The sequence below is a fragment of the Rhinopithecus roxellana genome, chromosome 14 (assembly GCF_007565055.1).
Source record: "Rhinopithecus roxellana isolate Shanxi Qingling chromosome 14, ASM756505v1, whole genome shotgun sequence".
In the NCBI taxonomy this organism is placed as follows: Eukaryota; Metazoa; Chordata; class Mammalia; order Primates; family Cercopithecidae; genus Rhinopithecus; species Rhinopithecus roxellana.
The window spans coordinates 42,396,926-42,541,104 of NC_044562.1; the positions used below are offsets into that span (position 1 = coordinate 42,396,926).

General features: G+C 39.0%; 1 protein-coding gene and 1 long non-coding RNA gene across 7 annotated transcripts; one reads left to right on the plus strand and one right to left on the minus strand.

The window, feature by feature from the left end:
- Positions 1 to 23,812: 23,812 nt before the first annotated feature.
- Positions 23,813 to 34,518, minus strand: NABP1 (nucleic acid binding protein 1). 4 transcript variants are annotated; one of them, XR_004053207.1, is made up of 8 exons: positions 34,344 to 34,436; positions 33,883 to 34,150; positions 33,461 to 33,599; positions 30,567 to 30,638; positions 29,992 to 30,095; positions 28,791 to 28,866; positions 28,314 to 28,380; positions 23,813 to 26,717 (listed from the first exon to the last, which is right to left on the minus strand). XR_004053207.1 is itself a non-coding variant. In XM_030916592.1 (7 exons), the coding sequence occupies exons 2-7, from the start codon at positions 33,971 to 33,973 to the stop codon at positions 26,548 to 26,550; spliced, it is 615 nt and encodes a 204-aa protein (XP_030772452.1). In that variant the 5' UTR covers positions 33,974 to 34,150; positions 34,344 to 34,449; the 3' UTR covers positions 25,389 to 26,547. The 4 variants fall into 4 exon arrangements, 3 of the variants coding, with proteins under 3 accessions (XP_010387065.1, XP_030772452.1, XP_010387064.1); XM_030916592.1 differs by lacking the exon at positions 29,992 to 30,095 and having other exon boundaries at positions 25,389 to 26,717; positions 34,344 to 34,449; XM_010388763.2 differs by lacking the exons at positions 29,992 to 30,095; positions 33,883 to 34,150 and having other exon boundaries at positions 34,344 to 34,518.
- A 202-nt stretch (positions 34,519 to 34,720) lies between these two features.
- Positions 34,721 to 75,974, plus strand: LOC115893273. Of its 3 annotated transcripts, none has more exons than XR_004053260.1 (7): positions 34,721 to 34,858; positions 35,571 to 35,664; positions 48,598 to 48,800; positions 49,026 to 49,177; positions 69,823 to 69,911; positions 74,490 to 74,746; positions 75,741 to 75,974. It is a non-coding gene; the product is annotated as an uncharacterized LOC115893273 (long non-coding RNA). The 3 variants fall into 3 exon arrangements; XR_004053261.1 differs by having other exon boundaries at positions 74,603 to 74,746; XR_004053262.1 differs by lacking the exon at positions 74,490 to 74,746.
- The last annotated feature ends 68,205 nt before the right edge of the window (positions 75,975 to 144,179 follow it).

The following is a 144,179-nucleotide window of genomic DNA, read 5'->3' on the forward strand; positions in this document are numbered from 1 at the left end:
TTGAATTTGGAAGAAAAACCACATGAATAGAAGATGATCAGTCACAGAAGCTGGGGGAAAACAACAGGGTCCCAGAGGAAGAAAATGTTGACAAATAATTATGCAACTGTTGCCTAGAGGAAAAAAAAATTTTGCTTAAGCATGAACATTTTGAATTTCTAGGCAACACCATCCCTAGAGTACTTCAGTCTGTTTTAGCAAGGAGACACTTCTTGAATCAAATCAGTCCTAATGTTTGGATTCCTTGCTCACCAAACCTCTGCCAGTCCAGGCATTCTCATCTCTTGTCAGTTATATTGCTCTCTAAAATTTAACAAATGGGTCCATAGGAGACAAGCCTCTGAGAGCTAAGTTAATCCAGGCCCCACCAAAGGGATAGCCCTGTCTCGGTATGCTGATGAAAGCAGACTTCTGAACTCCAGAGCTGGGGACTAGCTACATCCTGATAGTGGTGTCACACTTCCAGGATGAATGCCACAAGCTACGGACAGTGGCTGTTGCCTGGCTAGCCTCCCAAGAGTCACCTCTCTGCTTTACCCTGTGCCTTTGTAAGCATTACCTGTCCCCACAGAGAGCCAGCTGAGGAGAGGAGGAAAATGGCAGATGCCACTTGGAATCAGTGGTTTGTCATGAACACAAAAAGCTCTGGAGTGCCCCAGAAAGGTGTGAAGAATTTTTAATCCTCTGGATTTATATACAGAGCAAATAGAAGCAGGACCAGAAAAAAAAAATCCATTTTGTGTCTGTCATTGTGACTATGTTTTGTTGGGCCAGTGTCTCTAGGAAACTTTGTTTATACCATATTTATCATAAACCTAATAACATTCAAAGTCACTTACTCTTCGTTTTTACGCATTCCATGCAGTCACCAATTGCCTCCAAATTACCAAGCATGTCTTGTGCATTGATTATCTTGGTTCTCTAAAGGATTTGACATTGTAGTTCACCAGTTCTCTTCTCATTAGGCACAATAATGTGGCAATATTAGAGCTCACTTCCTATCTACTCCAGAGCCTCCTTCACTAGGTCCCACTTCTCCTCCTGATCCTAAGTGGCTTTTCAGTCTTCAGATCTCTAGTCTCTATCTTATCTTTTCTCCCAGCAAGTCCCAACCCATTCTGATTACTCAAAACACACTCAATTAATATTTACATATTGAGCAGTGCCTGTGTGGCATGCTACCATCTCCCTCCATGTTACTCAAGCCCATCCTCAATTGGTGTCCTGACCTTTAGATGCATGTCCATAACAGAATTGCCGGACATGGACATGCTGATGGCCTACCATCACCTCCATCAAAGCACAGTACAACATCTGTGCCTTCTCACAAGTCAAAACAGCCTAAACACAGGTGACAATTACTGACTCAAGCCCAAATATAGAGTGGATTTCAGGATTCTGGCTTCTTTTCTATCTCCCTCAGCTCTGCTGGCTTCCATGGGTTGCTTTAATTCTCAGGCAGGCTTTTTCATGGTAAGATAATCATTGCTGTAGTTCCAGGACTCAAATGTGCATCTCAGATGACAGAAGAGAGCCTCTCTTCCACAACCACTGAACAGAAGCTAAGGGTTTTATTCTGACTGATAAATTGGGGCCAGTACCTACCCCAACTCGCAGATGTATGATCACCTGTGATCAGAGAAATGCTATGAGCTATTGGTTTATGGCATGGCTACAGGCTCATTCCTGAACTAGTTACTCTGGCAGGGGGATGTGATTATCATGAGTAGCTTAGGCCAAGCAGAGCCTATGTCTGGAGCCAGAGGTGTGGTCAGTCCCACCAAGAGCATGGCTTCTAAATAGTGGAAGAACGGTGGAATGGATACTGGGAAGAAACCAGTAGTTTTAACTATATCTTATTTATTTGGAACCCAGTGAAAAGGAATAATTCTCTATAGCCAGGTTTTCTAGACAGCTAAGGGTTCACTTCTTATGTTTTTTAACCAGTTTGAACAATATAGTTGAAAAGTGCATTTTTTATATTTCTGACTTTTAAAAGATACATACCAAATTTAATTTAACCATTTAATGACAATTTGAGGTCATCAAGATATAAATGTATTCTTACACCAATTATAATGCAGTGACTGACCTCAGGTTTACTGAGCTGTGTGTGACTGTGCCCATTAAATGACCCCAGAGCACTCTTCACTTTAAAAAATTATATCTACTTTTTATGACTTTTCTTTTTCTTCTCTTTCTCTAAATTGCTACTTCTAATCTATAGTGGTATTGAGAACCAGATAATAAAGCTTTTAAAATTTCATATAAATTTAAGGTAGAAATGAAATTGCCTAGGAAGAAATATGCAAAAGGGCAAACTGTGCAGGCAAAGTGCATATTGCCTCTGCATAGGGACATTAACAGTTTTTGTTTGTTTGTTTGCTTTCTCATTATTTCTTTCTTATAGCAATGAAGAATAACTTTATGATTACACACACATGCACACACACACAAATGAGTGAATGAAGTAAATAGGATTTGTGTGGTGCCTTCAAGTTCCCTAAGTGGAAAAATGTTCTAGCTGTTAATCCTCACAATCTGTGACAACTCTCCTAGCAAATTAAAGGCCTCGTTGAATTCGTGGTTGCCTGGTATGTTTGGAGTTAGAGAGCAGAAGTGGTCATGGAAAAGCCAGAACATATCAGGAGGAAGGTCAGCTGCCTATCTACCATGAGGGCTTAGCAGGGAGCCTTGACTGGTAGGTCACCCCCAGGCAGAGACTGGACTGCAGTCTTATAAAGAGAGAAATTCAGTCTTGCCTGCACCCCAGAGTTGGACAGATGGTGAGGGTGATGACTCAACATTGTGGAAACTCAGAAGTGACAATTTAATAACAGACAATGTAAAGGGATCTGCTACTCACAAGGAATTTTTCTTCTGCCCTAGAAACTATATGAGGAACCAAAGTATAATTAGAAGGTATATTTGGTTAGGATAAAATTAGAACAAACGATGAAGTGGCATAAGGTTAAAATAGACTGGTGCATCCATCCATCAACACACTGGGCCACATCTGGCAATCACACCAGACCTAAGCCTCATGCCACTAAATGGTGCTATTGTGGAACTGCCAAATTTTGTCTCCATGACTCACCATTTTCTTTATTTCACTACCAAATAATTTTTTAAGGAGCCATTTTTTTTTCTTTACCTATGTTAAGATAATCCCAGGCTATGGATAAAGGTCATTGTTCTTAAAGTTACTTTTCATACTTCTCTATATAACTATAGCAGTTTCTGAGTTCCAGGGCAACCTCATGGTTACATCCCACTCTACATACTACATTCAGCTTCTAAGAGAGCTGACAGCCAAACAGAAAAGGGCTCAAATATGTATAAAACTAAACTCATTATCTTCTCCGCAGCTCCTCCACTGAAGAAAAGCAGTTTCCCAAACTCACTTTTTTTTTTTTTTTTTTTTTGAGACGGAGTCTCGCTCTGTCGTCCAGACTGGAGTGCAGTGGCCGGATCTCAGCTCACTGCAAGCTCCGCCTCCCGGGTTCACACCATTCTCCTGCCTCAGCCTCCCGAGTAGCTGGGACTACAGGCGCCCGCCAGGTCGCCCGGCTAGTTTTTTGTATTTTTAGTAGTTTAAAACCCCACTGTATGCTCATCTTTCACTTTTCTGTCTTCGTTGGTGCCCCATATTCTTGTGGAGGCCAAGTCTTATTTATTCCTCCTTCTCTATGTCTCTCCCATCCATCATTTCCTTTCACTGCCATTGCCCTACTTCTTTATCTTATTCTGAAATATTGCAATGGCCCAATAACAGGCATCTGTCTCTTCCCTTTTACTCTCATCTGCATATTATTGCCCTATTAATCCTATAGAAGCTTTCTTATTCAAAGCTTTTGGCCAGGCGCGGTGGCTCAAGCCTGTAATCCCAGCACTTTGGGAGGCCGAGACGGGTGGATCACGAGGTCAGAAGATCGAGACCATCCTGGCTAACATGGTGAAACCCCGTCTCTACTAAAAAATACAAAAAACTAGCCGGGCGAGGTGGTGGGCGCCTGTAATCCCAGCTACTCGGGAGGCTGAGGCAGGAGAATGGCGCAAACCCGGGAGGCGGAGCTTGCAGTGAGCTGAGATCCGGCTACTGCACTCCAGCCCGGCGACAGAGCGAGACTCCGTCTCAAAAACAAACAAACAAAAAAAAAAAACTTTTAACGACTCTCCATTTTGCAGAGAATCACATGCAAATGCCTTGCACCGGTGCTCAAAGCCCTGCCTTGGTCTTCATGTTATGTTTTGGCTTTACCTTCTGTGACCCCTCCACATGGGTGCTCTGTATCAGCCTTTGTATAATCACTATGGACAAATGAAAACATCAAATATAAGTAATGTTTATGTTTTGCGATGCAAACCTACAGGAAAGAAGTCTTCGAAATTAATACCAATAGATACAGTATGCAGATTTTCATTTTAACAGCCCATTAAGATCTTTCTTTCCCTCCCTCCCTCCCTCCTCCCTCTCTCTCTCTCTTTTCCTTCCTTCCTTCCTTCTTTCCTCCCTCCCTCCCTCCCTCCCTCCCTCCCTCCCTCCCTTCCTTCCTTCCTTCCTTCCTTCCTTCCTTCCTTCCTTCCTTCCTTCCTTCCTTCCTTCCTTTCTTCCTTCCTCAGAGTCTCACTCTGTCGCCCAGACTGGAGTGCAGTGGCCCGATTTCGGCTCACTGCAAGCTCTACCTCCCAGGTTCACACCATTCTCCTGCCTCAGTCTCCCGAATAGCTGGGACTACAGGCGCCCGCCACCACGCCCAGCTAATGTTTTTGTATTTTTTGTTAGTAGAGACGGAGTTTTACCATGTTAGCCAGGATGGTTTCGATCTCCTGACCTCGTGATCCGCCCGCCTCTGCCTCCCAAAGTGCTGGGATTACAGGCTTGAGCAACAGCGACCGGCCCGGACTTTTTTTTTAATTTTCTGCATTGGCTTTTATAGACACGTACATATATTTATAGAACCATGGTTTGTTATGAGGTAATCTACAGGCATCTATGGCTTCAGTCATGGTTTAGAAAGAAATCTGAAACCGTCCAGTGTAGCTCTTCATCCAATGACATCAGACAGATATCACATAACTCACATTAACTTGAGTCTACCATCATTCAGAAATATCATGGAAGGTAAATCACTCTGACAGTTGACTTGGTGGAAACCCTGCTTATTCCTCACACAGGGTGTGGCCTTGAGGAGCATAATATGATTGGGCAGATTTGGCCACCTTTCAAAAAGGACCCAACACAAAAAGTGATTTGAACAATAAAGGAAATATATTGACTCGTTTAACTCAGAAGTCCAGGCATAGCTGTTTCCAAGTGTTCAAACATGGTCTTTGGGAAGTTTCTCTGTATCTTAGCTCTTAATTTCTCCATGCTGTATTCCCCAGAATAATTTTTCTATACAGGAGCAAAGATGGTCAACAAAATTAGCAACTCCTAAGGATGCTAAGGATGTAAAAGGATGATGTCACTTTCCTGATCAATCAGTAAACATCCTGCAGTGGGTTCTTATTGGCCCAGTTCAAGTCACATGCCTATTACTGAGCCAATCACTGTGTCAAGAGGTGGAGTCAGGTATGATATTTTTATTACCCAGAACCTTCTCATATACTTTTGCTCCCTTCTGAAGCCAGAGGATGGGATCAACTCCATTGAACTACATGGACTGAGAATGGGAGCAAGGTGTTTCTCCAAAGGAAAACCAAGGTGCTGTTATCAGAAGAAGAGAGAAGAGAGAAAACAAACAAGTGAACAGTAGGGGAAGCTTCTTGCATTTGTGGACATGCCTATTACCTCTTACTATAATATGCTCATTAATGAGACCCACAACTTTATATTTCAAATTTAAAATAAACTTTGGCAATATGCATCAATATTTTCACATACACTTAAGCCAGCAATCCTATTTCTAGAAATAATAATCATAGCTATGCTAATTAAGCGCTTCATTATGTGGCCAACACTGGCGTAAGCAATTTGCATAGGTTATTTCATTTAATACAGAACAACCCTAAGATGCAAGTGAAATTGTCTCCGTTTTTAAGCTCAAGAAATTGAGCTTAGAGAGGTTAAGTGATTTACCCAAGGTTGCACAGTTAATAAGAGGCAAAGCCAAAATTCAGCCTCCAAAGTCTAAATCACCATTAGCTACTTTTTTCAGAAGTCTCAGGGGGAATACAGTCTCATTGATATTTATTCTAAGAAAAAATACTATAGATGAGAAAAGATGTACATCCCAGGATGTTATTTATAAGTATTTGTTAACAAAACTCAAATGTGAAATAAAATATCAATAAATTATGTCAACCTACATATGTCCCCTCATTATCAGTAAATACATACTAAGTTCCTACTTTATAAAATGATAAAAGATTAATGACTTTTTTTGTAAGGCTGTGAAATTGCAAGTTTGTTCAAACCAGCTGCCTAAGCTACAAAAACATCCACAGTCAAGGTTAATCAAACACAATACGGCCTTGTGCATTGTTTCAAATCTAACACAATGTTAGCTTATTATTTAGGAAAAAATTGAATACTTAATCTGTACAATCACTCAAAATGAATCTGTATATGTATTACTGTCTTCTATCAGGCCAAAGGGAGTTTTAGGCTTAAGTAGTTAACCCTGATGATGCTCAGCACTGGTATATTCCGTCCAATGGGAACATGATTGGCTTGAGAGACCAGAGAGCTGATGATTTTAACCACTGCACCTAACATGAGAAGTTTCGATTAACAGTTGGAAACCTACACTCTGCCGTGGTCCCCAACTCAGGGCAAAAGACAGACGAAGCAGGACAGCAGCAGCCCTGAAGCTAATAAGGAGCTTAGACCACTAGGAAGGACAGCTGGAAAAATAGTCATACTGCTCTATACTTCTGACACTGCCTAGGCTGGGTGTAGGGAAAGGGAAGCTCAAAGTGTGTATGTCACTAATTCCTTATTGCCACTTTTTTTAAAAGATAGCTATTAATGTAAACAAGGTGAAGTTCTTACTGGACTTCAGATTTCTTTTCTTTTTTTTTCCTTTTAACCTTTAGTAATACTTAGAAAGATCAATTAGTTTAGAATCAGGCTCTTTCCATCATGCCTCCATTTCTCATTACCTTCAGGAATGTATCCTCAGCAATATAGCCCTAAAACACTCCTGAAAAGCGCATGAAGGAGAAGCTCATTTGCACAAGAGTAATGATTTAGTCCTGTTCACTTATAATTTGCATAATCCCTTTTCCTTTCTCCCTTCATAACTGTCTTTGATATTTTTTCTCCAAATGACACGGGCTGGGAGAAAAAATTAAGCAAGCATCAAAGTTCTGGTGCCTGTGTTCTCAGCTATTACATTAATCTTTAAGATTTTCTTTCCTGTTTATTAAAATCAGTGACTCATCCAACTTTACACATAAATCCATATCAAAGTTAATTAGAATCTCGGAAGTGTAATGTTTGTCTCTGCCTTTATTAATTCCCAGAAGCTTGAAGTCAAGGCTCTGTGTGTGATTGTGGAAGAAAGGAAAAAAAGAAGCCAGTAGACATGACCTGCCAGGATTAACCAGCAGTGTTTGCATGGCAGGTTTCAGAATTTTGCCCAACCCCCCTTAGTGCAAGGAAGAACAAGACCTCTAAGCAGCCCAGCTGTCAGGTCAGCCTCCTCTGAAATTGGGATTAGCCTTGTCCCCAACTTGAAACAGGGAAGATGGAGGTAAGAAGTAAACAATGAAGAAGAGATCCCTGCTTACTGACTTATTTTTCTCTTCCTCCTCCATAATCAGAAAAGCAGCCAATTCTTATAAATTAACTTTCTCTCCTTTCATCATGAAAAGGTTAAAAAAATGTATCTCACACAAATTTGCAAAACTTCTACTGGAGCAGGAAAAACAAAGTGCAGGAAATAATGTGGGTACAAGGTGGAAATTATCATGTAGCAAGATATTTTTACATTTGGTTTTCTCAAATTATACCTGGACACAAATGTAGGTGAAGGTGCATGAGTAGGACAGGGGATTAGGTCTAATACACTTATTAGTGAGAAACTGACAGCAACAGCTCCAGCACCCAGAATTTTATCGCATGTTGATTTTGCTTTAGGAGGTCTGTGTGGAAATCACATAAAACAAACTTAGAAAACTAATTTTCTTCTCTGAAACTGCTCTTGAAAATGTTGGAGAATCTTCCAATGAATTTTTTCTTATTTTAAAACATTAGTTTCATTAATAACATTCCAAAATCTAAAGAAAATGCTACAAGAAAGCCAAGAAACCCACACTTATACCACACAAGAGGCTTAAATCACCCATAGATAAGACAAGTTAGAGTTTTAAAGCATAATAAATTTATTTTGCATAGACACATTTGAGACTACTTTTTATGAAGTTGTTTAATTCCACGGATGTGTAAGGAGATAATTTCAAGCCCCCCAAAAATATAAAACCAAAAAGTTAATACTGACTTTAACTCACCATGGAGGGCTCCTTCAGGCACTCCAGCTCCCTGCAAAATACTCACCCAACCCAAGAGTTCCAGGAGCCCTTCACAATCCAAGGGGCCCCCACTTCTCTGCATGTGCACCCCTGCCTGCTCCCAGCTCAGGAGCAGCCCTGCTGCTCTCACCAGTACAGCAGTAAACATACAAGTTGGCAACCTCCTGAACCCTTAGCTGAGTCTACCAGGATAAGTAGATGAATAATGACGCCTTTGGCTCCAGGTGTTTGAACTTGTGCGAGAGGAATCTCAGAGCAACCTTGAGCTCTACTATGTTACATAAGTTACTGAGTCAGCCCTTTCCCTTTATCTCCAAAGCTCTCTCCTTCCCCAGAACCCAACCAGCATGCAGGGCTAAGGATGGACTCTGAGAACAGTCACTGCATTGTACTCGATGCCTCCTCTTGCCCTGTTAAGGAAGGCTTTGTTCTGGTCAAGTTCCACATGCCCAGATCTTTTTTTCCTAGGATGTTTCTCACCCTTTCCCACCACCTCCCTCTCCCACTCAAATCACATCTGTTGGGCAATCTCACCAGCAGGTCCAGATGCTTCTAAACCCCAGCAATGGGCCTAGTTTGACTTCTCTTCCCAGGAAGCTCTTCTGCCTCCAATCGACAATAAAAACAGACAAGCCTGAAACCCTAGATATGTTGATAATCCCAAGGAAGGATTCAGAAGAAGAACAGGGAAGGTAACAGGCAGCACCAAGAGCACTTTCACTCCTACTGAGCAGCGGCTACCAGGTTATTTTGGACCAATGGGTGCTTCATGCCATTTCACAGCACGGCTAAAACGTAGGGGTGGGGGTTTGCACAGACGGCTCAAATGTGACAAACAATTTGTCACGTAAGAGCAGGTGAAACCAGACCTATGCTTCAGAATTTACATAGCCAAGTTCATGTTCTCTGACAGCGCTGTCACGTTTCTACCCCTACCCATTACTGCCTATTCTCTTTGGGACATTACCAAGAGTTATTTTCCCACATCCTTTGGCCCTTCCTTCCCCAGATGCTGCATTTAAGCTTCATCTTCACTCTTCAGTGCTCTCCCAACCCTATTCTTAAGGACTTACTTTTGTTTTGTATGAAACAAAATAATAAACACCGATTTTTGACACATCCTTTGTGACACACTGATTCACCACATTCAAATGAGGAATTTGTTTTGATTCAATGTGTATAATATAAATCATACAGAGGACTCATGCTTTTTGCAGGGATAGGGTCTAAAGTCAGCATATAAAATAAAACTATGCATTGTCTAAATTTTTTTAAATTTCTTTAAATTAACTTAGGATGCACACTTTTATGTATACAGCCCTATACAATAAAATAAATCACTTACAAATGATTCCATTTACTATAACAGAGACATGAAAAATCTACTTTTCAAAATTTTATTTTTATAGAGTGAGCGAAGTGGGTATTCTTCACTGAGTTCTGGGTAAGGCAGTTGCTTTACATTATTTTAAAAGCAGAAAGACAGATGTGTTTTCAAGGGCTAGAGTCCCACAGAGCAGCAAGATGCTGCCCTCTAAGTACCATGTCAGAACCCAGACAAACCAGGGGGGCACCAGTTGTTGGTGTCATGGTGGATGTACCATTAAAATGAATATTTTTGTCTTTCTTTCCCACTTCTGTCTTGTTTTTATTGGGTTTTGTTGGCTTTCTTGTTTGCTAAGCCAAGTACCCTTAGTGAATTTTCATAAATTAAATGTGTATGAAATGTGACTTCACTGTAGAGGGAAAAATATTCATCAGGTTGATTATTCAGCCATGTTCGCTTACTCAAATATTTAATCTAAATATGAAGTTAGGCTCCTTTTTACCAGGGGATTGAGTCCTCCTGGTATCACTGGTGCCGCACAACCATATGGCCATACAAACACATCCACATCTGCATGCTCATGGTACATACACACTCACAATCAAGCAGCCACACAACCACCACCAAGAAGGCAGTGAATGAAACACCATCCTCCAAAAGCTCCGATCAATGATGAATCAACGTATTCCCCCACTAGTTGGTAAACTCTTTGGTGTCTGTGACCCCACATTGACTCCCTCCTATGTGGCAAGTCGTTACTCCTACTCCCCTGTGTTCCTGTGGTGCCCTACTGGCACTGAGCTCCTTGGCTCCATCTGCACTGTTGTCTCACTGGGTCCCTGCTGTGCACTCTGCTGCCCTCCTTGCTGCCAGCATTTTGCAGCCGCCACCTTTCTGCCTCCAGCGCTGCTGGCAGCTTCTATTATTGCTGCATTTGCTGAGAAAGCCAGTCCTACAACTGTCTCCCTTCTCTAGAAACAAAAAAACGAAGGGGAAAACAAGGCACTCTCAGGGACTAGTCAGTTTTCTGTCCTTCAAAAGTCCAAGCTCTGAATTTCTGGTTTGTATAGAGTCTCAATAATACCACCTCACAAAGGTAGGAGGAGGTCTTCCCAGCAATAGTGCTTACTTCAGGATGGCTGATGATGGGGAAATCATTAACATGAAATAACAACAACAAACATTTACATAGCACTTAGAATATTCTAGGAACTGTTTAAAGTGCTTGGCACACATTAACTTATTTAGTGCAATTATTATACCAGTCCCTTTCAATGTTAAAAGCATGCTTATACCTAAATTGGCCTCCTAGCCCCAGATCTAAGCTTTCCAATAGAAGGGAAATCCTTTGCTCTCCCATCACCATCCAGAGTGATAGTTACGTCTTCCCACTCAGGATATAATAAGATTGGACAAGGTTATACCTGGCCTGTCCCAAATTCTGAGCATTCCTAGATTGGTATATCATAGTATAAAAGTTTAGCTTTCTCAGGGCAGATAATGTGTCCATTCAAATTTTTAAACTTTTTAAAAAATGAAAATAAATAGAAGATAGAAAATTGTAATAAACCCTTTTATACTAGTCCCCAATCCTTAATAATTATCATCTTATGAACAATCCTACTTCATCTATACTCCCACCCACAGTACTATTTTGAGGCAAGTAACTAACATCCTATCATTTCATCTAGTGTGACCAGGTGCCTTGTCAATGGGCAGGAATATTTTGAAAAGAATCCTTTTTTCTGAGTAGTAGTTCTCAACAGTAGGCTTAAAATATTCAGGAAACCATGCTATAAACAGATATGCTGTCATCCAGGCTTTGTTTTCCCATTTATAGAGCACAGGCAGAGCAGAGTTAGCATTATTCTTAAGGGCCCTAAGATTTTTGGAATGAGCATTGTAAATGAGCAAGTAAATGAGCATTGGCTTCAACTTAAAATCACCAACTGCATATCCCCTAACAAGAGAGTCAACCTTTTCTTTGAAGCTTTGAATCCAGGCATTGACTTCTTCTCTCTAGCTATAAAAGTCCTAGATGGCATCTTCTGTCAATAGAAAACTCTTTTGTCTAATCATCCTTCAGTATTGCCTCCAGGACCTTCTACATATACCCAAATACACACATGCTCAAGTCCCACAGTCAGCTCTGTGGAACCTGCATATATGAAAAGATGGCTCTCTATATATGTGGGTTTCACATCCCATGAATACTGTATTTTCAATCCGCATTTGATTGAAAACAATTAATGTAAAAGTGAACCTGTACAGGCACAAACCATGTTGCTCAAGGGTCAACTGTGCATTGAAAATCTGTTGTTTAAAGTAGCCACCTGTCTTCCTCTGTTTGTGTTGCTATCAAGGAATACTTAACACTGGGTAATTTACAAAGAAAAGAGGTTTATTTGGCTCATGGTTCTGCAGGCTGTAGAAGAAGTATGTTGACAACAACTGCTTCTAATGAAGAGCTCAGGAAGCTTCCCCTCGTGGCAGAAAACAAAGGGGAGCTGTTGTGTAGAGATCATATGTCAAGAGGGAAAGCAGGAGAGAGGGGAGGTGCCAGATGCTCACAGAAACCAATAGAACAAGAACTCACGCATTTCCACAAGGATGGCACCAAGTCCTTCTTAAAGGATCTGCCCCCATGACTCAAACACTTCCTATTAGTTCCCACCTCCAACAATGGGAAACAAATTTCAACATAAGGTTTAGGGGCACAAACATTCAAACTACAGTACCAACTTCTTCTATTAACGATCTTAGCTAGATCTTCTGGAGAACTTGCTGCAGCTTCTACATCAGCACTTGCTGCTTTACCTTACTCTTTTATGTTATGGACTTCGCTTCTTTCCTGAAATTTTATAAACTGACCTCTGCTAGCTTCCAACTCTTTTTCTGCAGCTTCCTCACCTCTATCAGGCTACACAGAATTGAAGAGAGTTAGAACTTATTCTGCATTAGGTTTTGGCTTAAGGGAATATTATAGCTTGATTGATCTTCTATATAGACCACTAAAACTTTCTGTATATCAACAATAGACGGTTTCACTTTTTTATCATTCATGTATTCAGAACAGAATTCTCTGGTTTATTTCAAAATGGCTACTTTTCCCATCCCTCTGCCAGAAGCAGAAGAGGATTTTTCTTTGATATTCACTATGAGAACCTGCTAGAGCTCCAGGAGATAAAACTCATGAAAGTTTGGGAGCCCCTCAGTGATTGGGTTTTCCTGGTGTTTTTAATCTCTTAGAATTGTCGCTCTGAGCCTCCAGCAAATCATCCACTACAGTTTTCCTACCCTGCACTGGTTCCCGTGGAGATTTCTGCTCCTGGGTTTTTGCTCTGGTAAGTTGTGATTCTTTGTATTTGCCTGACTCTACAAATCTGTGGGGCAGTTGTTTGCTCTATGACCTCACTGTTATTACAGATCAAAGAAGAGTTGTTGACTTTTCAGTTTGTTCAGTTTTCTTACTTGTTGTTAGGGTAGAGTAGTGATGTCCAGGCTCCTTAAATGTGGAACTGGAAACTAGAACAGGACACAACAGGTATCTCCAAAATATTAGGACTCTTCAACATAGCCAACGAGCCATGTCACACTAGGAAAAAAGTGACCCATTTCTTAATATTATCAATATCTAATCACAGTTCAGATTTTCCCATCGAATACTTTTCCATCGAATACTTTTATCCAGTGGATTTTTTTCACAACAAAATTCAAATAAGATTCACGAATTGCATTTAATTTATGTTTCCCTTGAGAGGACTTTCCACAATCATCACCCCTTTAATTTCCTTGCAATTTATTTGTTGAAGAAACATAGCTGTTGGTCTTGTAGGGTTTCATACTTTGTTTCGGGATTATTTAACTTGTTCTCTGTACTCTAATTTCTATAAACTTGTAGATATAGAGACCCGAATATAGTCAGGCTCAATTTTTTTTGAAAGAATGCTAGTGTTGGTTATTATTGCTTCATATCAGGAGGTGCATAATGTCTGGTTGTCTAGTGTTTTGTGATTGATCAAGGTGGTTCCGAATTGTCAACTAGATCCATTTATTAGAAAGTATTCATCAATTTTCCAAAATGATTTAGAAAACATTGGTGATCATTTCATAGATTGATTATTTCATTAGAAGTAGCAAAATGGTGATATTATAATGCTGTCATTCCTTCTTATTAGCTGGAATTTCTTATAAAGAAGAACTTTTCCATATCAACTATTAGATTACCCTGAGGCATGGTTTCTACAGGAAAGACAGTATAGATATTCTATTATTCTTTTTATTTATCTTTTTGCAGAACAATGTTTTCTGTGTGTATTTTGAGTATATATAACATATATACATATATACACATATATAATATATATTATAATATATATGTAATATATGTATTGTATGTGTGTGTATATATGTATTATATGTATATATGCATTATATGTAAAAACATATAATATATATGTATATATAATACATATACACATAATTTTTTTTTTCTTGGAGGCAAGGTCTTGCTCTCTTGTCCAGGCTGGAACGTGGTGGCATGAACATGGCTCACTGAAGCCTCCATCTCCTAGGCTCACAGGACCCTCCCACCTCAGCCCCCTCAGTAGCTGGAACCATAGGCATGCACCACCATACCCAGCTTATTTTTTTTATTTTGTGTAGAGATGGGGTCTCGCCATGTTGTCCAAGCTGGTCTCAAACTCCTGGGATCCAGCAGTCTTCCCGATCTGCCTCACAAAGTGTTAGGATTACAGCCATGAGCCACCACATCTGGCCAAGTGTAATTTTAAACTCACAGATTTTAATATGAATTTCGATTTATCGCAATTGTTTTGGTATACACAATTTCCCATATTTGGCAAGAAATAATCCCTTCAAATTGGCTCCTAAGTCCTTTAAAATGTAGTATTTTTAAAGGGTTTCCTTTCCTTCATGTTCAACAAGATGTTTTCAGCTTATCTCATACATTTGTCATTTCTCCAAGGAATTCTTATTCCTTTTAGCAGAAAATTGCATTTAGAGACTATAATCTGGGTTCTGAGGGTGCTCATTACTGATTTTCAAATAACAGGGCTAGAAAATGTGCTTCTGTAAAGGAAATACATTATGATTTTATAATGATATTTCCAATTCAAATTTGTAATTATAAATACAATTTATAATTTTACTTAGCAGCTTTGATTTTATATATATAGTTTCTTGAGTCCTAATATTAACAAAATTGCATGTTATTTATCCTGCAAAATATATATATAACAGATTCAGAGTAACAATATTAACATATATTATTATTTAATATTAATACCATTAATTTTATTTTTAATTCATTTTTATTTATTTTTAATTTATTTTCATACCTTAAGGCATATCCACCAAAATGCATAGACAAATGACTGTGTTTTAAAAATACTTGAAGTAATTCTCCTCTGTGTGTTTAGGGCACCAACACAATTAGTTTCATTTATTTCATTTTGCTTTTGCTTTGGATATGTAGTTATGCACCTCATAACATTGTTTCAGTCAACAATGGACCACAGTGAACCACGTAAGCACTGGTGGTTCCATAAGACTATAATGAAGCTGGACAATTTCTATCACCTAGTGACATTGTAACTGCAGTGACATCATAGCTGTCTTAATGGTATAGCACAATGCATTACATATGCAAATCTATGATTAAAAAAGAAGCAAATTGAGTAAACCACCATGGACATATTTCTGAAAAAAAGTGACACCTCCTCAAAAAGAGCCTCAGGCAGGTCCTTCAGGAAGCATTCCAGTAGGTATTGTTATCATAGGAGATGACAGCCCCATACATGTTATTGCCCCTCAAGACCTTTCAGTGGGACAAGATGTGGAGATGGAAGACACTGATATTAATGATCCTGACCCTGTGTAGGTCTAGGCTAATGTGTGTGTGTCTTAGGTGGTTGTTTTTAAGCTTTAAAAGAAAAAATAAATAAATACATTTGAAAAAAATTTGAAAAGCTTATAGAATAAGGACATAAAGAAAATATTTTTGTACAGCTGTACAATGTGTGTTTTAAGCTAAGTGTTATTACAAGAGTTAAAAACTTAAACATTTAAAAAGTTTATAAAGTAAAAAAGTTAGAGTGAGCTAATTCATTATTGAAGAAGAAACTGTTTTTTATAAATTTAGTGTAGCCTGTTTATAAATTATATAGTAGTGTAGAATAATGTCCTAGGCCTCCACATTCACTCACCACTCACCCACTGACTCATCCTGAGCAACTTCCAACCTCTGAGCTCCATTCCTGGTAGGTGCCCTATGCAAGTGTACCATTTTTTGACTTTTATAGTGTGTTTTTACTGTACTTTTTCTATGTTTAGATAAACAAATGTTTACCATTGTGTTACAACTGCCTACCATATTCACTTCAGTAACATGCTATACAGGTTTGTAACTTAGGAGCAAAGACTACATCATATAGCCTAGGTGTGTAGTAGGTATATTCTATGATGTTGGCACAGGGACAAAATTGCCTAATGGCACCATGTCTCAGAATATATCCCTGTCATTAAGTGACACATCACTGTATAAGTATTTTTTATCTTGATTGTAAGTGTGCACGTGTGTAAAACATTTACATGGTTCTAAAGTTCTAGCTACAAAACAAAGTAAATTTAGAGATATCTTCCATCTGTGTCTCCTCTTACTTCTAAAAAATCATTAGTGTTTTTTCATTAATTCTTTCATTTTTTTAAATAAAAGCAAAACACATATTTATATTCTCCCTTTATTAAATAAGAGGTAGCATACTCTATTAACTATTCTGCACCTTTTTTCACTTAACAATATATCCTAAAGATCATTTTATGAAAGTATACAAATTTCCTACCCCTGTTGGAGCTGCTTAGTATTCCATGGGGTGAACGCACTGTAGTATGTTCAACCATTCCTGAGTTGGTGGACATCTGAGTTGTTTCCAGTCTTTAACAATTATAGGCAATGCTTCAGTGAACATGTCTTTTCATATCTGTGCCATTGTATCTTTAGTTTTGTATCAGTTAGCTTTTGCTATGTATAGCACACTACCTCAGAACTTAATGGCATAAAGCAACAATCATTCATTAGCTCAAGATTCTGTAGGTCAGCAATTTTGGCAGAGCTCAGTGCTGTCCTTCTGTTGTTCTCACTCATGTGACTGAAGTCAGCTGGCAACTCAGCTGGAGCTGGATAGTCTAAGACAGACTCATCCATGTGTCTGGTATTAGCAGGCTGTGAGCCAAGGTTTCTCAAGTGACCTCTCATCCTCCAGCAGGCTAGCTAGTGATCATTTATATGGTCTCATCTCAGTCTCAGGGCTCCAAGCACTTCAAGAGAGAGCATGCTCAACGCCCAAGCACTTTTCAATCTTCTGCAGCCATCACGTTTGCCAAGCCCACTGTCAGTAGAAAAGAAGAGGACTAACCAAAGACATGCAAACATACTTCCCTGCTTCCATGGGAGGGGTATACCACCATCTATTTGCAAATCATCTACCGTGGAGAGACATTACTAAACATGGGTGATACAGTTTGGGTATTTGTCTCCTCCAAATCTCATGTTGAAATATGATCCCCGCTGTTGGAGATGGGGCCTAGGGGGAAGTGTTTGGGTCAAGGTAGTGGATCTCTCGTGAATGGTTTGACACTTTCTCAGTAGCAATGAGTTCATGTGAAAGCTGGTTGCTTAAAAGAGCCTAGTATCTCTCTTGCACCCTCTCGTCAACTAATATGCTGGCTCCTCTTCTCTTCCACCATGACCAAAAGCTTCCTGGGCCTCATCAGAATCTGAGCAGATGCTAACAGCCATGCTTGTACAGCTTGAAGAACCATGAAAAAAATATACCTCTTTTCTTTATAAATTTTCAGCCTCAGATATTTCTTTGTAGCAATACAAAAAGGACTAATACAGCAGGATTGCTGGGTCACAAGGCAAATTCAAATGTAAAATTGCCAAATTCCCTCTATAGAGATTATACAGTTTTGCATTTCCTCCATGAGTGAATGTTCCTATTTCAATAGTGTTACCAAGAGAGTATTTTTTTTTTTTGTTTTTGTTTTGTTTTGTTTTGTTTTTTTGAGATGGAGTTTCACTCTCGTCGCCCAGGCTGGAGTGCAGTGGTGCAATCTCGGCTCACTGCAACCTCCACCTCCCAGGTTCAAGCAATTCTCCTGCCTCAGCCTCCTGAAAAGCTGGGATCACAGGTGCGCACCACCATGCCCAGCAAATTTTTGTATTTTTAGTAGAGACAGGGTTTCACCATGTTGGCCAGGCTGGTCTCGAACTCCTGACCTCAGGCGATCCACCCGCCTTGGCCTCCCAAAGTGCTAGGATTACAGGCATGAGCCACCGCACCCGGCCAAGAGTGTGTGTTTTCAGACTTTCATATTTTTTCCAATCTAGAAGTTACGAACGGTATCTCAGTGGTATTTTAATTTACATCTTTCATTATGAGTGCAGTTGTTTCTTTTTATATACTTAAGGGCCATTTGAACTTTTTTTCTGTGAACTGTCCATATCTTTTGCCCATTTTTCCATAGTGTGTTTTGTCTCCTCTATTTATACAAGTTCTTTTTATGTTAGGGATATTAGCCCTTTGTGATATTACACATATTTTTCCCAGTTGTCATTTTTTTAACATGTAATTATAGTCAAATTGATCAATCTTTCATTTAATGCTTCTGAACTGAGCCATTTTTAGAAAATTTTCTCCATTCTTAACAGAATTCACCCATGGTTTTTTACTGTTTGTGTGGGGGTTAGGGAGAGTATCCAGTTTTCCCAATATCCAAGACTCCATATTTTCCCTGTTGATCCGATACCACTTCTGTAGACTTAAATTTGACTAATTGGGTCTGTAATACGTTGACATTTAAAGTATGACTAATCTCAGGTAAAAATGTAAATTAGTAAAATTCCATATTTTGTTTTCCATTTCCCCTCTGCATACACTTCCTTTCAAAACTAACTCCAATTCTTTCTCCTCTATGAAGCACCATCTAGGGTCAGCAGCAGCCACAAAGTTTCACTATTGTTCAGTTGTAACAGTATAGGCTTTGGTGTGTTGAACTCTGTCACCGTCTAGTTGTGTGATCTCATGCAAACTACTCAATCCTTCTCATGGGGATAACAAAACCTCCCTCTCAGGGTCATTCGTAGGTAACTCACTAGCATAGTACTTGGCATATAGTTAGTGTTCAACAAACTATAGGCAGCCCATTAAAGAAGTGGAAGGAGAGGATCCTTAAACAATTGATGAGAAGGAAAAGCAAAGACCTGATATGCATGTGACTCAGAAATGTGAAGTTCAATGAAGACACCTCTGTTTGCAGTGATAATGTGTCATGTGTTTGTGTACATACACGCATGTGCACATGGACTGGGAAAGAACACATGACTATAGTTTTTTAGTCTGTTTCACTCAGGAATGCTTTCCTGTAGACTCAGGTTATAAGACTTGGAGAACTCTAGAGATGACTTTGGCACATATGAAATTTTCCTTTCAAATAAGAATGTTTTTTAAAGTATCGAAAGAGTGATGCCTGCTGGGGCCATGGAAAAAGAGATTGACTGGGGAAGGCACATTAAAGAGGCTTCTAGAATGACAGCAATGTTCTTTATCTTGATAGAGGTTGTGATATAAGCCTAGTTAGGTATTTGTTAAAACTCACTAATGCACAACTTAGATTTCCACATTTCTTTGTAAATTTTACCAAAAAAAAAAAAAAAACCCTGAAAAATACTGAATTCTAATGAATAGGGATGTTGCAATGTTTAGGGAAAATTGTACGTTGTCTGTAATTGACTAAAAATGTATTAAAAATGCATTAATGGCTGGCCGGGCATGGTGACTCATGCCTGTAATCCTAGCACTTTGGGAGGCCGAGGCCGGAGGATCACTTGAGCCCAGGAGTTCAAGGCCAGCCTGGAGCAACATGATGAAACTCCTTCTTTACCAAAAATACAAAAATTAAGCAGGCATGGTGGCTCCCCCATGTAGTCCCAGCTACTCAGGAGCCTGAGGTGGGAGAATCGCCTCAACCTGGGAGGCAGAGGTTGCAGTGAGCCAAGATTGCATCATTTGCAATCCAGTCTGGGTGAGAGAGAAACTCTGTCTCAAAAAACATAATTAAAAATGTATTAATAGGATGCAGAGATATCTGATAGTGGCAAAATCTAGGTGGTGAGTATATAGATGTGTACGCTAAAATTCTTTCAACATGGCTATATGTTTAAAATTTTTAATAAAATGTTGGGAAGTCATCCAATACTATAGTTATCAGAAGCCAATAAATCACTCCGCACCTCTGGGTGCACAGCAATCCCGAGGACTGTCACCAGGAACAGAGAATTCCTTCCAATGTGTCCTCTGCCTAGCCCTAAGCAAGCCACTGACCTCCTTTCTGACACAAACCTGGACCCACAAGTTCTCTGTACTTTCATCATCTTGTCCCTGCTGGGCAGAGGTGAATGGAAAAACACCAATGTACTCAGCTAGTGGGCAGGTCTTTGTAATGAAGACCCAACTCTACATGCTGTCACGGTAAATCGTCAGCATAAGCGCTTTTCTGTGCCAAGACAGGAAAAACTGGTTTGACTGTTTTAAAAAGAACATAATTGTAATAATTCATATAAATGGCTTAATATTTCAGATTTTAAATTACAGACTGTTTTCTAATAATGGCATGGAGAAACGAACAGTATTTTATCTTATTTCCAATGCTGATGGAGAAACAACAAATGTTAAGCCTTAGATATGGAGCAGATGTTTTGCATACATTAGCTCACATAGTCCTCCTAAGACTACAAGTACATAGCTCCAATATCATTTTATAACGAGGTTCATGGTCCTCGAGCCAGTAAATAGATCCAGGACTCAAATCAAGATCTCCTCAGCCCAAAACCATGTTCTTTTTCATGGAAGCACACTCTGGCATTTAAAATAGGTTATGTTCTGCAAAGCTCACATAACTACAACAGCAGCAGTCATTTGACCAGGATTTTACCAAATATCATCGGGTAAAGGAATGAAATTTCTAACGGAAGTGTCGTGTTCCACTCCAGTTGTTTTCACCAAACCACCACTCACCAAAAGGCATTTTTAAGTTTACAGTTCTCACCAACAATATAGACAGATGTAACGAGAATACAAAACTTGGCAACCTTTTCCATATTTTCTATAGCTTTAGGGGCAGTTCAGGGTTTAATCTACCTAACTGAAATTTAATGTCGGTGTTTATTGTTCATAAACTAAACAAATGGCCCAAGTGCCCCTTAATGATTTTCCATATCATGCTTACACCACCGTCAGGCAAAAATTGCTATTCAGTGGAACAGAACCATTTCCCCCACGTGTTAAACTAAGCCAGATTTCTTAACAGACAGAAACTAAGCATTAATGACCCAGTAGATGGCACTAGCTGTGCTGACTACCTTTTTATTCAAGTAGTCCAGCAACTCAGGTCCGAAGTTTGTTTCCTACCAGGGCTATAAACATTTGATACTGAAGATTAGAAAAACATAGCAATCTAATGATGATTTCCATGTTACTTGCAGAAAATATTCATTGTAGTTGCCTCTCTGTATAGAACAGGAGATCTTTACGTGGAAGATGAAGGGTGGTTTCTGTATTTTCAAAAGTATTTATCAAGTCTCCAACTCAACTACTTTTCAATTTGGCCAGCCTTCTTTCATATAGTAAAGTAGGGAATTGAGGGACAGGAGGAAGGCAGAGGATACCGATAACATGAATTTGCTGAGATGAGCAAAAATAAACTCTAAATTTTCAAAAACTTAGGGCAAAAAAAGCATTTTACTTTAGATAGGCTCAAGTCATGTAACCTCCCTATTAATACCTGCTCCTCGCATTGATATATAATTTAGATAATTTTATTTTAACCTTATTCAAAATTTGCAATGCCCACATCCAGAGGCAATACTGAACCTCTTATTCTGCTCAGGGCTATATGCTTTACCCAACAATTCTGCCCTCTGGAGGAACATTCTTTTAAGTACAATTTTTTGTTTTATATTTCAAAACTTCAGCATATATTAGCCTCACAAAGGTAAAAGAAACTGAGAAAAAAAAAAATATATATATATATATATAATTTCAATACAAAGGGAGATCTCAACGGCAGGAGGCAGGCAATCGCAGGGTTTCAAGTGCAGATCTCCCAAATGTACACTGATGTTATTCTAGTAATGCAGACCTGTACTTTTAACAACCTGTACTTTTAACAAGTTCCTGGGAAGCCTCATGTAGATGGTTTCTAAATCATTAAGAATTTTACTCAATATCTACTTAATATACAAACCAAGAACCTATGCTGAGAAGCATAAATTTTGACAGAGTAGAAGACATAAAACTTACTTGAATTTCTGACTGCAAGTAACATGTTTTTAAAAATATCAATAGCCCTTCAACAGAGGTTGAGACATACTGTGGGGGTGTAATCCGTAGTATGTCAATAAACTCTAAGAGACCTGTGCTCTCTCATAGGTCAGCAGTGATCATCCAAGCCCACACGTTCTCAAAGCCTGGGGAGCCACAACAAAATTGTGGGTTGTCGACCAAGACCCTCCAAAAGACATAAAAGAAATGTCTACTAGTCAAACTTCTTAAAATGTTCATTGTCTTCACATCATGCTGGTTATCTCACAGTAGTAAAAACCTCTTAGTAACATCTTTGGGTCTAATGTTAACATGGAAAAACGTTTGTCATAAACCAGACTTGATTTCCTCTTTTCCTATCTGTGATCTGTACTTTCAGAAACATCAATAGATCATTTTAGTTCAGCAACATGGAGTAATTTGGTTACAGTATTTGAATTCCAAACTCAGGCAGTCCCCAGTAAAGCAAACTGTGAGACATTTGGATATAATTTAAATATACCTGAAAAGTAAAATGTTTTTCTAGCTTTTCCCTCAGGGCGTAACACCACACCATTCGTAACAGTGCTATTTTCCAAAGGTCGCAATTAGATTTCCTCAGAAGCATACCTGAACCGTTAATCATTACAACTCCTTTGTGAAATATGGGACTGGTTAATTACCCAGTGTAATCACTGGCTGAAACTTCAGCACACTGGTTATCATCCCAGTGGAGGCAGGTTTTCACCTCTACCCCTACCTGTACCCCTCCCTTAATGCCCATACTAGAGAACTGTGATCTTTCTCCACTAGAAATGTTCAGACTTTCATCAGGTAAGGGATAAAACAAAGACAAGGGATAGATCTAAAAAAAAAAAAAAAAAAAGTAGTAATAGGGCAAGTAAACTCAGGTTAGAGGAATTTGGGGGCATTCCATGTTGTTACTATTTCATATCATGTTCAGTTTGCTGTTTCTAGAACCCTTTGAAATTCATTAGAACTTGAGTCATTCTCAGCCTAAAATGGCTTGGAGCAAACAGCCAGTATGTTAATGACACCAGAAAAAGTCATTTCAGTAACTGTTAAGAGCTATATGTCCGCAGACTGATGTAAAACTTGTACCTTCTGAGAAAACTTTTTAGGGCCATTTACCTACTTTCCTATACTTTAGAAGTTCTCCTATCATAAATTGTAACTTCAATCTTTTACTAACCTCACATCTATTTGTTTTTAGCATCATTCCCTTGGCATTACTCAACCCAGCAAATTAAACATTCATTTAAAATGTTAAATGATAAACATACAAATGACAAACACTACTACACATATTCAGGTTATCCTCAAGTTAAACTGTCATCAAAGTTAAAATTACAAAGGCTATAGGGACAAAGTATAAAGCACTAGTACACTAGGAAAAACTGAGTGTTTAAATGCCTATGGGAAAGCACACTGTAGCCTTCCCCACTAAATATCATTATCTGGCTTTACGGATTTTTTCTTTCAGTTTCTGTATTAGAGCAACTTCTCCTAGAACCTGCCCAAACAAGAAGGGGCAAGCTGATCTGATGAGACTTTGATCCACTCCAGAACCGTTTTGTAGAAATCATATGGGGGACCCAATTCCGGTGGGGGATATTTTTATACTAAGTGGTTTTTGTTTTCAGTAGGTGGTGTTTAAACTTATTTCAAAGTTGATAGCTGAGAGCACCAGGAAGGAGGAAGGTAGAAAACTTTCTTCCTCTTAACTTCCTCATAAGTGTGTTCCAGTAGGCTGGTAAGGCAAATATTCATTATGGATTGTAACTCACTTTGCTTTGCTTTTGGAGGCTTCCCTTAAGAAAAAAGAAATCTGTTAATAAATGATAAAAACACAGAACAAGGTTACGTTATTGAAGCAAGTGTCAATCACAGAAGTAAAAGCTTAGGTCTTTCTCCATTTAATCTCAACTTGTTAAACAGGGGTCCCCAACCACTAGATCAGTATCAACTCTGGCCTGCTAGGAACAGGAACACCCAGCAGGAGCTGAGTGGCAGGCGAGGGAGCGTAACCGAGCTCCGCCTCCTGTCAGATTAGTGGTGGCATTAGATTCTCATAGGAGCATGAACCCTATTGTGAACTGCGTGTGCAAGGGATTCAGGTTGCACGCTCCTTATGCGAATCTAACTAATGACTGATAACCTGAAGTGAAACAGTTTCATCCCAAAACCATCCCCCCCATCCCATGGAAAAACTGTCTTCCAGGAAACTGGTCCCTGGTGCCAAAAAGGTTGGGGACCACTGTGTTAAAGGGTAACAATACTTTCACACTGAATTCTGCATTTTTTTCCTACTGTTGGGGTATAAGATGACATTATTATGTGTCGCAAATCATTATAATTACTTACATGGAAATCTTAAACAAGTCTAGAAAGGATACTCATACTTACTTGTTTTCATAGTTGTGGAACCTAAGGCTCAGAGACATTTCAAGTGTAATAAAACATCACCCAACATCACAGGTGAGGAGACAATGAGGCCAGGATTGGAAGCCCAGCATTCCATACCTGACAGTATTTAAATTTTCTAAAACTCCAAAATCTTTTCTTTTAAAATCACCTTTAATGCCACATCCTCCTACAAATAATTTAAAGTGTTGCTCCTATCTTACTTACATAAAACAATCATATACTAATTTGTTTTTTAAAAATTCTAAACATCTACAATTTTAAGAAACATACTCTCTATCCCAATCCTTAGACAACTTCTTCTGAGGTATTCTGCAATGTGAAAATCTTAAGAAAACATTAATCACAAACAAAGCCAAATTATAATCATCAATATGCATATGAATAAAGGAACAAAATTTCTATAATTTTTGTAACCCCAGTTACAAAAGTACTATAGAACACAAATAAACTTGTAGAGAGTATTCGGTATTTTGTTTAACCCTTAACACTTTCCACACAGTGCCTAATACATACTGTGTACTGAAATATTTGTTAAACACGCTGAAGTAGGACAAACTGGCACAACTTTTTGTATTCAAATGCTATGGAGTTTTCAGAAAACAAAATCTACTTATTTTGTGATTTGAAGTGGAAAAAAAACAAAGCAACAAATGCAGAGCTAAGTAACCATAAGGTTGATGCCATCACTACAACAGTAGTAGTAAAGATGTACTGGCTCTCCACTGCAAGTCATTGAAAGAGCAAAAATTAGGTAGATTTGTTAACATTAACACACGCTTTATTCAAGAGATAATATTCAAAGAGTTAAATCCTAAGAGTTATCCACCCTACAGTAAAAAGGGGAAGTGGGTACCACTTACGACATGTACATAAATTCCACCTTTACATTTCTGAATAAAGCTGTAATTGCTTCTTTGATAGAGCCATTTCTTAAAACTTTTGCTAATAAGGCTACATGAACTGTGTTCAGAAACTTTGACAACATGCACACTCACCCCTCTCAAAGTTAGTACCCAGGATTTTCACTCCAGGCTGAGTACCTGTTAAGTAATGAGGACTTAAGACTGCATGTTACTATATAATTCAATTTGACTCACCTCCAGTATGTTTGCAATTTTTTTTAAATAATCAGATCAATGTTTATTATAACGTTATAACTCCCTCAAATTATACTTCAGTATTTAACATGGTAGTTGCAAAAAATAAACATTCAAGGCCCCACTTTTAAATTTTCCTCCAATGTAATCCACAAAGTTGATAATACATGTTAGGAGCACTACTCTAAAATAAATGTAGCCTTTCTTTTAAAATTACTTGTTGAAATATATATTACATTCTATTCCAAATTCTGATAAGGAATCTGTTTTTCTGGTAATACAACAAAAATTTGGGATGAGTCAGTCCTTGGAAAATCTTAATGGTAGTCACTCAACAAAGTCAATCATTCTGAGAGCCACAAATACTCAAAAATTACTGCTAGCATTGACAAGTTCTTGTGTTTTTTGATAGTTATTGCTTTAGTTGGCAATATCTGAATACAAGACAAAAGAACATCTCCCATTAAGCCTTATGTTAAATATTACAAAACTTATACAGAAGATAGACTCATAGAGGCTATAAAGCTGATGTAACTCACCCATGAAATGGGTGCAGGTTTTTTAGAGGTTATCCAATAATCTTTTTGCTCTAAAAATAAATGCCCCTACTTTTCAGTGTTCCCATTCTTCAACAGGAGACTTGAGCAGCTTAACAGTTTTGCTATAAAAACAAACCATTCTTCTTAACAAACCAAGAATATAAAAGGAAACCCAATAAAGGACATACTTTTCACAGTTAACAATAAATAAAAGTGCAATAAGTGTTCAAGTAGGGCATGTAGTATAAAAACTACATGTGAGTATTTAGCATAGGTCATCTTTTAAAGGCTCTCCGAGGGTCCCTGCCATTACTGATTGTGGTCATCACTGTTTGATTACTAGCGGTTCCTTGTAGTTGTGGATTTAGAGGTCCCCGGCCATTGCTTCTGCCAGCATGTGAAAACTGGTGTCCCCTTGATTCAGTGCCAGTGTGAACACCATTTCCTAAAAAAGAATACAAAAATTCATCACTATTTTCAGAGGTAGTCTATAGAAGTAGAACTGTCTTAAGTGCCAACACGTTATTAATGCTTAAAAATATTAGGTAAAGCACACACTTCTATTTGCATACTGAAAAAAAAAACACTCAAGGTGGGCTCTAAGTTTTTCCAAATGTATTGCTATAAATACGTTAACTTGATGTTGTATTAATAGAGAGAAAAAAGCCAACTTGGGCATCAAAATTAGAAATTAATAGAGTAAAAAAATGCATTGCCTACACTATAAAAGGCAAAATAGTGAATATTGGACTTTGGCTCAAATATGATTAATATCTCAAAACAGACAATGTTATTCTAACTTTTTAAAGGCAAAGATGGAGTTTCCCACAATGTGATCAGCTATGCCAAGACATGTAGCCTTCAAGTTAAAACATGAGCTGGCCAGGCTCAGTGGCTCACACCTGTAATCCCAGCACTTTGGGAGGCTGAGGCAGGTGGATCATTTGAGGTCAGGAGTTCAAGACTAGCCTGGCCCATATGGTGAATTCCCATCTCTATTAAAAATACAAAAATTAGCTGGGTGGTAGTGGCGCACATCTGCAATCCCAGCTACTTGGGAGGCTGAGGCAGGAGAATCATTTCAGCCGGGGAGGTGGAGGTTGCGGTGAGCCAATATCACACCACCACACTGCAGTCTGGGCAACAGAGTGAGACCCTGTCTCAAAAACAAAACAAAACCAAAACTTAAGTCATCCTAATGAACTCCAATCACAAAAGACTGACCTTTCCTCATATATTTAAGAAAAAAGACTTCAGAAGACCTTTAACAGGGCTACAAGGATCATAAACATGATGTCTGGGGGTCACGTTAAATGACATTTGAGGGTCATTAGCCTTTATACGGCTCAGCTCATCTTTTAAAGCAGCAGCTCCTTATACATGAAAAATTAAGGTGAACTATGACTCTAAAGATAAAATGCGGCCGGGCGCGGTGGCTCAAGCCTGTAATCCCAGCACTTTGGGAGGCCGAGACGGGCGGATCACGAGGTCAGGAGATCGAGACCATCCTGGCTAACACGGTGAAACCCCGTCTCTACTAAAAAATACAAAAAACTAGCCGGGCGAGGTGGCGGGGGCCTGTAGTCCCAGCTACTCGGGAGGCTGAGGCAGGAGAATGGCGAGAACCCGGGAGGCAGAGCTTGCAGTGAGCTGAGATCCGGCCACTGCACTCCAGCCTGGGCGACAGAGCAAGACTCCGTCTCAAAAAAAAAAAAAAAAAAGATAAAATGCTTTCAGTGCACCAAAATAACCAGTAATTCTGCGTCTACTATAAGTAATCACTAGATTACAGAAATTTTATAGGAATCAATTTTTTAAAAAGCATGGTATCTCTTCACAGATACCACCAAAACCTAGAATTCTCAATAAATGGCTTAAGTTTATCGACTTTCTAGAGAATCAGCCCTTTGGGGATTCCCTGTTTACTGGCAGTTCACCTTTATCACTAATTTATGCCTAAAGACGCTGCTTTTCATCTAAATCTTTATAACTCTCTTAATTCTTACACCTGATCACAAATGAAACACACAAACAAACTCACCCACTGGTCCGAATGCACCTGTACCCGTATTATTATTCGTGGAATTATTCTTCTGTTCACTCTGTGCCTAAAAAAAAGTTTTTAATTTAACCAAATGATAATAAAAACACAATTATATTATTACAACATTACTATATCCTTTCTTTTTCAAAGGTTTGGGTTTTTTTTTTTTAATTAAAATTTTAAAAGATTTTGCCTAGGTCATTCAAGGTTAAAATGTTAAGAAATGTTTCCCAAACCTTTCAGAGTTCTGTTATATCCTATTTCCTGATAATTACTTACCACACCACGAAGTGCAAAATGGCACATATATCTAGTAGATGACACCTCAGATATACATCCTCACAAAACACACAATAAAAATTAAGTATTCTTTTAAAAATTCTCATTATACTGAGTATCAACAGGGCTAATCTAGTCATAGAATTGTAACACAGTCAAAATTAGCCTAATCATAAAAGCATACTACACAATTACCCCTTTGTTCTGCTGTCCTCGATAATCTGGGTTGGGTTCACTGAAATTTGGCACTTCTGAATAAACCATACAAAATCTGAAAGAAAATAAAGAACAAATTAAATGACTTCTGAAATAAAGTCATCAACCCTTCTTTATATAACATCTCTAACTTTTAGGAATGAGCTTATGTGTCAAATTAATAGCAACAAACTATCTCTTCATTTACAACAAAAACTTCCCAAACGATTATGTCTCATAAAACATCAAATATTTGACTGTCTACAAGATATATAACATTCTATTTTGTATTTAAATTCTTTAGTGCTGAAAAAAATAAATCACGTCAAAAATCAAGGACACAAAAACAACTTTGTCCTGTTTCTCCACAAAAGCTGATCAAAGGAAAAATAACATGAGAGTGAACCATGTTTAGGGTTCCAGGGTGGTTTCTCCAGCAGTGGTAATGGATTTGCACCGATCCATTCACCCACTCCCATTCAGTCCCTCTTTTGATCGATCACTGTGGATCTGCAAAGATAATCATTTAGGATTAAGAGTGGTTTCTGGCAATAAATAAAAACAGGCTACATAGCCACCAGTTTATCCAAGTGCTTCCTATAAGTTGACCATATAATGTGTACTAACATTACACAGAAGCATTTTATTAGCTCCTCACCATACCAAAGACAAATCAGAACCAGTTTTGGGAAATCCTAGACTGACCCTGACAAAGAGCAGTCATTAAGAAATGAGTATCTCTAATGGTTTTTCACATAACTGACCCCCATTATTATCAACACCTCTGTATGAATACATGAAGGTCAGGACAGAATCCTGAACCTTTCAGTAACAGACACTAAGACCTTTCATAACATATAACTCTATGAATACTACTCTAAGTGAATTCTAACTTTCCTTCTAACAAAGGCAAAGTGTTAAACATTTCTGATCTTTAAAAGCTAGCATGATCATTTCTTTTCCTTCATTATTAACCACAGGTTCTCCAAATAAGTATCTTATTCCCTCAGTGGAGAACAGTTTTCCTTTTTTTATTTGGTGCCATTTGTGGCTTCTCTCTTTAAATATCTTCCAATTTGACAGGCATTAAGTAGATGTCTGAGCATTAACCAAACAGAATGGGCTGATGATTTGGCTCACTGCCTATACCGTACTTTATGAATACAACCCAAAGTCTAGGCTAACATGGAGGCTGAATTACCTTACACCCCTAGAGAGGATGGCTCCTCCAGGTCAGGGTGGAGATCATTACCAGGGTAGTAGTGTATGGAATCTCGCATTGCGGCTGCCTGCACCGCACCTAGACTGTGGATAAATAGAGGACTTCAGTTTTCATTGCTGCAAGTCCTTTTAACACGAGTACATATTCACTCATAACCATAGAAAAAGAAAATTTAAACGTATGGCCTGAAACTTGGTGAATCACTAGCTTCGTATTTGGTGAATCACTGTAAGAGAGAATTTACTTCAAATGGCACTTGTGACACCTAAAAAATGAACATTTCTAAAACCTACAGAAATGCTCCCACTAGGGCTGGTCTCAACTGCAGCTTCTTCTACCGCTCTTTGCCAGGAAAAACTGACACTTTCAACCACACAAAACAGTACTGACAAGTGTTAAATTTGTACACACGAAGTTATTTTTTCAATTAAGCTACCAAAGACACTCAGTTTACTAGTCAAAAAAGCCAAAGGTTTACAGTTCATACCTACCAATTATTCCATAGATACTATTTATAATGTATGCAATTATACAAAATGTATTTTAATACTTACTCCCCAATTTTTTGAAGTTCACCACCCCTTCCAGTATAAAGTGTCAGACATCCTTTCCACATGGATGCATACCTAGAGAGAAAAGAAACATTACTTCTTTAGAAATATATTTATTTTCTTCTATTTAAATCAAGTAAATCGTCACACTATATATTTTTTGTATTAAGGTACAAGTGAGGATCAAGCCCTCTCTATCCACCATAGTAAATCAAATACAATAAATCTAACTTTGATAACTTGCTATTTACAAAAGAATACAAAAATTCTGTTGAATTTTGACATAATTATCTAAATCATAACAAACCCTGGAAAATAAGTCTTTTTGCAAAGCAAGCATTATTATACCTGATGATCACATCTTTAGTCAATTAACAAAGAAAAGCTTTTAATTGCAGACATTTAAACAGAAACTATTTTTCAGCCACAGGATATGTAAAATCACCCTAATGTTTCCTTTACAGTCTAGTCAAATAATGATATGTTTTTCCTTCTGCCTCTATAAAAGACATAGGATTCCTAAGCTACCGAAGATCTGGTAGAATTTTAAAGTGCTAAAAAAAAAAACACTAAGGTCACAAATCTTCCACCTATCTGCCTTTCCAAACATGCAATTTTTAATACCACACTGGGTTTGTAGTAAACAAGCTGGCAATTATTTACTCCGAACGACTTTGAAAGCAGATAGCGTCGTTAAATAAAACAATCCTAGATAGATAAACGGTAAATTAATATCACAAAATCAATCCAAGGTTTCGTTCTCAATGGTTCTTTGTACAACTACTATGGTAACTTCTTGACTTTAACTTACGATACAGTTCTCTTAATTTTAATAAGGGTTATTTATTAAAGACACCATTCACCACTCTTAAGTTACACAACGTGTGGCTTAGGAGACAGTGCATTAACATTTCACCTTACTAAAATAAAAATTAATGCATATTTTGAGAAAAAATTTGGTTACAATTAAAATATTTAACATTCACTTTAAGAAATGAGAACACTGAGGTAAGTTTTCAGGATATTCTGATAAACATGTTGATATTTGAACCAACCATTATTTAGATGTTAGATGTTAGGTATGTTTTTCTTCAAAAGCCATTTTTCTTAGATTCAACCAGAATTTAAGGGCCTTAGAATGGGCCAAACTCCAAGCTGAGTGTGTTATTTTGGTAAATAAGGTATAATGATTCCCATTTCACAGAAGAGGAAGCTGAAGTATGAGGGGTAGTAACTTCTCAGGGTCATACTGAAGTAGTAAAGAGTTTCTTTAGTTTTTGATTTTCGTTTAAATTGTACTCCCAGGTAACTGTTCCCCTTAAAATTCTATAGATACCTAATAATAAGTTTAATTTTCCAATAATTTTTCTGATGGAAACACCTATGACTGTCACTACAGAACATGAAATACTTGAAATAAGATGCTGTTTTTAGCATAAAAAATACTTTTAATCATTGGATGAAAAATATTTGGGGAGCCAAAAACTCCAATTATAATAATCAATCCTCACCATATTTCCCTAAGTAGGAATTCTCTTTTGTTTTTTAAAGATGTGGAAGTTTAAAAAACATAGTTACTGTCATGAGTCAGTGTTATGAGAAGAAAATGTCTAAGTCCTGACTCTCACTTCCTGCTCTGATGACACTTTACCTCACTTCCTGAAGATGTTGTAAGCCTGTAAGGTAACCTCAAGGAGCTCTAAACTCCTACTCAGTGCTTTCCAATACTTCTAAGATTCTACTTATTAGGCCAACATCAATCTCCACCACTTTCCCTGCAGTTATGATAAATTATTACAATTTTATTGATCTCAAAAGCTTCCAAATTCTGTTTCCAAGATCCTTTTCTGACCTTTTATCTTCCTACGATAAAAATTCAGTAAATTTCTACACGCAATCTACTTTTTTTTAAAAAAAGTTGTACTATTTTTTAAAGCCACCAATCTGCCAACTGACTCTTTTGGATGAAGGTATTGCGGATGTCTTTCTGCCAAACATTTTCTGTGTATCCCTTTGGTTTTTGAACAACATCCACCTTACAACAGAAGACACAAGAAATCATTTTGGAGAATGAGCCTTCCAGATACTGTAAAGTTTCCTTCTTTTTCCAAGTACAAATTTGACATATTACAGAAAATGCTAAATCCTTTACCTATAATTTTATGTCCACATTGTCTAAATAACATAAGTAAAATGTTGGCCAGGATTTCAAGTCATTAAAAATGGAGGAGGGGTGGGAAACAACTGAGTGGCAACTATACTAAAGAAAACAACTTATAAAAAAGAAAAAATATGGACTATATCAGTCTCCTAAAAAGACTCACTGACTCTGAATAGAATTAAAACTCTATGCCGGGCGTGGTGGCTCACGCCTGTAATCCCAGCACTTTGGAAGGTGGGGGCGGGCGGATCACCTGAGGTCAGGAGTTGGAGACCAGCCTGGGCAACACGCTGAAACCCCGTCTCTACTAAAAATACAAAACTTAGCTGGGGGTGGTGGCACACGCCTGTAGTCCCAACTACTTGGGAGGCTGAGGCACGAGAATCTCTTGAACCCGGGAGACAGAGGCTGCAGTGAGGAGAGATCGCGCCACTGCACTCCAGCCTGGCGGAAGAGCGAGACTCCATCTCAAGAAGAAAAAAAAATTAAAAATCTACTTAACCTGTAAACCGGGGTGTAGGCGCGTATTTCCCAGCTGAAACCGACTGCCTTTTACCGCAAAAGTGTGTTACATCCTAGCGCTGCCCACCAACCAAAGTTAACACCAAAGGGGCTCAAAACTCCTCAGAGTGGCCCCACAGAAAAGGCGGGGGACTTCAGGGCTTGCCAAGATCCCGGGAGCCGGCCAATCCCGATTCTGCAGACTGTTACGTCCCCGACTTTTTTGCACACCTACCCTCTGGTCAACCGAATAATATCCCCTGGCTGTATAAGACCTCCGATCTCATCCCACACGGAAATAGTGATGCTGCCCGTTTTATCTGCTACTTTGCACGATCTCACTTCATGGCCGTCTTTGGTTTTGGTCACGCGTCCTGTGAGGATTTAAAAATCAAAGGGAGGGGGTGTTAGATAATGAGGACACCCCGAAAGGCTAAGTCCTCCTCCGGTATTTTAATACATCTGGAAGGTGGAAAGTGACCAAGCCCAGGGCTCCCGCCTCAGGTAGGATCCGATCTCCGGCGGAGGCCACTGGAGCCACGTGGGTGGGGGAGGGGAAGGAGGGGGAGGGGAGCCCCGGGCGCGCAGCTGCGGCGCCCCTGTCTCCCGCCCCGGGACGCACAGCGGACGGTGGAGTGGGCTGCAAACCCCACTTACCTATCTCCAGGACAATAAAGACGACATTTAAGTTTTTCAGTCCGGGCTTAATATCTCTTATAAAAATAAGTGGGTCGTTGACCCTATTCATATTGGGGCAGGTGCGGCTACGGCTGCGGAGACGCGAGTGGGCAGGGCGGGGTCAAAGCTTCCCACCCTCCCGGGACAGGGGCGAGCGCAGAGGGGCGACCTTGGGCAGGGGTGGCGACAGAAGGGGCAGAAAGCGGTTAGTCAGGGACCGGGGAAACCAGCCCGGACAGCACTGAGCCTAAAAAAAGAAAAAGGGAAGAAAAAAAAAGGGCTCACAAGTTCTAAAAAAAAAAGGCGAACCACTCCGCACACCAACCCCGCTCCCAACCGGGCGACAGGACGGCAAGCGTGCTAACTGCCCCGTTCTTTGGATAAAAGGAAAAAAAAACCGCAGTGAGGGGACACTTCTGCCCTGAGTCCCGCTCACTCACACGGGCGCGCGCCCAGCCTGTCCCGGGCTCCGGGAGGGAACGAGTGGTGACAGCGAAACGGGAGCGGAGACAGAACACCGCACGCCCAGCGTCCCAAACAGCGACTGATGAACACGCCCCCGCGCCCGCAGGACCCTCGGCCCGCCCCGCCCCTTTGTGACGTCACGCTGCGTCGGCACGCCTGCCGCCACGCCCGCCTGGTGCGGGGGAGGGGGAGTGAAGGGGCGGGACCCAGCCGCCGCTGCCCGCAGAGCTTCGCTCGCTCCTCTCCGGGGGCTGTCAGTGCGGGCTCCGCCCCCTCGTCCTTCCAATCGCTCTCGGCCCCGCCTCCCCCGCCCGCCCGCTCTCCGCCCACTTCAGCTGTCGCGGCACAGTGGCAGTTCTGTGCCGCCTCGCTTGCGTGCTGCGGTCTTCTGTCCGACTTTCGGGTTTTCTTGCCTTTTTTCTCTCAGAGTTGAGCCCCTACCCGGGCCGTTTAGTCCCTGGGTCACGAGGAACGGTGGAGTTTAGAACCTGTGAGTACGTTAGATAGTTCGCAGTCGAGTAAGAACAGGGTTCGGGCAAGGGCGGCTGGTCCGGGACCAAGGGAAAACAGGCTGGGATGGTGATAAGGTCAGTGGCTACAAGGCTGGAAGTTTAGCACCAGAAGGGAATTTGGAGATCAATTCAACCGCCTCATTTCAGGCATACTTAAATTGAAACTCAGAAAGGTGAGGTAATTTGCAGAAGGTCACCCAGCAACCCCTGAGCAGGCAGGACTGCAACACAAATGTCGGACGTGGCCTTCCACTGTGTAATACTAAGCAAATAGACACGTAAATTCCTTTGTAGACTTCTCATCTTTCCTTACCCCCTGCCTCTCATATTACACACCTTCCCCATTTTGCTTTTCTTCTTTTACTTTGCACTTGTTTTTGTACATCTAAAAGGAATTAATTATTCAACAGCAGTGGGAACCCTTGAAACATAATCTGGGGAAAAAAATCAATAAAGTTTTCTTTATGTCGCGTAGTGAAAAGAGCATGTGCTTTAGAGACAAACCTGGGCTCCAGTTATTTACTTGTGAGACCTTTAGGTCAATTGGCTTTTATTGCAGCTTTTTAACCATAATAAAATGGGGATCCCTGCCTCGCAGAAGGTTGATTAAATGGATCATAAATTGTCCAACTAGTGCCTAGCAAATAGTACATACTCAGTATTTTCCCCTTTTTAATCCCCGTTTTACAGGCGATGGAACTCACCAGAGACCAGATAGCTAGAGAATGGCTGAACTGGGTTTTAAATCTAGTCAATCTTGACCCCAGAGCTCTCCAGCCTAAAGGTAATGTATAGACTTAACTTGCAGTGGTGTAATTATAAGAGTCAAAAACAGACTGAAGAAATAAAATATCAGGATAAAGTAGTGGGGCATTAAAGAATCATCTAGTTAACTCTTGGTGGTGGTAACAGAAATGTTGGGAAAAGTGTCAGAAGCCTTAATTTTTTCCCTATTTTTATGAGTATTTTTAGATCAACCACCACTTCCCAAATATTTGCAAGCAAGCAGCATAGATATTATAGCCCTAGAAAGAGTTGCAAAAATTGTCACATTAGCAAGAGAGTCAAGGCATTTTTAAGGAAACAGAAGCTTCCATTTCATGAACTAATAAAGCCCAAGGTGCCAAAGACACTGCTGTCATACTGGAAAGTGGTGTAAAATAAAATTATGAGCATGATTTCAACATCAAATAAAACAAATGATGAAACATGCCAGTTAATGGCAGAACCAGTGTCCAACCTCAATCCCAATCCAGATCAGAAGCTCTGATTCTACCATGATTATCTGGCAGGACTTGACACTTCAATTGGATTGTACTCAAAGCTGTTTTTTCTTACACAGGCAAAATATTCTCACAGAAGCAATATTTAAGGCAGAGCTCTCTTTTTTTTTTTTTTTTTTTAAGGTTTGACAAGATCTTCAAGAGATTAAGAATAGACAGGAAACCAATTAAGAATGTTAAGAGTTATGGCCAAGAGTTTGGATAAAGAAAGTTTGCCACTCAACTCTCAATCATTTGCCCCCAGAAAAGGGATTAGGTTGGGCTGTTCAGACTAATTGTATGGACATTTTATAAAAAGGAATCAGAAGCAGAAAATCAAGCCCCACAGAAGCAGAAGCTAGTGCTCCAAGCTGTGGCTCCGCCCTTCCCTTCCTCCACAGGAGAGAACTCAGCTGAACATCTACTTCCTTCCCTACCAACTCAGCAGTTCTCAGAAAGGAAATGGCAACCATATGCTTTCTCGTTAACCAAAATGAAAGGCAGCCTTGAGAAACAAGATGGTCTGGACAATACAGAAACCCTTCAGCCCAGGCTAGTTGGTTTCATCTACCGTTAAATCACTCCCAAAGGTGTGGTTAATAAAAAGAAAAAGGAGAGGTCAAGAAGAACAATTATTGCTATGCAGGTATCTTATATTACCATTCAGTGAAATGGATCTACCACTCAGTCTACTCATTTAGGTCATAATGATTATATTACTCATTCTTTAATACATACACAAGATTACTTCACGGTCTTCTTTTCTCTAAGGCTGTTGTTCTTCAAGCCTCCATTTTTCACAGCCTAAACATAAGCTTACTCTGAGATAATGGACTCTTCCACTTTATGCCCATAACCTCAACACCACGTTTTAGTGTAAAGATGCTTGCTGAGATCCACTATAATACAGAAAGGCATCCATTAGGATCCTGCACATGGAAGGTTCTGTTATCTGGTCCTCACTGATAAAGGTTTTGTTGTAAATTTTACCCAGCGCTCAGTACTCATGCTCACTCACAGGTTTTGGTTTCTGGAATTACTGAAATTATTTTCACTTTGTTTGCACTATCCATCTATTTAAAACTATTACAACATCAATGAAACAGTTGTTTGTACCAAGTACTGTTTGATTATAAATATCTTGTATAGTGAAACTTAACAGTTTTTAAAATTGACAAGAACCACAGTGTGCTCACTCACCATACAGATATAATCTACTTTGTAACATAATTAGCAACTCAAAAAAAATAACACACACACACACACAAATGGTCTTTTCTTAATTTTCCTAAAACAATTTAACCAAAAGACTCAGAAGTAATGTTTAGTAATGATTGCAGCAATAGCCACATAAATCATTCATATAGTGATAAATGCTAATACACTGAGCATTTGCTATGGGCCAGGCATTTTACACTTATAAGCACTTTACAGTTTTTTGGGTTTTGTTTTTGTTTTAGAGACAAGGTCTCACTCTGGCACCCACCCAGACTGGAGGCAGTGGCTGCACATAGCTCACTGTAATCTGGAACTCCTCTGCTAAAGTGATCCTCCAGGTTCAGCCTCCCAAGTAGCTGGAACTACAGGTGTGCACCACCACGCCTTAGCTAATTGTTTTATTTTGTGTAGAGATGGAATCACACTGTGTTACCCAGGCTGGTCTCAAACTCCTGGACTCATGAAGTCCTACCATCTCAGTCTCCCAAAGTGCTGGGATTACAGGCATGAGCCACCAGGCATGATCTGATGCACACTTTTTGATGTGTTACTTATGTGAAGTAATTGATCTCATTTTATAATAAGTTATGGAGCTTGCATTTCAAAATAACTGCCTGTTACATGTAATAACTTTCTCTACAAAACAGGTTATTTGCCCTAAAAAGTACATAACTTTGTTTATCTAAATGGGTAACTGGATTTTTCAAAGGCTTTCTAATTCACAGTGATAAGTGCAGTGAACATGTTATCTGATCCCCCAAATCTGATTGTGTGGGGATTGTGAAGTCTACTTGTGAGGAATAAATCTGTAGTTTCCCTTGGGAAGAAATGCATCCCTAAATGGGTTAATTCAACTCAGCTACATTATCTTTATTATTATTATTATTATTATTATTATTATTATTATTATCATTTGAGACAGGGTCTTGTTGTCACCCAGGCTGGAATGCAGAGGTGCAATCACAATTCACTATAGCCTCGACTTCCCAGGCTCAAGCAGTCCTCCTGCCTCAGCCTCCCGTATAGCTGAGACTGCAGGCACATGCCACCACACCCAGCTGATTATTTTTATTTTTTATTTTTTAGTAGAGACCAGGTCTCACCGTGTTGCCCAGGCTGGTCTCAAACTCCTGGGCTCAAGCAATCCTCCTGCCTTGGACTCCCAAAGTTCTGGTATTACAGGCATGAACCACTGTGCCCAGCATCTTTTTAATGACATTTAATGATAGAGTGAACAACTTTGGCTTCTGTGTTCTAAAAGGCTTTTCAAATGTATCATACCTCAAATAGCTACCTGGATTTATTGTTTATTCAGGTTAAGAAACAATATTATTAGCAAATAAACTAACTGAAGACTGATGGGACAACATACAGTGCCAAGATGCTTCAAAAAGAGTTGCTTGCTACTGTTTTTTGATGTTTTCCCATGTGCTATGAATAAAATGAATAAATAAATAACAGTTTTTAAAAACCCAGCTGGCCCAGTTGCAGAGCCCTGTTCCTTAACAGGCCCTACAAGGAGTTTGTGACAGTATGTGTAGGAGATTAATATCATGCCTGACATGTTGGAGTAGAAGGCTTGGTGTCTCTTTTTAGAATTCTGACTTACTATTGTGGTTTCTTTATAATAAAGATGGATATCTTATTTTGGAGCATTATCAAGCTTATATACATGCACACAAACATGTGCCAGTAAATCACCAGGAAGAAACAGTAAATGCTTTCAAACAAACCCCTAATTAAGAGTATTACCCATAGGAGCATAGCATATCCCAGTTCGAAGGATGCTTACAGGTAATGTACACTAACCCTTTCACATTGTGTACAAAAAAAATACAAGCCCAGAGATGTTAACAAGGTTACCACCTAGAGCCCCTAATGAACTAATGGATCTCAGTAACCTCACCAAAGGCTGCTAATAATCACAAAAAGAGAGACAACCAGTCCAAAACAAATCAATATCTCCCAAGGTGGGACTCGGTCATCAACATATTTTAAAACTCCTTAAGTAATGACAATGTGCAACCAAGTCTGAAAACCGTAGGAGGCTAAGAGCTTTTTTTTTAAGTAATTTTCTTTGTTTTCCAAATACCTATTAATATGCTGGAGCAATGTTTCCTTTATATTAGTTAGGGAAATCCTGCATTGATAAATTTCTAGGAGTGAAATTATTAAGTATATATTTAAGACTTCTGTTATGTATTATCAAATTACATTTTAGGAATTTCAAAAGAGATTTGTACTCCATTTGCCCTTTGTATGTATGCATTAAACATAATTCATTAATTTATTCAACAAAATTTTATTGAACTGCTACTACATGCCAGCACTGGGACTACATCAGTAAAAAATAATACAAAAATCCCAGACTTCATGGAGTTTACATTGTAAAGAGATAGACAATACAATAAATAAGTAAAATTATATAGTATATACTAGTGAAAAATAAAGCAGGGGAAGAGATGGGGATTTAGCAGGTAGGAGTGTAGAAAGTGGTGAGGGAAGGTGATATTTGAGTAAAGAAACAAAAAAGGGGAGGGAGGGAGTCAGGTGGGTATCTAGGATAAGGCACTCCAGACATAGGGAGAGCCATTGAAAAGACCCAAGTATCTCTGGCTTTTTCCAGGAATAGCAAGAAAGCTGCTGTAGCGGAAGCAGTGAGTAAGAAGAAAGTTTAGAAGATGCAGGGACCAGGGGAGAGGGCAGGGATATCATATATGAAGATTTTATGCTGATTTTGGCTTCTTAATTTGAGACAGGAATCTATTAGAATGTTTTAAGCAAAGACTTGATATGCTAACCTCACTTAACAGGGTCACTCTGTTGGGTGGAGAGCAAAAGGAAGCAACGGTGGAAGCAGGAAAATCAGGAGGTATCATATTAATCCACTTGTGATGAGTGGTGGCTTGAAATAGGGGGGTAGCAGTGACAATGGTATAATGTGATCAGCACCTGAATCTATGTGGAAGATAGAGCCAACAGGTCCACTGTCTGGCTGCAGTGGAGCATGAGAGAATGAGATGAGTCAAATATGAACTCAAGATTTTGATTCTGAGCAACTGGTAGGAAGGAATTTTCATTAACAGAAATGGGAAGGAATACAAGTGGAGCAGTTTGGGGGATGTGGAAAGATCGAGAGGATCATTTTAGACATAAGAAGTGAGATGGGAAGAACACAACAAGGTGAGTGGTGTGTTGGATGCCAGGTGAATCAAATGTTTCTGGGAAAAGGGGGTGATAGTTGTATCAAATGCTGCTGATCAGGTGAGACGAGACAGGATTGATCACAGGGTTTAGCAAAAATGAATATCATTGGTGACTTTGACAATGAAGTTGGTGAAGGATGAAAGCCTAAGTTGAGTTCAAGAGAGAACAGAAGTTCATAAATTGGAAATATGAAAGTAAGCACATATAGCTCCTCCTAGGAGGTTTTTTGCAAAGGACAGCAGAGAAATTGGCTAATCACTTGAGGGGAAAGTGGGACAAAAGAGGTTTTTTTTTAAATGTGAAAGAAAAATAGTAACATGACTGTAGGCTGAATGGCATTATTCAATAGAGAGAGGGAAAAGTCAAATTGCTGAAAACAAATCCTTGTCCTTGAGTAGGTGAGAGATGATGGGAGCTAGGGCTGCTGTGGAGAGGTGAATAGGCGCGTAGAGGGATTTTCTGGAACAGGAAGCTGAGTTGCTATGATGGTAGGAGTGTGTGGAAGGTCTTTTCTGATAGCTACTTTTCCCAATGAGATAAGCAAGATCATCAGTTTAGAGTGAGAATGGGGAGGAGATGCTGGAAGTTTGAAGTGTAAGAAGAGGTTAAAAAGAGTCATTGGGGATGTGGGGGACTGAATGAAATGGGGAAATCTATTACAGTTTTGGAAGCCAACTAAAAACTCATGTGAAGGAAATGAACCGCTAATTTAAAGTTGACCAATGCACATGGTTTTGTATTTTTCTTTAGACACATTCATCTGTGAGAGTTTAGGCACAGACCAGGCTGAGAGTTGGATTTTACCAGTATCAGAGTTTTGACAAATGATAGTAATCCTGGTTTTTGCAACATTTGTTGTACACATCTTTCCCATTTGTGATTTGCCTTTTCCTTTTATCTGTATTTTTAGTGCAGAAACTTTATATTTTTATATCTTCAAATTTATTATCTTTTCCTATGATGTCTTCCATTGCTTTTTTGCTTGTGGAAATCCTTCATCATGATGAGATGATATAAACTCTTTTCTGTACCTTCTTCAATTTTTATGATTAAATATTTACCTCTTATGTATGCTGTGATGTAAAGCTCTAATAAAATATTCATCAAAAAGTTACTTTATTTTTCCAATGTTATTTATTAAAGAAACAATTTCTTAGATTTATTTTTTAAAATATTGTCTATTTTTTCTATTTTATAAACTCAAGTTCCAGTTTATCACTTTTATCTGATTTATCTGTCTGTTCTCAGTATTTAACATGCTCTAACTGTTGTATGTTTATGATTCTTCAGCATCTGATAAGGCAAATACCAACCTCCAGACCCCTTTTTTTAAACATTCTTTAATCATTCTTGCTTACCTTATTTTCCTAGACTATGTTGTCATGATTTAAAAGCAGACTTTTCTCAGGGTTTGTTTGGAATTGAAAGAAACCTAACCACTAATTTGGGACATACCAATTTCTTTATAACATTCAAGTTCCCCATTCAAGAACCAGGCTATGATCCTCAATTCTTGTCTTTTAAATTGTACTGGATTGATTACTCATTCACATTTTTAATATATTTTAAATCCCCTTGAAATCAGAGTTTTACTTTGATTTTCATTTTGCTAGAGTGGTGATTCCTCAAGTAAGTTCCCCAGAAAGAAAAGAGGAAGAAGGTACCTTCTGATACTTTACATATGCAAAAATGTCTAATTTGTTTCTCACATATTTGGGGCAGATATAGAATTTCCACTTGTAGTTTTTTTGTTTTCTTAATATTTATCATTAAATCCAATGGATAGAATGTTCCTTGAAACACCGATTTTAGAAGGGAAAAAAATGAAAGAGGCGGGGCATGGTGACTCACACCTGTAATCCCAGCACTTTGGGAGGCCAAGGCAGATGGATCACAAAGTCAGGAGTTTGAGACAAGCATGGCCAATATGGTGAAACCCCGTCTCTACTAAAAATACAAAAATTAGCCGGGCGTGATGACACACGCCTGTAGTCCCAGCTACTCAGAACGCTGAGGCAGAAGAATCGTGTGAACCCAGGATGTGGAGGTTGCAGTGAGCCAAGATCGTGCCACTGCACTCCAGCCTGGGTGACAGAGCAAGACTCCATCTCAAAAAAAAAAAAAAAAGAAAGAAAGAAACCTAAGTGTTATAAAAGGAAGATTAAGTTAGTGTACTATTACTAGAGAAGTAGATGTAATTTTATAAATGAGGTCAATATACTGATAAGGAAACAAGTACATGCAAAAAAAGCTACATAATAATATGTATACTAACTTATAAAATAAAAACGTATCAATAGGTTTTTATTATAGATATATATCTATAGTAAATACAGATATTTACTATCTATAATAAGTACAGATATATGTTACTATATATGTATAGAATCATTTTCATACTATATATAGATATATAGATGTATTTTCATACTATATATATCAATATATTATATCTATTTTCATACTATATATCTGGAAGAACATACACCAAGTAATAACAAATCACTATGGGTATTAAGATGTGGGAGAGAAAGAACTTTCACTTTTAATTTTATATACTCTGAAATTATTTGAAGTTTTAAAATGATGTTTTATTCATAGGTGTACAGGTTTTTATAGCCAATGTACACATTTATTTCACCTTTTTTATGCTTTTATTTCACTTGACATGGTTGACCACATCCCTTTTGTACAACACTGGGTCAGGCACTTCTCCTATGTATTCCCGTAACACATTGTACATACTCAATTACAGGAATTTTAACTTAAATTTATAATTTCCTCTTTATTTATGTATTCCAAGGAGACCAAAAAGTCAGGTACTTTCCCTGTTTCTAATTTTATGGTTTACCTTACAAAGTACATGTTCAATAACTATTGTTTGAAAGTGTCTGTGTGATTTGAAAGGGAATGTGTATTATCTAGCATCTGGAAAATAAAAGAGGCAATGCTCAGAAGGCAGAAAAAGGAAGTGAGCTAGGCAAGGTGGAAAGTCCTGAGGGTGAGCTATGCCCATTGGTTGAGCAGCCAAACCACCAAGGGAGCGTTTCTTTAACTGCAGCCTAAGTAAGGCAAAAGGAACAAGTGGAGAACAGTGAAAGAAACTGTGCAAGAGCAGTAAGAAGATAACTGGCCTTCTCCATTTAGGGGAATTCCACACCTAAGTGGAAATGTAAATGTCCTTCTCTGGTGACCTCGTAGCTCAGCTATCCCAAGTGGGGATAGATAGGAGTAACGTGGAACCTCTGAAGGGGAAGTTGGTAGGCAAATACCACTGCGAAAGCAAGAGAGAGCTGAGTTCTTGATTATTAAGGTAAAGCTTTAGCTATTCTAAAAAGGAAACACCAAGAAGTGTACATCTATATGCAGAGGCTTAAATAAGATGGAAGTTCATTTCTTCCTTGTGTTACAGTCCCAAGAAGAGCAATGCAGATTTGCAGGAAGACTATGAAGTCACTCAAGGACTCAAATTCCTTCCATTTTCCACCCACTATTCCCTTAGGTGATATCATCAGTGGGTTGTGGTCACACTCACTGGTTCCCATCTGTGGAAAAGAAAAAGAGGAATGCCAAAGCAAACAACTTACTTTTAAAGGCAGAAATGACCCAGAAATTGCACATACCTTCAGCTTACATGTTACTTCAACTCACATCCTATTAGCCAAAACTTAATCACGTGGTCACATTTAGCCGTGAAAGAGACTAAAGATGTAGTCTCTAGGTGAGTAATCATGTACCTAGTGTAGCCTTTATTTCTGTGGGAAACTGTAAGTCTTTGCCATATGAAGAAACCAAATGTTGTGTTGTTAACCTAACTGGTAAAACTTGAAAGGCTAATGGCCAACAAATGCTGGTCTAAGACTACTATACATGTACAGTACAAAAACCAAGGACAGTGGAGGAAAGCATGCAATTTAAAGGTTTGTCCTTTAGTATGAGATAATATTCTTCCTATTTTTATGATATATTTAATGAGATGGTGATGATGGTAGATAGCATTTCAAATGTCCTTTCTTAAAAAAAAAAAAAAAAAAAAAAAAAAACAGAGCAACACTACATCAGTATATCCATTCCCTAATGTGTGTATCTGTGTGTGTCTCTGTGTGTGTGTGTGTGTGTGTGTGTGTGTGTGTGTATTGTTGAGATTTTACTGTTTCTTGAAATCTTGATCTGGGAACTAATGCTGCATGTGACAACCAAGCACAGAGGGTCAGCAGAGAAGGCAGTATTATCCCTACTCCTCCTTTAACATCGAAGATGGTTTCTCACCTCAAGGATAGGTTTTGTAAACTCTCCTCACTGGACCCACCATCATCTCCTTCTCTATATCCAGTTAGGTCCTCCCACCTCTGGACTCCCATAGTATTGTTTACATGGTTGCACCATAGCTGCAAGGTCTCTAAAGGCCTAGACTCTGGAACTAGCATAATGTCACTTTTGTCACATTCTGATGGTCAAAGCCAGTCATCAGCTCAAACCACATTCAAGAAGATGGACAGGTAACCTCTGCCTTTTGATGGGAGGAGTAGCAGCAGCATATTGCAAAGAAGCATGTAGACACAGAGAAGTGTGATTCATTTGGGTTGTGGGGGAAGGAGTCATTACTGTAATGCTTTTCCACAGCTGACATTTCCCACATGATAACATTCTATCTTCCAGCCTTCCTGTCATGCCCACAACTTCCTTTAAAACAAAGTGCAGTTCATAGGGTACCTTGCTTCATACTATATAATTCTGCCTCCTTGCTTCAAGAAATCAGACTAGAGATAAATACTTCTATTAGTTAGGATTAGGACTAACTTCAAGTGAGAGAAAACACCAATTGGCTGGGCGTAAATAAAACAGAAGTTTATTTCTGGCTCTTGTTAAAGTACAGAGGTAGATTCTAGAGGTTTGGTATTGGCCTCCACATTATCAAGCCTATTCTATCTTGTAGCTCCATTGACTGTACTTTCCATTTCCAAGGTTGCCTCATTATTCAAAACAGCTGCCAAGGCTCCAAGCATCATACATCCCATTTCACTTAATAGAAGGGAAAAAGGCAAGGGAAAATAGAGCCCACTCTAATTCGGGATGTTTCCTAAAAGTTGCACACCCAACTTCCTCATATCCCATTGGCTTGCATTTACTCATATAGACACACCTGTCATCAAGGGGGATCAGGAAGGTGGCTTTCTGGTGGCTGTGTCCCCAGCCAAAAATCAGTGGTTCTATTACTATGGAAAAAAGAGTAGATAAGAATGAAGATATGAAGGAAGTGAGGGAAAAAACCACGTAGATATCTGTGGAAATAAAGCACAGGCAGAGGGAAATGCAAACACAAAGTTTCAAAGCAGGAGCATTCTTGGAAAGTTTGAGGAACAACAAGGAATCCAGCATAATTAGAATGAGAGGAGGGGTATCAGATGAAAATGAAGAGATAGCCAGGGGTCAAGCATAGTAAAGACCAGGTAATGTGCTGTAAATAAGATATTCTAAGAATCCCAAAGCAAAGCTGTGTAGGGTCCTCAAGACCACCTACCAGGTTCAATGATTTGCTAGGAGGACTCACAGGACTCAACATATAGTCCTACTTATAGCCATGACAGTGACAGGATACAGAGCAAATTCAGTGAAGGGAAACGCATATAAGGCAAAGTCTGAGGAAACCAGTTGCAAGCAAGCCTCCAAGAGTCTTCTCCTAGTGGAGTCACACAAGAGGCACTTTATTCCTCTACAACAAGTTGTGGCAACAGGTATGAAATACTGCCTACCAGGGAAGCTCAAGGTTTTGATTGTGGGCTTGTCACAGAGGCACCCTTTTCCTGGCATATACCAAAGCCCTGACTGCCAGAAGGAAAGCAGGTGGTTAGCATAATAAACTATGCTGGTTATACTAACAATTTAGACAGAGTGGGCCACTTTTATCATTTAGGGACTGGCCAGAACCCTACTGGAACCTAAATTTCCAGATACCCATCAGTAGCCAACCTTGCAAGGAGATTTCTAGGAATAGCAGTCTTGGGCCTATTGCTAATTCTTTCCTGAACAAAAGTACACAGGGAGGGATGCACAGAGCAAAGTGGAGTAGGAACCAGGAAACCAAGCAGAGACTAAGCAGGCTCATAAGTTAGTAGAAGCAATGAGTAAATAGAAACCATGAACCAGATAAACTGAGACTTAGAGAGTACAATAGTAACAGAAGGAGGAAGAAGCAAAGAGAGAAGTCCATGGGATGACAACCTCTATTACTGCTCTTAGGATATCAGAGTTGCCATTAATATGTGATTCTGGAGACCAATGAACAATGCTCCAGCTTCACATAAGGCCTGATTATTCCATTAAAATTTTTCCTATACTTGCTCCCTAATGTATTCATATCCTTATAATGAATTGAAGTCACCAAAAGTTAGAGGCATATTTGTGCTCCTTGAAACCTAAAAACACTTCACTAATACATCTAGGGTTTTGGCCATTGAAAACTAGACATTATAGAGAAAAACTAGAATGGTAGCCAAAGGATCACTGGCCAACCAGATAAAGGACCAAGATTTATACTGTGGCATAAAACCTCCACCCACTCCCCACCATAAAGCCCCTGCTCCAGCTACATCAAACTACTCACAAGTACATTCAAAGTACATTTATATACTTCTTTGATTTTGATCATGTAGTTTACCCTGTTTAGAATTCTTGGTCTTGTCATCCTCAAAAAACCCTGAAGAGCTTCTTTACCCAGTTCAAGAGTCATTTGCATTCTCTATGAAGCCTCTCTGACCATTTCTTCCCCATACACTCTTGTCTAGCCCCTTCAGAATGAATCTATTTCTGTACTACTCTCTCAGCTCTTGGTACATATTTCTATAGTAGCACATATAAAACATATTGTAATTGATAATTTATGTGTCTGTCTCTGAATAAATTATGGTTCCTAGCACTTAGCATAGTGCTTCACAAGTGGTAATTCTTTACTAAATATGTATCAAGGAAATGAACGGATGAACGAACCAAGAAACAAATGCAATGAATCACGTGTTGAAGAGTTATGACACCAGGAATCAAGGACAAGCCTCCATGACCAAGACACCCAATTTTCAATTCTCATGCTTGAAACAATAATATCTCTCATCTGTTGGGGTACTTTTTATTTCTCCAAATTATGTTGCTTTTGTACTACCCTAGTTCTTTGAAGATACTATTACTTTACTCATGTTAAATAGCTGTGTTAGCATTGATTATAACAATTTCTCCAGTGAACAAGCAAATTATTTTCTTAAAAATTATGGCAGAACTTAAATATCCTTCAACTAAAGAAGTCTGATGCTAAATATACTTAACTCTAGAGTGTCTAAGTGTGTTTATACAAGTAAGTAAACACACACAATTATTCTCCTGCTGTGAAAGTACTTTCTACCTCTAGTGGCTTATATGTGTATGCATATTTTTAAGTTAAACTTTTCAAAGGGGAAAAATTTCAAGTAATATTGATTTCACAACCTACTACTATGACACTAAAAGTGAATTCCCCAAGCAATTTTATAATAAAACCAATTCTAAAAGCTTAGACATGGTCATAGCAAACATCAAATAAAATCTAAATTTGTTACTATTTCCATGTGATTTCTTTTGAGTAGTGACCCTTTAAAATCTGATAGTATATAGGTTTCCTTTATCTCCCTGAGAGTTATCAGAATCGAGGCCTTTGGTTAAATGCTTTCATCACATGTTTTGGTTGTGGTGGCTATTGTTTTCAACATGCAAGAGGTTGCAAGAACTGAACTACACAAAATGGATTCCCCAAAACTGAAAAGAGATTTTTAAAAATAGCACTGTCTGAAATTAAAGCTCATTCGAATTAATTTTGAATTTCCTAGGTCAGCCATCTGAGAGAGGGCTTGCAAATGTGTATTGACAAAGTTGAAGTGTTGCCCAGTTCTCACATGTGTGTAGAGAGGAGAATGTTGTTAAAGAGTTAGAGAAGGAAACCACTATTTTTTGAACATTTTCTTTGTGCCAGGCTCTTAACATATGCTCTCATTTAATCATCACAGCACCCTTCTATCATAGAGGTCATCATCCACATCCCACAGATGAGAAAAGGAAGTTTGGGGAAGGAGGCTCCAGGCTGCACACCTATTGCTGAGGAGAGCTGAAATTCCAACCATGTTTCTCCAGCTCCAGAGTCTGTGCCTCTACCACTTGATATAAAAGACCATGTGATCACATCACAAGCTACAAATAACTCTAACTAAATGTAAGCTTTCCTGGAATTCATCCCTAAAATGGAGTGATCTGCTTGGAGATTAAAATTAAAACAAAACAAAAAAAATAATTAAACAGGGATCAGCAAATTATAGCCCCAAACTTACTTGCCAAATAACCAAAGGCTGCTTCCAGTCTACAAGGGCAGAGTTGAGTAGTTGTGACAGAAACCAAATGATCCACAGAATTCAAAATTTTACTTTTTGACCCTTTGCAGAAAAAGCATGCTGATCTGAACTCTGGAAGAGAACCTTTGTCAATCAATATCTAGCGTTGTCCCAGGAAGAGAGATTCAATGTGTAGCAGACACTGGAAAGCCTACCTTATATAAGTGCAAGGGGATCTGCTGACCCTGCCCCATTTATTCAAGTGAGTAAATTCCCCTCGCCATAACCTATTATCCATCAAGAAATCTCATCACAAATACCATTTTCTAAGTACCATAATAACTGAGAACAACTATGAAGAAAAACAGGTAACAGATAATAGTTGCTGTGAAAATATGGCCAAATTGTAAATTAACTATTTAATATGCTGGATTTAAAATCACCACACAATGAATTTATAATTGGTATGAAACTCTTAAGTAGATCTGATCATATCTAAAAAAACTGGTAAAAATTAGTTTCTGAACTTTGCCAGAATCAAAGATTAGGATTCTTATTGACCCAAAAAGACAGATAAATGAAGAATATCCAAGTTAAGAAAGTTAAACAGCCTCTCAATCTACATCATTTTATCTGTATGTTTCATGCATTAAATTTGTTCAAAGAATAAATAAAATTAATTGATGAAAAAGGTTTATATGCTTTTCAGCAATTATATTCACACTGTGTTTCTTATTTGTTTTTATACCATGATAGAGTAATAGGATGGAAAACATGCGACTCTGCACTAAAATTTTGAATAATTCACAAAAAATTTTGGAATAGAATATAGATAGTTTAAGTTAATTAGATTGGCCCTATGAACCAATAATCCAATTTTCAAAGTAACATGGAAGAAGTAATTTTGGGTGACTAGCAAAAAAATTAAAGAAAAAGCTGGAAATAGTTTAATTATAAAAAGGGAAAAAATTTTTAAACTGAATAATCTTTAAAAAGTAAATAATTTCTTAATTTGAAAATATAGAGAAATTGGTGACAGTGTACACTTCTGGTTTTAGTCTCTTTTTATATAAATGTTTATTTAGGACAGCTTTAAATTTACAGAAAAAAATGCAAAGAAAATACAGAGTTCTTAATATACTCCTCATTCAGTTGCCCCCCCCATTAGTATCCTACATTAGTATGAAACATTTGTTATAACGAATGAACCAATATATTATTAACTAAAGGATTCCCTCAGTTTTTGTTTAATGTCCTTTCTAGATTGGTTTGGTTTACCCATCCCTGAACCAAGTAGACATTGGCAAGGAAGATGGAATTGCCGTGATTGATTTAATTAATCCAGGCCGACCATTGGCAGCCCAACTATATGCCAGCTAACCTTAAGGGTGAAGTTGAATGGATGTTGACAGGTCAATTACTATATTCACCACAATGATTTTCTGATGAGGGATCTACTAAGATATACTATGGGGAAAAGAATCCTAATTAATCAATCAGCTTTTCCTTATTATTCTCCAATAGGACACTCACTAATATAACTAATTATGAATAGGCAGAGATGTTCATGACACAATAATTGTTTGACATTTCTAGAGGGTATTTCTAGAAACTTTAAAAATTTCCAACATTCAGAAAAACAGAAAAAATTTATATGATTTCTTGGTTTTCTTTCCATTCTATTGATAGACATGTTGCTTCCTATGCACTAAATTTAAACCCTGTAGATTACTGTCTTTTCTTTTAAAAATAAATCTATTTTTTAGAGAATAAAATGCATTCACAAGATTAAAAATTCAGAAGACTCAAGTATATATAGTGAGATTTCCCTCTACTACCTGTGTTCACTAGTGATTTCCATTCCTCCCTACCACCAAAGTTACCATTTTCTTGTGCATTATTCCAAAGATAATTTGTGCAGATGTGTATTTATGTATATATTCTTTCCTCCACTTCTTTTTACAATGCTCTCTTCACCTTGCTTTTTGTCTTTATATCTTATTGCTCTTTCCATAGTGATATTGAGAGAGCTTGCTCATTCTGTTTTATGTCTTCATATTATTCCATTGATGAATTTACTGTAATTTATTCAATTAATCTCTCATTAATTCACAGTTGAGTTATTTCCAATTTTTTGATATTACAAACTCTAAAAAGTGCTGCAATGTGTAAACTGAGATATATGTCATTTTACCCACATTCCCAGGAGGATATCTACAGAACAAACTATTGCCTTTCCATCTTTCACCAAAATTTTATTTTCACTCCAAGAAGAAGTTTTGCACTGGGTGAGAATACTCACAAAATAACTTTCACTAGTCTTTGTTTGTTTAATATAAAAGACTCATTCAAGTCACAGACCAAAACCAACTTCATATTATATATTTCACACACTAATTTACACTAAAACTCTATTGTCTCACTAACAACAATCACTTTCTTAGAGCTTTACTTGGAGTACCAGAACTAGCAATTGGAGGACACATAACAAAATAATACCATTGACTGAATGTGAAACAAGTTGATAACAATATCAGGAAGATGAGATGTGCCAGGAAGTTGCCTGGCCTTGCTTGGTCACATGGTAACTTACTCACTGGTCTTGGGATACTTTCAATTCAACTTGACATCTCAGCAAAGTTTCTAAGTTTGTGACCCTCTCCAGAGAAACTTCTATACATCCAAAGTTCTGTAAAAATTTTCTGTCAGAGTTCTTAAAATTATAATACTCAGGATATTTCAGCTGGCTCCCTTAGCAAAGGTCAGGAAAGCTAAATGCATTCTTTTCTAGTTACCAGTCCAGGACAGAAGCCAGTGTGCTCTGAACAAGATCTGAATGTGGATTATACCATCACCTGGGACTTATCAATGAATGCTCCATTCAGTCAGTACCCTCAGGAACTCAGTAGTGGGAGCCATAATGATAACATTATAATTAAAATACTCACATTTATCGAGCATTCACTATGTGCTCTGCTACCAGCTTTAAAAGCATTTTTTTCACGATTCTTTTTCACGATTCTAGACTTGATTCATTTGCAGATTTAATCTAGAAAGCTTTTTCATGACTCTAAATTTCAGTCATTTGCAGATGTAGTACAAGGGTCTACAGGAAGCTCATCCCTTCCTCTTCCACTCTGTAACCCAAAGTTAACCTTGATGTCAGACTCTCTCATTTGTCCTAAGAGTGACTAAAATGAAAATATCCCTTCAAGAGGGAACACAGTAAACAGAACCAGTCTTTTACACATCATTTTGACAAATTTTATCATATTCTTTCCAGGATAAAATCTTCATGAGGAGAGGACAGAAAGAGCTCTGTTGATATGTTAGAAGGTGGGGACAGAGTACTGCTAAAAAGGGGGCACTTAAAGGCAGGTTGATACACAGTAAAAGTTTAGTTGGCTTCAGAGTAGTATCTGAAATGTAATCACCATTATTACCCATCTTCCAGTTATACATCTCTGTTATGAACGTGTGGGAAAACAAAGGCCAGAATGGTTTTGTTTGATTCTCCAAAGTATTGATAATAATAAACTTTAAGTAATGGTTCATTAAGTAGTGGCATGCTCAAGGATCAGAAACTTCTCATCAAAGCATTAGATAGCCTTCAGAAATTGTTCTTAGGTATTTATGAAGGGTGTTAGAAATTACCCCTTTTAAAATATAACCAACTCAAAGACCAGTTTTGTAGACATTTGCTTTTCAAAATTATTTTTTGGAGATTTTGATCCTGGGTCTTTAAGCATTAGATCTGAGTTATTACTTATCAAGACCTGAAACCACTCAGACTGAAGAAGATCTCTGCCCAGTTGCTGCAAGTGGTTGGCAAGTGGCATGGAATGCCTGGAGAAGTGGGTCACACAGTTAATTACACACAATTTAGCCAAGAGGTAGGCAAAAGGCAATCTCACTCTGTCTCTTATCTGTGTCCAGTTTGAAACTTTATCATTGGCAGCAATTTGGTTCTTGTACCTTCTTAGCTTCCAAGGGGCATTAGGCTGGGCTATATCATTTATGGCCTCTCCTAGATGACTGAGTATACCTTGCTGAGTGAATGTCCAGGGCTGAGGGAGAAAAAAAAGGCTGTGTGGTGTCCCACTATAGTCCCTGAATATAGGCTCTAACCAGAAGCACACAACTGGGCTGTGATTACTATGGCCTCACCTTTATTTCCAGAGAATTACCCAGCAACATTACTGGAAATGAGCTGTCTTGTCCAGTCAGCTCCCTTTCTCTCAGCAGAAAGGTTAGAGCCCCATGAATTTCACAATCTTGCAGCTTCTTGGGAAATGCATTATGAATTTCCAAATCTCTTATTCAGCCTTGATAAAATTCCCAAATGATTGCAAAAGTGAAAATAAAACCCAAAGCCATTTTGAACCTTAGTATTTACAAATAAGACAGGGAATAAAAATTACATGCAAGTAAACTGGACATCATAATCATATCGACTTTTTGGCACTTAGTAGAATTCATAGTTTCTGTGTGGAAGGAATAAATATTGATAGTAATACAAGTTTAATCTTGTCCTCTATCTCAGTAATTTATGGGGTGTTAGGACTGATAGGAATTTAAATAACATCTACTCCATACGGTCACATCACAGATTTGAGACCAGAGAGACTGTCAACACACTTATGGGCACTTAGCTTACATGGTAGAAAGAACACTCAGCTTACAATGAGAAAACTTGAACTTGAGTCCAAACCCTGACACTTTCTGGTTGTGACTTTCAGACAAGCCAGCAGGCCTCAATTTCTATATTGGCAAATTGGGGTAATTTATGCACCAGGAAGGCTTACTGTGAATGTTGCTTTGTTGAGGGAGGAACAGTGAAGTGCCACCAAAAACTTGGAAATACATTGACTCTTAAAACTAGTAAAATTCACATAATAGATGAGAAAGCCACCTTCAGAAATTAATAATAAAATTGTCAATTTATGATGGAAGTGTTGTTTTTAAAACAAGCCTTTTTCCTGATCAAATATTACTAAATTTTCATCTTTTAAAAATCTAGACAATAAAAAACAAAGTGAGGATTGGCTTACTTATAACGTACTGAGTAGATCTCCAAATGTATTCTGGAGGAATTGACCATCTACATACAGATAGGAACCTATCATATCTGCTTTTGACACTCATCAAGATATTGGTATAATCTTTCAACATATTTGAAAGCACACAGAATTCTAAGGAAAGTGAATTGGGTGAAACATTTGGGAAGCTGATTTGATCTGAAATGTGATGTTAATTTGATAACCTGAATAACAAAATAAGACAGATTGGCAAGGAGTAAAACAAAAAGGAAGCCCCACAAGGCCAAAATGTAGAGCAGAAATGGTCCGAGGCTTTACAGGCTTTATTTATTTATTTATTTATTTATTTATTTATTTATTTATTTTATTTTTTGAGGCGGAGTCTCACTCTGTCCCCAGGCTGGAGTGCAGTGGTGCGATCTCGGCTCACTGCAAGCTCCGCCTCCCGGGTTCAGGCCATTCTCCTGCCTCAGCCTCCCGAGTAGCTGGGACTACAGGCGCCCGCCACCGCGCCAAGCTGTTTTTGTATTTTTAGTAGAGACGGAGTTTCACTGTGTTAGCCAGGATGGTCTTGATCTCCTGACCTCGTGATCCGCCCACCTCGGCCTCCCAAAGTGCTAGGATTACAGGCGTGAGCCACTGCGCCCGGCCTACAGGCTTTATTTTATTTAATCCTCTCAATCACCCTACACAATAGGTAACATTATTATTCCCATTTTTCATAGGAGGAAACTGATGCTTAAAGAAGTTAATTATCCAATATCATAAAACTAGTAAGTGTTAGGAATTGTATCTGTACACCAGCTGTACACTTCTGGAGCCTGATTTTTTTAAATTATGTTTTATTTTTGCTAAAGTTATGCATACATATAATGTAAAGAATCAAATGGTTCCATAAGGTTTGTTTTGAAAACAACCATCCCTAGCTCCTGCCTTCCGTTTTTCACCCCCTAGAGGCAACTACTTTGACTCCCCACCCCACCCAGATAATTCTTAAGGTGTTTTCCTCAATTTTGCTAGGTAATATGCTTGAATTGTTACTTTGTGGATTTCCCATTGTAGACATTCTCTATTGTTATCTCACTCTAGAAAGTGAGGATTTAGCAGTGTTTCTCCCTCATTCTCCACTCCCACCATGAGCACTTACCTCTCTGCCCATTCTCTCAATATATTCATACTACAGTTTTTATTATATCTAATAGTGTTGTTCACATTATTATGAAAAGGCAAATGCTATTCATAGCTAATACCTGTAGATTACAGTCATCTTTTCTTTCCTACACAACCTCCTTTTTTCTTTCCTACACAATCTACTTTTTTTTTTTTTTGACAGAGTCTCACTCTGTTGCCCAGGCTGGAGTGCAGTGGTGCGATCTTGGCTCACTGCAACCTCCACTTCCCAGTTTTAAGTGATTCTCCTGCCTCAGCCTCCTGAGTAGCTGGGATTACAGGCACCCGCCACCACACCCAGCTAATTTTTTGTATTTTTAGTAGAGATGGGGTTTCACTATGTTGGCCAGGCTGTTCCACCAGCTCCAGCCTCCCAAAGTGCTGGGATTACAGGCATGAGCCAGCACGCCCAGCCAGGGGGATCTATTTTTGTCTTACTTTTTGGAAGTATTGTCTTAGTTATCTTATTGCTTTTCATTTAGTTTTCTTTGTAGTTATTACTAATTCAAACTCTACCTCAATTGTAGAAATCTTTCAATATATTCAAATGCATTAGGACTCTAACAATTTCATCTTCTCAAGGAAATCTGACTTGCTTCCATCTGGATAAGATGCTCTTCAGCATTAAAAATCAAATATTTCTACAAGATTTGCTTGGAAAACAACCATCCCTAGCTCCCATCTTCCATTTTTCATGCCCTAGAGGCAACTACTTGCTCCCCCACACCGTCCAGCTGATGGAGGCTGCCTTTCTCATACTCCTGGGGACTCTCCTGGTCATTTCTAGTCTTGGATCTTGTTTCCTGATTCCTATGTCTTCCTCTTTCTCAGCTTGTTTCCTAGTGAAGAACATAATTAAGTAGCTTCTTGAAAAATAATGCAAAGGAAGTAAATGTTTTGAGGCTTTGTGCTATGATTTCACTATGTCCCTCAAACTCACGTGTTGGAAACCTAATCTTCAAATTTATATGCTGATGGCATTTGGAGGTGGGGCCTTTGGGTGGTAATTAGGGTTAGATAAGGTCATCAGGATGGAGCCCCCATGATGGGAGTGGTGGCTTTATAAAAAAGAGGAAGAGAGACCTGAGCTGACGTGATGTTCTTGTCGTGCTGTGATGCAGCAAGAAGGCCCTCACCAGATACCAGTGCTGTGCTTTTGTATTTCCTAGCCTCCAGAATCATGAGCTAAATAAAACTTTACTTTTTATAAATTACTCAGTCTATAATATTTACTCATAAGAATAGAAAATGGACTAAGACACCTTATAAATTTGAAAATATCTTCAGTCTACACAATACTCTTTCAAGGCATAGAAGTCTCTTTTCCTGTGAATTTTAAAAACACTGCTCTTTTAGATTTAGGTGTTGCTATTGATAAGACAGATGACACTCTGGTTCTTCATTTTTTATATTAAACCTGTTTTGTTCTAAAAGTTTGTAGTCTCATCTTTTTGTCCCTCTTGTGCTGAATGTTTAAATCCTTCAATACAAATTTACAGAGTGACTACTACGTGCCAGGCACTATTCTAGGTGTTGAGGATATATCAATGACAGTTTTATAATGATACTCTCAGGTGAACATGAATTTCTCCCCATCATTCTGGTAGTTGGTGGGCCCTTCAACCTGAAAACTGAGATTGTAAGATTTCAATATTACACATTTTTGATAATTTCCTACCCTCTGTTCTCTTCTTTTAGTAATACTATTATTACATGTTGGATCACCAGGACTGATCCTCTAATTTTAACATATCCTGTCTCCTCAATTATGCTTATTAGTCTTTCTGTTCTACTTCCTAGGAGATTTCTTTATCTTTTATCTCTTACATTAAATTTCTTATTTTTAATGTCATCTTTTTAACATCTAGGTTTCTTTTGAGCTTACTGAATATTCCTTTTTATAGATAATCCTGTTATTTTATATATTTTCTTATTTTATTGTTCTGTTAGCAGAGCTTGTTTCCTTCAAGTTGTTTTCTTCTGTTTGTTTGGTTTGGTCTCTATCTTTCATTAATAGGCTTTCCTCAAATATCTAGTGATTCCTAGCTGTCTAGTTTTATTTTAAGAATGAAGCATTGAAAAGAGGATGTTTTGTATGCATGAGGGGACTCTCCATTGGTTTTGCTACAGGATGATGTGACATAGGCCAACATACTGGGCCAATGTCAGTATCTTTTCTTTCAGGCTGATAAGATTGCCCAGATAATATTTCCAGCCTTCTGCTAAGAAAACATAAGCCTGGCTAACAGTGTTCTGGGAGCTAAGTGAAGGAAGAAGATTGAGGAAGTCTCAGTACACAATTTATATACTTAATCCCCAGCCTGCAATATTGTAGCCTACATCCTTTCCTGGTAACCCCAATCCAGAGTCCTTGTATTTGTTCTTGGCACCAAAATAAGAGGCAGTCTCCCACCTGATAAGAATAGGAATGGGTCTTTTTAGCAGCATGATTTATAATCCTTTGGATATATACCCAGTAATGGGATGGCTGGGTCAGATGGTATTTCTACTTCTAGATCCTTGAGGAATCACCACACTGTCTTCCACAACGGTTGAACTAGTTTATAGTCCCACCAACAGTGTAAAAGTGTTCCTATTTCTCCACATCCTCTCCAGCACCTGTTGTTTGCTGACTTTTTAATGATTGCCATTCTAACTGGTGTGAGATGGTATCTCATTGTGGTTTTGATTTGCATTTCTCTGATGGCTAGTGATGATGAGCATTTTTTCATGTGTTTGTTGGCTGCATAAATGTCTTCTTTTGAGAAGTGTCTGTTCATATCCTTCACCCACTTTTTGATGGGGTTGTTTTTTTTTTATTGTAAATTTGTTTGAGTTCTTTGTAGGTTCTGGATATTAGCCCTTTGTCAGATGAGTAGATTGCAAAAATTTTCTCCCATTCTGTAGGTTGCCTGTTCACTCTGACGGTAGTTTCTTTTGCTGTGCAGAAGCTCTTTAGTAGATCCCCTTTGTCAATTTTGGCTTTTATTGCCATTGCTTTTGGTGTTTTAGACATGAAGTCCTTGCCCATGCCTATGTCCTGAATGGTATTGCCTCGGTTTTCTTCTAGGGTTTTTATGGTTTTAGGTCTAACATTTAAGTCTCTAATCCATCTTGAATTAATTTTTGTATAAGGTGTAAGGACACATGCACACATATGTTATAGTGGCACTATTCACAATAGCAAAGACTTGGAACCAACCCAGTTGTCCATCAGTGACAGACTGGATTAAGAAAATGTGGCACATATACACCATGTAATACTATGCAGCCATAAAAAAGGATGAGTTCATGTCCTTTGTAGGCACATGGATGCAGCTGGAAACCATCATTCTCAGCAAACTATTGCAAGAACAGAAAACCAAACACTGCATGTTCTCACTCATAGGTGGGAATTAAACAATGAGAACACTTGGACACAGGAAGGGGAACATCACACACCTGGGCCTGTCGTGGGGTGGGGGGAGGGGGAAGGGATAGCATTAGGAGATACTCCTAATGTAAATGACGAGTTGATGGGTGCAGCACACCAACATGGCACATGTATACATATGTAACAAACCTGCACATTGTGCACATGTACCCTAGAACTTAAAGTATAATAAAAAATAAATTAATTAATTTAAAAAAAAAAAGAATAGGAATGGGGAATTCGGTATCCATTAGCTTCTTACAAAGAGGTCTCACCAAATCCCATGTTTAAGCACCACCCTCATTCCTAGTTCCTAAGATATCTGTGCTTCTTTTTTTAAAAAAAACAAAAACAAAAACAAAGCATCTCATATTGCCCAGGCTGAAGTGCAGTGGCTCTACATAGGTGTGATCAAAAAGCACTGCAGCCTTGAACTCCTAGACTCAAGTGATCCTTCCACCTCAGCCGCCTGAGAAGTTTGGGACTACAAGCATGCAACACCACACCCAGCTATGTGCTCCAATTCTGGGGGCTCTGTAATGTAAATTGGGTTGGTTATCATCAAGCTAAAGATTCAGCTTTCTTGGTTGTCTTTATTCAGTTGCTACTTGTCTATCTGCTTCCCAGTTTCTTTTTTTTTTTTTTTTTTTTTTTTTTTTTTGAGACGGAGTCTCGCTCTGTCGCCCAGGCTGGAGTGCAGTGGCCGGATCTCAGCTCACTGCAAGCTCCGCTTCCCGGGTTCACGCCATTCTCCTGCCTCAGCCTCCCAAGTAGCTGGGACTACAGGCGCCCGCCACCTCGCCCGGCTAGTTTTTTGTACTTTTTAGTAGAGACGGGGTTTCACCGTGTTAGCCAGGATGGTCTTGATCTCCTGACCTCGTGATCCGCCCGTCTCGGCCTCCCAAAGTGCTGGGACTACAGGCTTGAGCCACCGCGCCCGGCCTTGCTTCCCAGTTTCTAAAGTTTTATTGCTGTTGTCTCCTATCTCATTCCCTTTGTCCTTGTGCATTTATGTTTTGTTATTATTTCATTGTTCTCTCAACTGGATTCAGAAGGAAAGAGATTCGAATGTATGTGTTCAGTCTAACATCTTCAACTGGACTGTCCCAGATCCTGTGCTATTATTGCTCTCTATGTTATAAGGAAGTCGTCAATGTTTGTCCTAACTGTTCTAGAAAGACAGGTACTAAAACAAACAAACACAAATGCAGTCACTAAAGAAATATATTGACCACAGTTTGGATGAAACATCCATCAAGACCTCCATCATTTTTTTGTTTTGTTTTGATTCTATGCTTAACAGAAATCTTCTAATTATATGAAACTCAGAACGTCCAAAGTAAAATTGTTAATCTTGCATTCAAACTCTGGATGCTACAGTGTTCTCTTATTACCATGTAGTAAGATGGTCACTATCCTTCTAATTACTCATGTCAGAAACGTAGGAGTCATTCTAACATCTTCTTCAGCCTCTTTATCTACCCATCACTAAGTTCTGTCATGAATATTTATGACATGTTTACTTCTTTTCACTACTATGACGGTCCTAGTCCAAGTTACTAGCACGTCTCTCCTAGACTTTTACAATTGCCTCTTAACTGATCTCTTTCAGCAACTCACTGGCCCATTCCCCAAACTGCAGTCATAGACACCTTTGCAAAAAAAAGCCAGATCATATTCTACACAACCTGCCTAAAATCTCAGAGTTTCCTATGGATAAGAGTGACAGTCATTAGCAAGGCCTGTAAAAGCCTGCAGGGATTGGCCTTGTTCCTTCTCTGGTTTTATCTAGTGGTACTCCTCCCCTGGTAAAAAAAAAAAAAAAAAAAAAAGCCTCCTAGTCAGGCTGGCTTTCTTTCTGATCCTCTTTTTGTCTGAAGCTCTTTCCCCCTAAAAACCCCTACAGGCAGAACAGCTCTCTTCTACAGCTGGTCCCCATGCCTAACTGCGCTGTTCATTGGCCCTGGTTATTGCTTACTCAATCCTTAGGTTTCTGTTCAGTGTCACTTCTTCAGGGAAGCCTAGTGAGGTCATTCTTCTTTTGAATTTATACATATAGAAACATGCTTCATTTCTTTATAGCATTATCTCACTTATTAATTAGGCCCTCTTTTTATGTCTATTTGATTAATATCTGCCTCTCCCACCACACTATAAGTAATATGAAAGCAAGGAATACGTGTATTATTTCTCACTACTGTATTCTCAGGACTTGAGTAATTGCTGATTTTCCCTTTTAGAGTTGGTTTAAGAAAAAAAATATCTTGGATGGAGTCTTCTTTAAATTCAGAAAAATTTGAATATACTATCATGCAGACTTTCTTTTAATGATTCAAGGTCATTGTTATTTTTAAAATACTGTAATACAGCCAATTTCTTAGTCTTTTGAGTGTATAGGGATATCCACTACTATGTTAAATAACCTCAGACCAATTGTCCAGGAATAATATGAGATAACTCTAAAGTTTTCAAAGGAGAATTTTAGTTCTTTAATGCTCAGCAGAAGACAACTGACTGGTTCAATTACTACCTTCAAAACTAGGAAGTATTTAATAACAAAAAATATATATATATATAGTAAAATATATATCTATAATATATAGCAAAATATTTTGGCATACAAAGTAAGATTGGAGAATAAAGAACATTCAAAAAACCAACAATTATTATTGTTATTGTTACCATTATGGAGTACTTATCACCTATCAGTAGTAAGCAAGAGCTTTAAATGCATTACCCCATTTAATCCTCACTGCAACCCCCTGAGGTAGCTAACTGGTAGTATAATATTTCCATTTTACCAGTGAGGAAATTCAGGCAGGTTAAGAAAGTGGTTAAGAAGCCATAGGCCCAAGTGATTGAGTTGGCATTCTTCCCCCAGGCACTCTGGCTCCAGAACCTGCTGGCTTAATCCCTTTCATGAAAATGCAGGAATTGCTTTTTCAAGAATTGAAATTTCAAGAATTGCTTCACCAAAAGTAGATAGTTTCACCAAAAAAAAAAAAAAAAAAAAAAAATACTTTTAAATTTGAAAGAACCTTCACATCTGGACACAAGAAAAAACAATTTAGAAGAATTGAACATTGGAGTAAACTACTTTTAAAAATAAGTTATATGTCTGTTTTAATTAACTATGAAAAATAGAATGGACCAGGCATAGAGGCCAGAAGAGTCACACAATCATATCTTTAAAGATGAGGCAGGGACCCAATGATCTTTTGACATCACCTCCAGGTCTCCAACCCTGAGACTGAGTTATCCTTTGTTTCTAACCTTTTCCCTAGGTGTGGGTGAAAGTTTGCCTAATGTAGTCAACTTTGTTTTATCCCAGGGTAGTTTATCCAGGACAAATCTGGCTTTACTGAGTTTGGTAGTCACTTTGCTTAATGACTTGCGTAACACTTGCTTTCTTCCCCGCGATTACCAGCCATACTGCTTGTTGACATTCTGTCTCAGGAAACACTTTAAAATCAAAGTGGCCGGGCGCGATCAAGCCTGTACCCGACTTGGGAGGCCGACGGGGGATCATGAGGCAGGAGATCGAGACATCCTGGCTATACGCTTTGTTGAAACCCCGTCCTACTTACAAAAAATAGCCGGCACGAGGCGGGCGCTGTGTCCCAGCATCGGGAGGCTTGAGACAGGGAAACCGGGAGGCGGAGCTGCTGAGTGAAAATCCAAGAAGCAAAAAAAATTAAAAAAAAAAAAAAAAAAAAAAATAAAATCCAAAAGTTAATGTCTTAGTCCTTGTGTGCTGCTATAACAGAATACCCGAGACTGGGTAATTTATAATAAGCAGAAATTAAATGACTCACAGTTCTGGAAGATGGGAAATCGGAGTTTAAGGGACCAGCATCTGGCCAGGACCTTTTATTATATCATCCCATGGTGGAAGGGTAAAAGGAGGGTAAGAAAGAGACAGAAGGAGGCCAAATTTGTCCTTTTATGAGAAACCCATTCCTCTGATAATAAACCCACTCCTGTGATAATGGCATTAACACACTCATGAGGATAGAGCCCTCATGGCCTTATCACCTCTCATTAGGCCTCACCACCCAACACTGTTGTATTGGGGATCAAGTTTTCAACTCGTGAACTTTAGGGGCACATTCAAATCATAGCACTTACCACCTCCCCCTTTTTTTTTTTTTTTTTTTTTTTTGAGACAGAGTTTTGCTCTTGTTGCCCAGGCTGGAGTGCAATGGCACGATCTCAGCTCACCACAACCTCCGCCTCCCAGGTTCAAGCTACTCTCCTGCCTCAGCCTCCTGAGTAGCTGGGATTACAGGCATGTGCCACCATGCCCGGCTAATTTTGTATGTTCAGTAGAGATGGGGTTTCTCTATGTTGGTCAGGCTGGTCTTGAACTCCTGACCTCAGGTGATCCACCCACCTTGGACTCCCAAAGTGCTAAGATTACAGACATGAGCCACTGCGCCGGCCAACCACCTCCGCTCTTAATACCATTCCATCCCTTCCTGACCCAGGTATAAGATCATAAATGATACTAAGGAGAAAGATACAAGAAAAAAAATTAAAGAAGTTAACATGATTGTCATGAGGATTTTGATGAACTAAAAAAATATGAAAAAGATGAAAGAAGACACTATGGCTCAATAAATCAGAAAGGCAAGAGCCTATAAGAATAGTGTTAGTAAGACTAAATTATTGTTTAGAATTACCATGAGGCTTACTTAAAATATGATAAAGATGCTTTAAAGAAATGGGTTATATTTTTAAACACAACAATAATCCAACTTTGGCCAAGCACAGTAGCTCACACCTGTAATCCCAGCACTTTGGGAGGGCGAGGCAGGTGGATCACTTGAGCTCAGGAGTTCAAAACCAGCCTGGGCAACACGGTGAAACCCCATCTCTGCAAAAAGTCCAAAAATTAGTTGGGCATGCTGGCTTGTGCCTGTAGTCCTGGCTACTTGGGAGGCCGAAGCAGGAGGGTCACTTGAGCCTGGGAAGCAGAGGTTGCAGTGAGCAGGGATCACGCCACTGCACTCCAGCCTGGGCAACAGAAGGAGACCCTGTCTCAAAAAAAGAAAAAAGAATCCAACTTTATGGGCTAATGGTGTGTGTGTGTGTGTGTTGGTAATAGTGTGTGTAGAGGAAAGTATGCTAGAATTGGGGTCCCTCCATTTCTTCCCTGGACTTGCCAAGGAGCTACTGCTGACTCCGGCCCTGCTCCAGGGAGGCCTTTACTCTCTAATCTCCATGCAGGGGACATTGTCCTCACCATGTAGTGGGATGCAGGCCTTAGATGACTCATACTTGCTTTTGGAGAATACTTGTTCAAAGGCCTTAAAACGTTAAAATCTGCATGCTCAACCTCACCAAATGCCATCATGTCTCCCTGTCTTATCTTTAAAAAACTTCCCCTGTTCCTCCCTCCACTGGATTATTAGAAGAAGATGGGGAATAGAGGAGGAATTGTATATCTATGTAGACTCTAGACAAGTTATCTGCAGGAATGCCTTTGGCTTAGATAACTATAAAAAAACTCCTACAGTAAGGAGTTTAATCTGTTTTGTGGAATTTGAGACCAAAATGTCAGAAACACTTCCATACATCAGCCTACCCATGGCCTTCTGTAATGTTTTCATAAAAGAGAGCACTTGATACATATAACCAGTTAGCAATTTTGATAGGACAATGCCAGTGGCCCAAAATGACCAGTGATTCTCCCATATGTTAAGATGCATGTGAATATGATTGACATTATCATTCTCAAAATACACTAAACCCCCAGTTTTATAAGGCTTAATCACCTTTGGAATGATTAGTTCAATGTCTGTTTTATCCCCAAGTTCACTGCAGGCTTTATCCATTCAACAAGATGAATAGTGTCCTGAGAACAACAGCATGCAATACCCTGCTCCTCCCACTTTACACCTGTAATCCTTTCTCAGACTATAATCTTGTTTGAGGTCAAGGGGGTTTTGACTCTCTTTTCACTATTGCATTTCCAGTATTTCACAGAATCCTTGTCACAAAGTAAATGCTCGATAAATAGGTGGATAAATAAAATAATACATTAATGACTTAGGAAGGAGTGTTGTCTTATCTTTCTCAGGATCCTAAGAACATCAGTTAAGCCTTTTGCTCCCAAATCTGTCTGTACTTCAGGATCACCTAGGGAGCTTTTTAAAAAACAGAACTTAGAGCCAGGCATAGTGGCTCACACCTGTAGTCCCAGCTACTTGGGAGGCTGAGGCAGGAGGATAGCTTGAGCAGAGGGAGTTTGAGGCTGTAGTGCACCATGATTTCACCTGTAAATATCCAATGCACTCCAGCCCAGGCAACATAATGAGACCTGATCTCTAAAAATAGTTCAAAAACTAAAACAAAACCCAGGTTTAGTCCTCACCTTCAAACACTGCAAGTAGTAGTTTACAAAGCTCTTTCAAGTAGTGTGATGTGCTGCTAAATTTGAGGGGCAACAATTTAATCTATCTGGCCTCAGTTTTCTCATCTGGAAAACAGTTGACCTACCCTCTCACAGAATGTCATTAAAATCAAATGCAATAAAATGCAAAGTATTCTGGCAAAGAAGAGACCGTGTATGACTGTGCAAGGTAGGACAAGAATGGACAGCGACCAAATAAATAGCCTGCCAGAGAGAAAAAACACACAATTTCACAACCCAAGTGCTTCTCTGTGGCACATACATAACTCAACAAATTCTAAGATTTGAATAGGATCTGAATGTTTTCCGAACAAATCAGCTCCTCACCTCTTTGTCTATGAATCTCCCATATGTATATTCTGTTTAACTTGGAAACAAAGCACCTATTTTTTTTAAGAAAGAAAAAGTATGGGGAAGTTATTGGAAAGACTGGCTTGTTTTGAGAAAGACCATTCATTCATTCATTTTATTTCTTTGCTGCTCAACATTCATAACTAGTCATTTCAACCTCATGCTTAATCTCCAAACTTGCATCAACATAAGTGCTGGAGACACTATCCGTGCTCTTACTGGATTCCCTGGATCCGCTTTATTGTTTCTGTGTGCTTATCTCCGAATCTCCCAGCTTCCACACACTCAACTCTTAACCTAATTCACCAGACCCCTTCTTCAGAGATCTACCCTTGGGCTACAGGACATCATTAGACAGGATGCACTAAGGGCCAGAAGTGGGGTGGGGTGGAGTTGATGTCCCACCCCTCACCCCAGGGCAGCAAGTAGTCAACCCCAGAATTATAGAGGAGTAGGAACACCCAGATTATTTGCCTTGATGCAGAATAAACCATACAGTGTCAGTTACACTCCAGAACTCCCGTGAAATTAGACTGAGAATGAAACTTCACCTGCAATTGGACCCTTGCTTGGCTTCTTCCTCCTCCTATTCTACTTCCCCAACTCCCTTACTGGTTTCTCACTTAAGAACTTCCTTAACAGTTATTTGCCCACAAATCTTCATCTCAAGATCTTCCCCATAACTTCTTCATCCTGCTCAACCCCAGATATTATAATTTTTTAAAACTTCATTTACAGTTGTATGATTAGTGAGATGGAGTGTGTACCTATGTGTCCATAATAGTTAAGTCAGTTGATTTCTTCTTTTGTGATCACACATCCTTGGCTCATCTTGTTAATTCAGATTAGGTATTTTTATGTGTAATTTACATACAGGAAAGTAAACCTATTTTAATTATATAGCTCAACACATTTTTACACATGTACACACCCATGTAACCAACACCCAGATCAAGATATAGAACATTTCCAGCACACTAAGGCTCCCCAATCTTCTTCCCGGTTAGCAGTAACCACCCCCAAGTAATTACTATTCTAATTTCTATTGGTATAGATAAATTTAGCCTGTTTTATAGGCTTATAAATGAAAACATCTTGTACATACTCTTTTGTGTCAAGCTTCTCTCATTCAACATTATGTTTGGGAAATTCATCCAGGTTGCATGTATAGTTCATTCTTTTTCATTTCTGTGTGGTTTTCCACTGTATGAGTACACCACAATTTATTTACCCATTTTACTGTTGATGGAAATGTGGGTTTTTTGCAAGATAGAGCTTTTATAAAGAAGGCAGCTATGAACATTCTTTACAAGTCTTTAGGCAGATGTAAGTAGTCATTTCTGGATGTGTACTTAAAACTGATGTTGCTGGGTCATAGGTTATAGATTGTTTGGTTTGATTGGTGGTACAGCAAACATAGTAACTCTGTCATATTTGTATAAATTTCTGCCCAATTGACTGCTTGTCTTTTTAATAATAGAAATCTTCTTTTCCCCCAAGTTTCATTGCAGTATAATTTTCACATATAAAATTCACCCTTTATAAATGTAAAGTTTCCAGAAATACCATATGACCCAGCAATCCCATTACTGGGTATATACCCACAGGATTATAAATCATTCTACTATAAAGACACATGCACATGTATGTTTATTGCAGCAGTATTCACAATAGCAAAGACTTCAACCAACCCAAATGCCCATCAATGATAGACTGGATAAAGAAAATGGGGCACATATACACCATGGAATACTATGCAGCCACAAAAAACGATGAGTTCATGTCCTTTGCAGGGACATGGATGAAGCTGGAAACCATCATTCCCAGCAAACTAACCCAGGCACAAAAAGCCAAACACTGCATGTTCTGACTCATAAGTGGGAGTTGGACAATGAGAACACATGGACACAGGGAGAGGAACATCACACACCAGGGCCTGTCAAAGGTTGGGGGAGAAGGGGAGGGATAGCATTGGGAGAAATACCTAAGGTAAATGACTGGTTGATGGGTGCAACAAACCACCATGGCACATGTATACCTATGTAACAAACCTGCATGTTCTGCACATGTATCCTAGAACTTAAAGTATAATGAAAAAAAAAAAATTGACTAGGATTATAGTCATTTAACCACCACCAAATCAAGATAAAGAACATTGCCATCACCCTGGCTGGGAGCGGTCACACCTGTAATCCCAGCGACTCACACCTGTAATTCCAGCCCCTTGGGAGGCTGAGGCAGGAGGACCACTTAAGGTCAGGAGTTCAAGACCAGCCTGCCCAACATGGTGAAACCTCATCTCTACTAAAAATACAAAAAAATTAGCCTGGCACGTTAGCACATGCCTATAGCCCCAGCTACTCAGGAGGCTGAGGAGAATCACTTGAATCCGGGAGGCAAAGGTTGCAGTGAGCCAAGATCACGCCACTGCACTCCAGCCTCAGCAACAGAGCGAGGCTCCATCTCAAAAAAAGTTAAACAAAACAAAACAAAACTTTACCTGTTTATTCTTTAAGATAAACTCTAGAATTATTCCAGAAAGTGTCATAAAAATGACCGTTGCCTTCTCTGAAAACACAGATATGTAATAAATCACAAGTCCTAGCTCTTGAGTTGGATAGGTCAGCCTAGGAATCTCAGTCGCTTACTTGCTGGATAATATTAGACAAGCCGCTATCCTCTCTGATAATCAGTTTCCTCTCCTGTAACATGATTATAATAATGGTGCCTGCGTCATGGGGTTGTTATAAGAAATGGTGAACATAACTAGTATAAACTTGCCATTTGCCCAGCACTATACTAAACACTTTGTAGTGACATATTTAAATCTCACCACAATCCTGTGAAGTAAGTATTTTCCCTGTCCTGGTTTTATAGATGCAGAAACTGGAGCACAGGGAAGTTAAGTAAATTGCCTGAGGCCTGAGTCGGGCTCACGAGCAGTGTGCCAGCTACTACAGGGCTTCTCTGCTTCATAGATAAGGAGGTGACACAGGGGAGCATGGAGCATAGAGCCCAGCATGAAGAATGCGGAAAGGCTAACTTTTATTGTCATCGTTCATCTTCTTTATATTCTCAATAAAGCTGTATAATTGTCTTCATTTAGGTCATGCACATTTCTTGTTAAGGCTGGTCATAAATATTTCATGCCCTTTTGTACTATTGTGCATGGAGTGTCTCTTTTTCCTATTATGTTTTCTCATTGGTTTTTTGGGAATGCAGCAAAAGGTATTGACTTGTTTACATTGAGTAGCTAAAAGAAAACCTTAGCAGCACATTAGTACCATTTAAAATTCCCCGCCAAGCAGCAGTTTTAATTATGTATGTTCTTTTAATATCAAATGAAGTTAGTAGATAGATAATGAGAAAAAAATGGAGGTTAGAAATAACATTTTAGATTTTTTCACCCTTGGTCAAAGAGGAATAAAGAGAGAAAATAGTAGAAAAAATGAATACACTCATCTGGGAATAGTACCCAAAAAGCCATAGCATATTACACCTCCCCGCAGAAAAACTTTTTGCTCAGTTTTCTTTTTTATGTGATATCTTAAAATAATACTTACAGTTTAAATCAACTAAATAAAAATTTTAAGGTCTTCTCACCACTGGAAGAATTGTGAGATAAGCAATTATTTCTTCCTGTTTAGATGTTCATGTTTTATTATTATTGTTAATCTAACCAAGAGAAAATAACTATTTCTTGTGAAAACTTGATCTTTCTTAAATAGCCAAATTTTGTACTTATCGAAGGAAAAAACTGACCATATATTCATAGGTTTTGACCTTTGTATAGTAGATATATTTGAAAGTGAATATGTCAACACTCTTAAGAACATTTTAGTGCCAGCCAAGATATAACTGTGTCAATGTAACATAATGACTGATCTGCTATCAGTCGTGAACTAATGGAAAAAATGCTTCATTCAAAGCTTAAAAGTAGAATACTTGAGGAGCGTTAATCAAAGTACTGTTTTTAAAAGGTTCGGAAGTATAGAACTACAACGGACGGTGCAGCACAGTAGGACCAGTGTCAATGAAACTGTTGCTATACCAGACCAAAAGGCAGGGGTGGAGGAGCAGTGGAAGGCCTTCAGACAAAGCCATGTTATGAAGATCCCAAAGGACAATCAGATCCAAATCCAACATATGAAGCCTAATGTGCACTTAAAGTAGGCCCACTTACAGCACAAGAAAGGATGGTCTTTCCTTAGAGTCACTCCATCCATGGCTCTTGACATTTAATTTTATTAAACAGAAGAAAACTAGTTAATGTATTAATTAAGACTTTGGGTTTGCAAATGACAAACACCTAAGTAAAACTCATTTAAAGAAAGAAAGAAAATGTATATGATCACTACTCAGAAATTCAGGAGTACAGCTGGCTTCATATGTTGCTGGATTCAGAGGCTCAAACAATTTTAAGTGGAGAATACTTATTCCCCATTTTCTTTCTCAGGATGAGCAAGCATGAACAGAACCCTCACACCTTCTCTCACTGTGCTCATTTATTTCTCCTGAAGGTAGGAAGAGTGATCTGGGTCTGCAGGTGTGTTGGGATAGAAGAGACAAGAGGAATCTAAGATCTAGCAGAAACTCACCTCACCAAACTGTAAGCCATGACTGGGCATGGTTCAGCTCTTCCAGTGCCCTTCATTCTCTCTGATTAGTTTGTCTCTCTTGTCATCTGCCTTCCCTGTGCTAAGCAGTCCACAGTGCAGGACAAGGTCCAAAGATTCCAGCCATGCCAGTGGCCTGTTGCGTTAAGGAGAACTAAGTAGAAGCATGAACTAAGATAAACGAAGGAGGAGAGTGTTAGAGAATTCTTTTGGGCTACAATCCAAAGCCATGAGCTCAATCAGCTTCTCAATCATAAAACTATTTATTTTCCAATTACCTAGCCTGCATTTATCTCTAAATTTGTTCTGAATTTAGGTAAAATAAGGTATTATATTTGGACCCCTAAAAATCCCATCAATAGTGTAATCAGAATACTTTTTTACTCTTTCCACCTGTCAAATGTTTTCCTCTCTAAGCTTCATTCCCAAGCAGATTCTCCTTATTTGGGGGTAAAGATGGCAAAAGGAAGTTGTTTACACTGATCTTGAAACTCACAATTTCTGTAAAAAGAGAGTGATGCATAATAACTCTAGCGAATATCGTGGGGAAATTTTTGTATTGGTTCAGCTTGGGTGACATGTCTATCCTTGGACAAGCATGAAGTACACTGATTGGCCATGTATGGATGACTTGGCTACTCTAGTTGCTGGAGAATGAGTCAGCCTCACCTGAGACATAGGAGGTTAGAGTGAGGAAAGGGACCGCACTTAATGTGCAGATTGAGCACACAGTAATTGGCTTAGTCTCAGTAGATTGCTAAGGGAGTTGAAATGCTTTAATTTTGTTTTCTTCATATCAGTGATTATCAACACACTGGAATCATGTGAGAACACACTACCCCAGACCAATTAAATCAGGAGAGCTCTTGGGGATCAGCAGTTTTACGGTCCTAAGGTGTTGCTGATGTACATGCAAGGTTGGCAAACATTATCTTAAGTAGCACCATATTAATTAGTCTGGGGCCACTTAAGGATAACATTGATCATCTTCCATTACTAGCTTTAACCTGTTATTCAAAGAAGGAAGTCTGATGGTAGAGGGAGACTCTGAGAAGATGGAAGTAGCAGTAACATAGCTTTTGAATCTTTCTGTATTTTACATAAAAACATACAGAACAATGAAATAGTAAACCCAAATTCCCATGAACAACATATGCAACCAAACTGGCTATAAGATAACCCCCCAAACCACTAAATAAAAGCAGGTAGGGGCAAACCACAGACAGTGTCCATCAGGTGAATGAAGAGGAAAGTAACTAGATGTCTGAAAGATGTGAGACAAAGTGACCCACAAAAGAGCGAACCTGAGAACAGCAACTCCCTTGCAGGATGGGGCCCACCCAGAGGAGTAACTGCAGGAAGTGGAATCAAATTGAGCAGAGAGGGCCAATAAAAAACCAAGGAAAGAGGTCACACAGAAATGGGGGAGGGAACAGAGCAATGAATTCACAAAATAGTCAACTTAAAAATATGGAATATAAAACACTAAACTTTTAAAAATGATTACCTCTGGCAATAAAATTTCTGAAATATTTCATTTTAACTTTATACACTTCTTGTGATTTAATACTTTTTTCCCAGCAAGCTTGTTTTGCTGTAACATTGGGCATGTGTTTGTAACATCTAACATATGCATGTTATATATGTAACATACATATATTACAAAAGACATATATATACACACACACACACACACACAAAATAGTAAGACACAGTATTCAAAAACATGGTTATGAGCTACCTTATATATGCAGAAGGCAGTGCAGGTTGGACCCATTTGGAGGTCACCAAAATCAAACCCTATATATCTTGTGAACCCAAACCAGCTGTTGAAGAAGAAAAATGAAACTTTCAAGAAAGATTGTATGAAAAATAGAAACTGGCCAGGCGCGGTGGCTCAAGCCTGTAATCCCAGCACTTTGGGAGGCCGAGGCAGGCGGATCACGAGGTCAAGAGATCGAGACCATCCTGGCTAACATGGTGAAACCCCGTCTCTACTAAAAAAATACAAAAAACTAGCCGGGCGAGGTGGCGGGTGCCTGTAGTCCCAGCTACTCGGGAGGCTGACGCAGGAGAACGGCGTAAACCCGGGAGGCGGAGCTTGCAGTGAGCTGAGATCCGGCCACTGCACTCCAGCCTGGGCGACAGAGCGAGACTCCGTCTCAAAAAAAAAAAAAAAGAAAAATAGAAACTGCTGGTGTCTTAACCCTCACAGTATTGTACAGACATTGTGAAGGCAATAAATAGTAATTATGTGAATGAATGAATGAATGAATGAATGAATGAATATAGAATGTCAAAAAAGTTTAAGTCTGTTTTCAAAAAAATCAACCTGAAAAATCAAGTAAGCATCCGGAGAATTAAAAAAAAATACATTAATTATTTTTTAGAATTTAGAATGGGAGAACACTATAGTGTTGAAGTAACTCATTATAATAGAGTTGCCTGAATAAGTAATTCTAAAATTGGGTCATGATCTTTTCACTTCTGATGACAAACATGTAAGACACTCCATGAACATACATAATTTCTCACCATCCTCTATGATTCCACTTTTCTCTCTTCCTGAAAACAACATATCAGAATGCAGATGAGAGAATCTTCAGTCTCTTCTATTTAAAAAAATGAAAGAAAATCTGGAAAAAATTCAGTACAACTATTATCAGTAAATATGTAGTTGTGCCATGGGAATGAACTGGTTTGCCTGGTGACCCAGCAAGTCCTCATTCCGTGTCCTCAGATAAATTACTCTGCATCTCTAAGCCTCATTTTTTTCCATAGGGTTAGTAATTGTACCCACGCTATTGTGGCAATAAAATGAAATAATGAGTGTGGAGTGTATAGGAGAATGCCGACAAAATGTTGTCTAACAACAACAATAGTAATTTACCAGTAAGATAATCCTAGCATGTATGGCATTATCCTAGCATGAAGAAAACAAAAATGCCATTGAAAACCACTAAATTCAATAGCCTTAAGTTTCATTGTTAGTAAAATTATTTAATTCTCTCTATGTTTCCCTCATGTAGTACTCAGGTTAATAGATCACTTATTCATTTTAAAAAATTATGAGTACCTACCATGTGTAAGACACATATGCATTTGTTGGTAATTAGAAACTGTATTGGGCTTTTCCTTTTATTTAGCTGCTATTTGCATATTAAAGTTTCAGGGTACTTCTCAAATGAAGGGTGATTTTAAAACCAAAGTAACACTCTGTTGGGTGGGGCCTGTCCAGATAGCTCATCTTCCACATATGAGCCTTGGAAGATTCTGGCCAGACCTCTGATGAGCTGGGCAGGAGGAGCTATCCTAACCCTTGGGGCAGAGCTGTGTGGGACCACAGATTCACCAGCTGATTGCGGAAAGCCCTTGTTTTTTGAGTTGTCCATGCCCCGTGGACTCGGTAAGCAAGTCACCCTCAGCTTTAGTCCATGGTGTCACCAAAGTACAGCAGCAGCCACCTGGTTCCTGGTGCATGGTTGCAAATAACCTGGTTTCAGTGATTTCTCATGGAGGTGACTAAATCAATTGGTAGGCTTAGTGTTTGTGTAGACAAAGACTTAGAACCTGTTTTGCGTGGTGCAATTTTAGTTTCTGTGATCTTTCGAGTCATTTTCCTCTACAAGCTGTTGGCCCTGAGAATTATTTACATTTTAATTAGGAGTGCTCAACCCCCTCTATGAGTAGAGTCAAGCAGCTTATTTACTTCCTACTGGCAGGCTTCTGAGGAAACAGCTTAGGCAGGCTTGCTGAGCCGTTGAGCCAAAATAAAGTCACTTGCAGAAGAGCAACACCATGTCCTCACTTCTTAGCTTTGCTTCTCTGCTGGGGCTTCTCATGGGGACCAAAACTGAAATGAGCTACTCTGTGCAGCAATCAAACTACTGCCTGATTTTTTTTTTCTTCCCTTTTCTCTGGATGAAGCAAACTTTTTAATAGGTTTCATTTGCATATATAATTAGCACTCTTTTTTTTTAGCATAGCCAGGGAGTAAGTTTGTTCTCTGTGTGCCTTTTCAGATAAGCTTATCCTTTTAATCATGTAAGCTTTTCCTTGTTTACAAAGAAATATTTTTAAATACTATTCAGCTTCACCCCCTTCTGAAACAGAGTACTTTAAACAGAAAGCAAACTTCCTTTGATGACAGACACATGACTGTCATTATGGGTTAGTCACTGAACTATGCTCTCATACCCACAAGAGCTACAGAGATGGGAGAACTTGTTTGCCCCAGCATTAAATAACTCCACAATGCTGCCTCTTGAGTTCTTGGTTCTGCCTTTGTTTCTCTCCCTTCTCTGTCCAGCTGCCTGTCTCTAACTTTCTCTATTTCTAACTTGCTATTTCTAATCTGCCAGGAGCTAGGAAATCAGATAAGCCTGCTTCCTCGAACTGAGAAATCAGATAAGCCTGTTTCCTAGAACTAAATGTCTGACATAATGTTCTGTGAGAGAAGTGCATGAACTTCCATGCATACTTGGCTATTGTTTAGGATGCTTTTGGTTGCAAATAATTGAAAACGCTGATTCATCATGGCTTAAATAACAAAGAAATTTATTGCCTCCCAGAACAAGAAGACTCCAAGTAGGATACAGTCCAGGAAGGGTACCACAAGGGCTACATTTTACTCCTGGGGAATTCGACCAGCTCTGTCTTCTCCACTGTTGGCTTTGTCTTCCAGCTGGTGGCAATATGGCTGCTGTGGTTCCAGGGCCACATCTAGATGCACCAATGTTCCCAAAAAGGAGAGAGAACATCAACTTCTGTGTCTCTTTTAGGAGAAGGAAACCTTTTCCAGAGGCTTGCCAGCTGACTTTTCCCAAAGGTACCAGAATTGCCCTTTCCTAAGTCAATCACTGACTAAAGGGATAGAATTCTTAAAGTTAACCTTGGCTAACTAGTATCCATCCTGGACCAAATTGAAACTCTCCTGGGAAAAAGAAGAGGAAGAGTGGACATTGGGAAGAAACCAACATATGTGCAAGAAATGAGAATTATTTGTCTACTTATGATTTTATAACTGTGTCTACAATGAGTTAAGACTTGGAACAGAGCAACTTTTAAAAAAGTGAAGTATTATTTTAAAATCAAATCAAATGGTAACCAGAGACATTTAGCGAAAAACTAGCTTTGACATGAACCTATAAATGGAGACAAAGTTTGGTGTTGCTTTCATGTGAATATTACAGCACTTGAATGATTCAACCTAGAGTTCATAGTTCATTACAAGGAAATGTGCAAAGAAAGGGGCTGTTGAGAGGAAAGTGACACAGGTGACTGGGACTTCTTATGAAAGCCAGATACCCTTCAAATGTCTAAAGACAAATATATTAAGTGACAGGAGTGTCCCAAGAACAAATATTTTCTTCTTGGAGCACATTAGAAAGATCTTAAGAGCTAGACCACTCTCTAGGAATAAGCAGCTATGGATATATTAGGCAAATTTGTTTGTACTTTGCTTCTTTCTTATAGCTCTGGAAAAACTTCTCCCTGTATAGAGACCTCAAATTACCATCTCTTCAATTAACATAGGAATATAGATTAAATATTCTTCTGGATCCACTAATAAGCCCTCTCATTTTACAGAGTTTAACTTTGCAGGAAGATATCACTACTCCTTTGATGTGGTCCCTGACTCACCTCCCCAGCTCCAAGCTTGATTTCACATTCCATCTCTATGCTCCCCTAGCACTCAGTGCCTACTTCCAACAACAAACTTACCACACTGGATTGCAATCTTTGATTATTGTTTGTCTTGTCCCCGAAATTCCAAGGATCTTGACAAAGGAACTAGGTTCTATTTATTTTTGTATCCACAGGGTCCTGATACTTAAGGAATACCTTTCAGAAGGATGGATGAATATGAAGAAACTAAGGAGCAAAGGAATCAAAGATTTCTTCCAGTCTACCCGGGAAGTTAGCTGCATAGTTAGAAATAGAACTCTAGGCTGGGCGCGGTGGCTCAAGCCTGTAATCCCAGCACTTTGGGAGGCCGAGACGGGCGGATCACGAGGTCAGGAGATCGAGACCATCCTGGCTAACACGGTGAAACCCCGTCTCTACTAAAAAATACAAAAAAACTAGCCGGGCGAGGTGGCGGGCACCTGTAGTCCCAGCTACTCGGGAGGCTGAGGCAGGAGAATGGCGTAAACCTGGGAGGCGGAGCTTGCAGTGAGCTGAGATCCTGCCACTGTACTCCAGCCTGGGTGACAGAGCGAGACTCAGTCTCAAAAAAAAAAAAAAAAAAAGAAAAAGAAATAGAACTCTAAACTCCTGGCCTGTTTTCCAAACCACAGATATGCTTGGTTTATGCAGGTAAGATTTTAGTTTGGGGTGTTGTTTTTAAACAAATGCTCTAAAACTATGCTAGGGGCAGGCAAAGTTTGCAGGTATTAGAGACCAAATGACCCTGAAACCATAGCATCAGTATGTGCAGTGTTTTAGGAATGTCAATGTGGCTCAAAAAGAATTTCTGTGAAAAATATGGACTCTCAACTCTCTTCTCCAAGGCATCTTTAGTTACTAACCAGTTAGGAGACTGAGCCCCAAGCCTGTCTCTTACCCATTCCATCCCAATATACACGAAAGGCTAGATGCTATGAATATGGTGATAACATCTGCCAGAAACCTCCATCATTCATTTTATCCTTGTGACTTCTCTGGTAACTCAGCATCTTAAAGGATGAAATTTTCTTTTTAGTGCGAAGTTTCAGAGTCACTTCAGACTTCAGTGAGAACATAGCATGCTTTTCTCATGGACTAGGACCAGGCAGACAGTCTCACTGAGTCACAGTCAGAGCAGGGACTCCCTCCATCCCCAGACCAGCCTTATCATGTACAAATGTGCTACCTTGTCACCTAAAGTATAAATAAAGTAAAGGTTTATTCTTGTTCCAGTTTCAATTTGACCAGGCTTCCACCAGTTACTGCATTTGTTTAGTTTGCTATATAACTTTCTGCAGAATATAACCCTTGCTCATTCCTCATATTGTACGATGGACATATTCCAGAACATAGACTGGCCCCAGGATTAATGAAAGCCTTCTTTTTGCTTCACATCTCAGGACTTTTGTGAATTATCAGCACATTAAGTCCTGACTGGAAATGTCAAAATGTTTCAAATTTCACAAACTACAGCAGATAATTTGGCTGAAACCAATTTGGCTAAATGAAAAAGATAATTTGACCGAATAAAAAGTACTTAGAGTTTACTTTAAACTTTATTGTAAAAACTTTTATTTTAAAAGTAACTTTGTCAACAGTTGGTACAAATAATACTTAATTGAAAATGGGTGAATACAATCACTGGTTTTTCAGTGTTGGTAATTTTAGTGTGTATGTATCACAAGGTAGTGAGGCAGTTCTCTGTGCGTCATCAGCATTTTCGTCTGATTGTCACAATTGGTTCCTTTTTTGCCAATTATTTATGTTATTTGCTTCTTATAATACTGAAAAGTTGGAAAAGAGAATTGTTCAACAACAATATATATTTGAAACAACCTAAATAACCAATAAAATTGAACTTGCTAAAACAACCTAAAGAGCAAGTAATAGGGAAATCTATTAAAACTGGGAATTATATATTTTGTTCCATGCTTTATTTTATTATTTCAGTTCTTTGTTAATTTTCCCCTGGTATAAAAGCAATGTTACTCAATTAAAAAAATAGAAAATACAGATATGCAAAAAAAAAAAGGACATTATAAATCACCTACCTAGTTGAAACTTTGAGTGATTTCCTCTCAGGTAGTTTTTAACATGCCTACACACATACACATACATACACATTTATAAACACACACACACACACACATACACCCCTGACCCCCTGCAAAATAGGATCATACCATAACAATGCTTCATAACTTTCAATATAAACCACATATAAGCAAGCTTTAAACTGTTGGACTTTTTGATGATTTCGACTAATATTCCATTGGCCAGAAGCAAATTAAGGGTTATTATAATTATAAATAGAAAAATCTGATATGTGGACAAAATGCTTAAAGCCACATGAAGGGTTGTGACTCAATCCCATGATTAATACTAATTACTAATATATTTTAAATCCAGTTTCCATAAATTAAGACTTTTAACCATATTGTCCTACTGGCTCCTTTTCTTTGGAACACATTGGTTGGTTCCTGTTTGCTTGTGATCAAATCACTTTTGAGCAAATTATTGGGACATGAAGGGTCAGTTCAGTGTTAAGCTAGGTCATCCTTCCAATATCACCCTACCTGAGATAACCTTATTGGTCATTTCCATCCCATTTGTTTTGATGCACACAATATCTGAGTGTTCAAAATAGTGTTCACTATGAGCCTTGTTTTCAAAAAGAATTTTAGGTGACTTTCACAAGCATATTCAACAGAACAATATTAAAAATTAAAAAAAAAACTGGGTGAAGGGTACACAGGAACTCTCTGTTCTATGTTTGCACTTTTGGATAAGTCAAAAATTAATTCAAAATCAAAAGCTTTTTTAAAAAAAATAGCCTGAAGGCTGGATGCAGTGGCTCACACCTGTAATCCCAGCACTTTGGGAGGCCAAGGTGGGCAGATCACCTGAGGTCAGGAGTTCAAGACCAGCCTGGCCAACATGATGAAACTCTGTCTCTACTAAAAATACAAAAATTAGCCGGGCATGGTGGTGGGCACCTATAATGCCAGCTACTTGGAAGACTGAGGCAGGAGAATCGCTTGAACATAGGAGGCAGAGGTTGCAGTGAGCCGAGATCGTGCCACTGCACTCTAGCCCAGGCAACAGAGCGAGACTCCATCTCAGAAAAAAGAAAAAAAGACTAGCCTGAAATATACACAGATTAGAGAGACACCATTTTCCAAAACTAAGAGAAATCAAACCATACACACACACAGTTAGATAATGATAAGATGAGGCCAATATGAGAATTATTCCATAGCAGGGCACACTCTAGGGTTTCACACAATTACTACCATAATAGAGTTGGGCCGATGTAAAAAAGAAACATGAAATGGTGTTCAATAGATCAGTAGGGTGAGTATAGTTAACATTAATCAATTGCACATTTCATAAAAGCTAGAAGAGAATAATTTGAATATTCCCAGCATAAAGAAAAAATAAATATTTAAGGTGATGGATATCCCAATTACCCTGATTTGATTATATGAATGTATCAAATTATCACATAAACCTGAAAATATGTATATCAAATATGTATCAATTTAAAATATAAAAAGAAACATGGTTGTGATAAAAATCACATTATCACGTGTAAAAATGTACTGTTTTAAAAAAAAGCAAAAGGTTTCCCACACTTAGGTCTAAGAGAAACTTTTCTGTGGGTTTTCCCAAAGTGAAAAGTAGGTAATATAGGGGTTGCCATTCTCAACAACACCCTAACTCTAAATATAATCATGTCCTGGAGAAGCAAGAATAGGATCCTGGATTTAACAGAAAGGGCAGAGCACTTAGATTTTAATAGTCATGAGCTATTAGAAATATATTTTAAACAATTTTCTTTTTAAAAGAGAAAAAGGTCTAACTGTGGGAGGAGTGGTGTAAAGAATGTTTTAGGAAACATCAGCCTACCTGCCTTGTCAGGAGAGCTTTTAAAAAATTAAATACTAGATAAGACAAGCAGAGGCAATATGCAGGTCCATATTTCCCAGCTATCAGCCAAGACTGAAAAGCAAGACTCAAGGCATTAAGAAGAAATGGAGAAGCATAGTGTTCCCTTAAAATACCTGACATACCTCATGCTGGGAAACACTGCCTGCACTGTTTATGTGTTGGGTTTTTTATTTAGACCTGTTAAAAAAATGGAAGGAAGGTCCAGTCTACCCCAAGCAAAATCATACAGGAACTGAAGTTGTGGCACCTATTTGCCTCCCCTTGTAACGTTCTCCCCTCCCCAACTTAAAAGGATATTGCCTCCAGGCTGAAAAGAAAGGGATGGATGCAATCCAAAGAAGAATGAGGGCCAGGGGAAGTGTGAAGTCCAGCCATGGAGGTAAACCCCCAAGGAAACAAAATCCACTGGGGCCCAGGTGGGCTTGCGTGAGCTCCAACTGGGGGGAAAAAAGGAAAGATCCTATGGGTCTCTTTTCCTGGGCCCAGTTCTATTCTCAGACTCTTCCTCTGGTGAGGGAGGATGGAGAGGGGCTTCTTACCACTTTAGACTCACAACACTGTCCTGTTCTTTCCTCCAAGAGATCTAATCCTTACTTGGTATTATTTACACTTAGCCTCTAATGTGATGGAGCTTTTAAACCAGGATTGGCTGTCAGCAAGTCTGCTAGGTTATTCTAGAGTTTGTGGGGATTGGAAAGGAGCGGGTATTGTGTAAGAATCCAAGCTTCCTACTGACAGCCCTAGGACTTGGAGCCCAGCCAACCTGAGCACAGGTCTCCTAGCCCAGCTACTTTTCTCTGCTCTCACCCCATTTCTTTCTCTTCTCCTCCACTCCAAGATGCTGGGCATGCAGGATCCATTCTTACTGCAATTTCTTCTCCAGTCTTTGCCCTGGGTGCTTAGGTCTTTTCACCTGCCCTTTCCCTGCCCCCATCCCAAGAATGATAAGAAAGCCTTCCCATCCTGGACTGGGCATTGCTCAGCCTCCAGAAACTTGGTTCTGGCTCTTTTGAGAGTGGTTGGGATGCTGCTGCATAGAAGGAAACAAGAAAGTGAAGTGAACCCAACAGCCTCAGCCATGGGCATTGGTAAGTAAGACGGAGGCTGGAAATCCTACAAGCTGCAGATCATAGATCCTGATGCTCACTTGCCTCATAATACAGCTTCAGATAAGGAAGTTAAGGTCCTGAGAGACTTGTTCAGGATCACTCATTTATTTATTGCCAAAGTCAAGACCAGAATCCACTTCACACAAATATCACCCAATTGATGTTGCTTCTTTTATTGTGCTAGATGCAAGCAGAAAACTGTGGTCCTTCCAGAAATACTCATGCCAACAGGAGTATGGGAAAGATATCAGAAAAGCTTTCCAGGGTCTATGTAGTGGCTCGTATCTATAATCCCAGCACTTTGGGAGGCCGAGGTGGGTGGATCTCTTGAATCCAGGAGTTTGAGACCAGGCTGACCAACATGGTGAAACTCCATCTCTACAAAAAATGCAAAAAATTAGCCAGATGTGGTGGCACAGGCCTGTAGTACCAGCTACTTAGGAGGCGAACCCTGGAGAAGTCTAGGCTGCCGTGAGGTCCCTGCACTCCAGTCTGAATGACAGAGCTAGACCCTGCCTTAAACAAAACAAAACAAAACAAAGATTTCCACTGAAACTGTTTATAGATAATATGAAACTAACAAAATATTATTTACTAGATTGTATATTTTCATAGCAGCACTTTTAAAAAGAGGTCGAATTTCACCACTATTTCTTCCTCTCTTCCTGGAATTAGGCATTGTTTTGATAATCTTGGTCAACTGAAAATATTCTCTCTATAACTATCAAGTTAGTGTGAAAGTTTTTTAGGAAAAAATGCTTTTCTATTTTAAACTGAATCACAACACATGTGTATAGACATCAGTTTCTGGAAGAAGAGCTATTTTTAAATAGTGCATAAAATGGCATTTAAAATAAGCCATTTCATCAGAGTTGCCTCCCTTGCCTAACAAACTATTCTGAAACTAATCAAATGATTCGATTATTCAGTCCAAGTAAACAAATGTTAGTACCTAAGTGTTAGTTTCTGCACGGGACACAAAGAGATGCTGCTCCCACAGAGATCCCCATCTGCGGAAAGGGTTAGGTAAGGGCAGAGCAGCTGTCACAGGAGATGGGGGATGAGGGGGGTGAGTGAGCAAAAGGAGTGCAAAAACCTATGGAGAGGCAAACCCGGGAGGGAAACAACAAATATTTGTTGAAAAAAAATTATCCTAGAATAAATCAGACATTTAGTAAAGGTAGTTGTGGAGGCAGAGGCTTGGAGGATGAGAGGGATTGAATAAAAAAATTCCTGGCTTTTTGCCTCCAGAGCACAAGCATTTAGCAAGTCCAAATATTGAAGATACTGTAATGATTTTTAAAAGAATATGCAAAATATTTTAATTTCACTCCTTCTAAAAACACTTATCTCTCTCCACCATGGTGAACTTATCCAAATCCCTGGGTCCTAGCCATTTTTGTCAGCCTTTTAATATTAAACCAGAAGGATAGAAATCCCACCAGCCCGGAGACCTTTTGCTTTTGTGTCACAGTCACCCTGTCCCCAATAGCTCATATTGTATCTTCATTTGTGCTTGTACTGAGGATGGAGTTTCTTATGGCTTAACCCACTCATTCAACAAATATTTAGTGAGCATCTGCTGTGTTCTAGGCATTGCCAGGCACCAGTATTAGAAGGGTGAATATAAATCTTCAGGGAAATGCAAATCAGAGCCACAATCAGGTATCACCTCACAACAGTTAAGATGGACATTATATTTTGAAAAAATCAAGACAAGTGTGAGCAGGCATGTGGAGAAATTACAATCCTTATACACTGCTGGGGGGAATGTGTAATGGCGTGGCTGCTGTGGAAAACAGGATGGAGGTTTCTCAAAAAATTAAAAATAGAACTACCATTTAATCCAGCAATCTCACTTCTGGGTATATACCCAAAAGAATTAAAATAAAGATCTCAAAGAAATATCTGTACTCCCACATTCATTATTTATGGCCAAGATAAGGAAACAACCTACATGTCCCTTGATGGATGAATGGAAAAAGAAAATGTGGTATATACACACAATGGAATATTATTCAGCCTTTATGAAAAGGAAAGCCTGCCATATGCGACAACATGGATGTACCTAGAGGACATTATACTAAGTGAAATAAACCAGTCACAGAAGCCCAAATACTGCATGATTCCACTTACAGTAGATACCTAAAATAGACTCAGAAATGGAAAGTAGAATGGTGGTTGCCAAGGGCTGGGGGAAGGGAGAAACGGGAAGTTATTGTTCAACAAAGTTTCAGTTATTCAAGATTAGTAAGTTCTAGAGAACTACTGTACAACATAATGCCTTGTAATTAACAACACAGTTTTGTGCACTTAAAAATTTATCAGGAGGGTGTGGTGTATCTCACAGTAAGTGTTCTTACCACAATAAAAAAAAAAATCAAGCTGAACAAAATAGAAGGGTGAATACACCCTTAAATAAATCAGGTGTAAACAAGGGAGTCAAAGACGTGAAAACAGAAAGGTAGTTGGAGCCACAGGGCAGAACTAAACCACCAGGGCGAAACATTCTATAGAGGTATTGTGGTAAACAAATTAAGCCACCCAAATTAGGGACTCAAGCCCATTATTTCCTAAGTACTCCAAATTAGAACAGTATGTACATCCTAATTTTTGCCAGTTTGCCAATTTGATAAGCAAAAAAAAAAAAAAAAAAATAGTTTATTGTTTTCCCCTGGGACTGGAACAATATCACAGGCTTCTGGCCAAAGTTTCTATCCCCCCAACTCCTGGTTGATCCCCTATGAAAAGTGTCATCTTCTAGTTCTAGTTCTGGAGCAAGCTCCAGGGTATGTTTCAAAGGCAGCATCAGAAGACCAAGGTGAAAATCAGAAGGTTCCCTATGGGCTTCCTATTCTTTTTTGGTCTGATGTAAGGTCATATCATTTAGTAAGGTAGAGATCTGTGGTCAAAGAAATGATCCTATCCTTTAAGGTAAGACTAGCTCCACTTTAACAAAGACTGCCTTTGTCTCCTGGGATCAAGACAGTACAATACCCTACATACAACACAATCCCCCAGCATGCATAGGACAACAGGAGCACACACTGGTCATTCGCCCGCAGAGCCACCTACATGAAAGGAAGGCTGGTAGGTGCAGGGCATAACTCAGTGAATGAGCCATGTCCTCCCCTGCAGATAAGGTGACTAGTGTGCCTGCAGCTAAAGAAAATTCTGGCAATGCTTTGGCTTTGTTGGGCCAAACCTCTCCCTGTTCCAGCAACATATTTATCCAGTTTCCTCACCTACTTGTAAAAAGAAAAAATGCAGCTGGGTGACATGTAGCCCCTTCGGGATTTCTAATCAGACAAGGAAGAGCAAGAGCTAAATAGAAGTAATAAAGGTCTTCATTTATTGTGTTGTTTGTAAAAAGCTTTGTTAAGGCATAATTTACATACCATAAAACTCATCTATTTGAAAACACAATTTAAGGAATTTTAATAAATTGGCAGTTGTGTGAAATTTGCCAACTCTCCATCACCCCCAAAAGATCTTTTGTGTCCACTTATAGCCAATTCTAGCCCCAAAACAACCATGATTCTGCTTTCTGTTTTTTATAGATTTGCCTTTTCTGGAAATTTCACATAAATGGAATTGTACAACATACAGGTTTTTGCGTTTGGCTTCTCTCAGTTAGTATCATGTTATTGAGCTCCTTCAACACCATAGCATGTATCAGTACTTCTTTACTTTTCATTGCTGCAGAAAATTTCATTGTATGGATAGATCACATTTTGTTTTTTCATTCACCAGTGGATAGATGTTTGGATGGTTTCCAGTTTGGGCTACTATGAATAAAACTGCTATGAACGTTCCCATGCATGTCTTCATATGAACATATGTTTTCATTTCTCTTGGGTAGCTAGACAGGAGTAGAATTAGCAGGTTATATGGCAAGTTTATGTTTAACTTTTTAGAAACTGCCAAACTATTTTCCAAAGTGGCTCCATTTCCCATTCACACCAGCAATATATGTGGGGTCCAGTTTCTCCACATCTTCCCTAACACTGGTCTTTTTCACTATAATCTGTTTAGTTGGTTTACATATTTTGAAGACTCAGATTTTTCCCACCCTCCAGGCCCAGAAACCAGCATGGTTAAGCATAAGATTTGGGTCCTAGATGGCTAAAGCTCTTGAGGTGGTGGTACTTTGGGAAGAGTGTGGTTGTGGAGATGGACAACCATATCCCTGTTACTGTAACAAGGAAGGGGTAGAGCAAGGCCAGATACCTTCTGTTGTCCAATCTCTATTGTTCAAGACAGGAAAACCAGTTCTTCTTTTTTTTTTTTCTTTTTTTCTTTTTTTTTGAGACGGAGTCTCGCTCTGTCGCCCAGGCCGGAGTGCAGTGGCCAGATCTCAGCTCACTGCAAGCTCCGCCTCCCAGTTTACGCCATTCTCTCGCCTCAGCCTCCCGAGTAGCTGGGACTACAGGTGCCCGCCACCTCGCCTGGCTAATTTTTTGTATTTTTTTAGTAGAGATGGGGTTTCACCATGTTAGCCAGGATGGTCTCGATCTCCTGACTTCGTGATCCGCCCGTCTCGGCCTCCCAAAGTGCTGGGATTACAGGCTTCAGCCACCACGCCCGGCCGAAAACCAGTTCTTCTAAGGACAAAGAGTTTCCTTCAGATTAGAAATTATCTCAACTTGTTCACGCAAGGATTTATGAACATTTAGAGCACCTTTAGAGAGATGAAAAAAGGGATTTCTCATATACTATAAGAAATCAGCTAATTCAACTTCAATATATTTTTTATATCTGTTGCAAGCAAAACATTATGCTGGGAGGGAGATAGAGCAAAACAAAGTATCTAATCAAGTTTAAAATCTGCTCACTCCAGCAGATGGAAGTAGGGAAAAGAGGTAGGATGGGAAGGGGGTGGTACCATTGCCTCTGATAAAAATTGTTGAGTCACAGCACCTTAGCATGTGTCTAAGTCATCAGTGTATGGAGGTGTAAAGCGGGAGGAAGTTCAGTAAATGCTTTAAAAATTAATTTGGGGGTTTTAATAATTATAACCTCAAAGTAGGCATCTGTGCAGTAACAATTCTGAGAGTTTTAGCTGCCTTCCAATTAGTGACCCTAACTTCTGAGTAGATCCATTTAGGACTCATTGCTTATGACTTTAAAGCTATTCCAGGGTTTGTCAGCATCTTGTGAAATTAGATGGGGAGGGCTAAGAGGAGGCAAACCTGGAAAATGTTTTGTGAAGATTAATTACAGGCTTGCCTTCTGTGGGTAGAGAAGGGATTCAATTGGCTTCTCCATTTCTTACAACATAGCTTTTCTCATTATCCCTGAGCTGTGAACCAATGGTATGCTAGAAGCTTATGAAGTATGTTTAGGGAGCAAAAGCCAATTGGGTATATTTTTCCCAATTCTACATTCAGCATCATCTATAACCAGCAAACACTAGGAATCAGAACCAGTTGTTGAACATTTGCCAGCACATCACTGCAGAGAATTGTACAAATTCTCCAGCAAGGCATTCTGGATAATCTTCCTCTGTGCCTAAAGAAGAATTCTGAGGCTGACCTTGGAAGGCAGCTACAACAAGCACTACAAAAGTCTCAAATGGATTAACAAATACAAAAAAATAGGTATAGCTAAGCTTTTTCTTGTAGAGGAATGATAGCAATAGAGTGCCCCTGGATTCAACACAGAAGCTAACATTAACAGTTGGGGGTAGCCATTGGGAATTAAAAGCACAATCTTGTAAGATGGATCAAACAGCTTCATAAATAACTATGATATGAGGCAGAAGGTGGTCAGAGGCACAATATACAAATAAGAGGAGATTATTCAGAGGAGGCAAAGGCTGAGCCCACCACATGGCCAGGTGTAGGGCCTCTCGCAGGTGAGAAATGCCCAGGCTGCACCCATTTCTAAACCTCCTGTTGTACTAACACAGGAGGAAATGCCACAACAGGATTACAAACATTGTCATATGTCTTTACTAAATATATTACTACTTTGAATACACCTATACACAAAATATAATGCTATACAATTGCAATCTTCATAACATTTTAGAAGTTATTGAAATATTAATTCACTGTGCACTACAAGGGGTATGGTTTCAATGGAAAGATGTTTGATAAACATCTTTTTTGAAAACTGTTAGTGAATCTCAGTGACTCCTTGTTGAACCTCTGTGGGAGGTCAGTCTAAACCTTAGGGCCATCTTGACAGGAAAGCCCCCACCCCCAGAACCAGGATTATAGCAAAGTTTATGACCTCCAAGCAGGACTTTGTCATATATACAGAAAGAAGCATTTATCCAGCAGAACTTGGAAATTTTCATTTTTACATAGGTAAATTACCCCAATAACAAGTGTATTGCCCTCAAATACACAATTTTATCTATACAGTATTTAATGAGAAAACTTCCACAGCCTTCTGTTATAGGTTTTTAAAAATAACGTCACCTACTGTTGACAAATTCAGAAGTATTGTTACTCTCGGCTGTCATTACGTGACATGGTAACTGACAATACAGTTTTGCCCTTTTAAGGTTTTGTCTGCTGCCCACTTAGTGCTGAAGTCACTTCCTGCTGCTGTTGGCACATCTGCCCCCTGCAGCTGAGCTTTTTCTGGTTGGTGATTACCCTGTACACTGGTTTGCTTCTATTTGGAGAATCAGATAAGCCGCTTGTTTACATTTGTCATGATTTGTTATGAAGAATCTGTAATGTGAGAGAGGGAGCTGCAACCTCTGACCCTGATGGGACTGTATAACCCACCTTCTGCACAGACTTCATAGGCTAGAGCTGTGCTTGGGAGCTTGGTTGGTGCTGGAAATATGGCATCTAGATGAGGAGTTTTTAATATACTGTTATGGGCTGAATTGTGTCCCCCTCAAACTTCACATGTTGAAGCCCCATCCCCAGTATCTCAGAATAAGATTGTATTTGGAGATAGGGTCTTTAAAGAGGTATTTAAGTTAAAATGAGTCATTAGTGTGGGACCTAATCTGATAGGACTGGTGTACTTATAAAAAGAGATTCGGACGGACACAGACTGGCACAGAGGGAAGAACCTGTGAAGACACAGAAAGAAGATGGCGGTCTACAAGCCAAGGAGAAAGGCCACCAAAGAAACCAATCCTGCTAACACTTTGATCTTGGACTTCTAGCCCCCAGGATTGTGAGAAAATAATTTTTTGTTGCTTAACACACTTCGTCTGTGGTACTTTGTTATGGTGGCCCAAACTGACTAATACACTAACCAGGCAGCTTTCACCTGTGGTGTAGTGTCCTGAGGTTATGCCTGGAGTGGAGAACAGTAAGAGCTATCCCATAGGCTCCCCTCACGAAGCCCATGTCTCAGGACAACTCTTTTATTTAACCTGTTTGTATTATTGCAAACTTTAAGGTTTTCTAGGTACGGAGCTGCCAACTCACTGACGAGAAAGGAAGAGATGACTGGACCCTGCAAGGAGACAGAGAAATGAGCTTTGATGTACACAAGAATAATGAGGAATTTAAGCAAAAAAAAAAAAAAAAAAAAAAAAAAATTCTCCTATGGGAAGATGGCTTCTGTGCTATTAATTAAAAGTTAAGAGAAACACCAGGAATTGTTGTTAATTCTTTCCTAAATCTATCAGTTCAATTAGCTGCTGAGACCAAAAATGTCATACATTGTGAATTTTTATACACAAAACAGTTTTTATAAAGCATAAAAGTAAATCATCAGGGTATCCTTGAACAAAAACACAGTGAAAGATGAATGACTATGTAAAAACCCGATTTGAATAATTTTGAAAAGACATCAGATAAAAAGAAAAGGCCTAGAGAGAGAATGAAAATTTGAAGGGAAAGAAGGAACTTAGATATGAGGACAAAAGAGACCAGGAAAAAGAGTAAGAAGGAACAGAACTGCAGTTTTGGAGATTATGAGACGAAGTCTGGGTAGACAGCTGCTGTTTCCCTCAAACCTCAGAGTCCCAGACCTGATGAAAACTTGTGAAGTTTAAAAGTCTTGCTTTAGGATACATGAAAGACAATCAACCCTTGCCTAATAAGTAACAGACAATATTCTATTCTTCTCCCAATTGTTGGCTGGACCAAAAAACTGTATATAGATTTGAAGTAGATTTGTGTCAACATACTGATGAATGGATGATATTAAAGGAAACTTAATGTTTGGGAAATTCCTAAGGAGCAGAAGCTGAATCCAGGGTGAACAAACTCACTCACCCACCGTTGATCCCGGAGCCCCTGCCTGAGATAGAACGCACATGTATCCTCATGGGGCACAAACCAGAGACACCCGAGAAGCCTAGGTGGGGTGGGAAACACACAGGACAGAGAAGCGCTAGCTTTTTACATATCTTCAAGGGGATTTCATTTCTTATCTCCTTACTAACCTTAAAATTTTCCCATCTTCTTAGAAGTGGTAACCATTTCTGAGAAAACACAAATAACAAAAAGTATGTTTTTCCACTGTTCCTAAATGTTAAAGTAGAAAAAACTTAAACCAACTTGGAGTCCTTTGAAGTCAATTATTGCCTACTGAAAAGCAGTGTCCTTGTTTCCACATAATGCCTGGCAGGTGAGCTCAGACACAATCTACTGACTTCAGGACTGTTATCCCTGGGCTCAGAGATGTCCCTTGCAGATTGACTCCAAAGAAAGCCAGCAGGTCCAGACTTGGCGTGGCTGAACCCCAGGCTCGTGAGCTGATATGATTAACACATTAGCTTCAGACGTGAGCACCTGCAAGCAAGGGGATGGGGCCTGGCAGAGCTGCTAACAAGTCAGATTCCAAAGAACCTGACAGACTGGAAAAGCAAACACAGATGAGCATGGCCAGGTGTCCGTAAATTGACCATTTAACCTCACCTGAGTTTACTTCTCTGGTGACCACACTAGCAAGAACTTTAGCCATGTAACTTACCAACCTGTGAGCTCTAATTAAAGTTTGCTAAGAGCTTTATAATCGCTGAGACAACTGCTCTGGGAATGCAGAAGTGCTCATACATACACAGTGCTGCTCTTAATCTTTTGTTGTTATTAGGATTCTTCCTGTTTTATAATGATTCAGCACATAATTGGCTGCAAAGATTCTATTTTTGTTGTGGGGTAGGAAGTCCTTATTTGAAATACTCTTTTCCTTCTGACAGTGGTGCCATGTAAGCACCATAATGCATGTACACAGCAGGGAGGATGGATGGCACTAAAACATCCATCCCCTCTCCTCAAGCCTCTTCTGGACAGAGGAATCAGGTGTGAGGTGAATAGTCAGGAGTGGGGTGGAGATGCTGTCTCTGGGCTGTCACTGAGGTGTTCTCCATGAGCACACATTGGTTGGCATGTGATTCAAACCCAGCCTTTGATTCATAAGACATTTTAGCTCTCATTCTATGACTTGAGATGTGAGTGCTAGAACAAAATGGTTGACTAGAGGTGGAAGCCGGGCATTTAACTTTAGGATTCATTTACTTCAGAGTCTAAAGTATATACTCCCCTATCCCCAACACCCACACCACACCCACATAGTCCCAAACACCACATCTTTTTTTTTTTGAGATGGAGTTTTGCTCTTGTTGCCCAGGTTGGAGTGCAATGGCATGATCTTGGCTTACTGCAACCTCCACCTCCTGGATTCAAGCGATTCTCCTGCCTCAGCCTCCCAAGTAGCTGGTGTTACAGGCATGTGCCATCATGCCCAGGTAATTTTTGTATTTTTAGTAGAGATGGAGTTTCACCATGTTGGTCAGGCTGGTCTCAAACTCCTGACCTCAAGTGATTCACCCGCCTCAGCCTCCCAAAGTGCTGGGATTACAGATGTGAGCCACCGCATCTAGCCAACACCCCATCATTGTTTGGCCATCAGATAATTCATTCTACAAACCAGCTGAGTAGGGGCAGGGGGCCAAAACTGCAAGGAGGCTAACTTTGACCTATTCCATTCTCAAACGTAAGCCAAATAAACACAAAATGTTTGAATCTGGAGGAAACTTACAGGTCTATGAAGTCCAAATTTCTATACAATGTGAAATCTCTTGATTACCTCACCAATGTATGGTCACGTACCCTTTGTCCGAATCTGTAAAGACAGTAGGTAGATTTTTTACCCTGAACCTAATGAAATGTTCCATTTTGTGCCTCTCACTGCCAAGGTCTTCTTCCAGGCCCTGTACTAAATGTTGTATGTATAGTTTATTTATTTTTTTAAAAAAAGCGCCTTCTGGGGGCCCTGTATAAGCTTCTGGCCCCACAAAACCTGAGGTAGGGACAATAATACCTTTCCAAAGAGCAATGCAAAATGCTTTCTTACATTGGAATGAAATCTGCTTCTACAAATACACCGAAAATATCAGAAACATGTTCTCAGTGACAGAGTGATATTTCTGAGATTGAGTGTATTCATTGAGTGAGCATTTAACAGGGTTATCTGAAAGTCCTACATTTAGATTTAAAAATAGTTGCTCTCTTTCACCCCAGTACCTTCACTCAGGCTGACCTCTCTTCCTAAAAATGTCTCATCTTTATTTTGTCTGATTATCTCCCACTTTGCTTTCAGATCTCAAATCATTAGCTCCTCAAGAATGTCCTCCCTAACTTCCCTGACTAAGATAAATCTTCCTATACCTAGTGTTATCACACCATGGTTCTTCAGGGCACATACCACGTTGTAACTTTTACACATATTTGCATGCTTAGATTTCTCTCTAAATAACCCACCAAGCTGAAAGATGCAAGAGGCCCAATCATTACCTCCTTTTTCTCACCTCTGCCAGCCCAAACTCAGCACAGAGCCTGGCACAGAGAAGACACTCAAGACATATTCACAGACTGAATCAATGATGCACAACAAGGGTTAACAGCAATTGGTAAGAAAAGGTCCTCTAGATATAGGTTGAACGTAAATTTGATAAGAACTGAAAAGTCCATGTGATAAGGAATTATATTTTAGCTCATTATGAGGTACATTTTCTGATAATTATTGCTGTCCAATGGTGAAATGGGCTACCTTAAAAAGTAGAGTATGACCCTGAAATGTACATGTTCACAACTAGGAAGGCTTAGAATTGGACTAAGATCAGATAGATCATTTAAGATTTGTTTCAACTAGAAATCTTGTGGCCATTGAGATATAGCTTTAGTTAATGGCACGATGATGATCTGCATATGTGTTAATATGGTACTGTGTTTAACAAGGAAGATATTAAGTAGAACGAAACAGTTTCTGTTAGAAATTTATGTTCGCTACACATAGGAACCAACACAGAGGAGTAACTATATGTAAGAAAATAACATCACTGGAAGGGGGAACCCAGAAAGAATCTGCAGTTTCACTGAGTACAGAAAGATCAGAGTTCAGAGCACTTAAGGTGTTCAGGATTTGTAACCCTGAGTACCATCAAGGAGGGAGCTGCAGGGTCTGGGAAATCTACAGAGAGGTTCATTCAGGTATTTGACTGCGTGCTATTCTGGACAAGCATGACAGGAAACCACCCAAGGCTGGGGAAAGAACCATGAGAATGAGTAGGCAGAAAAATGTTTGGAACTTACACAAGGCTTGGACTAGTTAATGGTCCTTTCAGCCAAAATAGAGAGACCTCTTAATGCAAAGGCCATCAGGTGTTGGCAAACTACTGCTCACAGGCCACATCCAACCCACAGACTTTTTCAACAGCTCACAAGCTAAGAATGATGTGTGTATTCTTGAAGGATTGAAAAAACAAAGAAATATATGCAACAGACTGTGTGTGGCCTACAAAGTCTAAAATATTTACTATGTGGCCACTACCAAAAAAGTTTACCAATCCTCCAAATAGTCTATAGACAGCTATCAGTATTATTATTATTATTATTATTATTATTATTATTTTCGAGAAACAGCCTCACTCTGTCACCCAGGCTGGAGTGCAGTGGCACGATCTCAGCTCACTGAAACCTCCACCTCCTAGGTTCAAGTGATTCTTATGCCTCAGCCTCCCAAGTAGCTGGGATTACAGACACACACCTCCACATCTGGCTAATTTTTGTGTTTTTAGTAGAGACAGGGTTTTGCCAGGCTGGTCTCAAACTCCTGACCCCAAGTGATCCACCCAACTTGGCCTCCCAAAGTGCTGGGATTATAGGGTGAGCCACTGCACCTGGCCTGTTATCAGGTTAGTAGTAGATATAAGTTAGCTCTAAGATAAAGACTGTCCTGGACCCACCCTAACAAACTTGAGAGCAATCCTCAAGAGGATTCTACTTGTAACTTAGCTAGCAATGAAACAGAAGCCTAGTACTATTTAATGAAATACAACAAAATCCAGTTTCCTAAAATATAAAATTCATATTGGTCATTCAATAAAAAATTGCCACACTTGCAAAGAATAGGAAAATACTACCCTGTATATTTATCTATTGCTGTATAACAAACTACCCCAAGAGTTGGCGGCTTCAAACAATAAACATTTCTTATTTCATGTAGTTTGTGTGAGTCAAGAATCCTGGCAGAACACAGTGGGGAATGCTTGTTTCTTCTTTAAACTGCTTGGGGGCTAAGCTGGAAGACTTGAAGTCTGGGGGCTGGAATTATCTAAAGTCTCATTTTTCTATATATTTTGCAGTTAGTGCTGACTGTTGGCCACCTTTTGTGAGGAAAGAGTTAACAGAGCAGATGTGGTCCTATATTCCTTGCATGGCTCCAACAGAACCTAGAACCATGATTGACCCTTTGCCAGTCACTGGGAACATGGCTCATGGATGTCAGGGACTGATGATTTTGTTGTGTACACCTGAAGCAATGGACTGTGCTATACTAGTTTTTCAGGTTGCCTCGTACAAGTATCAAGATTAATGATGTGCACCTGGCTTCATTCTTGGAGTCCTGCATTTCAGTTGTCATGGTTGGTCACATAGCAAGATATGCTTATGTGACCAGCATACCAAAAATTCTTTGGATCCTGGGTAGAGATATTTCACACATGTTCCTGTAAGTTACTGCTAGGGAGAAAGTACATCCTGTGTGGCCTCTAATGAAGAAGGACTCTGAAGCCTATACTGGTTCTCTCTGGACTCCGCCCAGTAAAAATATTTATCCTGCTATTTTCTCTGTATCCTTTGTCATAATAAACCGTAGCTGTGAATATAGCCTTCTTTTGAGTCTTATGAGTCCTGACCAACCACCAAATGTTGGGTGGTCAACATACATTTATTACCTCATTGTTTCTGTAGGTCAAGAATCTGGAGTGGCTTGGCTAGGTATTGATTCGAGGTCTCTCATTGTCTAGGAGTTAGGCTTGGCCAAGTCTCAAGGATCTGCACCCAAGCCCAGTTACGTGGTGCTTGGCAGGAGACATCAGCTCCTTGCTACCTAGATTCTCCACAGAGCTGTTTATGACATGCCTTCCCTGAGAGGAAGTGATCTGAGGTAATCCAAGAAAAAGATAGAGAGAGAGAGGCAAGGGCAGGAGCTGTGACAGAAGCCATAGTCTTTTATAATCTAATCTCAGAAGTGAAATAACATCACTTTTGCCATATTTTATTGGTCACACAGACCAACTGTGGTACAATGTGAGAGAAGACTACACAAAGGTCTATATACTGTGAAGCAGGGATGATTGGGGACTATCCTGAAGGCTGACTACTAGAATAGCTGTATTAACATGAGATGAAGTAGACTCCAGGAGAAGGAATACTATTAGTGACAAAGAGGGACATTTCATAACACTAGAGGGGTCAATTTCTCAAGGAAACTAAAAATCTTAAGTGTGAATGCAGAGCTTCATGCCAAATTCTATCCCAAATAGAGATTTTCTCCATCTGTGTTTACAAAAGGAAACTTTTTGTGGTGGATTTTAGCATATTTCTAAGTCCACAACAGCATCTTCATTGCAGTTGTCTTCATCAACACTAAGGGAGTCTAAAAGCCAACTTTTTTTCTAATTTTAGAAAATAATTATGAAGATGCTGTAACAAAAATAAAATTTTATTTGTAAATAGTTCTGCGTTAAGTAAAAGTACATTGGGGAAAAAAAGTCACCTAGGAGTTAAGAAAGGGCATGGGGATTTCAAGAAATCATAGTTCAGCAAGGCAAACAGGAAATCATAACCACAAACCAGGAACAAGGCCGAAGCAGCAGAAGGTGACGTCTAGGTGATGCTTATTTTTAATGGTTGATAGGCAGGCAAAGTTTGATGCAGATGATGTCTGGGAAGTGAGGAGAAGGTGCTGGAAAGTCTGTCAACCAGGCTATGAGCACTGGGAGCTAAGAATGTGTCCTGCTCACCATAGATACCCTGGCAGCCTAGCATAATACTGGGCACATGAAATAACACATGAGCAAATTAATTTTTAAAATATTAACTTTTTAGTGAAAGAAACAGCCAATGGAAGAGGCTGCCAGAATGTACCAATAGTTTTAAAGACATCATTTGAATAAGAACTCTAGAATATAGACTTTTTTTTTTTTTTTTGAGATGGAGTCTTGCTCTGTCACCCAGGCTGGAGTGCAATGGCACGGTCTCAGCTCACTGCAACCTCTGCCTCCCAGGTTCAAGGGGATTCTCCTGCCTTAGCCTCTTGAGTATCTGTGATTACAGGTGCACACCACCACACATGGCTAAGTTTTGTATTTTTAGTAGAGACGGGGTTTCACCATGTTGGCCAGGCTGGTCTCGAACTCCTGACCTCAAGAGATCCACCTGCCTTGGCCTCCCAAAGTGCTGAGATCCACCATGCCTGGCCGACTTATTCTTTAAGATTAGGTTATCTGGTCTCATCCTAATTTCTAATAGCTTTTAATGAAAAAAGAAATATCTGGGAAAAAAATAAAAACAGAAAATATCAGATTTACCCTGGCATTCAAGATTCTCCATTATCAGCTCTACTTACTGTTCCAGATTTAGCACTGGTTCTACCTTCTGGAAATCTGCCACTCCAATCAAATTGACCAAATGCTATATTTTCTTGATTTAACTTGAACATTTCCCACCCTCCCACTTTTTAATATCTCTGAAATCAAGATGTTTTACAATCAGTACATTTGGATTTGACAAAATGAGGTGACCTTCCTTCAAACATGTCCTATTTTTTCTTCCCTTGAAGAACTGGCTTGAAGTTTTTTTTTAACCTCTTTTATATTTGTTGAAATCCAATCAATCTTTCCAATCTCAGTACAAATCCAAAATCTCCTAAAAAGCCTTCCTGGTCAGCTTTTTAAAAGTTAATTTACTTTCTTCTGACTTATACTACTTAATATCATTGTTATATATTTTTGTGTCTTATTTATTTTTCCAGATTATAGTAAGAATCCAATAGGCAAAAACTATATATCTTACAACTTTGTATTTTCCACAGCAACTAGCACATATTTTCCTCATTTTGATGATCAACAGATATTACTTAAGTAAACAAATGAATAAATTAATGACCACACAATTATGCTTAAAGAACACAACTTACTACAAAAATGGGAAAGTTATATTTGTAACAATATGAGATGTCCATAGTACATTGTTAAAGATGAAAAAAACCAAGCTGCAGAACAGTATGTATAGAATTACTTTATTTTTACTAAGTCATCAACAATAAATTTCTCCCTAACACATAAAATGTGAATGCTTATGGATAGACCTAAAAAGTTGTTTGGAAGATCACAGGCCTAATGGTTAATATCAATTATCTTTGGAAAGTGGAATTGAGGTAATGAAACTGTGAAAGTTCATGATAGATTTTTTCCTTTTACTTGTTTACTTCACACATATATGTGTGTGTGCTTTTAAAAAGAAAATTCAACGAAGTATATGAATTAGTTTTATAGTGAAAATTGAAGAAAAGTGATAAAAGGGAATGGCTCACTGTCTTTCAGGTACGTAGCTTTATGATGAAGGGGAAAGAGAAAGCTCAAAATTCACTACATAGAAGAATGTGAATTATGAGATATGACAACCAAGAAATAAGATTAATTCAGAAAACTGGAGAAGAAAATAGTTTTCTGAACCCAGATGTAACCAAATTCTGGGGGCTTCTACACTGGTTGATATAAAACCCAGTATCACACAATACAAAGTGGAAAGTTTAGGGCAGTGGGCCAGAATGGGGAAGTTAGTTATCTTAACAACAATGACAAAAAAAAAAATTGTTCTTTCTTCTTTTCTAAAAAAATTAAATGTTTATGGGTATATACTAGGTATGCATATTTATGGGGTACGTGAAACGTTTTGATGCTGGCATGCAATGCATAATAATCACACCATGGAGAAGGGGGTATCCACCCTCTCAGGTGTTTATCCTTTGTGTTACAAACCATCCAATTACACTGTCAGGTATTTTTAAATGTACAATTAAGTTATGATTTACTATAGTCACTTTGATGTTATTTTAAGGTATAACCGAAGCAAGATTTCTATTCAAGAGACATCACTCAAATGTATTTTTCTCCTAAGAGTGGCTTCATCAGAGGCATATTGCTGGTAGAGAATATTGCCCATTTCTGTGTAATCCAGTGACATCACTGATGTCAAGTAAACATACTGGATTAATGAGATATTTGTATCTTTACCAACTGTAAAAACTTTTTGCTTTCTTCTTTTTTCCACTGCTAGCCATACACCAAACACTATGCTAAGTGTTTTACAGGTTTTGCTTGTACCTCCAACAACCTGTAACTCTCCCACTTCACAGATGGGGAAGCTGAGGCTTACTTCAGTTTAACTGATGCCAAATCCCTTACTCTTTGCCTCTCCACAGCTGTGTCTGTCACATGATAATACTGTTAAATAAGCACGAGGCATTAGCTTGAAGTTGTGTCCATACTTTGCAATTCCTGTATAACAAACTGCAACCTAACTTAGTATGTAAACAAGCTGAAACTTAACTTAGAAGTATAATGGACAGCCGAGTTTCAGCCAATCATAGCCAGCCAGCTCATTGCACCAAGCCCCGATAAGGCAGACACCTAACTGTAGCTAAGCAGATGATTGCTCTACTTTGCTTCTGTGTCCAGACTATAAAAGCTTATTGCTCACTCTTCTGGGTGGACTCTTCCTAGCTCCTCTGGTTCTGAGTGTTGCCTGATTCATGAATTGTTCTTTGCTCAAACTGTTAAATTTAATTCCTTTGAAGTATTTCTTTTTTTTGAGAGGGAGTCTTGCTCTGTCGCCCAGGCTGGAGTGCAGTGGCACAATCTTGGCTCACTGCAACCTCCACCTCCCAAGTTCAAGCGATTCTCATGCCTCAGCCTCCCAAGTAGCTGGGATTACAGGAGTCTGCCGCCACACCCAGCTAATTTTTGTATTTTTAGTGAGATGGGGTTTCACCATGTTAGCCAGGCTGGTCTCAAACTCCTCACCTCAAGTGGATCACAAAGTGCTGGGATTACAGGTGTGAACCACTGCGCCAGGCCTGAAATCTTTCTTTAAAAAATACCTATTGTTGCTAGACAGCCCATATATAGAACATTATTCCCCATTTCACATTCTCGTTCCACTGCTGTGTGAAGTTTTTTCCTAATTGCCCATATTTGTGCCAATAATGCACCATCACACTATATCTCAGGTCAGTTTTTCCATCCATTCAGCTTATCGTTTTTACTAGAACAGTAAAAATATTCTGTTGAAAGGCAGATGTTCCCAAATATTTCTATTTTTCTTTGCTAACTTCTTGTAGCTCCAACACTTCTTAATTCATCTATTTTCTTTTTCGAACAGTGCATATTTTCAGGTGTATTCAATGAGCAGAGGGAAAAGTATGGTAGCCATTGCATAAGGCAGTATAGGTTGACAGTCCCTTTTCTACCTATTTAGAAGTCCAAAGAGATTTGATAAATGAAAGACTTTTCATAACTCATTTGGCATCAAAACCTGACCTGACATGAACTCATTTGGCAACAAAGCTTGTCCTCAACTGACTTGAGGCTATTTTTAATCTCCATTGATCCCAGTCAGTGTGAACGTTCACACATTTCACTGAAGCAATATCAATTTGTTTCATTACAGGGTTCTGCCCCAGACCCCACTGGGTATCTTATGTATGATTTGGTGTAATTTATCTTATTATCACTCCAAGATTCAAAAAGTCCTAAATTACAAAACACTTCTGGACCCTGAGGGTTTTGTATAAGGGATTTCAGGTATGTATTTTCTTTTCTTATGCTCCTCTTTTTTAAAAGGTTAATATGCTTTCCCAAGTTGAACACTTTGATTTGGTGAATGTCTATGGCCATTTTATACAAAACCTTTGTGACTTTAGAAAATTCAAATACAGAGGAAATGAAACCCTTTTTAGAACTTTATCGTCACACAAAAGTCATTACATAGTATCTCGCGCCTCACCAATTGTTTCATTGTTTATTGATGGGGAGCCACTAAAACATCTACCCCAAAGGATTAATTTTTTTCCCCTCAGTTTCTAAATTGGGATACCTTTTTTCAGGCTATTGGTTATTTGACTGACTTTTTTGGAATATGTAAAGTAGTTTGTAACTCCATGTGGGATCAGATTAACCATAATGTGATTAAAATTAGGGTGATCCCATCCTAAATAACACAGTGAAACCCCATCTTTACTAAAAATACAAAAAATTAGACTGGCATGGTGGTAGGTGCCAGTAGTCCCAGCTACTCAGGAGGCTGAGGCAGGAGAATGGCATGAACCCGGAGGCGGAGGTTGCAGTGAGTGGAGATCGCGCCACTGCACTCCAGACTGGGTGACAGAGTGACTCCGTCTCAAAAAAAAAAAAAAAACAACTAGGATGATCCAGATGAACTTTAAATTTTACATTTTAAATTTCAGACTGGTCTGGATTCTCTCAATCTGAATTTTCTGTATATATTTATACAGACCCACAGGTTCATTTTCTCATTCATTGTCACATGACTATCTGGTATTCTGGTATGCTTTCAGAACCTTAGGTGCTAAACCATAACATCTGAACATCTATTAAACCTGGCACTTTAGAAATTTTTTAACTGCCACAGAATTGTTATTCACTGAATGAAATTTTTCATGAGAGTTGTCTGAGTCACAAAGCTTAATTCTAAAAGTCAAGGAAAGATTCCCAAATAAAGGGTAAGGAAAAGCACCTCTGACTTAAGACATTTCCCTGCTTTTCTGTGGTAAATCAGTTGCTATGACAGTAGACTCACTCAGAGAACATGCACCTAAGTGCTTAAAATAGCTAAAGAGCACTTTTCCCTTATGAATCAGATTCTTCAAGGAATTGCTAAGTCTTACAGCATTTATGTGAGCATTGTTTCTGCCATTAGTAACTACAGTTACATGGTGGGGTTAAATATATCCTATTGTTTGGGGTTTTTCAGTTTTAGCAGAGAAAAAAAGAAAGGAAATTCCTTAGTATTTAACATGTATAGATATACATGTCTGTTAATTTTAAGGGTCTTTATTTGGTTCGAGGTGAAATAATTTTAATTTGAAGTCCACATTTTAAAAGCATTAATTAATCTTCACAATAGCATCTGTGTGGCATACATTAATGAAATTATGCCCATTTCACAGGGGACTGATTAAAGTAAAGATGCCAAGTATATTTCTACTTTAAAGTAAATTTTTATTCAGAAATAAAATTGAAGACCTCAGACTCTTAGCTCTCTGAGTAATTGCTGTATACTATGACTGCTTTTCTCCATGTACCAAGCTATTCTGGATTATTCTCAAGTTCTCTCATTTGTCTTTACTGAATGTTTGTTGGGCAAGCAATGTGGATAAGGATTCCAAGAATACATGGGAGGGCAATGGCTCCCTCAGAAAATAGGGAAGGTGGACATGCTGGTCGGGCTCCCTGTGAGTTATCCACAGCTCTTTGAGTTGCCATACTTGTTGAATAGCATCCATGGCACCTGTTCTCTTAGCTGCCCTCTTCCCAACCAGTCCAGGCTGTCCTCACTCCTGAATTCTTCTGCAGAGTTTCCTCCATCCGCCATTCCTGTGCACACACTTCACTCTGCTGCCAAAAGCAATCAATCGCCTGTCAGAGTGGATGTGCATGGGGCTATTACCAAATGGGAACTGAAAGCCTGAGAATTTCATCTCCATGAGGTACCAAGGGGCTACTTCTGCAAGCAGAAGTACCAGATTTGCCCTTTAATGATGGTCCTTCAGGGTAATTATAGAGTGCAGAGAAAAACTCTTAAGAAAATGGAAGAATAAACTGTAGATTGGGGAATACTGAAAAGAGAAAACATGCCACAGCCTTTTTGGCTTCTTGTCTCTTTTTAAACAGCTATATACTTTGTTTATGTGCTAAGCACATATTTCACTAAATGGGAACTTCATTCAAGTTCCTTCAGCCGATAAAATGTATTGTTCTACTTCCCCTTAACCTTTTTTTCAGTAAATATAGCTATAAGAAGAAGTCCATTAGCATGTATTATCCATTGAGCCAGTAAAGGGCTTACTAAGCTTAAGGAGAAGCCACTGAACACTACGGGCTTGGCCCTGCCCTCAGGGAGATTCCATTTTGTTCACCTGAGATAGCCTGAGGACCCTAAAGTCTTGATAAAGTAGTCACTTGTACAACGCTGCTTTGAAAGTTTGGCATTTGTTGAAAATGAATAAGGATATGTTGGTCTACATTACATATTCAGAACCAAGTATCAAAATAAAATTTATAACAGCCTTTGGCATAACTCCAAATTTGAATTATGAAGGATAAATGTTCTTGGCATTATACTGGAAGGTTTTTGGAAGAGAAGTGCTGTAAAAGCAGACTCTAAGGCAGTATCTAAGATAATACTAAAACCATTGGTTGAAAATTTAAACATTTTAAAATTTGTAATAAAAAAGTCATTATTTCTCTGTGTTCTCTGAATGGAATTTAGCCAAAGATATATGTCAAATAATTAGTCATTTCAGTTAAAGTGATTGCACAAGTTGCTCATTTATGCAGCGATCATGGAATTGCATTTTGTCTGTTTTATACGGTCTAATTTTCACTGGCAGTCCTTAATCCTTGTCCCCACTTCTGGGAACAGATGCTACAGATCCTCTCACTTCTAGATCAACCTATACTCCCACTGTCTCTGAAGAGATGGTATAGCCTCTTCTCGTGAGCCTCTACTTGACCAACTTTATTATGAGCAGATTCTTTCTTACTAGGCTTCTTTTGAAATGTAGGCCCATTTTTTTGTTCTCTGCTCAAAAGCTACTAATATACACCCCTATGGTTCCACTCCCCATAACTGCTTTGTCCCAAGCCAGCCTACACCCTGCCAAGGAACAACTCCCTGATTTAGGAAATCAGATCCTCTGCACAAACTGGCCCTGCTGTTAATGCCCCTGTGGGCACAGGTTAAATGCTTCTGCTAATATCACTGTCAAGAAATCATGTTTGAGACCTAGAGACCTGGGTTGAGAAATAGGTATCAAGATCTACAGCTGCAGGCCTGTACCTCTAGACCAAGATTAGCAGGGCCACAAAGTTCAACATCCAATCAAGGATCCACTGGTCTTCCAATTCCTAAAAGAGACTGAGAAAAGTAAATAGGCTTGGAGAACTGCCTGGACATTACTGTTGAATACCAACATCTAAGCCCCTTTTAATTATTTCTAACAAATAGATAAAAATCTAAACAAATCTCAAGTGAGCAAGGGGACTACTATCTTGAGTTCTCTGGAAAGTGTTCAAGCTGTGAAGTTACTAGGGCATGCTGGACCAGAGACAGAGAGCTCTTGGAGGCCAGTGAGCAGGCCATGCCTGCAGGGCCATCCGACCCATACAGAACACCAAACTGACTCTCAGGAGACAGTATAGAGCTGGACCCCTTCAGTGTACCTTCCTCAGAGGACAGTGGCTAAACATTTGCATGAACAGCATATGCCATTGGAGGATCCCAGCACAAGATAATTTGTGCCTATGTTCTTTATTGACTTATCGCAATAAGCATTTCCTTCTGACTTACTACTAATATGTTAGCAAGTCCCCCGTCCTACTAGCTTCCATTCAGAAGTTAGTATTCTCAATTTTAATCAATTATTCCAAATATTATTCTAAATAAGAATTATTTAATCTAACAAAAATTATGTTTATACCATTTTTTAACCTAGCACAATAAAGGATACCAGTGTTACATATGTAGGTCTCTAGAACAAAGACATTCTGTAAGTTTCATCAACTTATGGTCTAGAGGTCACAGAGGCTGAACAAAAGCATCCAATCATATCAGTTTTTATATATACCCTTCCAATTTTCCTTCGAACACATACGTTTATACAGGCATGGCACTATTATCTATGAAATAAAAAAACTGTAAGCAACCTAAATGTCCAAAATCAGGAAAAATTTTTATCTAACTATACTATGGCCAATTGCTGAAATATTATGTAGCTGTTCCAACAATCCTTATACATGTTATACAACAGTGTTGGAAAAGAACTTTAATATATATTTAAGTGAAAAGGCTAGCATACAAAATTATTTGTATGCAGATGAAACAACCTATGTAAAAATAAATGCACATGGTGGGGAGGAGGGTACTGGAAGGGCATACACAAACCTACTAATAGTTGATGTTTTAGGTAATATGCTAATAGATCATTTTCTCTTTATTTAAAAACAGTGTTCATAATGTTGCTACGTTGGCTTTACATAAAATTAAGCATATTATACATATACACATGTGTGCCTCTTTCAAGACAGTTCAGAACTGTGCTAGGCCTTGGATTTTAATATTATGTCTTAGAAATACAAGTAATAAAAGATTTTATGCAAACTGGATTAAACCTGAGAGAATGTATGAAACTGTATCACTGGAAAGTTCAGACTGTGGACCACTCTCAGGGTCAACTGTTCCAGAGATTCATGGGGTCCTCAGTGCTGTGGCTCCCTTCCTCTTGACACTGCCTTCCTGCTTTTGTCACACTTCTTTCCTTGTGGTAGAAAATTGACTGCAGCAGCTCCATATTGGTTAGAGAAAGAACAAGATCAAGTCTTCTGCCATCATCAGACAACAGTCTCTGCTTCCCTCTGTTTGGACCAATGTAGATCAATTGCCAAGGCCAAGGAACTATTACATGGGCTTCAGGTTAAGTGATGCCATCCACACATCAATCTGTTACTGTTCACAAATATTTGGCTGGGCCTCCCTATCAGAGGACACTACTTCTCTACCTCACTGACATCAGGTTTAGCTGTAACTTGCTCTGGCTATTGAAATACAAAATACCATTGTTCAACAACGAAATGTGACATAGTTGTTCAGCAGCACTATTGGCTTCACTAAAGCGGTTTTGTTCCTTCTCTCAAGTACTATACAAGCATTCAGAGCCAGTGTGTGGTTTTCTGTGCTCCCCTTCCCCTCTGCTACAACTCCAGACAGACAGAGGCTTCACTGTCAGCCTGAATTCTAAAGTGAATCTGTAATTGAGTGGAACCACAGCCCACCAACAATGCACATACAGCGTGAGCTACACCTTCGTTATTATAAGTTGCTGAGATTTGAGAGTTGTTTGTTACTGTACCATAACTTAGCCTATCCTTACTGGACTGAAGTCCCTGCTTAACCATTTCCTAACTTTTTGACCTTGGGAAATTTTCATTTCTCTGAACTTTAGTTTCTTTATTGGTAAAATAAAGATAATGTGTAAAATTCCTGGTATATACTCAAAAATGACAATTACTATTTATTAATGCTAAGAATTATAATTCTCACTGCAATGGGGGAATTTTCTTCTAATTTATCTTCTGAAAGAGGAGGTATATTATATTGCTTTTTACTAAGGCAAAGTTACAGACTCAAAGTCTCGGTATATTCACTGATCATCTGGAGATAGAAAAAAAATTCTTCCCCACGATATGAATCTTAGTACCTTGGAATGCTCTTTTTTTTTTAAGAAATAAAAAAGATTAACCTAAAATTTCATAAGGAAAAACTGCTTTTTCACGCTCAATACCAAAATGTGATATAGCTATTCAACATTACAGTTGACTTCACTGAAGTAATTTTGTTCCTTCTCTGAGTTATCTATTATTGAAGATAGTCAAGCACAGATATTGAAATAGATGATTTTTCTATTCCATTGTGAAAACCTTTGTGTTCCCTGCACCCCTTCCCATAAAGTGCTGAATTCCATAATGTGAGATAGAGAGTGACAGAGAAAGGGATTATAGTCAGAGAAATGTAATTTAAAAGTAAAAATTCCACTTTCTCTTTTAATTGAAATTGTAATTATATTTAGACTTGAATCTAACTTGGCTTGATTTCATAATCAATAATTATTTTACATTATGCAACACATTTTCTATCTTAAACATCCATCATTGACGTCTAATACCTAGTAAATTCTTTCAGATATTGTAGGTTTTATCTTGCTTAGTTTTCTGGTATCCAGTATTTAAGATATGAGACAGTTGTTTGTCCCTTTAGATGAAAAATGTGTGCCTGAAAAAATTAGCACAAGCTAAATCATGTTTTAAATGCATTACAGCAGTAGTTCCCACACAATGTTACGCAACAGAACAACCTGGAACTTTACACATACACCCACACACATTCTCTCTCTCTCTTCTGGGCCCTGCCCCAGGATATATGTATTACAATCTCCCAAAGCAGAACTCAAAACATTTTTTCCTAAAAAGCTCCTGAGACACCAAGATCTTGGTTTCTAAATACCATTGCCAAGATGGGCACGGTGGCTCACACCTGTAATCCCAGCACTTTGGGAGGCTGAGGCAGGAGGACTGTTTAAGCCCAGGAGTTCAAGACCAGCCTGGGCAACATAGGGATACCCAGTGTCTACAAAAAAAAAAAAAAAAACACTATTGCCCACTAAAAGAATTCAGTGACTCCTTAGTGAAATGGGGCTGAGGTGGGAAAAACCTGACCTTAGAACATTTTTTTGTGCCAGAAAGTAAAAAAAAATGCTCAAAAAGATGGAGAACATGTCAAAGGAAACAGAAGCAAGCAGATTTTTGCAGGCCAGCTGTAGCAAAATTTGATCATGAAAATAAAACTAATAATAGGTTATAACCCAGTGAATAAAATGAGAATCAACACATCTATATTGTTAAGACAAAAGGATGAAGGAAGGAAGGAAAGCAGGAAGGGAGAGAAGCTCTTAAAACAGAATACTAACTAATAAATTTAGAAGGAATGATGAAATTAGAAAATCACCAGTTGAGTTAGAATTATCAATAAATACTAAAACTAATGGGTGAGAATTGTGATGAGGAATGAAATATTTACATAGTCTTCCCACAAATTACTTTTTAATGCCAAAGAGAAAATAATAACTTGACAGTGAAACAAGCTGGCAGCCACCAAATGTACTAGCTTGAATGGTGACCCCCAAAAGATACGTCCACGTATTAATTGCCAGGACCTGGGATGTGACCTTATTTGAAAAAAAAAAAAAAAAAGGTGGTGGTGGCGGGGCGGGGGGGTCTTTGCAGATGTAATTAAACTAAGGATCTTGAGATCAGATCAGTTGGGATTACTCAGATGAACCCTAAATCAATGACAAACATCCTGATAAGAGACAGAAGAGAAGACATGGACAAAGAGAAGGAGGGGACGACCATGCAGAGACGGAGGCAGTAATGAAGTGATGCAGCCACAGGAATGCTGGCAGTCACAGAAACTGGGAGGCACAAAAAGGATTCTCCCCTAGACCCTCCAGAGGGAGCAGGGTCTAGCAACACCTTGATTTTTGGACTTCTGCCCTCCAGACTGCGAGAGAACTTTCTACCTTTTATAAGTGATCCAGTTTGTGATGATTTGTTATGGCAGCCCTTGGAAACTAATATACATCCTAATCAAATATCAGCGTTAACCTCACCAATAAAGAGATTTACCTTCCTCAAGTGGCCCCTGAGGAGATGCACTGAGAAGTTTACAGCATTACTCACTAATGTTTGTGCTAAAATTGCATAACATGAATCTAATCATGAGGAAACATCAGACAAACTCAAATCGAGAACCATTCTACAAAATAATTAGCCTGTGCACTTGAAAAATGTTGAGGTTATAAAAAAACAATGAAAGGCTAAGAAACTATTCTAAATTAAAGGAGACTCAAGAGATACAACAATAAAATACCATGTGCATCCTTTATTGAATTGTGGACAGTGACGAAGTAGTCACAAGGGACATTTTGGGGTAACTGGCAAACCCTGAATATGAACTGTGGATTAGATAATATTGTAGTAATCTTAAATTTCCTGTTTTTGCTAATCCTACTGGGATTATGTATGAGAATGTCCTTGTTCTTAGGAAATAAACACTGAATATTAAGGGGCAAGGGAGCATCCTGTATCCAACTTATTCCCAAATGAGTCAGAGTAAAATATTTATGCATATATTTAGAGAAAGAATGAAAAGCACATCTGGCAAATACTAACAATTGGTACATGAGAGTTCTGTGTATTATTATTGCAATTTTTCAGTAATTTTGAAATTATCTCAAAATAAGACTTTTAAAAAAGGCTTACTACATTATTATAATGTGTAACTAGTTATGAAAAACACTGTATTAGAACTCCCCTCATAAGGCAGTCATTCTCAAATGGGATGATTTTTGCCTCCCAGAGGACATTTGGCAACAGCTGAAGACATTTTTGATTGTCATGACCGCACAGGGTAAGAAGAGTAGGGTCTGGGGATGTGCTACTGGCATCTAACTTGCAGGGGCCAGGGATGCTAAACATGCACAGACAGCTCCCCACAGCAAGTAATTAGCTCAAAATGTCAATAGTGCCACTGTTAAGAAACCTTGCTTTAAGGAAATTATACATCTTCACTAATATAATCAGATTCTAAATACCCATGGAAAATAACACCAAGTTTGTATAGATTCAGATTATTACTACAGCAAAATTTTATGTCAACAAAAGATTCCCACTTTGTAGGTAAAAATACATTTGCATTTCAAGACTTAGCAATCACAAACAGAATGCATACAGAAAATCATGTCACCCCATACATCAGACAAGAGTAGTAGAGGATTGGAGAAGCATACTAGTTCAGCTCATTCATTTTAACAGCAACCAAGTGTCTTTTATACAATTGGACAATAAATCCACAGAAAATGTGATTTCAAGGCTTTAGAACAGCTCTGTGAAAAAGATGAATAGACTTTTCTCAAACTTATGACTGTACTCATAAAGCAGTATAAATATGTTACATTTACAGGTTACCTGGGGTAATCCATATCACTTCTTTCAAAACCTAATGAGATTTCCGGGTTTTATATTATTAGTATAGGAGGGCTACACAAATCTCACCATAGCTAATAAGGGATGAATTCGACAGTATTAGTCAAGTTTTTGCATAACAGATAACCCCCAAATCTTAGTGACTCTCAACAGCAGACCTTCATTTCTCACTCATGGGTCTGCATACCTGCTGGGTTGACTCGGCTTCAAGTTCAGGTCTGCTCTGCATGTCTGTCACTCTAGGACCAATGGTTACCAGAACAGATGGCTGCTACCTCATGGCAGCTAACAGAAGCTCAGGAACCGAGGCCAAACTCTGCAAGCACATTTAAAGCCTCACTCACATCACATCTGTTAATGTTCCACTGGCCAAAGCATATCATGACCCATCTAAAGACATCAGAGCAGGGATGCATACTTTGTAGAATACTACTGGATGACACTGCAATGTCATATCCACATGGCTATAAATGTATAATCCTGTTACACAGAAGCAGAGAGGACTTGAGAACAACAATATAATCTATCATATACTACTAAAGGTACAATAGTGGACACTTTTAATGAGACCTTTCTGATGCTACTTACACTTATTATGTTCAGGGGCTGGCAAACTTCTTTAGTAAGAAACTGACTAGTAATTATTTTCGGCTTTATGGGACATATGGTCTTTGTTAAAACTCTAATGTTGGAGCATGAAAGCAACCATAGACAATATGTAAATAAATGTACCTGCACTCCAATGAGACTTTGTATATGGGCAATGAAACTTGAATTTCATATAATTTTTATGTGTTACAAGATGTTATTTTTTTCAGTCATCTAAAAATGTAAAAACCAGTCTTAGCTGGAGGGCTATACAAAAACAAATGGTTCACCAAATTTGATCCATGAGCTGTAGTTTGGCAGCTCCTGAATTATACCATCAACCAGCAAAGCACTTGATGTTTATTCATCACAGAAGATAGTACAATAGAAAGAAAATGCAAGAACCAAGGAATTTACAATATCATTGAGGATATAGAATACACACATATGAAAACTATTTTGAAATCTTTGAAAAATAATATATATGGTAACACAAGTCCTAAGCCACAAATCATAAGAGGCATGGTGCCAAGAAGAAGTTATTCACATATAGTAAGAAAGACAGAATTCCTTGCAAAACTACGTTTATAGATGAGGACATGGATTCATTGAAAGTTTACTCAATTATTTCTTCATATACAGAGAAAAACACTTTTAGAAATAATAAGTTCCAATAGTATAGTCTATCTTATTTTATGAATTTTTCTTAAATATAAAGTATTTGACAAAAACTGTATATATTTTAAATGTACAATGTGATTTGATATGTGAATACATTGCAAAATGATTACAACAATCAAATTAACACATCACCACATATAATTACGTGTGGCAGGGGGGCAGTTGTTTTCTACTCTCTTAGAAAGTTTCAACCTAAATAAAACGTTGTTAAAGTTGTTAATATTGCAAAGTAATCAGTGTAATACCAAAATGTTGAAAATAGAAAGTCACGCTATCGTCTCACTACCCAAACATATCCTCTGTTAATAGCAGTATATATAATTTTAGTTTTCTCTATACATACACATACATATTTGATTGTTGCTTATTAAAATATTTCATTATACCTAGTGTTTCACAATTTGCCTTTTTTTTTTTTTTCCTAAAAACGGGATCTTGCTCTGTCACAAAGGCCAGAGTGCACTGGCACAAACACAGTTCAGTGCAGCCTCAACCTCCCAGACTCAAGCAATCTTCCAGCCTCAGCCTCCCAAGTAGCGGGGACTACAGGCGCGCACCACCAAACCCGGCTTTAGTTTTTGTAGAGACAGGGTTTCACCATGTTGCTCAGGCTGGTCTTGAACACCTGAGCCCAGCAATTTGCCTACCTCAGCCCCCTAAAGTGCCAGATTACAGGCGTAAGTCATGGTGTCTGGCCTGCTTTTTTTGTTCATTTAGCAATATATCCTGAACATCTTGCCATGTCAGTATGAATAGATTTACCTAATTTTAATTGTTGCATATTATTTTGTAGCACATGATACCATCATTTATTAAGTCCCTTATTGAAGTATATGTAGGTTATTTCTAATTTTCCCCTATAATATGTAAAGTTGTGATAAACATCCTTGTGACTAAATCTTCAAATTAACTATTAATTTCTAAGGAAAAATATCTAAAGGTGAAATTTCTGGGTCAAAGCATATAACACATTCTTTTCAAAAGGTTTTTCTTACTGTTAACTGGTATTAAAATCAAGGTAGTTGGCCAAGCGCAGTGGTTCATGCCTGTAATCCCAGCACTTTGAGAGGCCAAGGCAGGTGAATCACAAGGTCAGGAGTTCAAGAGCAGCCTGGCCAATATGGTGAAACCCCATCTCTACTAAAAATACAAAAAATTAGCCGGGCATGGTGAAAGGAGAATAGCTTGAACCTGGGAGGCACAGGTTGCAGTGAGCCGAGATAGTGCCACTGCACTCCAGCCTGGGCGACACATGGGACTGTGTCTCAATAAATAAATAAATAAATAAATAAATAAATAAATAAATAAAATCAAGGTAGTCACTGTTAGGCAGTCAGTTGGGGATAAGGGGAAATATTGACCACATAGAACATAAGTAATATAGTAATTAATGTATGTGGTTTATATGTGTATATAAATAGGGATGGGAGGGGACAAGATGGGAACAGAGATAAGAGAGGGAAAAAGAGAAGTGAGGAAAAAAGAGGGGAAAAGAGATATATTGCTGCATTCTGAAACATTAAATCCAATGTAGAACACTACTCAGATGTTACAAAGACTTACTTGTGGAAGTGGAAGAACACTTTCTGAACAGCAAGTTTTACTCTTATTGATTTGTAAATAAAATAAAAAGCCAAACCCTCTCAAATCAGAAGCTCTCTCAGTGTAGTACAAACTTAGGTAGTGATTTCTATAAGATGCACAAATATACAGCTAGTGTTGTAGGGCTTTATAATTTTTAGCTGAACTTTATGAATGTTACTTATTTCCTTTTCTCAATAAATCATTACCAGCAGTGGTTCTCAACAGGGGTGGTGGCTGTTACAGTTTGTTGTATTTGCTATGTAATAAATCACCCCAAAAACTCAGTGGCTGAAAACAACCATTTATTATTACTGCTCTTCCTTGTGTGGGTCAGCTGGGCTAGAATGGGCTCTTCTATCCAGCTGCAGTCAGATGTTATCTGAGGTCAAAGCAAAGGCCTCACTGGAATGAATGACCAGGATGGCTCCCTCCCACGGCTCTGGCAGTGGGTGTTAGTTGTTGGCTATGAGCTCTGAGTGTGCCAACCAGAGGGGCCACATGTGACCTCTCTTTGCAGCTTGTGACCCTAACAGGATGGCAGCTGTGTGGTAAGAGGGTGTGTCCCAAGGGCAAGCACCCCAAAACTCCCAGGTGGAAACCACAAGGCTTCTTATGATCTAACCTTGGAGGTCCTAGAAAATTTCTTCTACTGCGTTCTTTCAGTTCGGCAAATCACTCAGGAATGCCCAGAAGCGAGAGGAAAAAACTTAGACTCTACCTCTTGGTGGGAGAGCAGCAAATCCCATGGCAGAAGAGCATGTGGGATGGGAGCTGTATTGTAAACTGTTTTTATCAGCAAGGTCTTTATGACCTGTATCTTGTGCTGACCTCCTATCTCATCCTGTGACTTAGAATGCCTTCAATGTCTGGGAATGCAACCCAGTAGGTTTTTTTACCCAGCCCCTATTCAAGATGGAGTTGCTCTAGTTCAAACACCTCTGACAGAACTATTTCTGTTTATACCCCTATACTTGCTATTAGTTTCATGAACTTCAATGCAGGTGAGAAGGAGAGGGCAGAGAATTTGGGAAGGAGTGCAGGAATCACAAGCTAGCTGCATTCTTCACAAGAGGTCAGTAGAAACACTAAGCACTCAACATACTAACCACATTCTTTTGCTAGAATACATATGTACATGTGCACATTCAAGACACAGAAATAACTAGGAAGGTGGAGGGTTTCTTTTGCTGTAGTTGAGGTTGCTCTTAAGTGTTTTTTATCATGAGACAAAAGAGGTCATCCCTCGTGATAACCACAAGGCATGATCATGTTCCCAACTGCTGCTTATTCAAGCAGTGGCTTTTTTAAACAGACTGGGTAGCTGTCCCAGAAAATTCTGGATTCTGCAGATTTTTTTTCAATCTGTTTCCATGCCCTATAACCTATAAGTTACATATGAAGGCTTGGTTAGATTCAGGGCTAAAATTTGTGGCATGGGTGCTTCAAGGTGGTACTGTGTGCTTCATATTACATCCCATCAGAAAGTAAATAATACCCATTTGCCCTGCTTTCAATGGTGCTAAGACTTATCAACAGATTCAGGTGGTGACTGCCTGATCCCTGGTTGTAAAGTTGTTGTATGACCCTTTGGCACCCTCGGAATGTCCAGCTCCTCATTAATATTTTACGTTTTAGTCTTAGCAGCCATTGATATTCATTTCCTAAATCAGTGATTTCACTGCATGTTGTAAAATGGTGATTTTTCTATCATTCTTTCTACATTTATTTGAATACTTCTGTCAGAACAGCTCTCTCTCATCAACTATTTTGTGACTTACAAATAGAGTTTTCACAGAAAATGCAGATCAAGACCTAATTCTTTCCTCTTAATTATTAATTTTCAGAGTACGAAGTTGATGGACTACCTCCAGCTGTGACAAATGAGTTGTTTTTGTTACTTTGGCTTTCTCTTTGGGGTATTATAAATTCATGAATTTTTATTTAATTAGTGAGTTTCAATAAATTGCCATCATTATTCTTTTTGATGGTGAAATTGTCCCATTGGCCAGTGGTCAGCTTCCTTACTTCCCAGCATAATAAGGTGATTCATTTTCGGTTTGTCATTTCCCACCCCACCCCTGGATCCAGTTACTTCTCCAAGAACTACTTGTTTTTAGTAGAGAATAGTATTCAGAGTCCATTGTGTAGGTATTAACACTCTCGTGTTACTGTGTTCTTACTGTTTCTGGGTTTTTTAAAAAACATTTTAAAGACATTAAGAACTTATATTTATATCCCAAATTCAAATATTCAAATATGTTTGAATATTTTATATATCAAATTCAAGTTTCAATTTCAATATTCAATTAGTTCACTTTCAAATTTAATAAAAAATAACCCAAGTTTTTCTTTTAAATTTTATACTCGTGGCCAGGTGCGGTGGCTCACGCCTGTAATCCCAGCACTTTGGGAGGCTGGGTCAGGCGGATCACCAGGTCAAGAGATCGAGACCATCCTGGCCAACATGGTGAAACCCCGTCTCTACTAAAAATACAAAAATTAGCTGGGTGCAGTGGCGTGTGCCTGTAGTCCCAGCTACTCGGGAGGCTGAGGCAGGAAAATCACTTGAACCTGGGAGGCGGAGGTTGCAGTCAGCTGAGATCACACCACCGCACTCCAGCCTAGCGACAGAGCGAGACTCCATCTCAAAAAAAAAAAAGAAGAAGAAGAAGAAGAAGAAGAAGAATTTAGGCTGGGCACAGTGGCTCATGCCTGTAATCCCAGCACTTTGGGAGGCCAAGGACGGCGGATCATGAAGTCAGGAGATCGAGACCATCCTGGCTAACACAGTGAAACCCCGTCTCTACTAAAAATACAAAAAATTAGCCGGGCATGGTGGCGGGTGCCTGTAGTCCCAGCTACTTGGGAGACTGAGGCAGGAGAATGGCGTGAACCTGGGAGGCAGAGCTTGCATTGAGCTGAGATCGCGCCACTGCACTCCAGCCTGGGAGACAGAGCAAGACTCTGTCTCAAGAGAAAAAAAAAATGAAATTTATACTCGTTATCTCCTTTCTCTTACAGTGAAAATTACGATTTCTAAAAATATCAACATTAATTTTTTATTTATAAGTATAGTATACGTGTCTCAAAATAGAAATATAATATGGTTTATTAAAATATATAGATATTAATATTACTACTAACAAAAATTTGTGTTTTTGTCAGATTTTATTCCATTAATGATATGTAATATAACCTATATTCTAAAATACCCAGTGGACCTGACTCACTGCAGGTAGAAGCCTTTCCCTTGAGGAAGAGGAAAGGTCTGGCTAGGACAATGGTCAAGATGGCTTCAGTTACCTCATCTCCCCTCTCCCCAAAAACCCTGAGAAGAGAGGAAGGGCTAAGGTGAGCAGTGTGTGGGGATGTGTTAGCCTATTGACAGGTAGCCCGAGAAGCTCTGAGTCCCACCCTCCAGGATAGTTGGGTGATGGTGGCAGCCCAGGAGATACGCCTGAAGACATGTTGAACAAAGACAGATGAAATAGGAGATGTGTGTTTATCTGTGCACAGCGTCTGTGCAGCGACTGCAACCATGAGATAGCCAGACATTTCACCACAGTGATGAAAATGTTTTGTTGCAGTTTGGCACCTAAAGATAGAATAAACTGCATAAATAAAAAGTATATACTCCCATCCCCACCCCTAGATCATCCAAAATATTTTACTGGACAGCATGTGGCACCAGCCTGACATTTTTGGGTGCATCACATGGCTCATTGCTATTATTTATCTTGCTCTTCTCAAGTTGACATTTAAGCACCTTATCACCACACATGAGAGAAAAGATCCCATTTCTTTGGACTGTGTTTTTTCAGCGTGTGATTCAGAAGCACTGATATGCTGCTCTTTTAATTTTGAACCGTACTCCCATTTGTGCTGGGAGGCAGCAACGTGGAAAATAACAGGTGAGGCTTGCGGCCTTCAGGGAATAGCAGGTGGGAAGAGTGATCAGGAAAAGCAAGGAAGGCTTTGGTTTTCTTTAAACTGAAATGTTTCTGCCTCTTTGAGACACCATGAGCTGACAGAGGCTTGTTTTCTTCTCTTCGCACCTTCTCCCCTTCTGTTTTGCCCACACCCTTCTTTTCAGGCTCAGAGAGGTGAAGTAACTTGCTCAAGTCTGATTCTCTATCTCTAATTAATTAAGTCTGGCCCCTAAGAGCCTGCTGCTTCATCTCACAGTCTGCCCCCTGTTGTAATGCATCAACATTAATTACTGGGAGCAATTTGGACATTTTGTTTCCCATTTTTCTAGCCCTTTCCTTAACCCTTTATATTCATAAAAACTTGCTTAAAGAAGTAGTGTCAATTAATAATGTTCAGAAGCATCCTAAAGAGGGAGGTTGCTAGAAATAGCGGGTCCTCTCTCTTGTATTTAAATTCTGATCTGATCAGCTCAGATCTAGTAGTGGAGCTCTAGTGGTGCTAATGAAGGAGGTCCAAGGTTTGCACCTCAAGGAACAATGGCTTGAATATTAAGTCTTAAAGTATGACGAGTGGAGAAAATAGCTAAAGGATAACTCTTAGATCCTGTCTACGCTCTCACTCAACTGGGGAAACCTCAGCGGTACATAGCAAATTTGTATGTACCTTGTACATTAGATTACTACTCAGAAGTAGAAAGGAATGAACCACTGGTATACACAACAGGGATTGAATCTCAAAAGCATTACACTGAGCCGAAGAAGCCAGACACAAAGGAGAGCATACAGAGAGAAAACAGATCAGTGGTTATTTGAGGAAGGGAGAGTGTCTGATGGGAATGGAGTTTGAGGGAACTTTCTGGGAGATGAAAATGTCTGTCTTGATTGACGATGGTGTATATCACAGGAGTGCATGGCTTTGTCAAAAATAGATCTAATCGTACATTTATGATCTATGTACATCATCATAAGCAAATAATACCTTAATAAGTGTTTTATGTTGAATTATATGGGGTAATGATAATTTTTTTACCAATTTTTATCTTTTAAAAGTACATAACAGGCCAAAAAAGAAAACTTACACATTAGAAAAAGATCTAATACAGTGCTGCGCACATGGTAAGCCCTCAATAAAAATGTTATTTATGATGAATAGCTTTGCAAGAGTAGTTCATTATGAAGAGTTCTTTCTTACAAGATGTCTCCTTTCAGCCCAGCAATATAGTCCAATTCTGCACCGTTTACAAGATTAAAGTTTCCCAGCCCTATATAAATATTTCCAGTAATCCTCTATTCCATCAATCCAGTTATACAGCCTTTTCATGGGAGTACAATAAATAAAATCAATACATTTTATTACTTCACCACCAGCAACTGTTACTACACCCAGATTCAAAGGCATAAGGCTGTCTGCAATGTCGATCCAAACTTTAGGGAGTTCTTTCTGAGGAAAGTGCACTGCTATAATTTTGTATGAATAAGAAAAGCTATCCTTAAATCTTAAGGATTTCTTAGGTTGAAAAAAATATATATAAGAGCTATCAATCTCTATGCAGATCTCTACTGGATAAATATAGTGAGGGGAGGGGGCACCAGCTAGTCTTCCAAAGAAATACATTTTCTGAAAATATATAGTGAATGAATTTTATATTTCTATAATAAAAAAGTGTCCACTACCAAGTCTCGGGCAAATTGGACAAATCACTTAGTAGTACTTACTTTTCTTAATTGTGCTGTTTCTAGCAGTGACTGAGGTCATAATGTATCTGTGACTATCTTCCTTTATTTTTAATATTTTTACTCACTTTAAAGAGTATGACAAAGAAAACTAACTAACCAAAAAATCAAAAATGCAAACCAAATTGTAAGCTTCAGGTTAAGAGAAAATAATTTACTGTTAGGTTATATCTCCACAATGCTAAGTATGAGTCTGAAAACATTCTTTATCAACAAGAACTCCCCCAATATTTTCAATTGCTTTGTCTCTAGGGAATTCACATATAGAGAAGAAATAAGCAACAAAGCATTATAGGGCAGCTATTACAGGAAAAATATGATTTTCTGTTTCAATTTCTAGAATATAAATTCCTTTTTATTATTATACTTTAAGTTCTGGGGTACATGTGCAGAATGTGCAGGTTTGTTACATAGGTATACACATGCCATGGTGGTTTACTGCACGAAGATAAAATTTTTAAAGGAAAAAAATTGAAATGATGAAAAAGTAAGGGCAACTCAAAAACTGGGGAAAGTTTTAAATCCCGTGACCACATAGAAACATTTCCATTTTTTGGCCGGATGTGGTGGCTCACCACCTGTGATCCCAACACTTTGGGAGACTGAGGCAGGCGGATCACTGGAGGTCAGGAGTTCGAGACCAGCCTGACCAACATGGTGAAACTCCATCTTTACTAAAGATACAAAAATTAGCCAGGCATGGTGGTGCAAGCCTATAATCCCAACTACTTGGGAGTCTGAGGCAGTAGAATCACTTGAACCCGGGAAGCAGAGATTGCAGTGAGCCAAGATCGTGCCCCTGCACTCCAGCCTGGGCAACAGAGTGAGACTCCGTCTCAAAATAAAAAAAGAAAAGAAAAAAGAAACATTTCCATTTTGTAATAAAAGAATTAGAACTTTCACAATTCAAACTTTATTTATTCCAGGAATCTCAAAATGGGATCTCCTGCACCAGCAGCACCCAGAGACTTGTTAGAATTGCACATCTCAGGCCTCACCCAGTCCGACTGAGTCAGAAATTCTAGGGGTGGGACCCAGCATCTGTGTTGCAACAAGCCCTCCAGGTGATGCTGATGCAGAGTAAAGTCCGAGAACCACTGACTCATTCCAAAAACATTTGTTGGGTGCCCACTGTGTGCCAGCCTCTGAAAAAAGAATTAGAGATACAAAATGGAGATTTATTACGATCTATAGTTTCATCGGTCACCAAAAAAGGAGTATTTGCTCATCATTTTTTGAATACAGGAGAGTTGCCTGGGCACAGCTGGATCAGGTAGGACCACCAAGGATCCTGAGGCTGCTATGGAGGTTGTGGCAGTGGTGCTTAGTCAGAATCCCCTGGGAGGATTTTTTCACCAGCACAAGCCTTGTCTCTCCCCAGGCCTCTGGAATCACAGTCTCTGGGAGTGGGGCTCAGGAAAGCGGTATTTTGTTAATTCCCCCCAGTAACTCTGATGTCCACGCTGAGTCCACCCTGAGTTAATCATGCTGCTGCTGTAAAGTTGTGTGGGTTCTGTGGTTTTTTTCATCACTGCCCTCCCGTCAGCTTCTGTAGGTATGCTCTAGGGCTCACCTGAACTGAGTCACCTATGGCAGCACTGCTAGGGACAGGGGAATGGGTGTTTGCACATACATAAGGCACCATCCGCCCATTTGAACCATGGATCTACTGAATCTGAATCAGAATCTTCGAAGGGAAGACTCCGGAACATGTATTTTTTAAACAAACCTCCTGGAGGTTTTTGTTTGTTTGTTTGTTTTGTTTTGTTTTGTTTTTTTCAGAGTCTCACTCTGTCACCCAGGCTGGAGTGCAGTGGCACTATCTTGGGTCACTGCAACCTCTGTCTCCCTGGTTCAAGCAATTCTCCTACCTCAGCCTCCTGAGTAGCTGGGATTACAGGCAAGTGCCACCGTGCCCGGCCAATTTTTGTATTTCTAGTAGAGACAGGGTTTCACCATATTGGTCAGGCTGGTCTTGAACTCCTGACCTCATGATCTGCCCGCCTTGGTCTCCCAAAGTGCTGGGATTACAGGCATGAGCCACAGCACCTGGCCACCCCCTGGAGATTTTTAAGCACACAACAATTTGAAGTGTACTGCTTTGTCAAGCCCTCTAAGGAGCTACTTTAACTGTCCACTATAGTCTAGTCCCCAGGAGTCTCTCAGAGAACATTCCCTTTGTCTCTTTATACATGTGGTAGGAAATAATAGCCCCCAACAAAGATGTCCACATCCTAATTCCCTGAATCTGTAAATGTTATCTTATGTGGCAAAAAGGACTTGACAGACAAGATTAAGAATTTGTGGTGGGCCTGAGCGTGGTGGCTCATGCCTGTAATCCCAGCATTTTGGGAGGCCGAGGCAGGTGGATCACCTGAGGTCATGAGTTCGACACCAGTCTAGTCAACATGGTAAAACCCTGTCTCTACTAAAAACACAAAAATTAGCCAGGCATGGTGCCACACGCCTGTAATCCCAGCTACTAGGGAGGTTGAGGAAGGAGAATCACTTGAACCTGGGAGGCAGAGGTTGCAGTGAGCCAAGATTGCACCATTGCACTCCCGCCTGGGCAACAAAGTGAGACTCCATCTTAAAAAAAAAAAAAAAAAATTGTGGTGGATGGTTGATTCTTTGGATCATCTGGGTGTGCCAGATGTAGTGAGAAAGATCCTTATAAGAGGAGGCTCACAGGTCAGGGTCAGCACTTTGAAGATGTTCCAGTGCTGGCTTTAAAGATGGAGCAAGAGGCCACAAGCCAAAGAATGCAGGGAGCCTCAAGAAGCTTAGAAAGGCAAGAAAACAGTCTCCCCTAGAGCCTCCTGAAGGAATGATAGCCTTGCTAACACCTTCTTTGGTGTTAAACGCTTTTTGGGTTTCTGACCCAGATTTGTGGTAACATATTATACCAGCTGTTGTTCCAAACCCCATTGACTCCAGTGGGGGAAGGTACCAGATTCAAGAGGCCCAAGAAGAGACCCAGAGCCACCAAAGGAGACATGGGGTCTTACTGGGGCCTTACATACAGAATAAAGAGTCCAATGGTGGTGGGCTGAACAGATCCGCAACTGCTTGCAAAAGGAATGCAGTTTATATAGCATTTTTCTCCCCCTGGCAACCTTCACTTAACCCAAAACAATCCCCTGCATGGCTTGCATTCCATGGCCTGGGGTGGGTGCAGAGCAGAGAGGGGGGTGCTCAGATATTTCTTATTGAAAAGGAGTGAATCTCCCAGTTGGCCAATCCCTGATCCCTTAACTTGGAACTCCGAACACACATTCATGTGCGTTGCCATACAGGGTCATTCTCAGGAAATGCTTAAGCTATTGCTAGCAAGTGCATTTACCATACCCCAGCAACAAGGAAATAATACAATATGTAGAAGATATAGAAGGGAAAATAATTTAGAGACAAGTAGTGCTATTAACTGAAGAAACCTACCTCATTTGGAGATTCTAACACATAAGAGATGGCATCTTTAGTGTTCCCTTGGGATTTATATTTATTAAACAATTTCTTTGACTAGAAGTCTTTTTTTTTTTTTTTTTTTTTTTGAGACGGAGTCTCACTCTGTCGCCGTGGCTGGAGTGCAGTGGCCGGATCTCAGCTCACTGCAAGCTCCGCCTCCCGGGTTCACGCCATTCTCCTGCCTCAGCCTCCCGAGTAGCTGGGACTACAGGCGCCCGCCACCTCGCCCGGCTAGTTTTTTGTATTTTTTAGTAGAGACGGGGTTTCACAGTGTTAGCCAGGATGGTCTTGATCTCCTGACCTCGTGATCCGCCCGTCTCGGCCTCCCAAAGTGCTGGGATTACAGGCTTGAGCCACCGCGCCCGGCCTAGAAGTCTTAACTATATCTGTAGTTACAGTAATCATAAAAAATTACAGAACCTTAAAAAAAAGAACCTAAGTTACTTGACAACAGTTCGTTTCCGATTCATTTCACCTTCACAACACTGTCAGATGATACAGAATACCATCTACTGTGTATAGCTAATGACACCATTTTCACTAGTGTCTACTCTCCCAAGAGCTGACAAGTCTAAAAATATTAATTTGGAGGAAGAATCAGGAAACTCATTCATAATGGACATATTTGATGTGATGTCATCAGTTACACAGTAAAACCTGTGAAAGAACATAGCACAGGGAAACAGCATTCAAATCCCTTTGTTTGGAATATTTAAAAATAGGTGAACAATTGCCACCTTCTCCCACTCACCCTTGCTTCACTCTTACCAGTCAAGGGTTCATTCCTCTAAGCTGTGGTTCTCATTCTGAGTGTGCATCAGAATCACCTGGAGGGCTTGTTAACACACAGATGGCTGGGCCCCACCCCAGGGTTTCTGAGGCAGTAGGTCTAGGGGCAGAGCCTAAGAAGGCTGCATTTCTAACATGTTCCATGGTGCCGCCCTGCTGCCTGTCCCGGGATCATGCTCTGAAAATTGCAGACCACAGTAGTGGCTCTCAACATTAGCTGTAGGTGAGCATCACTTGAGCACGTGTAGGAGCCTTAGTGTCCAAGCCACACTGAGGCCAATTAAGTCAGACTTCCTGGCACTGAGATTCAGAAATCACTATTTTAAACTCCCCAAGTGATGCCAATGTGCAGGCCAAAGTTGCTAACCACTGTTCTCCAAGTCAAAATAACAGTGAATGCCTGGCACGGTGGCTCATGTCTGGCACAAAATCCCAGCACTTTGGGAGGCCAGGGTGGGTGGATCACGTGAGCTCAGGAGTTCAAGACCAGCCTGACCAACATGGCAAAACCTGGTCTCTACTAAAAATACAAAAATTAGCTAGGTTTGGTGGTGCGTGCCTGTATAATTCCAGCTACTTGAGAGGCTGAGGCAGGAGAATCGCTTGAACCCAGGAGGCAGAGGTTGCAGTGAGCTGAGATTATACCACTGCACTCCAGCCTGGGCAGCATAGGAAGACTCCATCTCTAAATAAATGAATGAATGAATAAATAAATAAAACAGTGAAGAAGGGGAGCAGGTAAATGTTAGGGAGAAGAAGCAGCAACACTGCCAGTGAGATGCCCAACCCCTCGGCTGCCCCTTGAGCCTAGGATGCCCTGCCATGCAGATGTTTCTCCTGCCTCACAGTCTAAGTTTAAAAACATCTGATCTCAAGGAATAAGAATATGATGCTACAACATACTGCCCAGTCAAAGGATATGACAGGGGAAAATGGTAACCTGTTGAAACAAATAATACAATTCTAAACACTGTCTATATAAAAATTTAGAATTGTTTTAAATTTTAAGAAAAGTCTTTAATCTTTACAGAAGGACTCAAAGGAACCACAGTTTCTTAAATGAAATAAAAGTTCAGTGCTTTATCTCCCAAATAGCCTCCTTATTTTCTATTTTTCAGGCAATTAATGTCCCGTGCCTCACATCCAAGTGTTTCTCTCCTTCTTACAAACACACACCCTATTTTTATTGTCATGAATAGTCATTGGTTCCAAACAATGTCTAATTACCAATTTGTCAGTAACCTGTCAATTCAGGTTTTGTTCATTTAAATTCATCGTTTTCTGTGGATATCTACATGACCTAGAATTTAGGTCATGCTGCAAGTAGAATATGCTACTTTTGCTCCTTTTTGAAATAACTGCAAGGTGGTACTACTTTCTAGCACAGTTTTCTCCTGCTGCCAATGCTGAAGAAGCTCGAAAAATAATTGCCTTTTGAGGGGCTTTTTCTTATCTGCCCCCTAAGAGTGGCTCCAATCTATTCATAAAAGTTTGATACATGAGCTGATATATGTACTCATTTTTATCCTAAATTTGATTGATCTATGTACAGAAAGATACTCTGGATTTTAGCATCTATCAACAAATATCATAAATCCCTCAAGCAAATATGTTTGTAACATACTGTGAGAAGTAGGTGTTTAGAGTCACATTTATTTCTCCCAGTGTATTTGATGTGTAAATTTCTTAAATATTTACTTATATGAAAGAAATTTACAAATTCTTTCTGCCTTTCCTTCATGGTAGGAATCAAGTTCTAAATGCCCTCTTTTCAGTTTTCTTTAGGTGATTGTGAAGGATAAGCTTGAAGGACTGACCTTTACTTCAAACCACACCTATTTTAGCCCATTTTTTTTAAAAGATACTATGATCCTATGTCTTGTGTCACAGAGTTGAATCTTCTGCAGAATACAGACCAGATTTTATTTATGGTACTAACTGATTAATATAAATCAGTTCACAGGACAAACTAAACAAAGGTGAATTATAAGATTTAATTCATCAATGCCAAATTAAAATGTGAAAATGTATGTCAAATGGATTATTTAATATCAAATGTATTACACACATGCACACAAATTTAACTATTTTCACACTTGTTTCCAAAGTATATATGTCTTTGTTGCTGTTTGCCTGATAATATGTAATGGCTAAAAGGAATTCACTTATTTCAGGAAAAGTAAAAGTTGGAACCTCTACTCTTATACCCTGTCTTAGTAAATTTGGGCCGCTATAACAAAATACTATAAATGAGTGTCTCATAAACAACAAACATTTATTTCTCACAGTTCTGAAGGCTGGGAAGTCCAAGATCAAGGTGCTGGCAGATCCAGTGTTTGGTAGGGCCTGCCTCCTGGTTCATAGAAAGGACAGCTTCTCCATATGTCCTCACATGGAGAAAGGTCAAGGCAGCTCTCTGGAGCCTCATTTATAAGGGCACTAATCCCATTCATGAGGGGCTCCACTCTCCCTCTTGACCACTCCCCCCAACCTCCCAAAGGCCCTACCTCCTAATATCATAACATTGGTGATTGGGTTTCAACATATGAATTTTGGGGGGATGCAAGCATTCATGTCATAGCATACACACTATGTTTTGGTAAACATATATAGGTCCATACCATAAACACCATACTTGAACTGCATTGTTGTTGTTGTTGTTGTTGTTGTTAGATAGTTCTCCATGTAACTACAGTAAGATTTCCATGGAAAGACTTGTAGACTATTTCTATGTTTGGATAGATCCTATTGTGATTTAACTAATCCCTTATTGATTGACATTTATTTCTATTATTCAATATTGTAAACAACTTTACAAGAAACAACCTTATATCACATATCCATTTCCTTACAATAAATTCCTAGAAGTGGAATTGCTAGGAAAGACAACACAAATATTTGAAATATGAATAGGTTTTACTAGATGTCCCCAAAGATGTTACACCAAATTTCATGCTTACCAATTGCTTATTTTCCTCTGTGATCACTAGCACAGGTTTTTTTTAAATTTTTTTTATTTTTCTTTCGAGGGAGACCAGAGTTTTATTATTACTCAAATCAATGTCCCCAAACATTTGGGGAGCAGTTTTTTGTTGTTGTTGTTTTGTTTTGTTTTAAGAGGGAGTCTTGCTCCCTCGCCAGGCTAGAGTGCAGTGGTGTGATCTCGGCTCACTGGAACCTCCGCCTCCCAAGTTCAAATGATTCTCTTACCTCAGCCTCCCAAGTAGCTGGGACTACAGGCATGCACCACCACACCAAGCTAATTTTTGTATTTTTAGTAGAGACAGGGTTTCACCATGTTGGCCAGGATGGTCTTGATCTCTTGACCTTGTGATCCACCCACCTCGGCCTCCCAAAGTGCTGGGATTACAGGCGTGAGCCACTGGGCCTGGCCTGGGAGCAGAGTTTTGAAGGATAACTTGGTGGGTGGGGGGAAGCCAGTGAGCCAGGAGTGCTGATTGTTCAGGGATAAAATCACAGGGAGTTGAAGCTGCCTTCTTGTGCTGAGTCAGTTCCTGGGTGGGGGCCACAAGATCAGATGAGCCAGTTTATCGATCTGGGTGGGGTCAGCTGATCCATCAAGTGCAGGGTCTGCAAAATATCTCAAGCACTGATCTTAGGAGCAGTTTAGGGGTGGTCAGAATCTTGTTGCCTCTCCCTGCATGACTCCTAAGCCATAATTTCTAATCTTGTGGCTGTTAGTCCTACAAAGTCAGTCTAGTCAGTTTGACCTTAAAGCATATAGCAAATCTGATATCTGACCTTAATTTAGACCAAATGTCTACATTTTCAAGGCTTTTTTTTTTTGAGACCAAGTCCCACGATGGAATCTCTGCTCACTGCAACCTCTGCCTCCGGGGTTCACTTGAACTGCCTCAGCTTCCTGAATAGCTGGGGTTACAGGCACCCACCACCACACCCAGCTAATTTTTGTATTTTTAGTAGAGATGGGGTTTTGCCATGTTGGCCAGGTTTGTCTCAAACACCTGACCTCAGGTGATCCGCCTGCCTTGGCCTCCCAAAGTGCTGGGATTACAGGCGTGAGCCACTGTGCCCAGCCATTACCAATAATCTTTAAAACTCATTATTTCCAAACGATTGCTAAAGTCACATGAACAAAAAGGCATTAAATTTTCTATTTTTCTGACAAAATATTTGATTTAAGTGCTTAGTTTTCAAAGCCAATTAATCAGAGTTCTTTTATATATAAACATAACACAGACACCCAACACATATAAATACAGACAGACAGAAGATTTGGCACTTGTAAGAGTTTTCATTTGCCGGTTTCTTAATTGGATTACTGGCTTCAGAGTGGAGCCCTTGGAGGAACAGGGCCAGGAAAGCATGCATTTCTAGGGCCAAATAAGCAGTAAATAAGCAGCTGAAGGCAAAGACATATCCCCAAAATTAAGCTTGCCATATTATACTGGATTCTGGATCCCCAGAAGGAAGGAAATACTACTGAAGAAGACAGTGCAGTGCTTTTACCATACATTTCATTGCAAGACAACCCAAAGCCAATCAACCTGTTTTGTCATCAGTCCATCCCCCATGGGGATCTTATCTTCCAGTGCAGGGTGGAGATGTTTCCTTATCTTCCAGGTGGAGAGTAGCGTGCTTCTCTGATCCAAGTGTGCAAAGTGTCAAGTATCCCTCCATAACTATTATTAGCCATCCCTTAAAGCATATTTCCTACCTAGTTATTACACACCAAAGCTCTCTCACAATGCAAAGTAATTTCTGATACCCCTAAAACTCAAAACCATCAGATAACACAATGCAAAACAGAACAGAGACTTTGATTTTGAGAGGGATCTATCCGTTTTTAATTCCTGGGGTTTCATGAGGAAAATGGAGGTTTTTCCCAAAATGGGGTCTGTGGTGCCTTCTCCTTTTTCCCAATGAGTCCCAGGCTACCAGAAGAGCCTGTTGTGTGTGCATTAAGAGTGGACAAAGAAAGAAAATGGAGAAAAATAATTCCATCAACTGAGAAGAAAAAAACTTTTTTCCAGAAAAACAAGTTCCAAGAAGAGAAAAACATAGAGGCCTTTTAAATATGCCTATAGCTTGTTTATCCACTTTTAATTAAGCTGACTTTTAACTATAGCACTCTTTTAAAAAAGTTCTTTAAAATTTTTTTATTACCCAACTCTAGCCATGCCAAGTGGCCAATATTTTTGACTTTTGAATTCTACCACAGGTAACTTCCTACATGAAATTAATCAGTTATAACTAAGGTTATAATTTAACCAGGGACACGGGTGTCTCAAAGACGTAGTAAGCAGTTTCTTTTTTTGCAAGATTTAGAATCTTCCCCAGGGTCGTTTAGAGAAAGGAAAATTCAAGACGGGAAATCAGAAACTATCCATGGGGGGGATGAAAAACCTCAATAAATGGCAAAGTTACATAAATAAAAAAACAGAAAGGAGTCACTTCAGAAGCCAAGGATAGAAGCCAGGCCGCCATTGTCAAAAAGCAAAGCTTTAGCTAATGAGTTATAGCAATGAGCAGTTTCTATTGCTCTTCCCAGAAGGAGCCTAGAGAAGCAAATTTGAAGCTTGCAAAGGCTTTTAACTGCCCAAGGAAATTTTTAGGGTTAACTATGAGATGAACCTCAAAATTCCTGTCCTCTGATGGTGGAAACCAAGAGAAAGTATCCCCACTTGGTCACAAGGTTAAGCTCTTAAGGAAACAAAACAAGAGAGAGAAATTTCATACAGTATTGGTTTCAGAGACTTGTAGCAAAGTTTGTGACTCACAAGCCTGATGAGCTGACTTGAAAAGCAGGCTTAGAAGGGTCCTAAACCCATATTCTATTCTATGATACTCCTTTCTCCATTACAGAATACAGAAAGACAAATTCTTAGCACAAAGTACACCAGATTTTCTACCGCTTAAGACTAGTCTCACAAATCCTTTTTCTTCATCAAATCTTTGTAGAGAGACAAATAGTGATGTTTACCATTTACCCAGAGAGAGAGAGAGAGACCAGGAACTTGGCTGGTAAGAATTTCTTATCATTTTTGCCGGTATACCAGGCTTCCGGGCTCCCTTTCTCTGCAGCTTCCAGAAGAACAGAGTGGCTTCTGCTGACCCTGCTCACTGCGCCATAGCTGTGGGGTTCAAGCCACTTTTCAAGAAAAAATCACCCTTTCCTGTTTTATGGAACCATAAGCAAGATTCTTACTTTGCCAGATGCTACCCAACAGGCGGTATAGGAAACTGAATTATCATTTCCCATCCCAGCAATACACACATCAGAACAAACATAGCACCTCCTTCAGCACCCAGTATCAACCTGGCAAAGCTCAAACTTTTTCCCGTTGGTCCCTTTTGCCTTTGATCCATTGCAGGTGGGGATGGGCGACCTCCGAATGGTAATTCACATGGGGTCTCTGGGTAAAGTGAAGAGCAGAGACAGGCCCCAAGAGACAGGCCTGTTGAGCTTTCTTTAGGGCTCACTGAATGTGACCAGACAAATAAGGAGGGTTCTCTGAGTTAGGCCAGCTGGACTTCCATCAGCAACCGCTTCTGAGATCCCTTCCACATATGCGAACACACACAAAGACGAGATGGACAGAAGGCCTTCCAAATCAGATTCCCAACCAAGAACTCCAAGAGTATCCCTTCCAAACTATCCTCCTTTTCTCCGTCTGAGAAACCTCCTCGAAATCGTCCTGATGGAGAAGAAGTCTCCCAAACCAGGACTCTTCCTACCAGTTAGAAAGAGCCAACCTACTAGCTAGAAAGAGCCAAGACCTCCCAAGAGCCGAACAGACACCCAGCAATGAGGCTATGGACACCAACACCCCATGGTGAAGCTACAAACAGACATCAGGCAATGGGGCTACAGACACCCTGTGACAGGGCTACAGTTAAGGGACATCTCCCCATGACTATTTCACCATTGCAATTAAATCCATGCACATTGGATCAGCAACACCCCGCCAGTAGAGAGAGTACCAGAGTTAGCTACCAGTCCAAGAGAAGTAGGCGGCCGCTTGGGCTGGCTTCTGGATCCATCCCAGCACAGGTTTTTATCTTAAAAGGTTGTTTTGAGACGTAATTAACATATTGTAAAATTTACTTATTTGAACTATACAATTCAATGATTTTTAGTAAATTCACACAGTTGTACAACTCTCACCACCATCCAGCTTTAGAATATTTCCAGTACCCTGCAAAGGCCCCTCATGCCCGTTTGTAACTCCCACCCTAATGCCGAGGAACTACTAATCTACTTCCTGCTTCCATAGATGTACCTTTTTTGAATATTTCATGTAAATGGAATCATTCGTGAATCCCGAAGGCCCTACTTGAGAGTGAATGAGTGCTTTTCCTCGACCCTGATTCTGCTTTTGATAAGAAACTTCTCTGTCTGTTGGGGGGGCTCAGGGATGATTTTTTTTTTTTTTTGAGACAGTCTCTCTGTGTCTCCCAGGCTGAAGTGCAGTGGCGCGATCTCGGCTCACTGCGAGCTCCGCCTCCCGGGTTTACGCCATTCTCCAACCTCAGCCTCCGGAGTAGCTGCTACTACAGGCGCCCGCCACCGCCCCCGGTTAATTTTTGTATTTTTAGTAGAGATGGGGTTTCACTGTGGTCTCCATCTCCTGACCTCGTGATCCGCCCGCCTCAGCCTCCCAAAGTGCTGGGATTACAGGCGTGAGCCACCGCGACCGGCCTCAAGGGTGATTATAAGGCTCAGGCAGTCAATGGCTTTTTAAGTCTAGGCTTATGTGGAACCCTACCCAAAGTTCTTTCATAAACATAACTATTATCCGTTATTTCTTTCCTTGCTTCCTCAGCTTCATGCCTCTCTCACATGCACCCAATTTGATGCCAGCATCCCTGAAGTCACACGGTTTGGGAGAAAAAAACTACACCATTAATTGTATTTCCTATTGTTTGGAATCTAAAAACAGTTGGTGTTTCAATCTCTTTGATGCCCCAAATTTCTTCTCTCTCTCTATTTATTTTTATTTCTGCTTGGAACCTGCCAAGCTATTTACTGATTCATTTTCTTTTTCTTCTAATACCTTCCTAATGAAAGCCAGTAACCACCAACACGTATCCCAAAATTCTGTTTTCCAATCTCTTTCCCTAGAGCTGCAGGCTCTATAAGTACATGGCTGCCCTTATGCTATTTCCGGTGACAGTTTTAACACAGATTTCATCTTCCATACTTCTTTTTTAACTTTTATTTTAGGTTTGGGGGTACATGTGCACATTTGTTATATAGGTAAACTCATGTCATGGGATTTGTTGTACAGATTAATTCATCACCCAGGTATTAAGCCCAGTACCCAATAGTTATCTTTTCTGCTCCTCTCCTTCCTCCCACCCTCCACCCTCAAGTAGACCCTGGTGTCTGTTGCTTCCTTCTTTGTGTCCATGAGTTCTTATCATTTAGCTCCCACTTGTAAGTGAGAACATGTGGTATTTGGTTTTCCAGTTAGCTCCATTCATGTTCCTGCAAAAGACTATGAGCTCATACTTTTCTATGGCTGCATGGTATTCCATGGTGTATATGTACCACATTTTCTTTAACCAATCTGTCAATGATGGGCATTTAGGCTGACTCCATGTCTTTGCTATTGTGAGTAGTTAACACATATTTTACCACTGTATTACATGAGTCTCCATCTTCCTATCCTCTGATATTAATGTCCTCACTACCCAACGCTGATTCCACATATTTTAGGTTTTTATTACAGAGTAGTACCTCAGTTTCAATGCTAATATCTCTATTAGTTAAGATTATGCTAGCACTAAAATGAATAACCCCCAAATCTCAGTATCTTAACATAATAGAATTTTATTTCTCAATCTGATATCAGTTCAAGCCAGTGGGAATGAAGGGTATTCTGCCCCACAGTTCTTCAGAAACAGCCTGATAAATGCTCTGCTGTCTTTCACAAGTGCCTTCCAAGCTCACCCTGCATTGACACACCATCAGCAAATAAGGAAGGAGAGAGCCTTGAGAATTGTGTAAGAGGTAATTTTAGGCCAGACCTGGAAGCATTGTGCATGATTGTATCACTTCTGCCACATTCCTTTGGGAAGAATTCATTCTCATGTCCTTACCTCACTTCCAGGGAGGCTGAGAAATGTAGCCTATCTCTGTACTCAGAAGAAAAATCAAGCAAGTTTGGCAAACAGCTAGCCAGTATTTACCAGAGCTTCATGTTAAACATTTAGCCTTTGACTCAATAATTCCAGTTGTAAAGATCTTTGCTAAAAAATATTCTGAAATACAAACATGTTAATTCTTAGGTCATTTAAAGTCACAAAAATACATATATAAATAAATAGAACACTAAATATAGAGTTCATTTATGTAATGGAATATTACATAGCAATTAAAACTTATGTTTCTCACCAGGTATGGTGGCTCACGCCTGTAATCCCAGCACTTTGGGAGGCCAAGGCGGACAGATCACTTGAGGTCAGGAGTTCAAGACCAGCCTGGCCAACATGGTGAAACCCCATCTCTACTAAACAAATACAAAAATTAGCAGGGCGTGGTGGTATGTGCCTATAGTCCCAACTACTTGGGAGGCTGAGGCATGAGAATCGCTTGAACCCGGGAGGCAGAGGTTACAGTGAGCCAAGATCAGTGCCACTGTGCTCTTCACTCCAGCCTGGGTGACAGAAAGAGACTCTGCTTAAAAAAAAATGTTTATTAAAAATTTTAATCACATAGGAAAATGTTGCTGATATAAAATTAAGAAAATCCCCAGAAACAAATGTATACATATAATATGTATATATTTTCTAAATAGAGCAGTAAAATTATTAGAAGGAAACATGCCAGAATGATGACACCTATAATCTCACCTATCATGTATGGTAGGAGTGCAGATTTGTCTGTTTTTTTGTGTGATTCTTATGATCCAAATTCGTTACAATGTAGTGCCATTATAATCAGAGAGAAAATAAATATTATTCTAAAACATAATAAATTTATAGCCAAATCTATGCCTTCTAGTACTCTAACCATCTCAAATGTCAATATCTTCTATAATGAATTCAGCAAAGTAACAAAATAATAAAATAATGTATCTTTAAATAGAAGTCAATATTATCATTATTTAATTACATACATCAGAAAAATACTTTGAGGTGAATAAAACTAATACAATTTCCTCAGAGATGACAGTACTTTAGGAATGCAATTTTGACTTATATTTCCCTACAATATGCCTTCTGTGTTTTATGTTTTAATTTCATTTACAAAAAAATCCACAAATATTTATGAAAATATCTTCTAATAGTCTCTCTCTCTCCCTCTCTCACTACAATATACAACCTGTCAAAGTACACTTCACCAGCTGCTGGCAGATGGCCTTTATCACTCATCAAGGTTTTTAGTAGAAGTTTATTTTCTGTATGTCCATTAGCTTCTGCACTTGGGACAAACAGACAAAAAAGACCAAAATCACCAGATTATTATCACATTGTTTCTCAGAATATAGAATGGATGGTGGCCACATTTCATGAACAGTTTCTATCAACACTTATTTTCAATCTTAGACTCTTCATAACCAGATATTCCCAAATCCCTTATACTTACCTGAAATGAAGCTATTATTCTCACCTATGTATCAGTACTGTGAATCTATCGATTATCAGTATTTAAGAGCTGTTGATTTTTCTGATCACATTTGAGGGTTATGTGTATGTTAGAATAAATGATGCTCATCTTTTTCAGCCATTGTGGAAATAGGACTACTTATCCGAATTTTTGACCACTTAACCTCCATGACTCATGCATAGCCATTCAAATGTGCTCCCATGGGACCTATTGTGTGTGTGTGTGTGTGTGTGTGTGTGTGTGTGTGTGTGTGTGTGTGTGTAATATACATATATACACATAAGACATTGTGAAAATAAATCAGGGGATAGTATATAAAATGGTATGTTCATGCTTTGTTAATAAAGTACTTTGCACTTAATTTTTTTCTATTTAAAAATGAATTCATATCATTCTGTCACCTCACTCATACCCTAGTATTTAGATTGTTCTCTATTGTGTTTTATTTATTTTTTCTTTTATTTGAGAAAAGACAAAACTTTAAAATCCATATATCTTATTAAATCTTTTTTTATTATTTCCATTTATGAATATATTTTTGTTTCTGACAATGCTTAATGTACAATGGGTAACTATGAATAGTAAAAGTTATATGGAACTACTAACACAATTCTGAAATCTAATCTTTAATATTTTGCCAGGGATTATGCAGAAACTTATAATTATGTTTTACTTTGGATTTACCCCATCTTTACTTTATCTCACATTAAAATGTAATCAAATCAGCCTGTTTCCAATCGGTTGCAAATCCCCTTCTTAAAGCATCTATTCAAGAGTTTCCCCAATTTTCATTTTCTCTGTCTTTTCTTATTATATTAAATCCTGATATCTGAAAATTGAACCATATAGTAGCATTGCCATATTCCTTTAGAAATACAGATCATATCTATTATTCCTGTATTTTCATATTATAACTGTGGTTTTTTAATCCTTGACAGGTTGCAATTAGATTTCTAGTATGCCATTGTATTACAGTAAATACCATTATTACGGTAGAAATAATTCACTTTGTTTAGTGCACTGTTCAGATAGTCTGCTGAGATGACTCTGATACCAAATGTCATTTTCATTCTTTAATTATAATTTTTTATCTTTTCTAGTTTACCATTCTTTCAGTAGATTATTTTTATTCTAAACTTCAGAAATTGTCTGAGTTTAATAATGTTTATTAATAAGAATTATAATATCTTATTGCTTTTTTTCCCCCTGCAGAACAGTAGGAGTAATTTTGTTATTCTCCAACTCTCTGACTGCAATATACTGGAGCATTGTGTGGAAGAACAACCCTCAGATGCATTTAGTAGTTGAATGCATTTCTGAGCGTAGTTGTTACTTGCATTCCAAATAGTTAGTAGTTACCACCTGTAAAGTCACTCCATCAGGAACAAAGTTCCCTTTGTCTAGGGCTGTTGTTAATATACACAGTGTATAATTAGGCCAAATTCTGACATCACAAACAAAATTTAAAGCATGTATATATTAAACACATCCATAATAAGATTAGATGCCCTGTGAGGACAGGGACAATGTCTATCATGCTTAATCATTAAATCCCTAGGACATACTACAATGCACTGGCACATAGTAGGTGCTCATTAAAGATGACTTGGCTGAGTAAGCATGCACATGAATGACCCTCATCGAATTATGTGTTCAGTTGTTGTCTCTCTTGCTGCATGCATGGATACATCTTTATCTAAAAAGTTCAATTCAATCTAAGCAAATCATGTCAATGAGCAATGCAGTGTAATGGAAGAGGATACACTCTACAGTCTCTTTAGAGCTAATTCTCCTTCTATTTCTCCTAGTGGTGTGATTCGGTCCAAGTTGTTTTTATCTCTCTTAGCCTTGATTGCTTTGTCTATACAATAGAAAAAATAATTCTACCTCCCAGATTTGTTGTGAGAATTAAATGAAGCATTATTTGAAAATTGTCTACTACTTTGGCTAATTTGAGCATTCATGATCATTAGGTTTGGGGGATAAATACTAGCAGCCTTGAATACCAGTCAGTGATTGACGCATATCAAACAACCACCCAGCTGATTTCATCTGAGTGATTCTAAGCTGCAGTTGAGATCCAAGTCTGCTCCATATGTTTCTCATCTTTCTTGGACCAGAAGGGCACCTAGAACATATTTCTATCATGGTCTTAGCAGAGATGCAAGAGGGCAAGCCTACTGAACAAGCCCATTTTTAACCCCTGTCTTCGTCACAACATCACATTGGCTAAAGCATGCTCTGTGGTCATCCTAAAGTCAAAGCGTGAGGAAGTGTTCTCTATACACAGTACTTGTAAACAATAATCCAATGTAACACACTTGTCATAACCCTAGGTAGATGAGAGCCATAGGTCTTTTCTTCTAAATCCTGGCCACCAGACAGAATGATACAATGGAAAGAAGTCTCAGATGGCATTCTGCCGCACATACAGATAAGTGGGCACAACAGCAGTCATAGAACCTGTTCTGTAAGCTTGAGGAGGTCCCAGATCTCTACCTTTTTATGTGCTCTGATGACTCCTTGAATGAAAAGGTTTATTATAGTGGCAGGATTTACCTAATTTTTTAATAGAAATGGTCAGATTTTTCAAATCAAATAGAAATGATCTACTGGTTCAGTCAGAAGTCAGGAGTACCATTCTGAAAGCTATCAAGTATTGGGACTTTAAAAAGATTATGTCCTATGCAAGAAAAATAGGAATTTCTGTGTAATATTTTCAGAAAATCCACATTTCCTTATCGTTACTAATTTTATCAATACAGAAATAATTTCTAATAAACAGAAACATATTTCTAATAATTTAGCCATTAACAAAATCTCTGGTGTTGATCAAAACTTAAGAAGAAAACTTGCTGAAGTGTCTCTGACTCATGTCTCTCCAGTGTTGCATAACCATTCCCAGTATTCCCAATTAGGATATATTCCCAATCAGGGTACTCCAAAGGGTAACCAGCCTTCGCCTGAATAGACTTGTACGCTAACACTGTACACTAAAACTAAATCACTATGTTAAAGTATTTTAAAAGTAAATTACAGACAACACAATTAGATATCCAAAAACCAATGTTTGCTGGGTGATTTCCATACCTGCCATCTTACATTCAAAACTGTAAATTACTGTTAAGTTGTGTCTCTGTGATTCTAGAAAAGAAAATTAAATATGCAATAATCACTTGTTGTTGATCTAAGTATTTGGCAAAACATCATGTTGATCTTTTAGTTGCACTGAATTCATTCTTTTTACATCACAAAACCAAGGATGTAAAATTGGGCTAATAATGAATGAAAACAGCCATTCTGAAATCGTATCACACTTCATGACCACGAGATTTAATTTAGCTTTCACTTGAGAACAAAGTACTCAAAATAGCATTAGCATTTCACATTCTTAAGACTTTTGGCCAGAAAACTGAGATGAGGACAGTAAATCTATCTTGGGGACTCTTCTGTAGCTGTCAGGTTGTTCTGCTTAGATTGTCTAGATAGAGCTGGCGTGAAACTCCCCAGAATGTCCCTGTCATACAAATCTCAGGTGATTATAACTGTCCTTGATTATCCATTTATTTTAAAATACAGAAGGGAGATGGCAGCTGTCTTTAAACATCTGAAAGGTTGTCAGGCCAAAAAAGAGAGAAGAATTATTCTATGTTTTCCAGAGGACAAAACCAGCACCCATCAAATCTAAGAAAGGTAGTTCTGCTCAGTGTGAGGTAAAGCATTCTAACAATTAGAGCAGTGTAAATTGTAAATACTGCCTTGAGTAGAAGTAAACCAGTGACCACTATCTACAATACAGTTGAGGAACAGGAATTAGGTGATCTCTATGGAACCTCTGCTGCTACGTTCTACGAGTCCATGATTACAAGAAAAGAATCAAGTATTCTCACTGGGTTTGTTATCTTTCCTTTGCCCTGTTTCCTCATCTTCCCTCCTTTCTTCTTCCCATATGAGTAAAATTTTCTGGCCAAGAGCCTCTTCCATTGTTCAGTGTCATACCTAACTCAGACTTGGGCAGCTATGTGACATTTTCCGACTCTATTTGAAGAGAAATCTCAATCCCAAATGGCTACCTTTTAGTTATTACGTGTGTGTGTGTGTGTGTGTGTGTGTGTGTGTGTCTCAATATACATATTGGAGACAGGATCTTGCTCTGTCGCTCAGTGCAGTGGTGTGATCCTAGCAACTGTAGCCTCAAACTTCTGGGTTCAACTAATCCTCTGGCCTCAGCCTTCTGATGAGCCAGGACTACAGGTGCATGCCACCACACATGGCTACATGTTGATTTAGGAAGATAACTCCAATAAAAATTTTTGACAAGTTTTCTATTTCTGGTTAGTCTTTAATTCCTTTACCAAAAATAGAGAGAAAATCAGATTCAGCTAAAAGTTACAGACAGGTTGCTAATGTTTCACAATCTTTGCTTGTATTCTTCCCTAAAACCAACACATTTCCCTCATTTATGAAAGCTACTTTCTCTTCCACATGCAAATTGTAATCTTGGAAACATAAAATGTTTTAGTTAGAGAATTTTACTGTTATTATACATTTATAATACTTCCATGGTCTCTCTTCAATAAATTCCCTTCATTTTTTGCAATAAAATATGGACACTTTCCGAAGCATAAACCCAGTGGTGACTTGATGATATACAGAACCAGCAGCACTATTAAATTACTAGAACTGATCCCTTTTGTGGTTTCTCAATCCATGAAATACTGCTGTAACAGGTTTAATAAATTGGATTTTTGAAATTATTATTTTTCCAATAATAACTATTATTTGAATTATGAAGAATGCTATTTATTTGAAGAAGCAAATATCAAATAACAATTATGCCTTAGTCCTCCAATTTTGAAGTAGCAGTTAGTATCAGTTCTAAATCACCAGAAAGTCTGTCTCCCCCACATCCAGAAGGGTGTGTGTATGTGTGTGTGTGTGTAAAAGTCTCACTCCAAGGCAGATGCCATAATGTTTAATGATGGGAACAGGCAACATTCTGATCAGGCAATGATGTTCTGTGACGTGTGGGACCCAGGACGAATGAGCTCTATGCTGAGGACTCCTCTGAAGGAACTGGAATTGGGTGGCTGGGCTTGTCAGATTCCCAGAAGTTTTCATGCAACAGTGGTGGGACATGAGAGTCAATACATATGTCCAACACCCATCTTTTCATTAGTGAAAAATTATTTTTACATCTCTTATGCTAATTATCAAGTCCTTATGAGCAGATTTCCATGGCAATATTTGAAGTGCTTGGTAATCATGCCTGAAGTGTGTATTCCTGATCAGGATACTTCAAATACTAACTGCTGCTAGGATATAAAGGAAAAAGTAATTTTGTTCATAAATCACACTGTTTATCTCAAAGTATTCTGAAAGTAACATTTTACAAAGGCATAGAATAATCTAAGGCCCAACTCAGGAATAGCTGTAACCTTTATCTATTTGCATGTGGGCTACTTGAAAAACATTGACAGCATTCTTGTAAATCTCAAGGCTGGGTTAATATGAGACAAAATGGGGAAGTCAAGTTCTGCTTCCTTTATCCCCCACCTTAAACTCAGTGTCTAAAACTAAATGAGAAAACCAGCATCTCCTCAAATATTTCCTCTTCTAGGTATTTGCCACCACAATCTTACCATCTGTTCTGACCAGAGATTTGGGATTCATCCTTATTAGAACTCCTTAATCAAACAAACACATTCATGTGGTCACTGTGGTGAGTTAAATGGTACCTTCCATGTCCTAATCCCAAACTTGTTAATAGAACCTTATTTGGGAAAAGGGTCATTGAGTTAAAGATCTTGGGATGAGATCATTCTGGATTATCTGGATAGTCCCTAAATCCAGTGACAAGCATCCTTATAAGAGAAAGACAGAAAGAGATTTCACATGGAAAGAAGACAGAGAAAAGGAGAAGGTCATGTGAAGAAAGACAGGGCAAAGGTTGGAGTTACTCAGCTATAAGCCAAGGCAGACTTAGAGTCTCACAGGAAACTGAAGAGGCGAGAAAGGATTCTCACCCAGGTCCTTTAAAGGAGCATGGCTTTGCTCGCACCTTGATTTCAGATTTCTGGCTTCCAGAACTAGGAAAGAATAAATTCCTGTTGTTTTAGGCCCCATGTTTGGGGTAATTTGTTGTGACAGCACTGGGAAACTAACATAGTCACCAAATCCTCCTGAGACCACCTTTTTAATATCTCTGAATCCATCCTTTTCCCCTCGCTTTTATGCCACTGATACGACTCAGACTACCATTACATTCCACACACATTTTAATTGATAGAAAAGGAAGTTGATAGGTAGAGCCAAGACAACCTTCTGATCTGAGTTTTATGAGGGCCTGGTCTTAATTACTCTATGCTTTGGATCCACTATCTGTTCACACTGAGCACTTCTAGAAATGGGGAAATAATGACATACTTCATTATTATCATCAACTAACTTCTGCTCCACACCTGACAATTATATCATGCAGCAGAAACATACGTAGTTACATTTTCCAGAGTTTGAAAAACTGCAGCTATTTCTCATCTACCCCTTGAAGAAGGAAAACAAGTTGCTTCATTTTTGCACACGTATTTCTGATACTGCAGCAGTGTGCTGGAGAACACAGACCTCTCACGAATCTAAATATTTCTTCCTTCTCCTTGGACTAAGGAAAAGCTATGGCAGAAAAAGAACTCCATTGCTCTGTGGGATTAACCAGATTAAACCCTGAGCTGACTGATTGGAAGGAGACGTCAACAAAGGCTTTCGGGCAGAGACAGCAATAATTCCGTCTGTAAGATTGATAAATAGTTGTTCAGTACCTGGAGGAATGTTTTTGAATTATTCTAAGCTTTAATGCCTACAAAAAAAATTTCTCTTTCCACTAAGGCAGGTGCCCATCGGCAGATGTTCCAGCAACTGTACCACTCTACAAAGTATAGAGATCCAGTCCCCTGGGGCTAATGAGGTTATTGATTCCTAAGAACTATCTGGCTTCAGGCAAACTACCTACTCCCAGAGACTGAAATCTATGCCAGTGTGAATATTGTAGTCTGTTTTCTCACTGGTGTACTGCAATTTCAATAGTCGTAACCTATAATGTAGAAATTTAACAAATACCCTATCAATGGGTTGCTAATTACAGATTATAGACAACAATGCCAAGAATAAACTCCTTAAACCTTCCCTAAGCACTAGGACACTCAAAATTTCCCTTGATGGCTGTTTACACACTTTTAGAGTCTAATACTCTATCTCTTCCTCTCAATATGATTCATCTCCACCCTGACACTATAATAATAAGACTAAAAATATTACAGCATATCAAATTTGGAGAGAGGCAGTGAGAAAATCTCGGAGAACTTTCCACTCGAAGCCTCTTCTGTTCATGTCTATCACAGCTTCTCATTACCTGAGAACGGAAATCACAATGAATGTTTCTCCTGTGAAGAAGTGCAAGAAATAACAAACTGGATTGTAAAAAACACAGTGTTTTAGATTATATATAATTTGGGTGAGTATAGAAATAGACCATGGAGGAGCATGTAGATGTGCATAAACATAGACATACATTTTGGCAAAATTAAATTGCATTGTCACAGAAGTGTGACCATAAAGTAATAAGATTAGTTTCCCTGTCAAACTTGTGGAAATCATTTGTCATTCTGTATATGTATCTATTCTATAATTGTGTTTCAAATGTAGCAACCCTTAAGTACCTGGTCTCACAAATACACTGGAGTCTCTTCTCAATTCCACATTGACCCAGTTGGATTTATGACTCATAAATAATCCAAAGATTCAGGGTCCATGATTAGAATGGACCCATAGACAAATTAGGTAGACATGAGGCATTAGGGCAAAACACATAGGCCCACCCTAATTGAGTAGGCAGCTATCACTCTCCATTCTGATGAGCCAGTTTCAGTTGTACTAGAAAAGTCCTCTTCTCAATAGGAGAAGTCCCAAAATTTCCATCATCTGCACTGCCTGACACCTGCATGGCCGACATGCCTTTAACTACCATTTATGGACCAGGTACTTTATATCCCTAATCTCTAATCCCTATAGCCACTCACAAATGTGCATATTACTATCATCATTACTATTTAACACATGAGAAAATAGACTCATAAAGGTTAAATGACTCGCCTAAGGGCCCACAAGTGATGAGTGGATGAACACAGATTAGAACTTCTAATTACCAATCTTCTGTCTTATTTCCAAGCCTTGTGACTCAAAGACAAAGCTTGTCATGCCACAATTAATGTTCAAATGCAAATGTAGACAGCATAGGATAGTAAGACTCTGTGTAACTCACACTAAGGATCCAATGAGGAGAGCAGTGGAGCCCCCACACCTGGTAAGAGTATGGAAAGAAAAGGTTGCAGAGAAGTGAGTCTGAGGGTCTTAGGGACACAGTGTGCCTTCTCACAATTCTACCCAGGGGGCCGACTGAATTCTCAAAGCGTTGTCTTCTTTTATCTCATGAGGCAAAAGCTCACTTTCATTCTGGGCTTCAAAGGTAGCCAGCACATTTGAACGACCCAATTTGTCATAAAAATATTGTTAGGAAAATGCCAAAACTGTCAAAGATGAATTAAATTTTTCTGACAGCTTGAGTTGGACTCATGTCCCTTCTTTCATTTGACATGTTACTGCTTGGTTTTTCACAATCTTGATATCCTTACTTAGAAACAACATTCTCAGACACCAGATATCAACGAAGGGTTCAGGCCCTACTGCCTGAGTTCAAATTTTCAGAGTTTGGAGGAAGGCAGCCCAAGGGTCACTGGAATTATAATAACTAAAGGGAAAAAAATATATACCAAGTTAGGCTTATGGCTTCCTCCCTAACTACCCAAGGGAAAGAGATAGGGAGTAAGATAACTAGATGACATTTTTTGTCATTGTTCTTCCTAAAGGTTAACATTTCTTCAGCACTGGTTAAATTTTCAGCATTCTTACCTCTGCATGTTCTGTCCAGCCCCTCCTATTGCTATAATTTTGAGGAAGTCACTGAGAGAAAGTGCTGACTCATAAAATTAGTGACTGGAAGCCAGTAAGTGACAGCACTTACAGGCAAGGTTGTATTAAAAAATGTAATGAAGTCAAGAAATTTCTCTGGGGGCTTTGGCTTTTTACTGAAGTAAAATAATTTTCCCACACCTTTGTTGTCTCACTTTGTTGCTTTTCATATTTGCAACTTTGATGACCAGAAAAAAAAAAAAACACAAAAAACCCAAAACAAAAACAAGCAGAGGAAGAAAGAAGGGAGGAGAGAGGGGGTGGGGAGAGAGAGAAAGAGAAAGAAATACGAGCATTAAAGAAAGAATTTGTTATCAGTGCCCTCTTCTGGAAACACATGAAAGTAGCTTGGAATCAAGCTGTAGCATTTCTTTGATGAGAAGGCAAAGAGATTTATGCTGGCAGACAGTGTCAGGCTTCCATGTGTCTGATGGTATTTGGGGTTGACATAATGAAGTAGAAAAAGCCCTAAACTTAGAAATCAAAAATTGTGGATTTAAATCCAGCCTTTGCTCCTAACCTTCTACGACCTCAATATTTAAATCATTTGGTGTTTTAAGTAGGGTAGACCATATATCTGGATTAGAATCACCAGAGGCTTTTGCTAAAAGTGCAGAATCCCAGGATTCACTCCATCATTGGAATCAAATGGCAGGAAGAGGTATGAATCTCAATTTTAAACAATTTCCAGGGAAATTCTTAAGTAGTGTTCTGGCTTCGGTTATCTAATCTGTAGGTCAATAACTACAGATAACTGATGATTTTCTTAGATTAAGTGACATATAACGCCCCTTACACATCTAACGCTTCATGATCTTATAAAACAAAACAGAAGGAATGATTCCTCAATGGATTAACAAATTGTGATAGGCCCATACTTTTACTCTTTAGGAGTAAAAAGGAATGAATTATTGAACCATGCAGCAACATGCATGAATCTCAAAATATTTATGCTAGGTGAAAGAAATCAGACCAGAAAAAATGATTCCATTTTCATAAAATCCTAGAAACTGCAGAGTAATCTATAGTCACAGAAAGCAGACTGGGGATAGGGGCAAAAAGAAGGAGGTTTCACAAAGGGGGCAACTATGAAACTTTAGGAGTGAAGGAAATGTTCATTATCTTGACTGAGATGGTGGTTTCCTGGGTAAGTACATACATCAAAACTTGTGAAACTATACACTAAATCTCTGCCATTTACTATAAATCACTTACCTCAATAAAGTTGAAAAAGAAAGAAAAGAGAAGAAGGGAAGGGAAAGAAAGAAAGAAGAAGAAGAAAGAAAGAAAGAAAGAAAGAAAGAAAAGAACGAAAAGAAAGAAAGAAAGAAAGAATAAAGAAAGAAGGAAGAAGGAAGGAAGAAGGAAAGAAAGAAAGAAAGAAAGAAAGAAAGAAAGAAAAGAAAGAAAGAAAGAAAGAAAGAAAAAGAAAGAAAGAAAGAAAGAAAGAAAGAAAGAAAGAAAGAAAGAAAGAAAGAAAGAAAGAAAGAAAGAAAGAAAGAAAGAAAGAAAGAAAGAGACAGAGAGAGAGAGAGAAAGAGAGAAAGAGAGAAAAGAGAGAGAGAGAAAGAGAGAAAGGAGAAGGAAGGAAGGGAAGGAAGGAGGGAAGGGAAGGAAAGGGAGGAAATGGACTAGGATCTTGGGGAAGTTCGGATATCCATCTTCCTGGATATCCAAGAAGATTTCCTTTCCACCTGTAGCAGACAGGAATCTTTCCTGAGTTAGAGGACAGGAAGAGTGAGCGTCCCTGGACAGAGAGCAGGGAGGCTTTGTTAAACAGGGAAGGATCTGCGGGCATCCTAAATCGCTCCACTTCAAAGGCGGGAGAAGCAATTTGGAAGCTGTAAGAGCAGAGCTTGTGCAGTGGTCTGCATAAGCTGCAAGCCAGAAGCCTCTGCCTGCCGCCCAATCCATCCACAGCATTGTGAATACTCCCCACCTGTCTCCCTGTTTTGTTGCAGAGCTGGGTAGTGCCAGGATCAGTCCTCATGCTCATCACATTCAGCCCAGGCTGGCATCAGGGCTTTGGAGGCTGTATCATTGGGAAGGCAGTGTCTGTTTAAAATTACCTTGCTAGGCCAAGCACGGCAGCTCACTCTTGTAATCCCAGCACTTTGGGAGGCTGAGATGGGAGGCTCACTTGAAGCCAAGAGTTCAAGACCAGTCTGGTCAACAGAATGAGACCCCCCCATCTCTACAAAAACACAAAAATAAAAATAAATTAGCTGGGCCTGGTGGTACACACAGGTAGTCCCAGCTTCTCAGGAGGCTGAAGTGGGAGGATCGATTGAGCCCAAGAGTTCAAGGCTGTAGTGGGCTGTGAGGGTGCCACTGCACTCCAGCCTGGGCAACAGAGCAAGATCCCATCTCTTAAATATATATATATATATATATATATATATAACCTTGCTAGCCCAGAGGAGTCTCGAACTGGTGTCAAGTTGAGGACTTGCTCCAGGCTCTTCCAGAAGAATGTTCACAGCTCCCCACTGCCACCTCAGCTGAAACTGGGATTGCAGTCTCTATCCACACACTCCCTTCTCTTATCCTCCCAATTGGTTTCCCCTCTCCCCCTCCCACAGAGCCCACTTTCTGAGCTCTGAGCTCTGCTTTCTGCAAGCTTGAAAGAAGTTTACTGGAAGCTCTGGCAGAAAGTTAAATTGAATAAAGATCAAAGTTAATAAATTTCCTGGTAAACCCACAGATGGTCCACTTTAAAGGCAATAGTCCCATTCACTTCTGATTAAAATAAAAATTGTCTGTAAGAAAACTCCGTAGAACAAAGTTGAATGATGGAACTATATTAAGAGAGCAGTTCATTACCCTTAAGTGAAAAATGCACAAAGTCGTCATTCAGAGGCAGTCATGGAGTGGTGATGGTAAAGAGGTAATTAAAGGGACAACCTACATTTAGCTGAACAATTTGGGAAATCCTCCAGGGCACTAGAAATAGAACAGTCTCCCCAAAATGCATACTATCTTCAGGCTACCTAGATGATCAGATTGGTGTCACATTTTATGCGTAAGTCCAGTTACCTTTGAGTACCAGAGTGCAAACATTAGAATCAAGTTCTGCCTATGGTCACTAGTTTGGTTTCTCTGTATTTGGAGAAAGCATTTACTTGTATCCATTTCCTCATCTCCTAATATTTATCTACGTTAGCAGGTGCATGTTACCTGACCAATCTCAGGGAGGTATGTACTTGAATAATCACCTTTCTCCTTCCTACCCCCAGGGCCACCTCGCATTTTCCAACTTCAGAAACAATGAACTTGGTAGAATCTTAACAATTTTATTAAAGAATAGAAATGTACTGTTAATTACACAAAAATTGGTGGCAACATTAATTAGACTCTGGATCATTGATACTCCTCATTCCTTCCCCTTTTCCTTCCATGTCAATGGAGCATGCAACTTTATTTACACCAAAGACTTTCTTAGGAAAAGTATAAATGACAACATTCTATTTCTAAATTCCTCCACCACAGACTCTTCTGTAAATCTTGGTGGGTCCACTTGTTTAGAAAAGATGAAAATCTCCAAGATTAACTGGAAATTTGTAGACAAACTTTGGTCCAGCTCTCCTGTGCTCTCTGCATTTTTTTTTTTTTTTTTTTAGATAGAGTCTCGCTTTATCGCCCAGGCTGGAGTGCAGTGGCTGCAATCTCGGCTCACTGCAACCTCCACTACCTCCAGGGTTCAAGCAATTCTCCTTCCTCAACCTCCTGAGTATCTGGGACTACAGGAGCACGAACCACGCTTGGCTAATTTTTGTATTTTAGTAGAGACAGAGTTTCACCATGTTGGCCAGGCTGGTCTTGAACTCCTCACTTCAGATGATCCACCAGCTTCGGCCTCCCAAAATGCTGGGATTACAGGAATGAGCCACCGTGCCCTACCTGCTCTCTGCATTTTAGAAATGGAAAGTGCTAACTGTGGAGGTAAAGTATTTCATGAATATATGCAGATACAGCAAAGACAAGTCGAACCTGTATAATGATAGTATGCTTTAGATTGTATGGCCAAAGCTAAT

Excerpts from the sequence above, each read along its gene's own strand:
- NABP1 (XM_030916592.1), bottom strand. The coding sequence starts at position 33,973 with ATGAATAGGGTCAACGACCCACTTATTTTTATAAGAGATATTAAGCCC. Across the intron at positions 28,381-28,790 it reads GAGGACAGCAGAACAAAGGG|GCACAGAGTGAACAGAAGAA; the intron begins GTAATTGTGTAG and ends ACTTTTTTTTAG. Across the intron at positions 26,718-28,313 it reads AGGTGCATTCGGACCAGTGG|GAAATGGTGTTCACACTGGC; the intron begins GTGAGTTTGTTT and ends ATTCTTTTTTAG.